Source organism: Trichosurus vulpecula, chromosome 8 (assembly GCF_011100635.1).
Source record: "Trichosurus vulpecula isolate mTriVul1 chromosome 8, mTriVul1.pri, whole genome shotgun sequence".
Lineage (NCBI taxonomy): Eukaryota > Metazoa > Chordata > Mammalia > Diprotodontia > Phalangeridae > Trichosurus > Trichosurus vulpecula.
Window position 1 is genome coordinate 94,062,221 of NC_050580.1, and position 144,179 is coordinate 94,206,399.

The following is a 144,179-nucleotide window of genomic DNA, read 5'->3' on the forward strand; positions in this document are numbered from 1 at the left end:
CTCCAAGGCTACTTCCCTGTCTCTTGCTCAAAGTGGCTCCAGGTATTCTACCACTAGACTGGCTTGCTGTGTTACACATAGTCCCAGAGGTGTGTCTGATTCCTTCATCATCTTTTTGCAATGACCTAAATATTTTACTCTTTGCAGATTGATTAAGGACTTACTCACAACTAGTTTATACCTTTGATCTACTGAGAAACTAGAGAAGTCTGGGCCTTCTGTGTTTATATTAATTGTAGTATGGATATTTCACCCGTACATGTCTAATTAGTATATATTTTGTATTTACTTATGTGTGATCATGTTGTTCTCCCCTAGTAGAATATAAGCTCTTTGAAGGATATGATTGTTTTTGCTTTTTTTTGTATCTCCATTCCCTAGCACAATGCTTTGCCCATAGAAGATGCTTAGTAAATGTTCATTGGATTGATTTAAATACACTAATAACATTTTAAAAAAATGCATTTTATTTATGCATGTTGTCTTTAGCTCAAACACCTAACAAACAGTTTTTCTCCTATTACAGACTAAACCTTCCCTAGTGAGAAAGAAAACAATTAAGCCTACATATCCACTATGGTGGCCTTGTTTGACAATGTATATAGTATTTTGCCCTACTAATTCCTCACTGCCTTTCTGCTGTGAGAAGAGAGGAGTATTTTGTTATCTATTTCCTGGACCTTCACTAGTTTTTCAAATGCTCAGTTTGTTTCCTGTGAGTGACCTTTTAATTTACATTGTTGAAGCCATCGTGCCTATTGTTTACTTTTAGTTCTGTTAATTTCAGTCTGCATCAGTTCACACAAATCTTCCCATGTTTCTCTGAATCTCTTATATTAATTTTTTCTTACTGTATAGTAATAACCAATTATATTCATATAGCAATTTTTTTCAGCCATTTGCCACTGGATACCCATTTTGTTTCTAGTTCTTAGCTAGCACAAAGAGTGTTGCCATGGATATTTTGGTATATATATATATATATATATCAGACATTTGTTTCTGTCTGACTTCCTTTGTGCTGAGCTCCAATCCAACATCTCTACCTTAAACTCAATATATACAAAAAAGAATCCATTATTTCCCCTCCCCCCCCAAATCCACGCCTATCCTCTGCTTTCTCTTTTCCCATCAAGAGTACCACAAACCTCCTCATCCACATTTGCTAATTCAGAATCATCCTGTACTTTTCAGTCACTTACCACCTTCAATCATTGTTCAAGTCTTGATTCTTCTTCCTCCACAACATCCCTCCCTTGTCCTCTTCTTTCTATTCACAGTTACTACCTTAGATTAGGCCTTCCTAGACAAATGCTTTCTAATGGTGATCTTGCCCAAATCTTTCCCCTAATATATCCTCCACAGTGTAACCAAATTGATATTCCTAAAGTACAGGTCTGGCTGTGTCACTCCCCTGCTCAAAAAGCTCTAGTGGTTTTCCATTGGCTATGGGATAAAATACAAATCCCACTCTTTGGCATTTAAAGTCCTTCACAAGTTGGTTCCATACTATCATACAAGACCTATTATTCCCTCCCCTACAATCTAGCCATACTGACCAATTTCCTGTTCCCCACACAGCACATTCTATCTCCAGCCTCTTCACCTCTGCCTTACAGAATTCTTAGCATCTTAGCTCAAACGCAGCTTTTTATATGAGGCCTTTCCTGTTCCCCTCAGATGTCAGTGTCTCACACCTTCCATTACCATAGATACTTGTTGTATGTGTGTTGTATATATTTTGCATTAACTTACATATCTATGTGTTGTCTCACGGATATAATGCAAATTCTCTGAGGGCATGCACTATTTCCTCTTTGTATCAACATTTTTTCTTTTATATCTCCAATATTTACCATAGTGCCTAGCCCAGCATATAGTAGGTGCTTAGTAAATGCTTTCTGATTGTGCCCAGTGGTGTGATGACTGGGTCAAAATACACAGGTAGTTTAGTAACTTTTCTTGCATAATTCCAAAGTGATATCCAGAAGAGCTGGTAAATTCACATTTCCACTCACAGTGAGTGTATAGTTGTTCCTGTCCCTCATAGCCCCTCCAGCATTGACTTGTGTTCCTTTTTTGGTCATCCTTGCCAATGTTCACGGTACGGAGTGAAACCTTAGAATTGTTTAAATTTGCATTTCATTTACTAATAGCAATTAGTTTTCATATGGATCCCTTAGAGTTTACAATTAATCCCTTTGATAAATGTGCATATCCTTTGACCTTTGGTGGCAGTTCTTGAGGAAGTGGGGTCCCAAGTTTCTTCTTTTTAAAATGCAGGAGTTGGGACTAGAATTTAGAGGAGCGTGCTAAGGTCTCTTCTGTCTCTAGATCTATATAGAATCCTATGATAGGTCCATGGTAGCCTAAATAGAAAGCTAGGATTCCTGAAAAAATGTCCTGTCATCAGGAGATAAAATGGAGTTCGTAACAGACCACACATACTTCCATTATATAACACATCTTGTTGTAGTTTATAAAGCCCTGTGACCGGGGGAGGATGATCACAGATCAGCAACTCCATTGTTACACAAAATATTAAAAGGTTTTTACGTAGGTTTTATGGAAAGGTACAGACGAGAATGGCACAACGTGGGTGGTTTGCAGTGAGCACGGTGGGGACGGAGAGAAGAGGGAGTGAGTAATGGATCTCCCGAAGCTGCAAAGCAAACCCGGAGATTAGCATGGCTGGACTTAAAACGTCTCACCCGCAGCAACAGGCTTTTTTATTAACTGGGCCTCTGAATGCAGTGAGCTGTCCAGGTGCTGTGTTGTCTTGGCAACCATGGGGGGGGGGGGTGGGGCGGTGCGAGGGAGACCAGAAATTATCAAACCTCCTTTCCATAGTCCTCCCAGGCCCATGAATTGCGCAAGCGCAGTTCACTTCCTCCGTCACGTGCTACAGAGCGCCTCATTGGTCGCGCCATTGAGTCAGAACTCTGCTGAATCAACACTATACCCTCCCCCCCCAACACGTGACCGCTTAGCAGCGTCCCTGGCTATCCTCCTGCCAATAGTGTCTCGCGGGGCTCATGATGGAGGCCCCGCCCCTCTCGCCATCTCTTCCTCTTTTCGCTTCCACCCGCACCACGTGTTCCGCCCGGCCAGGTCCCCTCCTCCCTTCCTCCTTTTGCTTCCCCTTCTGCCCCTTCCCACTGCCCAGCGGGAGCTGCTGTAAAATGTCGTGAGCGGCAGCCGGCGGCTTTACGGCTCCCCTGTTTCGGAGGCGAGCCCAGGAGCGCCCACCAGCAGCCAGCGCGGGTCTCCCGGAGTGTCCTCCGGCTGTCTCGGATCGGACGCCCTCCCCCTCCTCCTCTTCCCCCCCCCCCCGGGTCCCTCTCTCCTCTCCCCTCTCCCCCGGTCCTTCCCCATCCGGAGATGTGAGCGTTGCCATGAGGCTGTGGTGCCCCCTGCCCCGGGGTTGAGGCAGCAGGTGTCGCAGGAGGCGGGGAAAGGGGGCCGGGAGGTAGCGGGGAGGGAAGGGCGGGGTGTGTGTGTGTGAGTGTGTGCATCGGGAGGAGGGGGAGTTCTGCGAGGCACCCCGGGGCCGGAGGCATGGAGGAAAGCATGGAGGAGGAGGAGGGCGGCGGCGGCGGCGGCTACGAGGCGATGATGGACGACCAGAACCACAACAACTGGGAGGCCGCCATGGACGGTTACCGGCAGCAACCGCCGCCCCAACCGCCGCCACCCCCCTCTTCCTCCTCCTCCTCCCGGGAGCCGCCGGGAGTGCAGCTGCTGGCCGTGGCGGCGGCGGCCTCGGAGAGGAAGGGCCCCAAGGAAGGTCTGGGGCCGCCGCCCGAGGCCAACGGGGTGGCGATGATGATGATGAAGAGCTGCGACGCGGCCGCGGCCAAGGCGGCCACCGCCCCCACCCCTAGCGCCACCATCAACATCAATACCTCCACCTCCAAGTTCTGTGAGTCCTCTCCCGACCCTCGGCCTCCCTCCTCCCTTTGTCCCGAGGATCCCCCGCTCCCACAGCCGCGAGTGGCCGCCGTTCATCGTCCGGAGAGCCCAAAGTTCGCACGGTCGTTATCTCCCCCTTGGCAGCCACCCTCCCACGGTGGGGAGCCCCTCTTTTCTTCTACCCCTTTGCCCCCCTCTTAAAGTTCCACCCCTGCCGGGGAGGGGGGAGGGGGGAGGGGATGTGCCGAGCTGGCCCTTGTCCATCCCAGGGGTGGGGGGGGTGGGGGAAGGGAGACACCTCCCCACTAACTCGACTGCCCAGAAAGGGACAACATCCCGGTGTTGTTACTTGGGCCTTCACCCACTCGAAACCCACCGACCTGGGCGTCTTGGTGGAGCCTAAAATCCAAGTGACTCGCGTCCATAGCTCTGGCAGAAAGAGACTGGCGGGGCGGGTTGTTTCCACGGTGGACACTGTTTTTTAATTCTTTGGAAGTAGTAGTGATATGAGCCTTGAAGGCAGTAATTATGGTCTCCCTTTCAAAGGCCAAGTTCCTGAAAAGAACTTTCTCTAGCACCTGTTCCAGTTGGAAGTTTGTTGTTGAGTGTAAAACTTTCTGGCCGATGAATGATCTGGGTCAGCACCGAGCATATTTGGGCCTCGAATCTAAGATGGTACACTACTTATTTTTAAAATTCCTGAAATAGGGTCCTATTTGATTTCCCCAAATATCGGAAAAGCTCCTCCATATTCATAGACCTCCGAGTGATTTCCTTTTAAATCAAAGATGTCAGTCATAACTAGGTTATTGTAGTCCCCCCTCCCCCGTCCATTTTTATAAGGAGTTTGTTTTCAGTGGCATCAGGTAAAGCAACTTTGAGACGAGGTTTTCAGTTACTCATTAATTTTGTCAAGCTGTACTAGTAATCGCCCAATTTGCTGTGCAGATCAAGTATTTGACTGAATTAAAGTATCGAATTATAGTATTATACAAATTTTTAGTAGAGGATAATTTATCAATGCTCATTTTCACTTGAAGATGATGTTGATACCCAATTGGCTTTCCGTTGTGTGGGTGTGGTGGGAAAGGATTGTTCACATAAGTAGTTTATCTTTGAATTGCTATTAAGGTCCAGGTTGGCACTTCTCACAATATTGCAGATTGACTGACTTGTATAAGAGCGAAGAAAAGCTTGATTTGATGCTTAATATCTACAGATATTAATACGAAAAACACTCAAGTTGGAGAGAAAGTTAATAAGTGAAAACCAAGGGCCAGTAAAAGTGTTTTTGGTTCTATTACATTTTGTTCTAATTAGAACTTGTTTGAAAATAATTTGATCTGGAATTCAGGGAAAAAATATATTTGGGTTTGCTTGTTAAATCCTGAATAAGATTTCTGCACATCATTTTGTAGGGGAGTTGATCTGTTTGCAAAGAGGTCAGTTAATGCATACAGACCTTAACAGATACATATGTCTTTCCTTCTGCCTATTTGTCTCATAGGATGCTTAAAACCCTTGCTAGGATTGAATTCCATTTCTGATGGATAGATGGCAGGTTTGTGTACTGGCTGATCTTACATATAGGTATTTTTTTTAGCTGTATTGCACTACTGACATTATTTAAGTGTTTATTCTTGGTCCTATTCTATCCTTATAGCTGCCCTTTATATCACTCCATGTAACACATATTTTAGTTTAGTGAAGCTGTGCTACAACAAATATCTTTTTGAGAAAGGTAGATTTGAAAAAGCTAAGTTTGAAAAGGTTGCATTCCAAGATATTATTGGTGATCCTATGCCAACTGAGTATCACTTTAAGGAAATTATTAATATGGGGTCCATGAACTTTTTTTTTCTTATTTGATAACCCTATTTAAATATAATTGGTTTCCTTGATAATCCTCTGTACTTTATTTTATGCATTTAAAAAGATTATTCTGAGAAACAGTGTATAGGTTTTCACCAGCTTTCCATAGGTTTTCACCAGAGTTCAGTAAGGGGTCCATGATACAAGGTTAAAAATAGTCCTGCTCTAAGGTGACACTGATGAAACTGGGGTGCCTGAAAAAGCTCGATGTGCTGTTTGCAGAAGGTCCAATTCCATGTATGTAAGCTTTGTGGACCTAGCTTGACCTGGAGCTTATCCTGTTGGTCTCTATCTGCTAGTCCCAAAATACAGTCTTTCCTAACCTTTCCTAATCCCTTTTTTTTTCACCCCAGCATGTGGCAAATTATTGCAACGTAAATATTTAGGTGATAGATTGCTAGCTTAGGCTAATATATGATTTTCTTGAGGTTTGCCAACCTACAATGTAAATTCATTCACTATTTGTGCGTCTAGCCTTTGGTGCAGTTGTCAGCAAATAGAGTTCCTGCTTCATTGTACCTTCAGGCATGACTGTAAAATTGACTAGAAGTGGACTGACTTTTTCACTCATTGGTTGTGTTATGAGATGGAAGGACTGATTTAGCTAGAGAAAAATTTATTAATATCCCAACTTTCCAGACTTTCCAGATTATATCAAATATTTTTATAGTGAATTTTTGGTATAAAGATGTTTCATACTTCAGCAGATAATATAGTTTATCTTATAGCCCAGAGAACTTGTTCAAGAAAATGTTCCAAATTTACTCCGCAAAGATTTATCACTCATTGTTTCTGTATAGCTCTTTATAGCTGCAAAGCATAGTCTCAAGTAGCAAATCAGTACCATCATTTTTATTTTTCCCATTTTACAGATAAAACAGACTCGAGTTTTCTAAGTGACTTTTCTAAGACTGTACAACTAACTATTAAATGAAAGAGCCAGGATTTAACTCTAAATCCAATTTACTTTCTACTGTTTAATTTTTGGACAAGACCTATGATTTCATTGTAGAAACTCCTTCTATCAATGCAAATAAAAAGTTTCTCAGCACCTTCTAGTCTAGAGAGTTGCTTGGGTCACTGAGGGGTTATGAACTGGCCTAAAACCTATCCAGTAAGCGTCAGAGGCAAGACTTGAACCTATGTTTGCCTGACTCAGCCTTACTATGTACTGCCATGCTATTTCTCCACCAACTTATTGTGCTGCCACCTCTGAATTAGTATCGTGAAAGAGAAGCAGTTATTAGAGTTTCAAGTATGACCTCTCCAGCAATTCAAACGATGAGTAAACTTTTGCTTTATTTTTTGCCAAATTTAATATGTACTTAAATTGAACCTTTGTCTCTAGTGGAAGTTTTGATGGTCTTTGTGCTTTTTCTGTAACTACCACGTAGCGATTGTGTTCACTTCACATTATTGCATTGCAGCCTACAGAACCATGTTGTAATTTTAGAAGTGCTTTGTCGTGTCCTACAGTAGCTGTTCCAAAGGAACTCAGATGATAATCTTGCCAGCTGTAGAAAGTGGCAGGCTACCCTAAGCAGCTTTCTGTTCTTAAAAATTAGTGAAGCTTTCTCAAATTCCATGGCTTTTCCGCAGCAGAAAACACCTATATTGAAGTTAGGCCTGAAACCATAAAAGAAAAGACAGGGCAAGAGCATATTTTCAATTCAATTTCAAGTGTACTATCTTCTGAAGAGTTAGTTGGAGGAAGGAAAGTCTATCGAGACCTTTCAAGTAGCTAGAATGTTACAGGTTATTTCTGAAATGTAGATTATATGATTTAGATAGGGAAAAGGCTTTAGAAATGTTGTCTACCCCTGCATGTTACAGAAGAAGCTAAGTCCCCAAGAGATTGTGACTTTCCAAAGTCACTATATAGCATAGTTAGAATTTGGACCCAGAGTTCATCTAAGTGTAATGGGTGGGAGAGGAGGATGGAGGGGAATAGAGGAATCGGACTGAAGGGGAGATATGTATGTGTGTGTACCTATATGCATATATGTGTATATATAATGCCAAAGTTTTAAATTTCATTGAATTCTGTCAGACACCAGTGCTCTTGTGAAACATTTTGTTTGAACCACGACTTTACAATAAACTCAAAGATTCTGCCTTGTCCAGACTTTCTATATCTGATACTGCTACAAAAAAAGCAAAAACAAAAACAAAGAAACCTCTTAGAATAGTCTTTCTTAGCCTACTTTTGTAACTATTGTTGTTCCCTTGGGACTTATCAACATATCTGCCTTGATTTGGTTTACAACTTGGCAAAAAGGCAAGACCAATAAATGGGGCATGGGTTTGTTCTTTTTAACATGCAGAAAGCAGATATAAATGATTTTTGTTTGCCCTTTAACTGGCATAGTCTTAGATGCAACTGTGAATCCCGTCTTGTACTATAAATGTCAACTTATTTTTTCATTATCAAAAAGAAACTGAAATAATGTAGAATTTTAAAGACATTTAAAATATTACTTAAATTTGGGAAAGGCTAGGCTAAAGCTTTTAACCTTTGTGCCTTGAATATATCAGAGCAGGAGAATATTCTGACCATTTAAGTGAAGAAACTTATTACAAGTTCTATACAAAAAAATCCTCTATAGACTACAAATATAATTATCATTCTTCTACATGTATTAAAACATATTTACTCCACTGACTTTTATTTTCTCTAAGAAGTTATTTTTAGAGATTTCCTTCTTCATAAATCTAGTGAACTTTTCTTATTTTTCAGTCTCCTTGACGTCTCTGTGGCAACAGATACTGTTGACTAATCCACTCCTCCTTGAAATTCTATAGTGTTTGAAAAAAAAAATAGGAGAACCAAGCAAACACAAAACCCCTGAAGTCAGGTGAGAAGAGAGTTTCAAGAAGGAGTAGGTTAGCTAGCTGTTGTCAGAGAGCTCAAGAAAACTGAGGACTGAAAAAAGCCTCCTGAGAAATACTGCAGAGAAGCAGTCAGGTAGCAGGTAAGAGGTGGCCTTAGAGTCCATAAGATTTGTTGTCTACTTCTGCTTCTGACATTTATTATTTGTGTGAAACTCCCTAGCCTTTATTAAGACCTTACCTAATTATACTGAAGTCGGTGGAGGGAGTTGTCTGATTATGGATCCAGAGCACATTCTTGTTTCTCCTTTGCTAGTATTTTTTCTCTCTGTAGATCTCTCCTAAATTTATACCTACTATCCTCTCGTCTGCACTCCCATCCAGTATTTTCAGCAGCTTGGAAGACAATTTACTTGAAGAGTTTGAAATGATTTGGGGACACCTAGGAACAAAATAGACTTTGTCTTTTCAAATTACTTCTTTACTCAGAAACCAGTTCTTCTTAGGTATCCCAGTGGTCACTTATCTTTAGTCTCCCAGGTTAGAAACTTTGGAGGTACAGGATCACCATTTTAGAGCTGGAGGAGATTTTAAGTTGCTGTGTAGTCCAGCTCTTTTATGTTACAAGTGAGAAAAACTTAATACCAGGAGAAGTAAGGTGAATTGCTGGAAGTTACATAGTAAGTAGTAGAGTTGGGATATCAAGTCATTTCAGTTTATTTCAGATCCAATACTCTTTTCTTTACACTACCTCCTTATTCTCTTTCATCTCTTGTATCCAACTTGTCATTAGTACTTGACTATTCTTTTTGGAACTTGTCCAATTTAACCTTTCTTATTCTCAGTGCTCCCACTCTAAACCAAATTCCTAGGCTTTAGAGCTGGAAGGGGCCTTAGAAGTCATCTATTCCAACCTTCATTTTATCTTCTGTTTGTATTATTGCAATAATCTTATTGCTGTCCTGCCCAGCCTCCATCAGATCTATCCTATACATTTAAGAGGCAGAGTGAAGTAGTGGAAAGGGTTTTGGAGTCAGGACCTTGCTCACTGTGTAACCGTGGTTTCTTCATCTTTTAAATGAGGGGTTTGGATTAGATTGTTTCTAATAACCTATGAATTTAAGCTTATGAAAGGTATATACTACCTTTTTTTTTTTGCCTTAATAACGCTGTAATTTGGTGCTAAGTTACCTAGCCAATCTTATTTCCTTCTAGTCTTTAACACATAGTTTTTTATTTTGCCTAACTGGGGCTTCTCCCTTATATGAGATATCTGAAATGCTCAACCTGTTGGGATTTTATTTACAGTTCAGAAAGCTGAGATATAGAGAAGTTGAGGTTTTTTGCTTGATATCATAAAAGTCAACTCAGAAACCAGATTCTTTTTCTAGTGCATTATTATAGGATCATAGATTTAGAGCCAGAAGGGACCTTAGAAGCTTTTGAGTCCAACCCCAACTGCCTTGGCATGCTAAAGGTCAATGGAATTGATCTGAATAGTCATCACATTTGTGACAGTGACTGTAGGATGAGCCTACTTAAATTTGGGGCCAGTATTACTTTGTCTTGAGGCTCATGTAGCTAAAATTACCAATAGCCCTTTTGTGTACTTAAGATGACATTTGCAAATTACGGACAATTTACTTTTTTTTTTTTTAAGAGAGGTGAGTAGGTAGGATTGTGTAGGTCTAAAACATGTGACTACAAGATGAAATGATGTTGCCTGGATCAAAATAGTTTCTAGCTACCCCATTGCTTTTTTTTCCTTTGCATTTGCCATTTAGGAAGAGGACAAGCTTTTGCAACTCTTACTTGAAGTTCCATTTTAAATTGTTTAGACTTGTCTGAGCATTGCCTGATGAGGCATGTTGATGACAGTCAAAAGATTTCAAAGATTAAAAATTGGAGTTATGACATTAGTTTTTCATGGAATATTTAATAGTGACCACTGGCTGGCTTTCAGGAGTTGCTGAGATTGAGTAGATTGGTACAAGTAAATTAATGGCAAAGAGTCAACTACTGTAGTTAAGACCAAATCTGAATTATTAAAGTTTTCTATGATTTCTGAGTTTAGTATTCATTTGTTCCCTGTGCTGAAGTTGCTTAGCCATTTTGAATCATTTAAAATTTAAAGCTGATAAATTGTGAAAATCTAGGCAATTCTGAAAGATATTATGGGGCCCTCACTGTTTTCACAAGTAACTTGGTTTATCAGGCAGGACTGAACTAGTTAGCTACTTTAGCCTGAATGGCATCAACTTATGTGTGTATGCCTCAGATTGTTTGATATATAAACATTTAATTTGGCAATGGTTACTGAAGTTGTGTGGGAGTTGAGAATACTTTTATTTATGTTGGAATAAATTATATTTTAATCGTTACCTAATTACTAGCAATCTGGCATTTCCAAAACCTCATAAAATACCAAGTGTATTTTAACCAGCTCTACTCACTCCCAAACTTATTCTTATAAATACTTACTGTTTTGGTCTGAATCACTTGAGTGATAAGTGTACTATCACCTGATACTATGTTTGAAACAAACCATACTTTTCACATTGTGTATATATTTATTTAATATAAGCTTCTTGAGAGTAGGGATTATTTCACTGTTTGTATCTCCCATGTCTAGCATAGTCTCTTGTAGATGCTTAATAAATGTTTGTTGACTGATCTGGTAGAAATAATATTTTTTACTAGGAAATTTAGTAAACATTTTTTTTTATCAAGGTTCTTATCACACGGTGGTATGCAACAAACAGACAAGGCATTAAACTGACTTCTTTGGCACAGTGGATAGAGTGCTTAGTCTGGAGTCAGGAAGACTTGAGTTCAGGTGCAGCCTCAGATCTAGCTGTGTGACTCCGGGCAAGTCACTTAGCCCTGTTTGCTTCAGTTCCTCATCTGTAAAATGAGCTGGAGAAGGAAATGGCAAACCACTCCAGTATCTTTGCCAAGAAAATCCCAAAAAGGAGTCATGAAGAGTTGAACACAACTGAAAAATGACTAAACAAAAAAGCTAGATATTAGTGGTTTTTACCTCTTAATAAATTATTGACATTGTATGAGTAATTAGAGATACTAATGCAAGAAGGCAAATTTGACTTTATAAGTATTGAGCCTTAGAATGGGAACCCATGATTGTAATGTAATAGTTGCATTAAAGAGATGTGAATTTAATTAAGGAAATACAGGGAACAGAGGAGGGGAAGCATGGTGCCGGTCATTTGGGTGAAGAAGAGTGGAGGCAGAAGCAGAGTATTATTTGAGTATTTTGCAGATCTTCTGGAAATCAAGAAGAAATTCTTGAGGAGCTTGGGAAATAGCTCACAAGCCTATAGCTACATATGCTACAGAAGGGTTGGGGGACTTGAGATGCCTAGACATCTTTTGTAGCTCTCCTTGCTTGAAGTAGGACAGCTAATAATTTTTTTTTACTTAAATATAACAAATATTCATAAGACAAGATATTGACAAGTATCAAACATGTTCACTTCAAATACTTCCCACTGGAGATGAAACTAGATTAAAATGTAATTGGGAAATATTTACCAAAATAAATAAAAATGCAGTAAAACATAGATAACGTTGCATTTGAAAACTAAGTTGATACGTGCCTCGCAGGGATCCTTGTGTATGGATTATTGCTGCCCTCCTCCCTTCTATGTTTTTTTGATGCTACTGGGGCTAGTATATTAAGCCAAATTTGATAAGAAGTTTGAAGTCTCTTTCTTGGGTTCAGGAAAATCAGTTTCATGAATATAAGATAAGGGAGATAAAGATAGAGAACAGTTGAGATTAAGGGGTGGTTTAGTCAACTTGAAAATTCATTATGAGTCACTAATGTGATATGGTATTCTAGAAGGCAAATGTGATCTCAGCTTACATTCAAAGAAGTATAACAGAGGAGTAAGGAGGTGATGGCTCCACTGTGCTCTGTCTTGGTCAGATCACTTTGGAAATAGAGTATTTGCTTTGGGGTGCTACCGTTTAGGAGTTAGTATCTAATCCTTGATTTAATTTAATTCAGCAAACACTTAAGGCTGAATTCAGTGACTGATGATACAATTGCAAAGAGCATTGATTGGCTCTGGAGTCAGGACCTAGGTTGAAAACTCAGCTCAGTTACTACCTATGATTTTGAGTAAGTCTCTGACATCTCTAGGCCTTAGTGTTTACATCCATAAAATGAAAGAGTAGGACTAAATGACTTTCTGTGAACTCAGTTTATCCAGGTGAACTATGTCCGTAAGTACAGAACTGGCAGATGGGATTGTTGAACCAATCTCATCTTCAGTTACTCATCTTTGAAAGATGTTGGAGAATTAGAGAAATATTGAGAGATTAGAGGAGTACAAATATCCTAATTTTCATAAAAGAAAAGTATGTTATAAACTATAGGCTGGTAAGCTTAACTTCCAATTCCTCTCATAACTTTATAGTCCTATTAAAGAGAGTGTGTGTAAATATTTGGTAAAGGAGTACTTATTAGATCTAGCATAGTTTCATCAAAAACAGGTTGTGCCAGACCAAACGTGTATATGTATGTATATGTTTGGGATTGAGGAAATGCTATAGGGTCTTACATTTTATTAAAGAACTTGAGAGTCTCTTCTTGAGCATCAGTAATAAAGTTAGGGCTATTTGGAACTGGATTACTATTTAGACTCAATTAAAGGTTGGAAGGAAGTCTCCAGTGGATTGCCCTATGAATTTGTGCTTGGACCGGTGCTGCTTAACATTTTTATTAATGGCTTAGATAATTAATCCAGATTCAGAAGTCAAAAAAAATCTTGAGAGGTTTGAGAAAATTATACCAGAAATCATATCTCCAACTTCGTACTTCTGATAAATCTCTTTACCTTTAATTTTTAAAACAGTTCTTCCATAATATAAATTATACCTCCTTTTTCTTTTAGAGAAATAATAAACTAAAAAAAGCTTGACCTTTATGAGTAGAAGTCAAAGATTATTAAAATGTTGTGAGATTAAAATCTTATTAGAAAAGTATAAAATTTAAGACTTATTTTATGGCTGAATAACAAAATCAACAGTCAAATTAAGATTAGAGAATGAGGAAGTGAAACAAACTCTTAAAGTTTACTGTTACTTTAATTTTAAGTGTAGTTTGGAGACTTTGGTATATAGATCTGTTCCCAAATTGATACGTATATTTTCTTTGGGTAGCAGTACTGTTCCCATCAACTAATCCATTCCTTGTAGGAAATAAACCAGGTTGCTGTGCTCCTCATACTTGCCATTTTGAAGTTCTGCTGCTCTGATAGCATTTTTTTCAATGATGAATGTTGATAGTTGTGCTAAGAAGAAAGCTGTTAGCAGGGCAAGGGTTGCCATGGAGTTTAGTTGGCATGTATAGTTCATTCACCAACTTAGAGCTAGAAAAGACGTAGTCTAACCTCCTCCTCCTGCTGGTGGGAAAGCTGGCCCAACCAAATTGGTTTCCCAGCTCTTAGGAATTAAAAAAAAATTTTAAAAGTAGTTATCAACAATTAAGTATCTTATAGCTTTAAATAACATTAAAGTTCTCCACTTTCACTTATGCTTCCTGCTTTTATTTTTAAAAGTAACTTTGGAAGTATCGCAGAAACTTAGCAATTTTGAAATTGTGGCATGTTTGTCAACTCTAGAATGAGTGCTACTGTAATGGGACTTGATTATATTGCTTCTTAATAAATGCCTACGTTCTTCTTCAGCAAAACTCTTTCGTATTTAAGTTGTAGGTTTTGTTATACTTGAGAAGAAGAAATGTCTTTTAACATGACCAGATGTTGTCTGGTTAATTAGCATGTAGATGATAAAATAGGAGGTTTTGTGTAGGGCTCATATGGTTTCATTCTGAGCTTTAGCCTCTTAGCCATCTCATCTTTGGAGTAGAGCTAATGATAGCTCATCTTTTAGAACTATATCAGAGTATGAAAAAAATTTTTTTAGAAAAGTCTGAGAGCTTAAAAGTGAAACTTAAATCTAGAGAAAAGGATTTATCTGTCAACTCAATACTAATGTTAGAGTAATATTATTCTTTCCTTATTGACCTTTTCCCCTGTTCTATTAATGTTAGCCACTGTTAGGGCTTCTGAAGTTCTGCTCTAGACAGTGTCACAGATCTCACAGGATTCTTGAAGACTATGTTAGTTATCAAGACTATGTCTTTAAATTTTTGTAGGCACTTTGCCTTTGTAGTGGCAGTGAATGGATTATGAACTAGAGTTTGAGAACGTTTTAATGTCATCTGAAGCTTTGGGAAAAGGAGCCAGAGAAACTGGTGATATCAGCTGAATTTGCCAAATACTTTCATTGTCAAAGATAAACTGTTTAATTTCCATGATGTTAATTCTTTTCAAGGCATAATTGATGGCTATTTTAAATCACTGGGCAATTTTCCTTTTCTGTTGAAATGGGGTACCAGTTAGGAATGGAGCCATGATTAGTTTGATAGAGTACACGTGTAACAAGTGGGGAGTACATCAGATATATTTAAAAGTTGTAATGAGATTGTTTCACAATTTTAAATGCAGTAGATGAAAATGATATTTTTTTTGTATTTTTAGTAATGAATGTTATAACTATTGAAGATTATAAGAGCACATACTGGCCAAAATTGGATGGTGCCATAGACCAGCTTTTAACTCAGAGTCCTGGTGACTATATCCCTATATCATATGAACAGATATACAGGTAAGATCATCTTTAAAGGAATGAACTTTTTTTTAAACATGATGCATTTATTGGTCTAATTATAATTTAAATGTGACTTAATTTTTAATGCATAATATAGTGTTTCTGGTCAATTCCACAAACCACAAAATTATTTTCAGTACTCACTAAAAGTCTTTTTCAAAGGTGTTGTCAAAGTTCTACTTAAACCAAGATTTCATCCTTCCCTTTTTTCCTAGCCCTACTTCCCTTGCAGATATCATAGTTCCTCTCTCTAGATTTGAAGCCCTTTAAAATCTTAGTGCCCTTTGCAGTGAATTATCTGGTGGCTGACAATTTTTCTGTGGTGAGGAAACTGTTTTATTTCTAGCCCTTAAGGATACAAGAACTAGGCTTTTTATTCCCAGGTTTATAGGAATAGCCGTTGTGGACATTGTTCTGTCTGAAGTGCATGAAACATGCATCTGATTAGCCTTGCATAATCTTAGTGTAGATAGATAGTAAAAGTGTTGCATGTGCTAGGCACTGTGCTGTGGGTTGGTGAAACAAATACAAGCAGCAGGAGATTTGCAGCCCTCAAGGATCTTATATTCTGATAGGGCAAGACAACACATAGGTGGGACTGAGAAAAGGGAAGAAGGGTTTGTACAAGTGTAATAATGCTACAGACAAGAAGTGTTGCAGAGAATTTGGGCAAGAATGAAGTGAAGCATGGCTAGAATTCTTCGACAAATGGTGGTACTGATAGGGAGACACTGATGAGGAGGGGGAAGGACTCCAGAAGGGAAGTTTCTCAGGGTGGCAATATGGCAAACAAGGACAGAGTAGGAGTCTAGGAAGACTTTAGGTGAAAGTCAATTAACCAGTAAACATTAATTAAGCACCTACTTTGTGCATGTGCTAAACTCTTTAGATAGAAAAAGAGGGGAAAGAGAGTCCCTGCCCTCAAGGAGCTCACCATGAAGCCAAGTATTACAATCTGGATCTAGTCACCTGCTGAGAATCTCAATTCATTCTTTCCAGTCCAACATAACCTTGCTTCCAAACTCCTGGTAGTTCAACTTTAGAATTACCTTCTTATGTAGTTGACAAGGATAGTTGTCAGAAGTTGTTCTCTTTTGGTCTATTTTCCTACTAATTACTTTGTGGTTATATTCATTTTCCAAAGATTTGTTGTCTTTTACAAATATTACTTACCTTCTTCCTCAGTTAGTGAGACTCAGACTAGGTCCATTTTGATGTCTTTATGTTCAGTTCTCATGTGAAATTAGGGAAAACTAATTTCTTGTAGGAGTACCTAGCATAGTTGATGTCAAGGCACCTTCCTAGCAAGTTAGGCTGTCCGAACCTAGCAGCTTCTAAGATTCCGGGTGACTTGAGAAAAAAAAAAGGTTGCTTTATCGCCATAGCTCATGTTGTATACAATAGATGTAGTTTAAAAACAAGATGGCTGAAAAATTTAATGGGTACTTTTTGCTTTGCAAGTGCTTTACAGATATTGAAGTAAAGTACCATCCAGTTCATCTGGAAATCGGCCCCTCCTTTCCCTGCCCCCCATTTCAACCATCTAGAATGTTGCTAAGAACTTAGATATGAGTAAAAGAAAGAACTCACAAAAATAGCTGCCACAAGCCTATTCAGTTAAACACATATTTACTAAGCAACTAATTGTTGTATTTAAGGTGGAACAAAGATGAAAATCCAACATAGCCTCCTCCAACAAGGAGCTTATAATACATTAAGGGGTATGTGACATGAACACATTAATAAACATATGAATATAGAAGAGGCACATGCAGAATGGCATAAGAAATTTAAGTGGAGGGGCTCATTTCTAGTTGAGGGATCAGGGAAAACTTCATGGTGGAGTTTGCATCTGAGCAGGTGTCTACAGATTTCAACAACTGAAGGTTAGGCATTTTAGGCATAGGGTGAATTACACATACAGATGCATGGAGGTTATGGGTAAATTGAGATTAGGGAATGGTGAATAATCCAGTTTGAAGCCTAGACTGTGTAAAGGGATAGAGTGTGAAATAAGACTATAAATAGATTGGAATGAAGTTATGGGAGAGCTTTAAATTTCAGGCCGAGAAGTTTGTATTTTGTTTAATAGGCAGTGGGAACTCCCCAAAGGCTTTTGAGCTAAGGCCTGAGGTGATCAGATTACTTTGTCAGGCAGTGGAGGATGTATTAGAGAAGTGAGTGGTGGGAGGAAAAGGAACTAGAAATTTACTCCATTTTCCTAAGATAATATAAAGGCCTATATTGGGTTGGAGGCAGCTAAGGTAAAAGGAAAGAAATAGTTGGGATAGCTATTAGTGAGGTTGAATTGAAAGAATTTGCCAAATGATTTTATATAGGGGATTAAGAAGAGAAGAGGCAGATGATTCTGAGTTTTTAATCTTGCTGAGAATAATACTGTCATTAATAGGAAACTATGGAAATTGGGTTGGCGGGGCAGCAGTGGAAGGGTTTTGGAAAAATGCACCACTAGAAATTACAATTATGTTTTTTTCTGCCTATGAAAAGTTGCTCTAATTCTGTTGACCCTTCCCAACCATGCTTGTTAGAGCTGCACATACTCTGATTTCCTGACTCTTTACAGTTTAGAAGCAGTAAATTAGAAGGGTGGTTTAATAGAGGTGATGGACAGTAGGTATTGCTAGCAGCTGTGTACATCGCCAATGCCATACCCACAGCTGCTGCTATGGATATGGAGGTGTATTTCCAGGTTTAAATCACAAAATATAATAGACTCTTCCTCAAAGACCAAATCAAGACATTTATTCAAAAACCAGAAAGCCAAATCCACCATAGTAACAAAGACGTTTATACACATTATCAATGCAGGGAGTACCGCTGTCCCCAAGCCTTCCCTCCATCAAGCCTCCCCACAAACAAGCTCCCTTGGGCCAAACTCCCCTCTCTCACTCAGGCTAGCTGCTCTACCCTCTCTCTCAGCTCTGCCTCACTGCCACTTCCTAATCCACCCCTTCCTGCGCCACCCATAGACTCCATGTGGCTGGGGCTCATGTGACCCAGGCTCAAAGCAGGTCACATAGGCCTATTTATGGGCGGGAAAGATCTTCCCGTTGCATTAACATTACACAGTAGTAGCGGACAGTGATAGAAAAAACCATATAAAAAAACTACAATTATTTATGCACAAATAGTTACATACTCATCTTCATGAGTTCAAATTTGGCCTTAGACATTTACTAGCCGTGTGATCCTGGGTAAGTCACTTAACCACTTTTTACCTCAGTACCTCATTTGTAGAGTGAACTGGAGAAGGAAATGGCAAACCACTTCAGTATCTTTGCCAAGAGAACCCCAAATGGGGTCACGGAGAGTGGGACATGACTGAACAGCAATAGGCTCTAGTCCAGAGCCAGTGCTGCTTCTGTGCCAAACACTGCCTTTTTCAAAACAGCTACACATTTAATTTGTAAAATATAAAAATATGGTAACTTTTAAGCTACGCATATTGGTTAAAATGGGCTTTGGGGGGAATGAACAATTAGTTTTGCAACAGCAGTTCCTAGCATTTGTAAATTACTTGTTTGAACTTGTGTTTTTTCTTTGGAAATAATCATTTTAAGATCATGCTGTATCCCAAAAGTTTGTAACTTGAGAATTGCTATTGTAATGTTTAACATCCTTTACTAATCACAGATGTGCTTCTGGTACTCTTGAAAGGAGAAAGTATAAAGCCTCCTAGTGATAGTCACAGATTTAGATTCCCCCCAATTTGGTTATGCACAGTAGCCAACATTTTTTATAAGTGATAACATAATCTTAGGTTTAGAAACGTTTTGGTATAGTTGAAAGTTGCTTGAGGGAAAAAGGCAAAAGCCTACTAAGGGGCCAATTTTTTAAGGTTTCAATTAATTTTCTTTTGGCTATAGTGCAATCGCACAGTTGCTTTAAGTTTAAATTGCTGGAAGTGCCTCATTGTTAAAGTAGTTTTTTTTTTTTTTTTTTGCAGCTGTGTGTATAAATGTGTATGCCAGCAGCACTCCGAACAGATGTATAGTGATCTGATCAAAAAGATAACTAACCACTTAGAGAGAGTCTCAAAGGAGCTGCAGGTAAGGAATTGCTTGATATTTTTTTTCTCCCCTAACCTGTTGCAAATGGTATAGCATGCATAGTATAGCTTTAGGGAAGTATTTAACAGTTCATAATTCATTGTAATTATCAAGGCTTTCAAAGTTGATTAAACCATATAATTCTTAGTGTGGGGATGTGTATTTCTTTTTAAAAGTTGAGCTATAAATTGTGATGGTTTTTATATTGTCTCCTCCTTTTCCTGTTTTGCTCCCCCTCCCTGTAGTCCAAGGTGTGCGATAGGGCCTTAAATGACAGCATTTATGTGACACTCTTTTTCTATTAAATGACAGTCTTTTTCTGTCAAAAAAAAAATAAAACAAAACAAAGCCTAATCAGCTAGGTGATATAATTGATAGAGGGATTGGCCTAGATATAGGAATACCCGAGTTTAAATCTGACCTCAGATACCTACTAGTTGTGTGACCTTGGACAGATCGCTTCGACTCTGCCTCCGTTTCCTCATCTTTAAACTGGGGTTAATAATAGCACTTACCTCGCAGAATTTTTGTGAGGATCAAATGAGATATTTGTAAAGTACTTTACAAACCTTAAAGTGCTATATAAAGCTATTATAATGGTTAGCTATTACTTTTAACTATAATTCCATACTTTATATTTAAGCTGTTTCCTCCTCTTCCCCCCACCCCATGCCCCTTTAACCTGCCTTAGAAATTGATGGCTTTCTTACATATCACTGGGCATAAGTCATATTTGGATCTATATCATCATGGATCATAGATTCTAGTTGGAAGGGATCTTACACGTTTAGTCCACGGACTTTATTTTTTTAAAAATGCATTTTGTCTTGACACATCAGATACATACTTGGAGAACCCTTTTTGACATTTCCCATGATCTTATCATGAAAAGAATTGGCAGCACTCGTAATTCAACAACAAATAAATCAACAACGTTTATTTAAGCCCCAACTAGGTGAAAGGATCAGTGCTGAGCCCTGGGAATACAAGCACAAGCAAAAAGACAGGCCCTCACCTTGTGGAGCTCACATTCTAAGGAGGGGAAGATGAGACGTTAAAGGAACCTGAAAAGTGGGTAGTTTGGGGAAGGTTGTTATAAAATGGAAGTTCAGGGAAGGACCGACTAATTAGAAGAAGTAATTGCAGGGTAGTAGAATGAACTTAAGAGTGAGATGGCCAAGGGCTGAGGGAACTTGCATCTTGTGCAACGGTGGGGCAAGTCCAGAGAGTCAGTACTGGAGTCTGGAGAGGAAGGAAGATGTAACTTTTTAACCCTGAGAGACTTGTGTAGAGTCATCCAGTTAGTTTATAGACTTGAGAGTTTGAACCAAGACCCTTTAACTCCAAATCTAGCACTCTTTTTATACCGTATAACTCTGCCTTCTGCCTTCAGTCTTTCTTCAATCAACTTTTTTCTTTTTTATAAACTTTATTAGCAAGAAACATTTCAATTTATGAACAACAAAAGCAGGATTATGTAAGAAGCCATGAAATACTTTTATGTATAGTTTGTTTTTTAAAATTGTACATTAAATATAGTGAAGTTGTAATAAAATTGCCCTCTTTTGTCTCTTTAGAATTTCTGTTTTCGGTTATGTATTTTTAAATGATTTATATTGAAACTTTTTTTTATTTGCATCTCAGTTACTAACACTAACTCAGTGGTAATTCTACTTCTTGATCTCCAGATCTTTTCACACTCTTAAGACTTGAGGGCCCTAAAGAACCTTTCTTTATGTGGGTTATATCTAATAATATCATATTAGAAATTAAAGCATCTTAGTATTGTTATGAGAGTAGGGTCCCACGGGTCTCCAGACTACAATTTGAAAACCACTGTGTTATCTCATCTCATCCTTACCCAATAGAAACTTTCCCTTATGACAAGTAAGTATAGTCAAGGAAAACAAATCAACACAGAGTCCTAGGTTGGAAAATGTACCCTATGCCTCTGGGGCAGCTAGGTGGTACAGTGGATAGAGTGTAGGGCTTGAAGTCAGGAAGACTCATCATCCTGAGTTCAAATCTGGCCTCAGACACTAACTAGCTCTGTGACCTCTGGACAAGTCATTTAACTCTCTTTGCCTCAGCTTCCTCATCTGTAACTTGAACTGGTGAGGGAATAGCAAACCACTCTAGTATCTTTGCCAAGAAAACCCCAAATGAGGCCGCAAAGAGTGGGATGTGACTTTTAAAAGACTGAAGAACAAAAATCCTTCACTTCTAGTTTTATTACCCTTCTGCTGAGAAGCAGGGAACATAGTCCTTTGTTAGTTGCCTGAGGTCATGATTGCTCACAATGTCGAATCACAGTTCTGAAGTCTTTTTTTCAGAGATCTTTTCTCCCTCTCTTTTATTGTGGTAATTGTGTAAATTGTTCTGGTTCTCATTTTACTTAACATCATTTCACACAAGTCTTTGCAAGTTTTTCTAAGTCCTTCATATTTGTCATTTATTTCAGTGTAACAATCCATATTTATCTAAATCGGGTAGACTTAAGATCACATTCCACTTCAGCCCTACTAGCTGTTTGATACTGCACAATTCAAGCAACTTTCTGTTTACCTTAGTTTCCTCATCTGAAAAATGAGCAAGTTGGACTACACTGTCTCTAAGGTCCTTTCCAGCTCTAAAATCTATGATCCTACATTGTTTCTGTGTTCCCATTTGTTCCACTTCTTTACTGCAATCAAAAGTATTTTTATAACTTTTTTTTGTACATACGGTGCTTTATTTCCTTGGGGTACGTACTTAGTTGTGATAATATGGGGTCAGAAGAGTGATTACATTTCAGTGACTTCTTGGGTATAGTTCCAAATTGCCTTCCAGAATTGTTACCAATTCAAAGCTTCACCAATAGTTTATGAATAAGCCCGACTTCCAAAATTCTTCCAACATCTGGAGTTTTCTTCTTTTGTTATCTTTGCCATTTGATGTTTATGTGGCGGAACCTTAAAAGGTTTTAAAATTTGAATTACCCTAATTAGTGATTTGGATCAGTTTTATATGGTCATTGATAGTTTATATTTTCACATTTCAAAACTGTTTACATCCTTTGTCCACTTATCCATTGGGCAGTTCATCTTGTTCTTATGTATTTCTCTCAATTCCCTTTGTGTCTTGAATTATCATACCTTTATCAGATATTTTGCAAAGGTATTTTCTAATCTACTTTCCTTCTAATTCCAATTGCATTAATTTTGTGTAAAAGCCTTTTAAATTTTATTACAATGGCCAAGTAGGGGGCGGAGCCAAGATGGTGGCTGGAAAGTCCCTAGGACTGTCCCCCAGAACCCTCCAAACACCAATAAAAAATGGCTCTGAACAAATTCTAGACCTGCAGAACCCATGAAATAGCAGAGGGAAGCAGGGCTCCAGCCCAGGACAGCCTGGATGGTCTCTGGGTGAGGTCTGTCGCTAGCGGAGCTGAGCAGAGCTCAGTGTGGGCTGCGCCTGGACCAACCAGACCGGGAGCTGGGTGGAACAGGCCCCAGCGCCCTGAATCAGTGAACTGTGGCAGTTACCAAACTTCTCAAACCACAAACACCAAAGACAACAGAGAAGGTTAGTGGGAAAAGCTGTGGGAGACAGAGTGAAAGGAGTTCACTGTTTGGCCACCTCCCCGGGAGCAGCGGGGGTGGTGCAGCTACCAAACTACACGTGTAGTTGCTTCCTGCCCCAGGCCCACCTGGTGGGAGGAATTAAGTGGCAGATCAGAGCAGGAGTGCAGAGCCTGCTTAAGATTTGAGTCCAGTCCCGGGTTGGGGGTTCTTGGGGAAGGAGGAGTGCTGGTGTGGCAGAGCTGGCTGTATAGAAATAGCTCTGAAAACAATGGCACATCCCCTCAAGCTTGGAACAAAGTACTCTCTACTCTATAAGCAGTCATATCCCAACGAAAAACTCAAGGGTCAGGTAGTTGACTGGGAGCGTGAACAGTCAACGAAAACGGTCTCAGATTCAGACTCAGACTTTGGAATCTTTCTTTGGGGACAAAGAAGACCAAAACATACAGCCAGAAGAAGTCAACAAAATCAAAGAGCCTACATCAAAAGCCTCCAAGAAAAACATGAATTGGTCTCAAGCCATGGAAAAGCTCAAAAAGGATTTGGAAAAGCAAGTTAGAGAAGTAGAGGGAAAATTGGGAAGAGAAATGAGAATGATGCAAGAAAACCATGAAAAACAAGTCACTGACTTGCTAAAGGAAACCCCAAAAGATACTGAAGAAAACAACACCTTAAAAAGTAGACTAACTCAAATGGCAAAAGAGCTCCGAAAAGCCAATGAAGAGAAGAATACTTTGAAAGGCAGAATTAGCGCAATGGAAAAGGAGGTCCAAAAGACCACTGAAGAAAATACTACCTTAAAAATTAGATTGGAGCAAGTGGAAGCTAGTGACTTGATGAGACATCAAGATATTATAAAACAGAACCAAAGGAATGAAAAAATGGAAGACACTGTGAAATATCTCATTGGAAAAACCACTGACCTGGAAAATAGGTCCAGGAGAGATAATTTAAAAATTATTGGACTATCTGAAAGCTATGATCAAAAAAAGAGCCTAGATATCATCTTTTAAGAAATTATCAAGGAGAACTTCCCTGATATTCTAGAGCCAGAGGGTAAAATAGAACTTGAAAGAATCCACAGATTGCCTCCTCAAATAGATCCCCCCAAAAAAACTCCTAGGAACATTGTTGCCAAATTCCACAGCTCCCAGGTCAAGGAGAAAATACTGCAAGCAGCCAGAAAGAAACAGTTTGAGTATTGTGGAAACACAGTCAGGATGACACAAGATCTAGCAGCTTCTACATTAAGGGATTGAAGGGCTTGGAATATGATATTCCAGGGGTCAGTGGAGCTAGGATTAAAACGAAGAATCACCTACCCAGCAAAACTGAGTATCATGCTGCAAGGCAAAATATGGACTTTCAATAAAAGAGGACTTTCAAGCTTTCTCAGCGAAAAGGCAGAGCTCAATAGAAAATTTGACCTTCAAACACAAGAATCAAGAGAAGCATGAAAAGGTAAACAAGAAAGAGAAATCACAAGGGACTTAGTAAAGTTGAACTGTTTTGTTTACATTCCTACACGGAAAGATGATGTGTATAATTCATGAGACCTTAGTATTAGGGTAGCTGAAGGGAATACACACACAGATACAGACACAGACACACACACACATATTGACAGAGGGCACAGGGTGAGTTGAATATGAAGGGATGATATCTAAAAAATTAAATCAAATTAAGGGATGAGAGAGGAATATATTGAGACAGGGAAATAGGGAGAGATAGAATGGGGTAAATTATCTCACATAAACGTGGTAAGAAAAAGCAGTTCTGTTGGGAGGGAAGAGGGGGCAGGTGAGGGGGAATGAGTGAATCTTGCTGTCATTGGATGTGACCTGAGGTGGGAATAACATACACACTCAATTGGGTATCTTACCCCACAGGAAAGAAGGAGGAAGGAGATAAAAAAGAGGGGATGAGAGAAGGGAGGATAGATAGGGGGAGGAGGTAATCAAAAGCAAACACTTTTGAAAAGGGAGAAAATTGGATAAAGGGGTATAGGATAGGAAGGAGCAAAATATAGTTAGTCTTTCACAACATGAGTGTTGTGGAAGGGTTTTGCATAATGATACACATGTGGCCTATATTGAATTGCTTGCCGCCTTAGGGAGGGTGAGTGGGAAGGGAAGACGGGAGACAATTTGGAACTCAGAGTTTTGAAAGAAGATGTTCAAAAACAAAAGTTTTTGCATGCAACTAGGAAGTAAGATAGGCAATGGAGCATAGACATCTGTCTTGCCCTACAGGAAAGTAATGGAAAAGGGAATGGGGGGAGTGGGATGACAGAAGGGACAGAAGTTGACTGGGGAACAGGGCAATCCGAATATATGCCATCTTGGAGTGGGGGGAGGGTAGAAATGGGGAGAAAATTTGTAATTCAAACTCTTGTGAAAATTAATGATGAAAACTAAAAATATTTAAGAAATAATGATTTAGAAAAAAGAAAAGAAAATAGGCAATAAAATTGGATGTTTTATCTTTTGTGATCACCTCTAATTCAGTTCCTCTAATTTTTTATAATATGAACTTTTATATTTAGGTCATATATCCATTTGGAGTTTATTGTGATATATGGCAGCTAGGTGGTGCAGTATGATCAACGGTAACATGGTAGTGGAGTAGATAGAGAGGTGGGCTGGAATCAGGAAGACCGAAGTTCATGCCTGTCCTCAGACACTTACTAGCTGTTCAGTGACACTTGGTGAGTCACTTAGCCTCTTCCTGCCTCAGTTTCTTTATTTGTAAAATGGGAATAATAGTATCACCTGCTTCCCAGAGTTGTGAGGATCAACACAGTGCCTCACAACTAGTAGATGCTTAATAAATCCATTCTCCCTTCCTATGTCTCCAACCCTCCCAATGGTATTTTGAAAAATTTTGTTAATAAGTTATGATATACCTTCTAGTTTCCAATATTTCCTGTATTTGAAAAACAGTGAAAATCTTTACTCAAATGAAATATGTTTTTTATCGATGAGCATGATATATATAACAGCTGAGAGTAAGCTGGAGAAGGTACTCTGCTGTGAGGAGTCCGCCTAAACTCTGACATTATTTTACTACTACCGTAGTGAAGTTTTGAGTAATAAAGAATCTGGTACCATTTTTTTCCAGTGCTAGTTAACATTGTAATATAGTAATTTAGCTTTCAGAAGAGTCACTTGTCAGTAGTTTACTGCTGCATAACTATATTTAAAGTTTGAAGGCTGGTGAGGAAGCATTTCAGCGTTTGCAAGAGGAGTCAGTGTACTGGAGCAAAAGTGTTAAGTAGCGGTTTTTTGCATGTGTAATAGATGTGTGTGGTTGCGTATCTCGGTAGGGCATGGCCACCATGAGGAGGTAGTCTGCCCCAGGATTCTACAGGGTTTCTGTTGTTGATGGATTATTTTCTAGGGGCCAGGAAGGAGCTTACCTTCTGGGGAGCTCATGGTATGTGTGTGTGGTGGAGTGGGTGGGAATGTTCCTGTATGGTGTTGAGTGTCCTGTGATAGTATTACTAACACCCTCTAAATTTCTCTTCCTAGCAAAACATGATCCACCCATTCTTGTTATGGCTCTGATTGGAACATTTCCATTCTCCTGATTATCTCTAGGGACTTTATTTTTTAGGTAGGAGATAGCCTTACAGTTCTGTTATTCGTATAGCCATTGTGGTCGTCATTTACTTTATATCAACTATAGAATGGTACTGTTTTTTTCTACAGCTTATGTAACGTTTTTCTCTTAGTTGTTTTGTACTGTTTTTTGCTCAGTTGATGAAAATTGTGTTTATAATAGCTCTAAACTTAATTTTAATGAGACTGTTGGTTTTTATGACTAGATACTTATTTTTTTTTTGTTATAGTAGCTATTTCTTACACATCTATAAACACAATACATTTGGTTTCCAGGGGAAATTTCTTAATATAATGTTCAAAATTACTAACTTTCTCAGTGTCAGTGAAATATTTCAAAAACCGTAATATGCTTCTCTGCTTCTTTGTGTAAAAAGTTGCAATTGAAAACTGCTAGACAAGAAAGTTTGACATGCTTTCTTACAAAGTTTATTTGCAGAAAAGTAAAATTTCCTGCTTTACGGTTGTTTGTCACAGTAGATGCACTTATATTTGGTTATTTCAGCTGTTGAATTTGAAAATTTGCTAAATTCGCTTTTATACTAGTGTCTCTGTGAGTAGGTTTTAATACGTGTGTGTGTGTGTGTGTTTATCTGTATTGTAAGGGCTTATTTTTTAAAAGTTCTTACAGTTAGATGGCACTATAGTACCATACAGCCAAACTCCTCCAAATGGCACCTTTTTGGAAGGATATGTGTTCAAAAGGCTTTCTTTTCTTGCAAAGATTTTAGATTACAAATATCTCAAAATAACTTGTGCTCTGTTCTTTAAATGAATGTGGTGACTTGATGGTTACTTATTCAGTAAACATTTATTGTGACACTTCTTGATTGTTTTTAAAATTATCATGTTCATTTTTACATTTTCCAAAGTATTCAGTTTGAAAATTCAGTTTTATTTTCCATGAAATTGAAAATTCTATAGCTAATATTATTTGAGGCTAGTATACTAATATAAGAAGCACTTGCCTAGAAGTAAGGAGACTTGGGTTCTAGTCCTGTCTTTTCCACTACCTGGCTCTGTGCCCCTTATGCAAGATACTATTTTGGGAGTCTGTATTTGCCTCTGTAAAATGAAGTAGAGTTAACTAACCTTTAAGTTACATTCTGGCTCTTAAAAATTCTATGCTTAAGTATTTAGTTAAGGAATGTTCTTAATAAATTCACATTTGTATAGTGCTTTAAGTTTAAAACACTTTGCTTACAATAAATGCGTGAGGTAGGTAGACCAAGTCGCAAATGAGAAAACTGACTCAGAGAGATTAATCTATTTTTGAAGCATCAAACAGTGAGAATTCAAACCCAGATCTCATGACCTCAAATTGAGCACTTTTTTGATGTTCTGTGGTAAGTTTACCTTTGGGTGATTAGCTTTGTATACTTGCTAACATTTCAGTTCTCTAAAAACTTAGTTTATTAATCAATATTATATGAAAGGCAGTCTTTGTCTTTGTTCTAGTGTCTACATGTGTTCTTTGTCTTGCCTCTCTATCTCTTCCCTGTCTCTGTCCCTCTCAGTTTATGTCTTGGTGTCTCCACTTCCTGTCTCCACTCTCTTCCCCCTCTCCATGTTTACCAGAGTGTATCAGGAGCTTTTTTGTGGGGAGGAGGAAGAAAGCAACCTTATTTTTGTAGTGACTTGGTTGCAACTCTGTTTCTTTGCTTTCAACCTTCTTATTCCAACATGAGTGAGAGGGTGAGGTAAGAATCGAAATTGGATCTACAGCGTATCACCCCCTATCTGTGTCATCTAGAGCAGCACTTAGTCATTTTGGCATATGGGCTATATTGAACTTGCTCATTCTTGATCCCTAAAAATATTTTGTTGGAGAATACTGAACATTGAAACATTAAGTGAAGTAGTCAAGAAATACCACTCTAAGATATAACCAGTTTTCCCAGGAAACTGTTTCATATTTTCATTTTATGGACTTCTGCTAAACTACCATTTATATATTCCATAATAACAACCATTGAACCTTTCATTTTCTAAACTGAGAAGCGCTATTTGAAGTTTACAATTGGAGCAAATAAGGAAAACTTTGCCATTTTTGGCCTGTGGAGGGTCATAACATACTAGAGCTTTGTAAAAGATTTTAAAATCTGAAGCTACTGCAAAGCCCGAATAATAAATTATTAAGCTTTCAAGGGGTATCAGCTCACAACTCCTTGCTAGAATTTTTAAGGTAGCATAATTATGTTACTTGTTTGTAACATTTCTTCACAAGTGTCAAGTAAAATGGCATTGTTGAATGGAACTTTTGAAAATCTGCCTTTTGCCAAAACTTGAAGCAGCTATCTTAAGAAAATACTTATTTTGCTTAAGAAAACTATTTTATTATGGCTGTAGGAGACATTAGAGGAGGAATATCTATGATGGAGATTTGTAAGAACTTCAGATTCAGATTATTGGGAGCAATGAGTAAAAATGAAAAATATAATGTATTATTTATGATGTGCCTACTTACATCATCTCTGTTTCTTTGGTATCAAAGATCTATTCCCCAGTCAGTGTTTCTATATAAAAATGCTTAGTTGTATTTTGTCATTTATTCTAAATCTACTCTATACGTAGAAGGCTGAAGGTGATATGGCCACTGTTTGCTACCTAAATGAAAGTTAGAATAGCTAAACTATAAAAGTGCTATTTAGGAAAATGAAATGATGAAGACTGAATGTAATCACAAGGGGGATGAGGGGACTTATTTTACTTTTTGTTAATATAGTATTTATTGGTTTTTGTTAGAGTATTTTCCACATTTATTATGATCCATTTTCTAGTCTTGAAAGTGTATGGTAATACTATATTAACATGCAGATGATAATTTTTAAAAATAAATTTTTATATTTTTCAAAATATATTAATTGATATTCATAATGATGAATCTGGAATCATGGAGAAAAGATGGAATTATGTTAGTTGTGCTGTTTAAGAAGACAGTAAAGCATATAATATATATTAGATTTTCCTTAAAATCACTTTCAATTTAATAAATTTTCATGACAAAAGATAAAACTTTAGTTATCTGGAAAATTCACTATGTGGGACACCATATACTCTGTAGAAATGTTTTTTTTTCCCCTTTGGATGTATATGTAGGTGTAATACAAAATGTGTGGGCTACCATTTGAGGACATGGTTTATTTTCTCCTGTAAAAGCAACTGTGATGGCTTCAGATTCCATAGAGTTCTTAATGTAGTGGACTTGAGGGCATTTTCCTCTTGAGATACCATTTTAAAATTGAAGTAAAACAGCCTAAAAATCTTTACTCCTTTCATGGTATATGGTTGAAAAGGTTGGCTGCCGATGCTGCTGTTACGGCAGTTTAGAGATTGAGTTCATTGCTAACTGAAACACCTGAGGCTTATATTAATGTGGAACGGTTTTTTCCCTTCACAGTGGAGAAATTATAGTAAGCAAATTAATAGCTGCATTAGTGACATTTTAAATTAGACTTTGGTGAAAAGAGTAACAATTTTCCATATGTCATTCTAGTATTTTGCTATACTGTAACAATTTAGATTGTTGTTTGCCTTAGATTTTATTACACAGTATTAGCTCTTTTATAGTAGATCATTGTTTTATTTCTCCTAATATTACTTGTCTCAAGTGTTGTTTATAGCGTCTGTCACTTCTTGCAAACAAGTGTTTGTAACCTGCTGCTACCTGCCTACCAGCAAGAAGTATCATAAAAATTATGGTAGCTGTGTCTGACTGGAACAGGAGTGGTTGTTAATAATTTAGGGAGAATGAGATACAGCTGGTAGACAACTAGATAGAATGGTAATAGTGGAACCCTCATGACATTAAAGGAAGAATACTTCCTGTGAATTGGACAGATTCTGCTTGGAGAAGTTAAAGGAAAATAACAGAAAAAATTATAGAGCATATTAAGGCATAAAGAAGTTGTAAGGTCTGCATTCATTGGAGGAAGTGGAGTGGATACCATACTACTAGTAAGTTGCTGACATATGACCTTTTGTATTGTATAATCCTTTGAAATCATTTAGTAGAACCAGAATATGGACATTTATCCATTTATATTTATAATAATAATAGCAGCTAGCATTTATATAGCACTTATTGTGTGCTAGGCATAGTGCTAAACAAATATTATCTCATTGATCCTTACAACAACCTTGGGAGGTGCTTTTATAATCCTCATTTTCAGTTAAAGAAACTGATACAGAGGATAACTGACTTGCTCAGAGTCATACAGCTAGTCATTTTCTGAGGAATTATTTCAACTCAGGTCTTCCTGCCTCCTCGCCTAGTGCTTTATCCATTGTGCCACCTAGCTGCCTTTATATTTGATAATTGTCAGTTATATTCAGATTTACATCAGTACTTTTAGTATAGATGGTTATGAAAGTATGTACTTAGGTGACAGTTTGATCTTTTGGAAACTTTGGTGTTCTTTGAATCCCAGCTTTGCTATTCACTGCTTGTGTGACCTTAGTGTAACACCAGTCATGGCAGCACACCTGAGGACTGCTGCTGTGAATAATTTCAAGGGTCTAATAGCATAGTATAATGAACTCTCTATTTATTCAGCAGTAAATGAAAGAATAACATTTATAACTACATCCTTAACATCATCTAATATATGTGTGTGCGTGCGTGTGTATGTGCGCGCATCAGTCATAACACTCAATATCTCATATGGCACATAACATATATCATTGCATTCAGTAGCATTCCCCAAAATACTTGTTTCCACAGCAGGGGGCCCCGACCTAGGGTCTTCCCTAGCATGACGCATCCTTAAGGGGTAGCAGAAAATACTACACCATCCACCCCTAGGTCTCAGTAAGAACAATCTCCTTAATCAATACCCAGCGACCAAATAAGTCCTCTTTCATCTTAACTCGAGGTTGACTTCCAAGTCCCATGGCTCTTCCTCTGTGGGCTGACTGCCTCTGACTCTCGCCTGAATTCACATGTAGGCAGCTCTCTACTCCTGTTCCTTGTCTCAGCTCATGGGGACTGCTCCACTCCAGGAGCAGGCTCCAGGGGCTCCTGCCCGCACCTTCTGTTTCTGGGAAAACAAAGCTTAACAGGGCTACAACAATATTTACACACATTACCTGCACCATCATCTCAATTCACTTTAACAGCTCTCGAAAGGGACCTAAGCCAAGCCTCCTGCTCGTGGGCAGGTTTCCACCCTTCAGCTCAGTTCACTCATAAAGACCAACAGACAGGACTTCTGTCTGAGAGATCGACACAGACCAACAGAGGGAGAGCCAGGATCCCAAACATTCTTTCTTGTTAGGCCTCCCCACAAGCAGGTTCTCTCAGGAAAATTTCTCCTTCTACCCACTCACGCTAGCTTCTCTCTCTCAGCTCTGTCTTGGTCTCACTTCCAGCTCTTTTTTCACTTTTTTGGCAAGTTCCTCCCACACTGGGCTCCATGTGACTAAGGATGCACCATGGCTTTGAACTGGGCTAGAGCTCAAAGTAGGTCCTATTCCATTAACATTCTATTAAGCACTTAATGTGTTACAGAAACTTAACTCCAAAAGAAAAAAAAAACAGTAAAAAATCCCACTTTCCTTGCCGTTACGCTTGGGCAAGTCACTTCTGTTTCCTCCTTTGTGGAATGAGGAAGTTGGATTCAGTGACCTAAGATCCTTTCTAACCTTACTAAGTCTTTAATCTTGACTTGCTTATGTTGTTTTAGTCAGAGGATAACCTTTTCATGAACTACCTTTATTATAATACGATTTCTTTTGACTGTTATCTCTTTTATATAATATTTGCATCTTTTTTGTTTGCCGTGTCACTGATTCTCATTTTGTCTTAGAGGTGATTTGTGACAAGTACCTCCTAATTCTTCTATTGAAGGTCAGATGTCTTAAAGTGGTTGAAGACTTTCTGATAGATTAATCATTTGTATATAAATTTCTTCTATATCTTTTTCTGTCTTGTATTTAGTACACTGGAGTTAGAAGGCCTGGTTCCTACCTCCATCTCTATTACTTACTATTTTTCCTTTTACACTTGACATTCCAACCAAATTGTTCTATTTGTTCTGAGAATATCCCTGCTAGTCTTCTTTGTCTCTTTACCTTCCTGCTTCCCTGTCTTTGTTCACACTATTTCGTAGTTTTCTGTTGTTAGGACCCTATCTCTAAAACTGTCTGAACATCTAACTTATCCTTCAAGACTCCTTTCACGTGTCACTTACTCCATGAAATTTTCCCTCAGTATCTCTAATATTTAGTTAGAACATTTAGGTTATATACTTCCTTTAATGTATTTGCCAGGGTTGTTCTGAGACTTAGACAATATATATTAGATAATTAAATAACACATTAGATAATGTACTTTTTAGACACATTTATTTGAATATATGACTCCCTACTAATTTATAAACTCCCTGTGGGCAAGGACTGTGTTTTATCCTTAGGATTCTCATGCAATAAATTATAAATAGTAGACACTTAAATGTATGTGAGTTTTATGTTAAAGGAGACCTCATCGTTATAGTTAGCTAGGTTATTCTTGAAATATTAACCAAGTTGAAAATTTAGAACTGTTGAATGCCCCTATTTTTACAAATAGTTTAGATATTCAGGTTGAATTCCAGAGTTTTAAAAATAGAGTAACTTTGATTTAAATCTTCTGATAAAACAGTATCTATTCTGCAAAAAGTAGGCAGTAACAAGAAATGTCTGTTGACTTTTGTCATTCATCTTTAGCCTCTCTGTCATTGCCTCCTCATGCCTAGAAAAGACAGGTGTATTTATTAGTGTTTCTTCACATTTGCTACAGCAGTTCTCTGAAAGTGATTTTGTAGGTTGTTGCTTATAATAGGAAATGCACAATCAAATCCTGTATTAATTTTGTAAGTTTGTAGAAGTACCATGAAATTCCTTTTCACGTGGAGACAGGTGTGTGTTTGAATGACTTAATCCTTGCTTGTTATACAGGATCATAGACCGGTGAAGGATGTGGAGACAAGATCTGGTCCAGCTCCCTTTAAATAAGAATATAGGTTGAGTAATTTCAATATTTATGGTCTAAGTATGATAGCGACATTATAATTAATTTCAAAATAGGATATTAGAATGTAAATATATGGACTGGACCCGTGATTTTTTTAGTATGGGAAAGTCCCTCTATCAGAGTGGGACAGCAGCTTCGCTGCAGCCTTTTTTCTAAGAGAGTGGCCTAAAGCACTGAGAAGTTGGATGACTTGGCCAGAGTCACACAGCCAGTATGTGTCAAAAAGTAGAATTGTAGCCCACTTTTATATCTCTGCCACTTTTCCTTGCCCCCCCCACCTTGCATTGAGAAAGCAAGAAAACAAGACCTCTTAAAATATGTATAGTCAAGCAAAACAAATTTCTGCATTAGTCATGTCTAAAAAAAATGCCTCAGTCTGTACTGAGTCCTAGAGGTAGATAGTGTATTTCATCATGAGTTTTCTAGTATTGTGTTCCTTGTGTTGATCAGAATTCCTGAGTCTTGTAGAATTTCTTGTCTTTATAATATGTCCTTATTGCTTAAATTGTTTTCCTGGTTCTGCTCACATTACTGTATTAGTTTATACAAGTCTTCCCCTTCGTCATATTTTTTACAGCAGAGTAGTATTCCATCACATTTATAAAGCATAATTTACTGAGCCATTCCCCATTTGATGGGTACATTCTTGGCTTTTAGTTCTTTGCCACCATGGAAAGAGCTGCAGTGAAAATTTCTGTATACGAGAAACGTTTCCAAAACATGCAGCAAGGGTGAAGGAAGAATCCCTATTAATGACCAGTACTGTTCCATCTAGTGGTAGACATGCTACCTATACCAATAAGATAAGAAAAAGAAATGGATCTTTTAGAGGGTGTAGACCCACTAGTGGCACAGTTGAGTAGTTTTTGGAGCATAGTTCCAAATTGCTGTGTCAGCAAGGCAATAATCACAATATAGATGAAAGTTGTCAAAATGCCTCTCTGGTTCTGTATCACAACATATACGAGACACTTCACATAGAAGGTAGAAGAAGTAAACCATTTATTCAGATACCAGAGAACCAAATCCCATAACCAAGCAACCAGCTCCCACAACCAATAAGCCTACTTTATCATAACAGCAAGGAACTTAAAACACAATATCAGAGCATGGAGCCTTGCCATCCCAAAACTATCCACCCCTCTGCTGAGGCCTTCCCATGAATGCACTCACAACCACCACACATCTATTCCTTCCCTCATCTCCAACTGTTGTAACTGCTCTCTCAGCATTTCCTGTGACACAATTTCCTTTTCCTCTCAGCAGGCTCCTCCTACCACATGTGACTTAGGCTTCTTGTGATATAAGCAGGTCACATGGCCTATTAATGGGTGAGAAAGATCTTTAAATCTAAATTGCTATTACAGTTGCTTTCCAGAATGCCTGGACCAGCTCACAGGTCCACCAGTAGTGCATTAATGTACCTGTTTGTTCTCACCCCTCCAGCATGTCATTTACCATTTTTGTCAGCTTTGCCAATCTGATGGATGTGAGGGGTACCTTAGAGCTGTTTTAGCATTTTTCTAATTATTAGTGAGTTAGAGTGTGGTGATCAATAGCTTGGATTTCTTCCTCAGAAAACTGCCTCTATATTTTTTGACCATTTATCAACTGAGGAATGGCTCTTATTATAAGTTTGACTCAGTTCTCTACATATCTTAGAAATGAGACTTTTATCAGAGAAATTTGCTGCAAAGATTTTTTTTCCCCAGTTTTCTGCTTCTCTTCTTATTTTAGCTGCATTGAATAGTAATGGTTATAATGGACATTCTTATTTCACTCCTGATTGTTTCATAAAGGCCTCTAGCTTATCCCCTCTACAGATTGTACTAGCTTTTGGTTGTAGATAGATGCTACTTCTCGTTTTAAGGAAAGCTCTATTTGTTCCTGTCCTTTCTAATAAAGCTCCATTTATTCCTGTACCTTCTAGTATTTTAATAGGAATCTATATTGTGCCTTGTCTAAAACTTTTTTTCTGCATCTATTAACATAATCACACGATTTTTGTTGTTTTTGTTCTGTATGGTTTTCTTTCTCTGTTTTGACTCTCCTTGATTTAGGTATCAAGACCATATTTGTGTGATAGAAAGAAAATGAAAGGAACACTTCCTTTTTTCCCCAAACAATTTGTGTAGTATTGAAATTAGTTATTTTGCAAATGTTTAGTAGAATTGACTTGTAAATCCATTTGGTCCTGTGATGATTTTTTTTTGGGGGAGTTCATTACTCTCCTTATTCACCTGTTTTCCCTTTCCCTAATCTTTTTTCTTCTCATTTCCTTATTGGGTAAAATACATTTCTGTACCTAACTCTCTGTATTTGTGTGTGTGTGTTCCTTCATCTTTTCCTTCAGTTCAGATGAGAGTAAGATTCAAATGTTGCTCTCCTCCCCACTCCCTTCTTGTTGTATAGATTTCTACTTGTGTATCCATTTATGTGTGATAATTTTTCCCATTCTTCCTCTCCTGTCCCAGTGTATTTTTCTTTAAAGATCATCAAGGAATAACAGAATCACTCCCAGGTCCTCTGTCTAATTGGATTGTCTCTATGACCACTGCTGCTGATAGAATTCTGAGGGGTTACATATCATTTCTCATAAAGGAACATAAACGGTTCAATTTTAAGTCCTTTATGATTGTATGCTTATGTTTAACTTTTATACTTCTCTTGGCTCCTGTGTTTGTCAAATTTTTTTACTCAGCTCTGTTGTTTCATTAGGAGTACTTGGAAGCCCTCTATTTCATTAAAGATCAATTATTTTTTCTCCTGTAGGGATTATACTCAGTTTTGTGGAGTAAGTTATTCTTGGCTATAAGCCTTAAATCATGTGATTTGTGGTCACATGATCTTGACTGTGACTCTTTAAGGTAGTTGAATTCTTTCTTTCTGGCTGCTTGCAGTATTTTTTTTCTTTGACCTGTGAGCTCTGGAGTTTTGCAACAATATTCTTCTTGTTTTTCCCCTTCCCTGCTGGGAAGGATTTCTTTTAGGAGGTGACTGGTGCATTCTTTTAGTTTTGACTTTACTCTGTAATGCTGTGAGATCTAGGCATTTTTCTTACATGATTTCTTCAAATATGTGTAGGCCCTTTTTGGTCTTGGATTTCAGGTAATCTGTTTCTTAAATTTTTCCTTCTTGATCTGTTTTCTAGGTCATTTTGTTTTTGCTATGGGATACTTCACATTTTCTTCTATTTTTTTCCCTTCTTTTGAATTTGTTTTAATATTTCTTGATGTCTCATGGAGTCAGCTTTTCTTTGATCAATTCTAGTTTTTAGTGATTTATTTTCTTGGATAAGGTTTTGTACCTCTTGTTTCAAGCTGTTAATTCTCTTTTCGCATTTTTCCATGGTTCTCATTGTTTTTCCCTTTTTTCCCTCTACCTCTCTTGTTTGGTTTAAAATAATTTTTTTTTTAATGCTTACTTTAACTCTTCCAGAAATTCTGGTTGGACTTGTGTTTTTCTTGGAAGCTTTACTTGTAGTCGTTTTAGAATCTTTCTTTTCTTCTGAGTTTGTGTCTTGAGCTTCCCTATTGCCGTAATGACTCTTTATGGTGGGATTTTTTTTGTTTGCTGGCTCAGTATTCCAGCTTACTTCTTTACTTTGGACTTTATGTCAAGGCTGAGCTCTGTGCAGGTGTTGAGGGAATGTCTTCCCTGAGCTTCTGTCCTCTTGTGTTCTTATGCTGCTTTCACAGCTTAGGCTGGGGGCCTACAAGTTTGCAGTGCTTCCAAAGTGATTGTGATCCCCAGTGCAGTTTGGTTACTACTCTCCTGTTCTGAGTTATATATAAGTTCTTAACCCAGGTTTGAGTTTGTCCATGTGTTTTGGGTTGGCAATTCTAGTAGTTTACTACTGGACTCAACTGGGAGGTTCTTTTGGTTCTGAGTGACTGAGCTGCAACATTGCTTTTGTCTGAATCTTTTGCCCTGATTATTCCACTACAAATTTCAGCCTGGACTAGATGTTAAAACCAACACCCCCACCCCCAACCCCGCCCCCAATTCTGATTTGCCTCAGTGATCAGAGCCACACAGCTGCTGTTTGCTTCCAGATTTGCTCCTTACTTAATATATAGGTAGGGCCTGCTATCAATTACTTCTGTCTGTCACCATGAGGTGCAGATCCCCTGCCCTAAATCTGAATTGCAACTGGTTAGTGCTACCAGATGGAACCTGTTAATGTAGCCTGTGGTAATCCAGGGATCCCTTGGAATCTCTTCTTACCCTAATGATTCCCACCCTGGTGTCCAGTCTCAGCTATCTTTCAGTTCCTGAACACTCGAATGCACTGCACACAGTGCTCTCCTGGCCAGACCGTGTCCCCAGTGGCCAAAGACCCCTTTAATCTGTTTCGCTAAACCTACCTGGACTGGAAAATGACTCATTGTGACTCTTTCTTGACTTTTTCCATTAGAATTTGGTCTAGTATGTTTTCTCTGTTTTTATTGGGGAGGTTTGGTGAGGGAGTTGGGCTGTTATTCTTCCTGCTGTTCCACCATCTTGACTCTGCTTCTGAACACATTACAGTTTGGTTGGAATGTAAAGTCCACAAAGAAGAGTATTAGAGGAACCTGTATAAGTAAGTTGGAGCTGGACTTTGGAGGACCTTGCATGCCAAGATCAGCAGGAGTTTATATTTTATATAGTAGGCACTTGGGGACAGTAAAAGAAATAGGAGGAGTGCTCAGATGGACGGAGAACCATGAGACTAATCAATTCAAAATGAAGGGAGTAGAGGGAGATCAAGGAGCAGTGGGTGGTCAGCAATGTCAGCTGCCTTACAGAGATTAAGGATGAGAATAGAAGAAAAAATGCCATTGGATTAGTGATAATATGGTGATGAGTGATTTTGAAGATAGCTGTCTCTTAGTGGAAGTCAAACTGCAAGGGCTTCAGGAATAAAATCAGCTCTTTCCCTTTCCTCAAAAGAAAATAGCAGTGGAACTCTGTCATACTTGTATTTGTAGACACTCCCCAAGTTACGATCACTGAACTTTTGAACCACTTTTGCCCTTTTGCCCTGGAGAGGAACCATACTGCCCTGGGCTTGAAAGTATAGTCTTAGTGGTTGGTTGGTAGTAATCGTAGGGATTCTATCCTACCCAGCCATGTTTGTGCAATAGTCTCCTCTAAACCTTACCTTGTGCTATCTTTCTTATATGTATACATTCGTTTTAAATCCAATCCTTTTTCTTTTAACTCCTCTATGGTTTTCTTAGCAAAATTCATTCTCTCCCTGCTGTAGCAAAGTGATAAAGCTTTTCAAACAAAATATGACAAATAAATTATTTTTGAATTGTTAAATTTGAACACTGAAATTAGGAAGAACAAAAAACTCACATTAAAAGTCTTTGCATGTAAAATATATTTCTTAGGTGGAAGCAGATGGGAACAAGGTGAATTGAGAAGATCACCCACTTAATCGATTTTCCTTCGTTTCTGTATTCTGTGGTATACCATTTTTACAAATGACGTCTCTTTAAGAATGTTTGAAGTTACCTATGTATATGTGTTTTATTTTCTACTAATAAGATTTTGATTAACAATAAGAAAATCATGAATTAGGTAAATTAAAATACTAGATTAATGCAGTATGATTTCATAAATATCAGTCTTTTACTATGTTTTCTAAGTAATGAATTTATATGAAGCAAAAATATTCTCAGATATTTCATAAAACAATAACTCTATATTGTACTAGCAACATGTGGTACAGTTTTTGGAGTCATAGAACCCTGGGGTACACTTTTTGGAGTCATAGAACCCTGGGTTCAAATTCTGTCTCTGCTACTTACTACTTGTGTTGATCTTCATTCAAGTCATTTCATTTCTCCAAGCCTCAGTTCACTCATCTGTAAAAATGAGTTAGATTTTACTTCTGAGCTTCCTTCCAACTTAAAATCTATAATACCTGTATCCTTGTGAATTTCATTTCAAACTTCCCAGTAATATATGCAACATCCAACATATCTTCTTATACTACCCTCTATATAGTTAAATGAAGCAGCACTCTTATTATCTCTTTGGATCATAGCATTTAGACATAGGGTTGACTTTAGATCATTTGCTCTACCTTCCTTATTCTGTGGATGAGGAACTTTGATGTCTTGCTCATTGAGGTCACAAGCAGAGCCAGAATTCTAACCCAGATCTTATTCCTATGCTTCTCTTGTGATGTAATATTTTCTCATGTATAGAATTAGTGGAATCTAAAAGCTACTTTATATACTATGTCTTCAGATGTTATTCTTGACTTTGACATACAGAGAAACACATATGTCCCTATTTTAATCTTTCCTTGAAACCAAACTATGGTTTGGAAATAGCTGTAGGGAGTTGAGGAAACATAGATTGAAAAAAGATAATTGGTTAGGCCTGGGTCCGCCCAAGAATCAATAGCCCAGTGTCTCTGCTGATGTTAAGTGAGTGAGTTTTAAATTTTGGAAGCAGAGCAAATAAAGTGAATGTATAGTAAATTAACAATTACTTTAGTTCCAGGTACTTGATTAATTTAGGACATACAAGAAAACTTTTAGAATGGGATTGGTTTTATTGTAAAGGAATAATCTTATAAAGAACAACTATTTTAACTTTAGTGAATAAAAGACAATGTTTGATAAACCCATTTTTTATGCTAAATGAGATGGACACATACTGAAGTAATATGAACAGTTATAGAACTAGTAGGTTTTGGGCTATAAATGAGTAACTGAAGCCATCTCTGTTCTTTGACGTCCAAATGATCTGATTTCTTTGACTTTGATGTTAATTTTAATATTCAGAAGTCCAAATTCTAAAATACTGTCATTTGTTGTTGTTGTTTGTCCTTCATTCTGGGAGAGGACCATGATATCAGGGAGGTGATGCCATGACATGCAAGTGAATTGGATTTAAGTGAGGGATGGCTGTGCAAAGTCACCAGCCTCACTTTCTTCTCCAGAGCCATCTGGGTCCAGTGGCCAGATATCAACCAGGACGACTGGAGACGACCCTGGATGCAGTGGGAGACCTTGGCCTTTTTAAGTGAAGGTCTTTAACAGGTCTCAGTTTGACTGAGGCAAAACACCCATTTAGTGATTAAGGATAGGCCATTTATTGACCTTTTCAAAGGTCAGTACTTTTCAAAGCCTCTATCTTTGTGTTATTGAAGCAGTCTCCTTTCAGTTTTACTAATTTGAACAAATATGAAAATGAAAAGTTAAACTGGAAGCAACATATATAATTGTACTTTGCTGCTTTTAAAAATGTCATAAAATGAGAGAAAATGCTTTGTGGATCTACATTGTGTGTGTGTGTGTACGTGTGTGTATGTGTACACGTATGTACAAGTCTAGGAGATAATTTTAAACTTGTATTGTGATATTGGCATAAAGGCACATAGCTACCATTAATCCTTTCATGATAAATTTCTGTGGGTGAAATGAGAGGAAAAATGTGAGATAATAATTAATATACTTCATTTCGTGATAGTCAAGTACAGAGCAATTAAAATACCAGCTAGAAAAGCTTCACTTTTTAAAAATCAGCTTATTAAAATTAACATTTATTCTACTGAACTTTGATTAAAATGCTATGTTGCTTTGAAAATGTGGCAAAATGTTTCTTTTGCTGTGAAGACATTCTTGTCTCCCTGGCTTCATTCTTTACCACTTACAGATAGTAACTTGGAAGATGGTGAAAAATCAATGTTTATAGGTTAAACAATGTTCCTGATTTTACAAAATATAGCCATTTAAATAGACTGATAACATTTTATTGTAGAAAGATTTTAGGAACTTATTTTTATATCTTCATATTCTGCTTTGGTTTAAAATTTTGCCAATTGTTTTTGGACATTTGGTGCAACTATAAAAACATTGCTTAAAATTAATCTTGTACCATTTTCTGAAGTATTTACTCTCAAAAGGAAAGGCAATGCTTTTATTTTTGTGCTAGGAAACTTTTTTTAAAGTAATGAATGATGTGAGATAATATATAGTGTTAAAAAGATTTCACCATGAAAATAATTGCAGCTTATGGATTAATTTCAGTTCCTGAATTTGAAGAAGAAGAGACATTCTATGAAATGCTTAATAAGACCCTTCAAATTAAATCTTTAGGCATTTTGTTACTTAGTCACGTGAATGCAAAGTTGTGGCAATAGGTGAAGCTGTTGAAAAATATATCAGAAAACATGGATCAAAAACAAGGTATGAGAAACCAAAGACTTATAGACAGAAACTTCACGACTCTTTATCATGAATATTTCCTTCAAAAAAAAGTTAGCAGGCACAGGACATGATAAGTATTAAATAATGTCACAAAAAATAAGTAGACAACATTTTAATGCACAAGAGAGGACTTGTTCTTGAGGTATTGTTTAGCTGTTTGGATATAGTTGGACCACTCTCTTTTTAAAACAAAGGCCAGATTTAGTTAAAAAAAAATTGGAAAAATATATGGCATGCAATTGAAATAATTCAATCTTAAACTATTTAAAAATAATTTATAATGAAAAATGAGTAATGGACAGCAGAAATGACATTGACAGTATATCTAATTTTACATAGATATTTAACCCACCCATAACTTAACTATGACAGGGAGACTTACAATAGCCTTAAAAAGTCACCTTAAAAAAATTTGACTCCCAAGTGGAGAGAGATAACATTAGCTCAGAATATAAACTGATGCATAAAATTTTACAAATAATGAATAAAACAAATAAATACAAAAAATGATTATTTTACAAATAATGATATTGGGTATATAAACAATTGCTTCATGAAGCAGTAGAAGATAGGACCAGTTTAAAGAAAGCTTGACAAGAGAGCCAGTAAAGCAAAGTCAATCTGAGGATATTTAAAGATGAAAACGGAAAGTGGACAACAGCGAGAACAAAAATAGGGGGAAAAAACAAAAAATTTTGCAACAGTTTTCACAGTCGATGACAATAAAGCCACTGCACTTGAATTCCAGGATGATGCCAGATGTGCTTATAGAAGACGGTAGGAAGAACAAAGGTGGAAGAGCATCCACTTAGGACCAAGTATACATAGATGACATAGGCATTGAAGGTTCCATTCACTTGGTATCTGAAAGAAGGAATATACTGAAGGTGTAGGAAAAATTCTTGAACTTTATTAATACCAAGAAGAGACAACCAAGAGAATACTAACAACTACTGACCTTTATTATTGTTTTACCCACTGCACAAAATCTTTGAGGCTCGTATACCAGATATCATGAATGTTGGGGTATTAGGGAACAGGCAGACTTTCACAAGTTATATTCCACTCTGTACCACATCTTTAACTTCATCTTCATGCAATTGCCTGAATGGTGTAGAGGATAAAAGATCCCACTGTGCTTATTGTGGATATTGAAAAAGTTTTTATTGAGTAGAACAAAATACCATGCTAAATCCTCTCTTCCAGTAATTATATGGCGTAATCTTTTCAGATTTCTTGAAAGACATAATAACAGAAATGACTGTTGAATGACATTTTGATCATAAACATCAGACAAAACATACAACAGATAGATATATTCTTGCCAAGGATGGTTGACACTTTGATTGAGGAGATGTATCCAGGATTTGACAAGGGATTCCCTGTGGATGGTGAGGTACTCTGGATGCTTCTGTTTGGGGATTATATTGTGCTGTTTTCATCAAATTCAGGAACATTGTAAAAGCTCCTTGAAGACTCTTATAAACACCCAGGAGTTTGGCCTGGTCAGCCATACAAGAGAGACCAAGTAGATAAAGAATATCTGTTTAGATTGACTCTTCAGTTGTAGCCTTCTTGCACTTAGTATATCCTTGGGGGGGGGTCATTTTAAATAGAAAAATTAGCAACAAAAAAAGCACAAAAATTTTAAAACATGGCACTAAATAGGCTGCAAAAAGGACACTCATTTACAATATGAAAGCTGAATAAAAAAGAGTATTGCCTTGTTGGATCTCAGCTGGGAATGTACACCTCATGTGCATCAAGCACCCTATATTTTTTTGCTTTGTTGTGTGTAACTGAAAGCACTGTATTGATTTCGGAGTTACAAATAAATTGTAGTGAGAGGAAGAATTTGCACTTACGGAATCTGCAAATAATGAGAATCAACTATGTTTAGTAATAGTTGACACATGAAGTTTTTGTCTTAATCTTGCTATCCTTATACTAGACTTAGTTACTCTTTAATTTCTCAATTATAGTTATGGCATAATATGGCATAATTACTCATGAACAATTTGTTAAACTTTTTGTATTTGTAGGTAAATATAAAATTTTATATAATGACTAAATTATCTAAGAAAAATTTCTTTGTTTCTCCATAGAACTACGCATTTGGATAATGTCACACTTATAAAAATACTTTATAGTTTTCATGTACATTTTATTTGATCCTCTTAACCATCTTACGTAAGGATAGCTATTACTATCTTTGTTTTTTGTATGAGATAACTTAGGTTTATAGTATTTCAAAATGTTTTATAAAGTAGCATGGCTAGTGTCAAGAGTGAAATTTAACAAAGGTAACTTGAGGCATATATTCTCTGAGCAAGATAACAGTTTATCAGCAGACTACAGAACTAGTAGTAAAGTGGATCTGATGACTGCCTTGAGTAGCCGAAAGACCCTGAGGAGAAGGACAACTACTTTTTGTAGTTTTTGGGGAATGCAGAAGATAAGGCAAGAAGAGATAATGAATCTGTTATATGCAACTTATTTTTTTAAAAGTGTATAACAAATTACAGTATTTGAAATTGGAAAAGATTTTAACACTCATCTAATACAACCTATACATAAAAGGAATCCCCACTATAATTACACAAGTGATTGTCTGATTTCTGTCTGAACATCTCCAAGGAGGAGAAACCCAGCACTTTTTAAGGCATGCCATTTTGTTAGAAAGTTTTGCCTGACATCAAGCCTGAATTTGCCTCCCTGATGTTCCTTGTTTGGCCCTAAGGATCAAGTTAATTCCTTCTACAAAGTGGCAGTTCTTCAATATAAATACAACCATCATATCCTCCCTGAGTCATTTTTTTCTCTAAGCTAAACATGCCAAGTTCTTTCAACCAATTCCTATCATGGACTCAAGGATCTTTACCATCCTGGTTGTCTTTTTCTGGACACTGTCCTTTATCAATGTCCTTTTTCAGCTGTGATTCCTATAACTGAAAATAATCCTCTAGATGGGATCTGACAAGGGCAGAGATTAGTGGAATTTTCACTTTCTTTTTCCTGGAAGCTGTGCAGCTCTTAATGTAGCTGAAAATTCCTTTAGGTTGTTTTTGTGTTTTTATCAACCATATAATTTGTTTTCCTAGAATGTAAGTAAGGTGCATTTCAGATCATACCTACATTTTTTCTTCTCTTTCACACACTCTAGGATAGAGAGATATCTGAGACAAATTGAGATGTTATTAGCTGATCAGCTTTGGCAGAGATAGAGCTCTAGCAGATGTTTGAATGATTGAAGTCTCCTACCTTAAATATATCATACCTTTGTGCTGGTAACCTGGTAATCCTAACCAGTATATTTCAGTGACAAAATCACTAGTTTCTCCCTCCTTTGACCTTAACCTAAGTAATCTGCATTAAGCCTCCCCCTTGTAGCTCCTAGATTTCCTCACATTAGTATACAACGCCCAGTCCCTGGTTTTATGTATCCTTTTTCTTTTGAATAAGGTCTAGCTATCCAGAGCCATTAAATACTTACTAAACCTCTACTACGTGTTAGGCGCTGTGCTGAACACTAGAGATACAAAGAAAGGCAAAAGGCAGTTCTTACCTTTGAGAAACTCATGATCTAATGGGGTGACAACAAGCAAACAGCAATGAACAATCAAGTTATAATCAACAGAGGGAAGGTACTGGAATTGAGAGGGATCAGGAAAGATTTCCTATAGAAGGTGGGATTTTAGCTGGGCCTTGAAGGAAACCAGGAGGTGGACGTGAAGAGGGGGGGAACATTCAGGGCACAGGGAATAGCTAGTGAAAGTATCCAAGTCTAAGACATGAAATATGCTGTTAGAGGACCAACAAGGAGGCCAGTGTGACTAGATTGAAGGAGGGGGTGTAAAGAGACTGGTGTTAAGATTTTGAAGGGCTCTGAGCATTACATGAAGGATATTAATCCTTGAGGTGACAGGAAGCCACTGAAGTTTGTTATTGAATGGGGGGTGATATGGTTGGACCTGAGCATTAGGGAAATCATCTTGGCAGTTAAGGAAAGGATGGTCCAAAGTGTAGAGATACTTGTAGCAGGAAGACCAACCAGGAGATTTCAATAGTTCAGGTGTGCAAAGAGTAGAACCTATACCAGGGTGGTAGCAGTATTAAGAATAAAGAAGGGGATTTATTTGAGAGACAAAAATTAACAGGCCCTGACAACAGATTGGATGTAGGGGAAGGGAGAAAGATAGTGAAGAGTCAAGGATGATACCTAACTGTAAGCCTGGGGGACTAGAAGGGTAGTGGCACTCTTGACAGTAATAGGGAAATGGAAGAGGGGAGGATTTAGGGGGAAAGATTATGAGTTCAGACATGCTGAGTTTCAGATATCTATAGGATACCCAGTTTGAGATGTCATAATAGGGAGTTGGAAAGGTGAGACTAGAGATTAGCCAAGAAATAGAGCTAGAAAAATAGATTTGAGTAACATTAGCATAGAGATAACCTTTGAATCCATGGGAGCAGATGAGATCACTAAGTGAAATAGTATGGAGGAAGAAAAGAAGAGAGTCTATCACCGAGCCCTGTGAGCCCTGTGGAGCTCTTCAGGTAAGTGGGCAAAGGAGATAATAGGGGTGTTCCTATAGGTAGGAGGAGAACCAGGAGAGAGTAGTGTCACAAAAACCTAGAGAGGAGGGTATCAAGATGAAGAGGGCGATCAACAGCGTCACAGCCTTCAGAGAGGTAAAGAAGGATGAGGATTGAGAAAAGGCCGTTAGATCTGGCAGTTAGGATCATTAGTAACTTTGGAGACAGTAGTTTCATTCGAATGATGAGGATAGAAGCCAGAGTGTAGAGAGTTGAGAGTGAGAGCAGGGGAAGTGGAGGCATCCGTTGTGGGTGGCCTTCTCAAGTTTAGCCACAAAGTGCAGGAAAGATAAGGTGGATGAATCAAATTAGTTTTTTTGAGGACAGGGCTACATGGATATGTTTGTGAACAGTAAGGAAATAGCAAGTAGGAAGGGAGAGATTGAAGAGAAGTGAGTGTGGGGACAATATGGAGGCAGTCTATTGGAAGAGACAGGTGGAATGAGATAACTAGTACTTAGGGAGGTCAGAAGGGCCACTTGAGAGAGGAGTGAAGGAGGAAATAGTATCAGAAGACATCTTAGTAATGTGATGTGTGGAGAAGTAAAGGAGTGTTAGGCAAATGGTTTCAATTTTTTCTATAAAATATTAGGCAAGGTTCTTAGAGAGGGAGTCAGGGGAGGTTTGAAGAGGGATGAAAAGGTTTGAAAGAGCCACTATAATGAGTGGGATAATTAGGGAGATGTAAAAGGATTATTTAGCATCAGTTAAGGCCCAGTTGTGGTTATATAACATAAATTTGTAGTGGACCCAGTCAAGATAGATGCGTAATTTCTCTCTACCTTCATCCTATAACATGTACATAGGAGTGAAAGCAGTGGGTGGTGGGAATGATCCAAGGCCAAGGCTTGGCGAAACATAAGAAGATAAAGGACATTAATAAAGGACTCGAGAAGACAGTATAGAGTTGAATTGGTTGACCAAGGGGTTAAGAGGAGGAAAGAAGGAGAGTGTATCTGATGCAGGGGCAATAGCTTGGAAGAGAACTGATGGGTACTCTCAGTGATCTTACATTCTAATGGGAAAGACAAGAAGTACATATTAAATATATATAGCATAAATTCAAATACATATAAAATGGTTAAATAGAAGGTAGTTAGGGAGGCAAGGCAGAAGAAAGTGGAGTTGTCAGGAAAGGCTTCATCAACATGACACTTTAGCTGCATCTTAAAGGAGTAAGGGACCCGAGGCATAGCAAAGGTGGGAAGTGCATTCCGGGGGATGATCCAGTTAAGAGATTTCATCCAAAGAGGTCTCAGTAATACCTATAAAGTCGAATTTCTCCTTTATTTTAGAATCTCTAGTTCCTTTTTTTGGTTGCTTAAACTTTGGGCGTTTGTGCATAGATATAGGAGGTCATGCATCTTACTACTTCTTCCTTTCTTGGATTTTGTTTCCTGTGAATTTGAGTGTTTCAACTACTCTTTTTCCCTCTTTGAACTCTGTACAGTATCTGGTTTAGGGGATGGGATCTACGTAAGTGGCCTCAACTATCCTCTTTTGGCTTAAAGTCTGCGAGACAACTGGCAAATTCTTTTCTACCATCCTTTGTTAGGCTGTCTCTGACCAGAAATCTGTCAACCTTAATCTGTAAGCTATGATCTAGAAATCCAAATTCCATTCTCAGATATAACCACCTTAGTCAACCATTGACTTCCCAAATAAACTTTTCAACTCCTGTAACCCTTCAGTTATTCTATTTTTACTTGCCTATCTTTATCCTTATTGGTAGCTAGCTGGTACAGTGTATAGAGTGTTAGATGTAAAATTAGGAAGCTGAATTCAAATCTGGCTTTAGACACTTGGCTAACTATGTGACCCTGCACAAGTCACCTGACTTCTTCATCAGCCTCAGTTTTCCTATCTATAAAATGGGGATAATCATAGACTATCTCCCAGGTTTGTTGTGAAGGTGAAATGACATAAAATTTGTAAAGCTCTTTGTGAACTTAATAACGCTATGTATGTGTTAGCTATTATTATCGCTGTCAACTCCTTTCTTACCCTTTTTGACTCTACCTCATTGGGTTCTTTTCCTTACTCCTCCTTGATCATCCTTAATTCTCTTCAGTTCTTTAACTGTCTCCTTAATTGTCCTTGAACTTACTTCTCCAGCAAAACACAAACATAATCTGAAACAGCATCTGGTTCTGGGGATTTTCTTTAAATTTTTCCAAATTTCTCTTTCTTAAATTCAACCTAATACTGTTTCATTATTCTCCTCCCAGTCACCTATAGTTTTCTTTTCTTTACGCTAAAGTTTTTCTCTTTTCTCTAGCCTGTCTCCCACAGAAACTAGAAGTAAAATCAACGAAATAATTGAAAAATTTAATTTTGGAGTTTCAAGCTTGTCCTTTCTTTGTCTCCCTCTGAACTTTTTTCATCTTCTGAACATTTTTAAGTTTCATTGATTTTCATATTTTCTTTTTTTTAAAAAATGGCATCACTATCATGTCCCCCCTTTTGCCCCCCTCAAAAGACTTCCTAAGCTCTCAGTTGTGTTCCTAAAGGACAGGTCTGACCACCTGTGCGCTACCCTCCTCCCCCTTTTCATAAATTCCATTGGCTTCCTGTTAAATTAGTATCAAATGTAAAATCCCGTTTGCCTGTTAAAGCCTTTTATAAAAGTCCATTCCTACCTCACTAGTGCCTTTCTTCTGAGATTACCACCAGGTCCTGTATATATATCTTGTATATAGTATATATTGTCTCCCCCATTAGATTGCGAGCTCATTGAGGACAGGAACTGTTTTTATTGTTATATTTTCACTGGTGCTTAACAGTGCCAGGCATATAGTAAATGCTTAATCAGTGCTTCTTGACTCCAAATTGTTATTTTTTTCTAGTGTTATAATGCTAGTTTGAATGGCATGGCAGTGAATTTGCAAATTTATTTAGGTAGTATCATTTTTATTGTATTGGTAAAGCCCAACCAGGCATGAACAGTTAATATTGTTATGATTATTTACATGTGTTTACTTTTGTAAACAGTGTTTTAGCGTTATATTAATATAAATTCTGTGTATGTTTTGATAGATAGTCAGATATTTTGCAGGTTCTGCATTTGTATAGAATGGAGCTTTTCTTTCTGTCTCTTCTGGGTTTTGTTAGTAATATACAAAAAAATTGGTGATTTCGTGGATTTATTTTATATCCTGTGTTTTTGAAGTTAGGAATCGTTGCTGTTAAGTTTTAGTTGAATCTCTGGTGCTCCAAAGTTAAACCATTATCATCTGTAAAAATTGGAATTTTTTTTCCTCTGCCATTGTTTATTCCCCCAAATTATTTTTCTTGTTTTGTTACTACAGCTTGTATTTCTAGAACTGCATCAAATTATAGTAGTGGATTGAACTTTATTTTATTGCTGATCATCTTAGTGGAACAGCTTTTATCTAGATATAATTTACCTTGTTAAGGGTCTACTTATTCCTATAATTTTAAATGGTTTTTTAACAGAAATGGATATTTTGTCAAAAGCATTTTCTGCTTTTAATTATATAATCATATGGTTTTTATTGTTTTTTAGACAGCTAGGTGGCGCAGTGGATAGAGTGCTGGACCTGGAGTCAGGAAGACGTGAGTTCAAATCCAGCCTCAGACACTTACTAGCTGTGTGACCCTGGGCAAGTCACTTAATCTGTCTGCCTCAGTTTCCTCATCTGTAAAATGGGGATAATAATAGCACTTATCTGTTAGGGTTATTGTGAGGCTCAAATGAGTTAACATGTAAAAGTGCTTTGCAAAGTTTAAAGTGCTATATGAATACGATCTATTTTTAAAAAATTGACACATAGTATTTTATAGATATAGATATGCTATATATGTATACATACATACATGTGTGCACATGCGCACACACACAAACACATACACACTTTCCCTAATCTTGAACTAGCCCTGAATTCTTGAGTATAAATGCAACTTGGTCATAGCATATAATCTTTAAAATACATTGTTTTTAGCCTCTTTACTAATAGTTCAGTATTTTGTGTTGTTATTTTTTAGATTAATCTATGCTTTTCTGCTTTGTCTCATTAATTTGTCAAGATCATATTTGTTTCATAGAAGCAATTTGTTATGATCCTCTTTTTGCTCTGTTTTGGCGAACAACTTGTGTAAAATTAGAATCATTCTTTGATTATTTGATATAATTCATTGGTGAATCTATCTGGCCTCAGATAGATTTCTTTTGGAGTTCATTTTATGGCTTATTCATTTTATTTTTCTGACAGTAGGCTAATAAATTGTCTATTTTTATTTCTGATAATCTGGGTATTTTGTATTTTTGTAAATGTTTTTCCATTTCATAGGTGTCTATATTGTTAGCATGTGATTCAGAAAAATAGTTTATAATTTCATTTTCTCTGCATTTGTTGTGAATTCTCTTCTTGTTCACATTGGAAATTGGTTTTCCTTTTTTTTTTTTTTGTCATCAGATTAGGTAACAGTTTTTTTATTTCACTAAAAAATTCCACCGTAGTTTTATTTTTTTAGTGATTTTTGGTTGGTAATTTTGTTTCTTGTTTTGATTTTTTTTGTGTTAGTGTGAAGTTTTTTAATTTGTTACTTTTTCCATTTTAAAAAAACATTTCTATGCTTAGTTCATTGATCAGTCCTTTCTCTTTTGTTACGAAAGTGCTTAGAGATATAAATGTGACCCTTAAAGCTCACATCCCCCCAATTCTTTTTTATTTTCCTTTGTTATTTATTTTGATGTATTATGCATGAATTATGAGTGAAGGTAGAGAAAAATCTCACAACCCTTCTATCTCAAGGCTACTAGTCAGTCCTTCTATACCTACTTTATGAACTCACTATCCCACCTCTCAATAACTCTTCCAGATCTTTTAATCCTTTCTCAAACCTGCCATGGCTCCCTTTCCCCCAACCCTCTTAGCTGATAACTTGCCTCCAAGGCTATTCACTGTCACCTCTTCTGTTCTTCCTCACCTTCTATCACTCAGATACCTTCACCCATGTCTCACACGATGAGGTGGTTTTATACTTTACCGAGGCTAAACTCTCTTCCTGTTCAAGTGATCTCATTCCCTTTGAGGTCTCCTCTGTCATCCCCACTGTTACTTGTTTTCCATTATTCTTTATTAATTGGCTCATTTCCTATTGTCTACAAATATTCATGTCTCCCCCACCCTGAAAAATCCCTCACTTGTTCCTTCCATCTCCAATATCATCCTTTATCTCTTCTTCTCTTTATAGCTAAACTTTTCAAAAAGGTCTGCAATAGGTCCTCCTATATTCCAGCTTTCAGCTTTATCATTCCACCAGAACTTCTCTCTTCAGAATTTCTGATGACCTCTTAGTCGTCAAATCCGATGTCTTTTTCTCAGTCCTCATTCTTTTTGACCTCTCTGCAGCCTTTGATTGTATTGATCATTCCCTTCTCCTTGATACTCTTTTCTCTCTAGCCCTTTTCTATTTTGCTAGTCTCCACATGTACCTTGATGCAGTGACACTGTCTCCCGACTGTTCCACAAACAAGATACCCCATCTCTTGGCTCTTGGCATTTTCTCTGGCTGACCTCCATTCCTGGAATGCTTTCTCTTCTCAGTACCTCTTACTTAGCCTTCCTCTTAGCACAATACCTGGTACATGTTAGATACTTAATAAATTTTTATTTATTTATGTATTTTTTGAATCACCAGTCTTTAAGATTAAATTATTTAGTCTCCAATTCAATTTTGAATTCTTGAGACAATTATTTTATCAGTAAAGTATGTTTAATATTTCTGCTTAATTTGTTTGAAGTTTTAATTCCCTAGCACATGTCATTTTTTATAAATGTGTCATTCACAGCTAATGAATATGGATAGTGCTTTCTATTCCTATTTAGTAATTATCCAAGATCCACTGTATCTGTACTATTGGAATTTTACTTAGATCTTTAACTTCTGTCTTATTTTTTGTTAGATTTGTCCAGTTCTGAAAAGGAATCATTGAGGTCCTCAACTCTTACATTTCTATTTCTCTATGTAATTCAGTTATATTTTCTTTCACATACTTAGATCCTGTACTATTTGGTGACTATATATTAAATATTGATATTATTTAATTCTCTCTGGTATATTTAAGCATAATGCAGTTTTCTTGTTTCTCTTTTAACTCTGTTTATTTTTATTTTTTTCCTTGTCTGAGATCATGATTATTATTTTGATTTTATCTGAAGCACAATAAAATATACTCTAGCTTGTCATTTTAATTCAATCTTTGTTTCCATTGTATTTATTATAAACAACATATTGTTGGATTCTACTTTCCAATCCATTCTGCTATCTTCTTTTATTCTATGGCTGAGTTTATCCCATTCATATTCATGGCTATGATTAATTTTGAATTTCCCCTTATACATTTTCCTTGGTTGCTCTTTTGTGCCCTTTTTGAAGAAGGTAATAAAGAAAAGTGTGATCAGCACAGATAATCTCTGAACTGATGTGCTCCCACTCTACTGTTCCTCCTCTATTCAGAGTCTGTCCACTGTTTTTTTAAGATAAGTTTTAATTGATAATTTCTGTTTTTTACATCACCATGGTATCCCATGTATCTCTCATCCTGCCCCCACCACCTTGCATTCCATATGACAAACAGTATTTTTTTTAGAGAGAGGGGAGAAAGGCAACACAACTGATGAATATGTAAAAAAAATCTGAAAACATGTACAATGTATAGAACTTATTCCCCCTTGAAGAAGGGGTAGATTAGGGTTGTGTATAACTTTGTTGCCTTTATTGTTGATTTTTTTGGTGTATCTTTCTATTTACAGTTTTGTAGCTACTGTGTACGGTGTATTATTTTCTTGGCTCTCCTTACTTCACTCAGCATTTGTTCATATAGATCTTTCCATGATCCTCTTACAGCCCAGTAATATTCCATTACATTCACGTCCCATGATTTGTGTAGCCATTCCCCCAGTTGATGCTGCCTATTGATTCTTATATTTTCTTTCTGTTAAAAAACAATTCCCTTTCATGATCCACGTGTCAGAGTTAAACATTTGTTTTTCTTGGGGCTGTTCACTTCCTCACTGGCCTCCCTCTTAAATGCCTCTTTTCTTCCTCCCTGTTCCTACCTATTTCTCTCTTGAGTTTATTGTATCTCTACACAAACTTTGTATATGTTCAGCTCTTCTTTGTCTGGTTCAGATAAGAGTAAGGTTTATGAGATGCCAGTTTCCTTCACCCCATCCTCTGTGTTTGTATACTCTTCTTTTCACGTACTCCATTTATATGGACCAGGAGGTTTCTCTCCTGTCTTCCTTGTTTCTGCCCTAGTGTTTTTCTTTTTCCTTCCTTTTCTTCCCTCTTAAAACCATTAAAACAAACTGCCCTACGCCTTGTGTTTGTCTTTATTAATTGCCAGGAATACTCTCTCCTTATGTAAACAGTTGATCAACTTTTCCTCCCTTGTGATTGCTCAGGTGGTGTTACCCTTCTTGGTTTGAGACTTGGGTCAAAGGTCAGACCCTACTCATCTACTCCCATCACCTCCCCAACACACTTTTGGTTGTGGTAATCAGGCCTTGTTTGTTTCTCTCCCCATGACTAATGATAATGCCTCTTCCAGGACCCTTCTCAGGCTTTCTGAGCTAGCTTAGGTGGCTCAGTGGATAGAGTCTTGAGCTTGGAATCAGAAAGGGCTGAGTTCAAATTTGATGTCAGATACTTAACCAGTTCTGTAACCCTGGACAAGTCACCTCTCTTTAACTCAATTTCCTCATCTGTAAAATGAAGAAAATAACAGCTTCTACCTCATAGGGTTTTTCTAAGAATCAAATGAGATACTTGTAAAGCACTTAGTACAGTGCTTGGCATATAATAAGCGCTATATAAATGTAGTAATACTAATAATTTTATTAATTATATTATTAATAATGATTATTGTTATTGCTTTCTTTTTGTGCAGACCTACATTGGATGGAAGCGCTTACTATTGTTTCTCTTTGGGAATCTTGATCATTATTTAACATGATGGAGTGTGTGTGTGTGTGTGTGTGTATGTATGTATGGGTATGCATGCATGTATGTATCTGGGAGCTGGGCTTGTTTTTAGATATTTTAGAATTAAAGAATGTTAACATGGGAAAGGATTTCAGAGGTCATTCCAGCTAATCTTTGTATGTTTTATAGATGCGAAACAAACATGTTTTTATTAGCTTTAATCATGATCACTTCTTAAGCTTCTTCACTTAGTGTTGGAAGGCTATTATGTTCATACAGGTTTTTGAAAATTCCCAAATAGTCTTACTAGAAGTTGTTAACATTTTTTTTTTTTTTACAATTTCGGTATATAAACTCTATATACTGTTCTGTTTAAGAATACTTATTTTTGTAAAGTAGTAACAAGCAAATTTTATTTCCTTTCGTTATCTTTTCTTTTTATATCACCTTTATTTTTTGTTTTATAGATCTTTCCCCCATCCAAAGTATTACATATTATAATAAGGAATAAAGAAGAGGAAACCAAAAAGCAGTTCAGCAGAACTAACAAATAGTTAATTTTGAGTATGTGCAGTGTTATATAGCCCCCTAAACTTGCAAAGTAGAGAGTTCAAACTTATTATCATTATAGAGTGTTTGATTTTTATTTTAATTGTTGTTCTTTCCGTTTAAATTATAATAGTGTATTTCGTTTTCCTGGTTTTGTTTACTTCACTTTATTTCAGTTCATATAAGTTCACATTCATTGTTTCTTATGACACATTCCTTCACATTTACAATTCACCACAATTTGTTTAGTCTCAGTTGATGGCATCCATTTTGTTTTTAGTTTTTTGCTACTACAGGAAGTGATTCTGTGAATATTTTACTGTCCATTAGACTTAAGTTTGACTTGTTCAGAGTCTATATGCCTAGGACTAGGATTTCTGGGACATTTTAGTCACTTTCTTCCTATCATTCCCAAATGATAGTTGGATAAAGTCATAGCTCCACTAACAGGATATTCATGTCCCTATCTTTCAGTAACCCTTCCAACTTAGACTCTATTTCTTACCATTTTTGCTAATTTGCTGGGAATAAGGTAAAACGTTAGAGTTATTTTGATTTGTGTTCCTCCTATTAGGGTTTTGTAACAATCTTAAGTTACAGTCTCATATTCTTCTTTTGAGAATGATTTCTTCATATCCTTTGATCATTTATCCACTGGCTTTTTGTCTTAAACATCCATGTTCTTCCATCAGATGCTTATGGAATTCTTATGCAAAAAATTTTTTTTCTTCAGCATTTACTCTTTTATTCTGGTTGCTTTGATTTTTGTTGATGTAAAAGCAAATTTTACCTAAATAAAATATATTTTATTTGTTTAGTACTTTACACTTCTCAAATGCTTTTATATATATTCTCACTTGATTCTTATAGCTGTTTTGTGAGTCAGGTAGTACAAAGAATGTGCCTTGACCCATATCATGCAGTTAATAAGTGAAGGAGATAGGATTCCAATCAATTAATTCCTAGAGAGAAAGTGTGGTATTTTAGTGTTTGATTTGGAGTAAGTAAGACTTGGGTTTGAATACCATTTCAGACAGCAGTGTGGCTATGTCCATGCCACTTATTTTCTTTGAGCCTCATTTCCTCATCTGTAAAGGAGACATAAAAGCACCTACTTCTTAGCATTGTTAGGAGAATTAAATGAGATAATTTTGAAAAGTGCTTTGCACAATCTTAAGGTGTTATGTAAATGTGAGCTGTTACATATATTTTCTTTTTACTGTAAAGAGTGGAAGACTTCTTTCTGTAGGAGATATGAGAAAAACAAGACTTGTGTTCTTTAATCCAAGGAAGAAGATGTTATATTTTCTGCTTTATACACTTTATACACTTTTCACACTCATACTTTGTGGTTAAATGGTCTAATGAGGAAAGGACCTTCAGTGACACCCCCCTACCCCCAGTCAGGTGACATCAGCCTGGCACTGCTAGGTTTGGTGTTGTTGGAGAGGTTACTTAACTTTCTGTTTGTTTCTTTATCTGTAAAATAATGACTCAAGCCGTTTCTTCAGAGTAACCCACTGAGATAGGGAGGGAGGTAAGAAGATGATTCCCATTCTTATATAGATAAAGATGTTGAGACTCAAGTGAAATAGAATTACACAACTGGTATCAAAGATGATAAGAATGTCCTAGCTTCTTAGAGAACTGTATGAAATTGTATATAAAAATGTTTAGATTATATTTAAGGAAAATGTAAAATGCAAGGTGGTGTTGGTGTTTTGCACAGGGTAGGTTTAGGACTTGGGATTTCATATTGTATGAAGTCTTCCATACTTCTTCACATTTTGACTTTCTGCCCTGCATTGGGCAAAATGAACTGTTGAAGATAGCTATGCAATTCACTAATAACTTTGAACTCTTAAGCAATTTATTTTATCTAAACATTAATATATTAGTTTTCAACTAGGAAGAGATCAAGCTTTTTGATGAGCTTTTTTCTGTTATGTGCGTGTGTGCGTGTGTGTGTGTGTGTGTGTGTGTGTAAAGGTCTCTCAACTAAATTATAGAACTTGTCACAGTCAGATTTAGTAGTAGAGAGAATTCTAATCTTTGTTTAATCTTCAAAACTAAAGTTTCATTTCATTCAAGTATCAGTTATGGTGCTATTTTGGTTTTCTTACTTTTCAAATCACGGTAAAGGGATCATTTTATAGCTATTAACCATATTGCTTTTTTCCTTAGGTTTTTACTATCTGGGTCAGAAAAAAGTTTACTTTTTTTTTTTAATTGCTTCCTACAGGCCAGCCCTCCAGAACTCTATATTGAAAGATTTAACTTAGCACTTGGACAATATATGGGAGCATTGCAGAGCATTGTGCCTCTTTTCATATATATGGTAAGTTCAGGCCACTAAAACAAAAAGACCTTGGGGAAAATTTTATTAACTAGAACCATAGTCTGATCAATGAGAGAATACCCTTGTGGCATTTTCCTGTCTTTTTTTCCCTTTTTTGAAATTGTCATAAAGTAGAATTTAGAACAAGCCACTTGATAATCAGGTAACGTCACTTGATCTTTAAAAATCTTGATTTCTCTTCTCTAGGAGCTTATAGTCTGGTTAAAGAGGTAAGACTTGTAGGGTAACTAATGGGACCAGACAGCACATGCCAAGTATCAAATGAGGGGTATAGTCTAAGTGCTATAAAGTAAAGAGAATTTATATATTGTTCCTGTCCTATTGGTTGATAGGCCATAGCTGCATCTTTTTCTTGGTCATATTTTGCAGTCTGTTAGGATGTCAGACCTTGCTCGTCTAAGTTACAATTGTCAACATGATTTGGGCAGTGAGATATGTTAATTAACTACTCAGGCAAATACGGAATGTATATGCCACATGTGTAATATAAATTTTAAAAACTGCTTCAGGAGATATATGACCTTTTTTTAGGGCAAGTACTCATTCCACCAGTTTAGATCACAGCTGTTGTTGCTGGTTATTTACATTATGAATTTGTATTCAGACTAAACAAAATACACAATTATAAATTATTGTACCATAAGCAAAAATGATGGCTAATACGGGCTTTGTGGGTCACATGCTGGACGAACTAGTGTTGTATTTCCTTTGTAAGAAGGTGAGTCAAATATAACTTAAAAAAAAGTTTTCTTTTTGCAGTCCATAAAGATACATTTATTCATTCCTGTTAAGGAAATGACATTAACTGTTTCTGTGTTATTGATTAGATCGTATTTATCCCTTAGTGAAGAGTCAGCTTAGGGGTGGGGGGAGACTTATCATCTGTTTTTTATTGTATAAAAACCTTGTAGGCATCTCATCTAGGAGAATTTAGTTATTTTGGGATGTGGTAATGTTGGCAGCTAGAGAAATAACTGTATTAATATGGACATACTTCTATTTCCATAAATTAAACTCCCAGTCTCTTGACGTTTCTACTATAGAGAGGGTAGGTAGATCAGAAATAAATTGTAGGGATAGAGGATATTTCTGCGTAGGAGAATTGGGTGTGAAGAGATGTTAAAATTTAGTTTCAAAGTCTGTTTTGTACATAAATTGACAATGGCTAGGTATTAAGAACAAAATATGCTAACTTAGAGCTCTAAGATCTGTCTGTGATCTAAGATCATATGATTAGTATCTTGCTTTATAAAACTATGAATTGAAGTATTAGGCTTATTGTTTCATTTTGATGAAGGAAGACAGTGTCCATATGTTAGTCAGGGTATGTTATATAATATGTCATTGTGCCTATCATTTCATTGATGTGGTAATCCTTCCACTGCTGCAAATTTCAACCCATCTTGATCATATCTTCTTGTACATTTTAATACTGGGGAGGGGGTGTCCCTCCATAGTGTTGGGGGCCATTCTCTTGACCTCTTAACGTTTTGTGGGTGTTCCAGTGGAACTCATGGTCTAACTTGGTACTTCCTTGCGCTTGATAATGACTGGACCATTACCTTTTCCAGTCATAGATTTTTGATGTTTTTCATAGGGTTTATGCATAGGGAGTCTATTTAATATTTTAGAAGAGCAGATATTGTAAACAAGTTATTCTATGGGATACAATATTTTCGTTTAGGGTAATAGTACCACATATACTCACTAGTTTTGTAGCTTTTCTATTATGGTCGGATCAATTTATTCCTACTAATGAGTAGTAACATCAAAGTTCAGTGCCTTGAACCTTAAATTTTAATTGTGTAATAACCCCAAAAGTGAAAATAAATCATGTATATTGAAAAGATCTTCCTTTGGGACTTCCATAAACAGAATGATTTCATTTCTTCGTGTCATACACATTAATGTCACAGATACCTTGTTTACTTGAAAGAATGAAAATGCCCATACAACTAAAAAACTTTTTCTTTACATTTTTATTTAAAGAACAATGGGAAAGTTTTATTTAAGATGTTTATTAATTTGACTAATATGGAAATGTTTTACATAATTGCACATATATAACCTATATCTGATTGCTTCCTGTCTCAGGGAGAAGGGAGGGAGGGGGAGAGGGATAGAATTTGGACCTCAAAATTAAATAAAAATGTTAAAAAATTGGAAAAGGAAGATTTGTATTAATTTTAAAAATCATCCCTAAACTATCCTTCACTAACTTTATATTTCTGGATGTGAAATTTTTGTCTGAAGCAAAGCCATTGTAATTTTTTTTGTTTTAATTAGCCAAGATATGCCCTTTACTTGCTTATACCAACTTCACCCACCCCCATCCCCCAATTGAGAACACAAGAAAAACAAAACTCATTGCAAACACATAGAGTCAATCAAAACAAATTTCCACATTGGCCATATCACACACAAAAAAATTTGTCTCATTCTGCATTTGAATCCTTTACCTCTGTTATCTGGAAATGGATAACATGTTTCCTTATTAAACCTCTTGAGTCATGATTGATTATTACACTGATGAGAGTTCAACGCTACTATTCCATCACATATATATATACACACACACCATAATTTGTTCAACCATTCTGCAATTTGTGGGCATCCCCTCAGATTCCCATTCTTTACTACTTCAGAAAGAACTGTCATTATTTTTGTACATCTCTTAGAATTTGTTTTGCTTAGTACTAATTGTTCCCTTCATCTGCCCTCAACCTAAACCTCCCTCCCACCTTCTCTCTTTTCTCTCCTGTTTGCCTGTTGAGTAAAATGTATTTCTGTTCCATCTGTATGTGAGTGTACGTTTATATGTAAGTATATATTCTTTCTTCTTTTGACCAATTCACATCAAGTGTTAGCTGTTTCCCTACTCCCTTCTCCTTGTTTGTGTAGATGTCTATTTGCACACCCTGATTATGTGAGATAATTTTTCCTAACCTTCCTTTCTCCTTCTCCCCAGTGTATTCCTCTTCACCTTTCTTTCTATTTTTTTCTTAATGTCAGCAAGACAAAACAGAACCACTCTCAGGCCTTGTCTGATTGGACTTCCTGTCTGAACTCTGGTGATGATAGAGTTCAGAGGGGACTTGTGTTATCATGTCCCCATATTTGAATGTAAGCAGTTTATTCTCATTTAGTCCTTTCTCATTGTTCATTCATACTACCCTTTTAAAGCCACTGTAATTTTAAATTGAGAGAGGTGTATATGTGAGGTTGATTTACTTGACTTATTTTAGAGAATTGTACAGTTTAGAGCTGGAAAGGACATAATAGCTCATCTGTTTGAACCCCATCATTTTGTAGGTGAGACAGTAGAGGCCTAGAGAAAAGAACTGTCTTAACCAAAATGGTGGCGGGCTAGAATTTGAACCTGTGTCTTCTAACTCCAAAGCCAGAGTTCCTCCTATACCAATCTCTTACATACTCAGTAGTAAGATACTTTTTAGTGCTGTTGGTATAGTTTAAGGTAGCTGAGACCTTAAACTATGAATAAAAATGAGTGTGCATTCCGACATGTTACCTGGCATATGTCACATAGTTAAGTATAATTCAGTATTCTTTTAGAGTCCATAAATAAACATTTATTAAGCGTTTACTATGTTTCAGGCATGTTGGGAATAAAAGAAGGGCAAAAGGCAGTCCCTGATCTCAAGGAGCTCATAGTAAGAATGGTGTTACAAGCCCAGAGAGGAGAGAATATCCAGGGGAAGAGGGTGTTTGATAGTGTTCCAGGCTGCAGAAAGGTCAAGGATGAAAACTGAGGAAAAAAAAAAACCATCAGATTTGGCAGTTAAGAGGTCATTAGTAAGTTTGGAGAAAGTGGTTTCAGTTAAATGATGAGGTTAGAAGCCAGATTGTAAAGAAGAGAGTGAGAGCAGGACAAGTGCAGGCACCTATTGTAAACAGCCTTCTCAGTGAGTTTGGCCACAAAGGGAGGAGATGGAAACAGACATGTTTGTAGGCAGTAGGAAAGCAGCCAGTAAACAGGGAAAGATTAAAGAGAAATGAAATTGGTAATGAGAAGGCAGCCTTAAGAGAAGATGGGATAGAATGGGGTCACTTATGAATAAGAGGGTTTTACCTTAGAGGCAAGGAGAAGAGGCCACCTCATGTGAGATGAGGGTGAAGTCACTTGTTGGTTGAGGAGGGGAGAGGAAGAAGCTATCAGCAAATGGCCTCAATTTTTTCAGTGAGGTAGGTGGGGGAGAAAGAACCATGGGAAATTTGAGGAGAGAGGAAAAGGTTTGGAATAGCTGCTGTGGTGAGTGGGATAGTGAATCAGGGAGGTGCAAAAAGGGCTGCTTGGCTAAAGCTAGGTCCAATTGAGATGTAACAGATCTGTAGTGGACCAGTGTAGCATGGCTTTATAATTTTCTCCACTTCTGTTCAACAGCATGTGAGCAGGAGCAAAGGCAGTGGATGGTGGGAATAATTCAAGTCTAAGGATGGGTGAAGCCAGATTGATAATATAAGACGGCAAGGGACTTGAGAGAAGAGGACCTTGTACGATGGATTTGGTTCTTCAAGATGTCAAAATGGAAATGGGTATAAAATGTAGCCAGTGCAGGGGTGATGGCCTGGAGAAGAAAGAAGTAAAGGATGGAGGGATTGGAGGTCATAGCGAGGACAAAGAACAGGGTTTGGGGTTGCAAGGCAGAAGGAGAAGTGGAGTGACAGCAGTGAGTGAATCAAATAAGGGAATTTCTGAGTTCAGAAACATTGCAGTTTTGTATGATGGCAAAATCAAGTATCAAGACCAGCTCTTTTCCTAAAACCAGTCCCTCTTTTTGATTACTCCCTCTTAAGAGTTTTCCTTTGCGTCTCACCAAAGATGATTTAGAGATATTTGCATGAACTGAAGAATCAAAAATTTCTTCCTTAATCTGATCTCTAATTTGGTCAGTACATGGAGAAAGAGGGTGCTGTTCTTATATGGATCAGTCAAGGACTTTTTGCTTTTGTAGAGTCACCTTTGAAAAAGATAAGCACAATTTTTCCTAGAAGTTTGATTTAAGTATTGATAAGGTTCGTAATTCAGGTTGGGACCAAAGATTTTAGAGTAATATATTATTTTGTAATGAGTAACTTGAAGAGGTGGGAGGGGGTAGAGAGCAGAATGGGGGAGAGAGAAAAGAGCCCACTCTATATCCTTAGTTCTTTTTCTAAACTTTGTTGTAACAGTAAAATTAAATTAGCTGACACAAGCCCAACTCAGATATTCCATCAACCTCTTGTATCCCTGGCTCCCTTTCCTCTTGTTATGTGGTTTTTTACCTGAGAATGGTTGGAAAGTTACAACTGCTTCCCCTGTTTTCTCCTCTACTGAGCAGTCTTCATTTCTACTTACCTTGGTCCTATGAAATTGACTGTGGAACAGGATCAACAACATTATTTCACTTAAAATTTTGTGGGTTTTAGCATTATTTCATAATGTTGGACAAAGTTATACCTTTAAAACTAAAGATGACTTTGTTATTTGTGCTGGATACTATTTTTAGAAATTTAGCACCCTTTACTAGTTACTTAAAAGTAAAAATATTATTAGTATTTTAGTGAATCATTGGAATGATTATTTGCTTCTAAATGCTATTTTTAAATCTTATTTTCCAGAATAAATTTTACATAGAAACCAAGCTTAACAGAGATTTAAAAGATGATCTTATAAAGCTGTTTACGGAACATGTTGCAGAAAAGCACATTTACAGCCTAATGCGTAAGTAAATATGTTTACCTTTTGAGAGTTGAGGAGACTTTAAAATTATTTTGGCAGAGGTTTCTGGTTAAAACTAAATCTTTTGGAAGAATCATGGTTTCATAATTATATCATTTGCTTTATTTCTGAAAAATAAAAGTACTTTAGCATTAAGGGCACAAAAAGAATAGTCTGGAATTGTATTGTCTTAAACCTATATAAAACTAGGTCATCTAAATTAGCATATAACATGAAAATGTATAGTGGGTTTTATTTTAAAATATCTGGGCATATTTTTCATTTTTTTGCCTGATACAATATCCAGATTACTTGACTTTAATGGTTAGTTCGTAAACATTACTCTGTTGTGCTTTTCGTTGTGTATTCCATTTTATTTTCATCACTCATTAAGCCTCATCACTCATTAAAAAAATTCTTTAATATTAAATGATTTAAATGTACTGTGAAATAGAGATGAAAGGGGATAAGTTTTAGAAAGTAGTGCTTTAGTTTTTCATGGCATTTGGGCAATAGCGGATTTTTATATAGAGCTTTAAATCTTTTACCTCATTTACAAAAGCCCCATGAGGTAGTACAGATATTATCTTCATTTTTGCAGATGATAAAACTGAAGCAAAAGGTTGACTTGCTAAAAATCACACAGCTAGTTATTATCCTAAAAAAAAAAGTTAGGGGAAGAAATTTTACATCTGGTAAATAACTCTCCCTCAGCTCCTTTTATACAATATGTATTCAAATGAATTGAATGCATCCTTTGTGTAAAGCTAAATGGTGAGAGACTATTGGGAGTCACTGACATCTTTGAAGGTTGTATATAACTAACATCCAAAAAAATTATTTGTGAAGGTAAAAGGTAGGAATTATCTGTATCTTATGTTTAATTCCTGAGAAATCATAGAATCATTTTAGGTGCCTAGAATTTTAAAAGAATACCATCCATTTTTTAAAAGCTTGAACAGATGTTTTAAAACATTTCATGTGTTAGTAGTCTGGCTATTATTTAATAAGTATTCCACTGTCGATCTTTTCGTGTTTCTCCCATTGTGTGTATATAGCATGTTGAAAATCTGCATTGCCAAAATCCGATGGAGAAATTATGCTATCTGACAAAAAACTCATTTACTTTGTTATTATTTATTTTGTAAATATCATTTTGCTCATTTATCACAGCTTTAGGAAATTTCAGAGATTTTAGAAGTTAAGGTCAGATGAATAAAAGGTTTCTTTGCTTATTTTCATTTACATGATGCTGAAGAGATGAGAAAAAAAAAAGGCTTCCAAAAAAAAAAAAAAAAGATGTACATAAATGAATGTTCCCACATATCCAAGTGGGAATATAGCAAGTAACTCCCTGAGTATTTTTAAATGCCATGAATGTATAGCAACTACTGGTGCGATAGGACATGCCTGCTTTACTCTATCTGCTCATTGGGCTTCACCTAGTAAATGTAGGAAGTGCCAGAGGATTTATTTTCTACTACTAGCTTATAAATTTTAAATATTCTTTTCCCAGTGTTAAGGAAGATGTTACTCTTCTATTGACTACCTGTTTTATGTAGTTTTGTTATTTGAATACTTAGGAAGGTGTAATTACTGTTTTCAGATTGGGGAGGAGGTGTTGGTCAGGTTTCTTATTAGGATGTTTTCAGTGAATACATGAGTTCTTAAATATGTGGGTTTTCTGAGAGATCTTGTGTCACCTAATATAAGGCATAAAAGCTATATAGAAATGGTCTGTTCTCTAGGAGTGATCATTCCTTTGGTCTGCAGAATTACATTACATTTTTGACTTTGTCAAAGCACCCGGCAAGGAAAAGGTGATGAGACCCACAAATTCAAAATCTTATGAAGAATCTAAACAGTAGTGATGCAATATATACATTTGTTAACTTTTCTTAAAAAAAAAAAAAAAGAACCCCAAACCCCGTGGTTTATGGACCTAAAATCCAGTTCTATCAGTTTCCTCCTAGCAATTCATCTATAGACCTCTCTTTAGAAATGGAAATATGAAACATTCCTAGTCCCTCCACACTTAGCCAGATGCCCTCTTTTCTCCAGTGAAGAGTGGATCATCATGTCAGCTGAATGGCACCTTGTCATGTAGCTTGAGGTTTTTATAGAATACCTGGTCATTGAAGGCATATTGCCACATGCAGAAAATACTAGTGACCAAATGCCAAAGTTGAACCTGTGATTTGTAGAGAGGAATTATTTCATGAATAATTCCAAACACTGACCTTTGATTGCACATATAAAAGTATTCTGTTAGATACCTGTAGTACGAGTGTTTGAATACCTGACTGAGTAAAATGAAACATACCTCCTTCTTGCTCATATAAAAACCATATCCTCTAGAAATATGCTTTTGGAACTAAGGTCATTATAAGCCAAAAGAACCTACATTGCAATAATTTGGGGGAAATAAGCAATTTAACCTAAACTTGCAAAAGTTTTGACCTGCTAATTTCATAAAGTCTCTGAGGAAATGAATATTTTGATTTGTGGAGAGATTGATGTTGGTTTGTACATCAAAATTAGCAAAATAGTTCACTTGAAGAGAAATATGAGATGGGGGGGGCGGTGATAAGGGCAGAGAAGCAAGCAAAAAGAGAATTGGAATCTTTTTAAAATAGGTTTCTCCTTGAAGATGAATACTATATTAGGCAGAAATTCATAGTTGATCTTTGGTTATCATCAGTGCTAATATTATGTTAACTTTAAGTGTAAATTATGTAAGCATTGAGGCTACAAAGCACTTTAGTATTTACACCATTTTATCACAATATCATGAGCTCATAATTACAGAGTTCCTCCTCTCCCACTTTCCAGTAGGTAACCCTGGAAAGTAGGTAATCCAATTAGTATTCACACGCACGCACACATCACTCTTACGTATATTTTTTCTTAACTTTAATAGAGCTGCCAGTTAAATTTATTTCTGTTTCTTAACTTGTGCCTATCCCAAAGCTTTCAAATTTGCCTAGCACAATATATTTTGAGATGCGTAGTATTTATATCTAGATGTTTATGTTGCTTGGCAACACAATTGAGGCATTTACCTTCGCCTTTACTGAGACATTTGGTTGAATAGTGAGAATTTAGTGACAGGAATGCTTATTGAATGCCCATGATGTTTGCTCTAGGATTAGGGTGGAGCTAGTATCTTGAAGTTTTTGGGAGCCTTTAGATACTGCTCGAAATCTGGTGTTTATCCTAAACTAAAAGAGAATGTGCAACAATTCATCTCTAATGTATATAGAATTCACCTTCTTGACAATTTGTTATTAATAAATTTGAATATAAATGTAAAAGTTGTTGCAGCATTAAATATAGTCAAGATTTTTTCAGATGAAATTAGAATTAAATGAGTAATGCATATTGATGATGATATGCTTTCATTAAGTTAACTTGAAGTGTAACTCACTAAGCATTTTTTAAATAATGAAAGATTAAGTTTGTCAGAAGAAGTTTCTCATGTTTGTCATAGAAATACTTCTCATTTTAGAAAGTACATAAACGGTGATCCCATTATTGACTATGAAAAAATTTGGCTTAGTAAAACAAAACACAACCTTATAGGATCTTTTGCAAGATGTATATGTATCAAGACAATTTAGATTTCTTCGAAGATGTGACACTAATCCTGTTCAGTAACCTTCTGATAATATCAGATAAGGCATAAAACAGGGAGATTTATTTTCACCAAAGGTATTTACCATTGTGATGGAAGAGATCCAACCTTCACAGTCAGGTTAAGGAGGGATAATCTCTGAATAGTGAAGTCCTCCAGATATTCCTGTCTTTGGATAGTACTGTGCTGGTTGCACCAAGTATATGGCTTCCTGGAAGAGATCTGTAACCAGTCAAGGAAGTTTGGCTTGTTCATTCACATAGGAAAGACCAAGTGGATGAAGAACATCTTATACAGGCCTGATCTGTTGCCTGCATATCAACATGTATTTGGATAGATGCCTTATAAAGTTTATTCAACAAACAGGAGGAGAGCAGAACTAGATTACTTTAGGGAAATTGCCAAGCTCTCTTACTGTTCACAAAACTTCTCGTGAAGACAAAGGCCCGTATTTTCAATGCTAGTGTTTTACTAGTGTTGCTCCATGGCATGGAAAACTAAAAATGAGTATCACACAGAGGGCAGTACAGGGGCACATAATGCCTGCAGCACATAACCAAGTAGAAACTCTGACAAATAGGAGTAAAAGATGTCTTCGAAGAATTGCATGACTAGAAGTGAAGTCAGGTCACATAGCAAGGTGGGGGATGTGGGTCAGATAAGCCACTGTGTTCCACTGCTACCCTAAGAGGAAAGCAAATAAGGCCTCCAGCAAATTGGATGAACTCTATTTGGCAAGTCTTTGTTGAGGCCGTGGACCTGAGTAAGATGAAATAGGCAGATATGGATGAATTGTAATCTGTCTTGGAATGAATTCCCTAATCGATGGAATCACAGATCCATTTGAGTATTTATGTATAAGTGAAGAATTTCTTTCTGTATTTTGTGTGAGACTGTAGTAAAACTCTGCTATTGACTTATTTGAAAGACTTTAGCTATAAATAGCAATGACCTTAAAAAAAAAAAGAACACTATTGGTTCACACTATAGTATCTGCCAAAAAATTACTTAGAACTTACTAAACCTTAATGGAAAAATAGTAAATATTTGTGTCTGTTAGTGATTGGTTCTCTAGAGTAATGTAATAATTTTCATAATGAATACATTAGTGTTAACGAACCTCAGTGAATTCTTAGTAACAAAAAGAAAACTCATTTTCATTTGGAACTATTAAAGCAGCTCAGTCAGCCCCACTGCTGTGTTCAGAATATATTCAACCATTGCAGTCCAGAAATTTTATTTTTCTGAATGTTTACTGACTTCACTTAACAGGAAATATTTCTTTTATGGAAAGGTAGGGGATAGTGACCTTATTGAGTTTTGTTGTCTAAAATTCAAATCTAGGGAACATTCTACTGCCTCAATGAAAATCTTTTGATTTAGTAGCTTAATGGAAGCATTTACAAGTTCATTCATTATGGTAACATGAACGGTAGCAATATTCATTTGTGACGTATGCTAGAATGTTTGGGAATTGGGTCATTTCCATTAGACATTCCCATAGACTCTCATGTTTACTGGTAATTCCGAAATTATCTCTTTAGTTGTGTGTAGATTGTTTGTAGAAATTCTGATAAGCTTTTCTTAGAGAAGTAGGCGAAACAAGATCATCAACAGCAGCCTTTGGGGACCAGTAAGGGTTTTGGCCTTGGTAACCATTTTTTCTTTTTTATTTCAGCTTTACTTTTAGAAGCCCAGTCAACACCATTTCAAATAACACCTTCAACTATGGCAAATATTGTGAAAGGCCTGTATACACTTAGACCAGGTAAACATTGCCTTTTTCCTTTGTAAAGGATTCAAAAGATTACGGGTCAGCCTCAACCAAGAGTGAGATGGCTTGATTTTTTGAAAAACTAAATGTGTATCTTAAATCTCTTCTATGAAGCTTAATAGTATGACATTTAATCGTGTCAATTTAGTTTACCACTTTATAGGTCGTTCTAATGGTAGAGATTAGCCAGTGTTCATATAGCACTTCTCTTTTTTTTTATTTAGTTTTCAGCATTGATTTTCACAAGAGTTTGAATTACAAATTTTCTCCCCATTTCTACCCCCCCCCCACTCCAAGATGGCATATATTCTGGTTGCCCTGTTCCCCAATCAGCCTGTCACCCCACTCCCCTCCCATCCCCTTTTCCCTTCGTTTCTTGTAGGGCAAGATAAATTTCTACGCCCCATTGCCTGTGTATCTATTTTTCTCGTTGCATGCAAAACCTTTTTTTTTTGTTTCTGAACATCTGTTTTTAAAACTTTGAGTTCCAAATTCTCTCCCCTCTTCCCTTCCCACCCACCCTCCCTAAGAAGTCAAGCAGTTCAACATTGGCCACATGCGTATCATTATGTATAACCCTTCCACAATACTCATGTTGTGAAAGACTCACTGTATTTTGCTCCTTCCTAACCTATCCCCCTTTATTGAATTTTCTCCCTTGACCCTGTCCCCTTTCGAAAGTGTTTGTTTTTGATTACCTCCACCCCCATCTGCCCTCCTTTCTATCATCCCTCCTTTTTTTATCTTCTTCCTCCTTTTTTCCTGTGGGGTAAGATACCTAAATGAGTATGTATGGTATTCCCTCCTCAGGTCAAATTTGATGAGAGCAAGATTCACTCATTCCCCCCCTCACCTGCCTTCTTTTCTCTTCCTACAGAACTGCTTTTTCTTGCCACTTTTATGCAAGATAATTTACCACATTCTATCTCTCCCTATCTCCCTCTCTCAATATATTCCTTTCTCATCCCTTAATTTGATTTTATTTCTTTTAGATATCTTCTCTTCATCTTCAACTCACCCTGTGCCTGCTCTCTCTCTCTCTCTCTCTCTCTCTCTATATATATATATATATATATACACATACATATATACATACATACACACTCACATATACATATATATATACATAAAGATATATATATATACATAAAGATATATAGATATATAGATATATATAGATATAGATATATATGCATATTCCCTTCAGCTACCCTAATACTGAGGTCTCATGAATCATACACATCATCTTTCCATGTAGGAATGTAAACAAAACAGTTCAACTTTAGTAAGTGCCTTGCAATTTCTTTTTCTTGTTCTTTTTCTTGATTACCTTTTCATGCTTCTCTCGATTCTTGTGTTTGAAAGATTTTCTATTCAGCTCTGGTCTTTTCACTGAGAAAGTTTGAAAGTCCTCTATTTTATTGAAAGTCCATATTTTTCCTTGGAGCATGATACTCAGTTTTGCTGGGTAGGTAATTCTTGGTTTTAATCCTAGCTCCATTGACCTCTGGAATATCGTATTCCAAGCCTTTCGATCTCTTAATGTAGAAGCTGCTAGATCTTGGGTTATTCTGATTGGGTTTCCACAATACTCAAATTGTTTCTTTCTGGCTGCTTGCATTATTTTCTCTTTGATCTGGGAGCTCTGGAATTTGGCGACAATATTCCTAGGAGATTTCTTTTGGGGATCTATTTGAGGAGGCGATCGATGGATTCTTTCAATTTCTATTTTTCCCTGTGGCTCTAGAATATCAGGGCAGTTCTCCTTGATAATTTCTTGAAAGATGATATCTAGGCTCTTTTTTTGATCATGGCTTTCAGGTAGTCCAATAATTTTTAAATTATCTCTCCTGGACCTATTTTCCTGGTCAGTGGTTTTTCCAATGAGATATTTCACATTGTCTTCCATTTTTTCATTCCTTTGGTTCTGTTTTATAATATCTTGATTTGTCATAAAGTCACTAGCTTGCTACTTGCTCCAATCGAATTTTTAAAGGTAGTATTTTCTTCAGTGGTCTTTTGGACCTCCTTTTCCATTTGGCTAATTCTGCCTTTCAAGGCATTCTTCTCCTCATTGGCTTTTTGGAGCTCTTTTGCCATTTGAGTTAGTCTATTTTTTAAGGTGTTGTTTTCTTCAGTGTATTTTTCAGTATTTTTGGGGGTTCCTTTAGCAAGTCATTGACTTATTTTTCATGGTTTTCTCGCATCCTTCTCATTTCTCTTCCCAATTTTTCCTCTACTTCTCTAACTTGCTTTTCCAAATCCTTTTTGAGCTCTTCCATGGCCTGAGACCAGTTCATGTTTTTCTTGGAGGCTTTTGTTGTAGGCTCTTTGACTTTGTTGAGTTCTTCTTTCTGTATGTTTTGGTCTTCTTTGTCACCCTAGAAAGATTCCAGAGTCTGAGACTGAATCTGGGTGTGTTTTTGCTGCCTGGCCATATTCCCAGCCAATTAACTTGACCCTTGAGTTTTTCAGCAGGTTATGACTGCTTATAGAGTGAAGAGAACTATGTTCCAAGCTTGGGGGGATGTGCCAGCTCTGCCACACCAGCACTCCTCCTTCCCCAAGAACTCCCAACCCGGACTAGACTTAGATCTTCAGCAGGCTCTTCACTCCTGCTCTGATCCACCCCTTAATTCCTCCCACCAGGTGGGCCTGGGGCCAGATGCAACTGTAGCTGTAGTTCTGTAGCTGTCCCACCTCCTCTGCCCCCGGGGCGGTGGCCAAACCAGGAACTCCTTTTTAAACTCTGTCCCCAGCAGCTTTTCCCACTAACCTTCTTTGCTGTCTTTGGTGTTTGTGGGTTGAGAAGTCTGGTAACTGCTGCAGCTCACTGATTCAGGGCGCTAGGGCACGCTTTGCCTGGCTCCTGGTCTGGTTGGTCTGCGCCGCTCACGCTGGGCTCTGCTCTTCTCCGCTCCGCTCTACTCCCAGCTCCGTGTGGGACAGACCTCACCCAGAGACCATCCAGGCTGTCCTGGGCTGGAGACCTGCTTTCCTCTGCCCTTTTGTGGGTTCTGCAGTTCTAGAATTAGCTCAGAGCCATTTTTCATAGGTTTTTGGAGGGCTCAGCAGGGAGCTCATGCTAGTTCTTGCTTTCTAGCCGCCATCTTGGCTCTGCCCCCCCATATAGCACTTCTAAGGTTTGCATATGTAACCTCATGTGATCCTCACAAGAACCTGGAGAGGTAGTTACTATTATTATCATCCTCATTCTACAGATGAGAAAACTAAGTCTTTTAAAAAGTTAAGTGCAGGCAGCTGGGTGGCACAATGCGTAGACCCCTGGCCCTGGAATCAGGAGGACCTGAGTTAAAATCTGACCTCAGACATTTACTAGTCGTATGATCCTGGGCAGTAAAAAAAGTTAAGGGCCAAATAGGTGCCAAAGTTGTGAAGTAACTGCTTTGAAAAGATTTGAAGTTTTCATTCTATCTTTTGGGAGTGAGGTGGAGTAGCAGCTCCATCCCTTTGATTTCATTGGGTTATGGAATGCTGGGTGAGGAACTCCCTCTACTGGTGCCGACATACAGCTGTTCTGTCTCCTGTGAAATTAGAGAATTGCCTAGAGCACTGAGATGTTCAGTGACTTGGCCAGGTTCACTTAGCTAGTATGTATCAGGGGCAGCACTTGAACCCAGCTCTTGTTGACTGCAAGACCCATCTCTCACTTGTACTGTGCTGCCACATAGCATGGAGAGATATTGGTCATCATGACATGAGAACAGTGATCTAGGCAAAATTGTACTCTAAAATAGGATTTAGGAAAAGAAAGAGTTAAATGGTAGCAAAAAAAAAAAACTTAAAGAAACTGAATCTCATGTTTCAGGCTCTAACTTTTGTGTATTGATATATACTTCTTTTAAAGAATCTTCACTTCTTCTTCCCTTGCATATACATATAGAGCTTTATCTTACCAGGCCCAAGTGTAAACTGCCAATCTGTAAGTGTCATAACAATACTCCTGGTTTTGAACAAATATCTGCATGCATTAATGCAACTAAGACCCTCACATTCATAGGTGTATTTTTGCTTGCTCTTCTGGTATACCTGTCTTGAAATAAGAGCAGCACAAGTGTGAAGGGAACCCTAAGAGACTTTCTTGTCCAGATAGAATTTAACAGATATTTGAAAGGAGCTTACCACACCCAGAGTACTGTACTAGTCATAAGGGGAAGTGCAGAAATGGATAAAACATGGCTCCTGATGTCATAAGACCTAGTGGCAGGATGGAATAATAGGTAGAGTGCTGTCATTGTTCAGGCAGATCTGGGTGTTCAACATTTCTTATTTATCAAACCCAGTAACCCAGAATCAATCTGAAGCTCAGGTTCATCTCTGTAAAATGAAGGTATTTACAGGGCTGTTGTGAGGATGTGAAGTGCAGAATTGTTCACCCTCTCATTTTATACATAAAGAAACTAAGACCTAAATAGTTTTGACTTGCCTGGGATCACAGAAGGTAGTGAGTTATCAAAGGAATTTGAAACCAAATCCAGTTTTCTCTCCACTCTACCACAAGATAATTTTTATTATTTCTGCAACAAAATGCAATTTCCGCAGGGTGGCATTCATGCCCTAGTAGAATGTTTCCAGTATACCTTTCTGTATTATTTCTTATTATTCCCTTTCATGTGTGCTACATTCCAGCCAAACTGGACTCCTCGCTCTGCCTGAGCTTGACATTGTCTCTTGCCTCTGCATTCGTATCTTCCATCCTCATGACTAAAATGCTCTCTTTTCCTGAGATGGGCCTCTCATAATCCTTAGCTTCCTTCATGACTCATTTCAGTTGCAACCTTTTCCAGATCATCTCAGTGGTTAGTTTCTTTTCCAGATTACTTTGTACTATACTTTTCTATGTATGTATCGTGTCTTCCCAATGGAATGTAAACTTCTCGAGGTCAGGGTCTATTTAGTTTTTGTCTTTGCAAAGCTAGTGCTGGGGCTGGAGTCAAATCCAGCCTTAGACACTTCTTAGCTGTGTGATTCTGACCATGTCACTTAACCCATGTTTGCTTGAGTTTCCTCATCTGTAACATAGGGAAACTAATAGCACTTGGGGTTATTGTGCAGATGAGATGAGATGATGGCAATGCTTGGCACAGTGCCTGGCACAGAGTAAGTGCTACATAAGTGTTAGTCATCGTCATTATCATCCTCTTATTCATACACACTTATTCAGTGTTTCTTGAATTTGAGTATAAGATATTGATGTGAGTAGGTCCTGCAAAAAGACTGTATGTAGTATGTTCTTGAAGTGTAATCTGTTTTGGAGAGTTAATTTAGAGACCATGAATTTTCATAGAACAGACCTTAAGAACTTAGTAAGTATATCATAACAGCCTAGGACATACTCTTTGGAGGTTGTGGGTTTCCCCTCATTGATAGGTTTTCAGGCAAAGGCTGAATGACTACTTATTGGGTACGTTTTCTAGGAGATTGTTTTTTGTAATGATTTGGACTAGATATTCACAGATATATTGTCCAGCTTCAGTTCTGTGAATTCTGCCTTGGGAGAAGAGGAGCAGGGAAGGCTTTGGCAAAGAAGCACCATTTGAATAAGGTCTTGAAAGATGGTAGTATTTCACCAGCAAAAATTTGGAGTTAAGGCCGTTCTTGACCTGTGGGATGACAGGAGCAAAAGTACAAATGTAGAGAAGTATAGAAGATACCTGGAGTTAGTGAGTAGTTAAACTAAATTATAAAATTAGTAATGGAATATTAGCATGAGATGAGATTAAAAAAAAAGGTGATAATCTGGCAGATTATGGACAATCTTGAATATCAGACTAAAAAGTTTGGAATCTTTGTTCCATCTGAATAGAAAACTTCCTTACTTTAAAAAAAAAAGAAACTTTAAAAAATACTCTGTAGGAAGTTTCTTAAATTCCCAGCATGGAACATTATCTTACAACCTGCAAAATTTAGATAATGTTTCTTTGGATGAGTATGGAAAACATTTAATAACTGTTTGTAAATAGCGTTCCTTAATTGGTGAAATGCTGTAACCATCTAATTTAGCTTTAATTGCTGTATTTCTGTTGAGGATTCCAAGGAAAGTTTCTGTTCTAGTTAGCCAATGAAGCCTGTCAAGGTTGATGTAAAATATAATGACGGCCCCTCCCCCCTGTTCCTAATTTCCTTAAAAATTCCTAATTCCTAATGCCCATAGACCAGACAGTTATGAGTACCAGTGGCTCCCTAAGTTGCTTACAAAGCTTGATGTGATAGTATTGCAAATTTCTGTCAGGTTTTTTCTAGGTTATATATCTGAAAATTTTTGACCCGAAGCCCCTATGTAATCTATTACGTATCTTATTGAACTGAATTGGAGCTTTTTTTTTTAATTAAACAGTAGTTCTGAACAGAGCTCATGTGATTTCTGAGAGTTAGCCTATGAATAATGTTTTCATGTTGGATGGGAACCAGGTACTTTATGGCGTTTCAGAGTTCTGTATAGTGAATAGACTGAATGCATTATTGGATGTGGCTTTTATCACAAGTAAGGAAGAGAATTTTAGAGGAAAGCTAATCTCTTAGGGTGAAAAGAAATGTTGGTACATGTAAAGCTATTTTATCTAAGCTGGAACACTTGTAATAGAATTCATAGTGTTGTGAGAAGAACTTGATATTCAAGAATTGACCTGTTAAATATTTTTTTTTCATTTAGACAACCTTTGCTGTTCTAGATATTTCCCGAGGGACTTATTTTTGGGCACTTTTATATCACTAGCAATAGCCATTATGGAGGGTGTCCTGAAAATGTTTAAAAAGTTTAGAAGTTAAATACAGTTTAAAGCTTTGATAGCTTAAAATTGCACTAAGACTTTTAGGAACCCTGTATTTCTGTTTTATTGAGGAGTTTGTAATGTACTATACTCATCTCACAAAGTTCAGATATATAACCCAGTAAAAACCTGACACAAATTTGCAGTACTATCACATTAAGCGTTGTAAACAACTTGGGAGCCACCAGTGTTTGTAAGACATAGTTTATGGTTTTAAGAACCCCAAACCCTTCCTTACCCAGCATTCAACTGTTACCTTACCACATTGAACGTATTTTCTTTTAGCTCTCTGGGGAGGGAGGGAAGGGTCTGAACTTATGATTTAATTGGTAAGAGGAACTTCTGATGAGCCAGATTCCTTTCCTATGCTGATTAGCAACTGTTCTTAGATGTATATTGCCTTAGAATTGCCTGGGGGCAGTGGAGAAGTTAAGGGTCACAGAGTCAGAGGGAAGACTTGAATTCAGAGCTTTCTGGCCACTGAGGCATACTGCTTCTTTCTTTCATCATAAACTCCCCAGAGCACCTAAAAGTTCTTTGCTAGAAACAGAGATAAATTTTAACTAATAGTGGCTTAAAATAGCATTACTGTTTTCTGAGATAAGGGAGATCTTTTACTTTCTATGAAAAAGTTGTAGAGTTCTCAATATAGGAGGGTGTGATTGTGTGTGTGTGTGTGTGTGTGTGTGTGTGTGTTTTAATATATGTAAAAATAATTTTCATGATGATTGGGGTAGGAAGAGAGGGGATATGAATTCTCCTGCTAGGTAAGTGAACAAAAACTCACCTTAACTGCTGTCTAGATTCACATTCCTTCCAGCCTTCTCCTAGGATATCAGGGGCCTACACAACATGAGCATCTTGTTATTTATCCTGTGAGTGTGCATACAGACAGCTAGGGGGCACGGTGGATGGAGCGCCAGGCCCGGAGTCAGGAAGACATGAATTCTAATTCAGCCTCAGACACTAACTAGCTGTGTGACCCTGGGCAAGTCCCTTAACTCTGTTTTCCTCAGTTTCCTCATATGTAAGAAGAGCTAGAGCAAAAAATGGCAAACCAGTATCACTGCCAAGTAAACTCCATATGGGGTCCACAGAGGTGGATACAACTGAACAGCAGCAACTGGGCATACGTCACTCCTCTACCACTTTTCTTAACTCTTTATCTGTAAGCAGTTAACAATTGGTACTGCCACTGGTAATAGAAAGGAAACAGTAGCCTCCTTCCCTGTGTCTCCACTCACAATCTCAGTGACTGCCTAGACCAAAATTCCTTCCCTGGCCACCATTCCCCAAAAGATGTCCTTGTCTCTTCTAAAACTCTCACAGCATTTTGGGCATCTTTACTATACACATTCTATTTTGTTCCATATTTATTTGTATGTTTTATATTCACCTGCTCCTGGAGGGTAGTGACAGTATTATTTATCTTTGGCAGCCTACCACATGGCTTACACACACATGTAAGATAGTCAAGTTTTTAAATTTAGTAGTAGGGGAGATCTTTTAATGATAATTTTTTTCCTTTTAATGTTTATTTTGGTATAGATTTTGCCTTTCAAAAAGAATAAACTCCCAAACTCCCCTTTTCTTTTTTTCCTCCTTTCACAGAGTGGGTTCAGATGGCACCAGCTTTATTTTCTAAGTTCATCCCAAACATACTCCCACCTGCAGTGGAATCAGAGCTTCAGCAATATGCAGCGCAAGATCAGAAACTCCAGAGAGACCTTTTACAAAATGGATTTGCAAGGTATATTGGGTTATACTAGTACCAACTCTCATAAGCTCGGGCTGCAGCTACAACTCAGTTCTTTCTTCCTCAGCTGAGGAAGACCTTTTTAGTAGTTTGATCAGTGTTGACATGGGTTGCTACAAGGTAGGAGAATATTTATAGTGCTAAAATAGGGAATGGGTTCTATGGCAGGGTTATGTATGAAATTTTATTGCATTATGTGAAGTTCTATAGCAGAGGTTCTTTATCTGGAGTCCATGAATATGCCTTTTAAATAGTGTGATGACTATATTTCAATGTAATTGGTTTCCTTTGTAATCCTTTGTTTTTTGTTTTCTGCATATAAAAAATTTCAAAGGTGTATGTAGAACCTATATTGGATTGCATGCTGTCTTGGGTGGGAAGGGGGGAGGAGAGGAAAGGGGAGAAAATTTGAAATTCAAAAACTTGAGGAACTGAATGTTATAAACTAAAAATAAATAAATTTAAAAGAAAAAAATTCCAAGAAGGGATCCCTAGGCTTAACCAGACTTGTAAAGGGATCATGTCACAAAAAAGATCGAGGACTCCTGTTTTAGAGGTTTCCTAGAGTAGGAATTCCTAGAAGGGAAGATAACTTTTTACATATACAGCCTTCACACTGCCCCCCACTCCCAAACTGTAAAAATTGGGTGGGGGAGATGATTACTTTGGACCTTTGCATTTCTCAATAGACAACACTTCAATCAAATTGAGTTATATAAGATACAGGTTTGCTAACAAGGCATGCATAAAAAGTGCTTTAAAAAAACCAAAAAGGTATTTCTATGTTTTTATTTTTCCCTGAAAAATTTTCCTTTAGAATTTTCAGAAATTTTTTTACTTCTAGTTTACCATATCTTATTGTTTCTTAAGCATAATTTTTGAGTGATATACACCCCTTTTGCCAAAGTGCCATACTATAGTGTATATAAGTTGAAGTAAATGAAAATTATCTGAATTATGACATCCATTGAAAAAATTGGAGATTCCCTAACATGTTACAAAACCAGACTTGGCAATCCTTTAGTGGGAATGAAGATGCTTGAGTACTTCTTTTTAAAAGAATAATTGTATACCAACTATTCACAGGGTATTAAACTCTGGAAAGGAACATGCCCTCTTCTGGCTCCTTTCTTCAGAGCTGCAGATGAATGAGGACTTCTCAAGGTTCTGGTGTTTGTTTACCTTTGGGGTAACCTTGGCTGATATAACTGCTTTTTCAAATCTACAGTTACATATGTTTTACCTTTAGTGATGAATAGTAAATACGATCATATTCTCTTTATTAATGCAACATTTAATGGAACTATTCAGATTCCTGTTTTCCTTTGTAAATGAAGATATTATTGTTGGCTATACTTCTATTTGTAGGTGCCTGGAGTGGGGGAGGCTGGCAGTGGGGTGGGGGGAGATAGAAGAAAGGAATATACCCCCACATTGTTAGTGCACAGTGTTTCCTGCTGCTTCTTCACATTGTCAGTCTATGTAGATTGGCCAAGTAAAGCCTTGCTGCTTAGCTGCAAGTGAGAAGCATGAGTTACAGCAACGTTGCCCCATCTTTAGTCCCTTCTAGTGGCCAGGATTCAAAGAGGAGTTAACTCCCTCAGTTTGGTTCATTGTCAGATAAAGCTGGCTCTATCTCATTAGATAGCAAATTATAGCTTACTTACGTGGGAGACATTTCTTAATCATCTGTCTCTACCATCAGACTAACTGATTAAAAGTAAAGGCCAAAACAACATCAAATTATAAAAAAAGGATAAAGAGAAAATACCGCATGTTATTCTGCCTGTTTAAATAAGTTGTTGACTCTGAAAAAATGACAAATAAATGAGCATCATTAACTTTTATTATTTCGCTTTACCCTCACCACTATTTCTTAGTGAAGTTTAACTTATGTAAATAAGTTATCACAGCATGGAATCTGAAGAGCCCCTAAGTCACCTAAACTGGTAAACTCTTAGTGCTCTTGTCAGTGGAAATGGAGAACAACCAAGGATTTTTAATACAAGATCGTTTAATTCAACAAACGCTTACTTGCAAAACATAGTGATGAGTTTCTCCAGATACTCTTGTTTGTGGATAACACTGTTCAGATTGAGTCAAGTCCCTAAGACTACCTCAGTGAGATCCACAGCCCCTCAAAAGATAATCCAGATTATGACATGCAGGTGGGTGGACAACTCGTTTTTAGTCTGTCTCTATCAGTACATGTATCTGGAGTGATATTTGCATGTGGACAGTGAGCTGGGCCTAAAACTGAATAGAAGAAGAGTGGACTGGATTACTTTTGGGAAGTTACCAGCACTTGGGCCCTAGGCTGCTTCCTGAAATACAAATTAATTTTTTAAATATCAATATTTTCCTGGTCATGAGACAAATTTGGTGTTTATTGATACAAATTATAACTTTTCTCTAAAGAATCTAAATTGAAGGTCATGTAGTGCAGTGAAAAGGAGCAGCAAGTTAGGTGTAAATAGGGTGAAACATATTACCTGTAATATACACATAAGAAGTAGCATAAAAGATATTCTAAAGGACGTGGACGAAAAGGAATTGAGCTAATCATTTGAGGAAAAATGGCTGGTAGCTTTGGCACCCATGAAAAATTAAGCCCTGAAGCAGAGGCTGAAGTGCACTGGATAGATCCTCTTGTGGGGAATTTCTGGGAATGATAGGATGATAAGGCAAGTAAGGATTGCCATTTGTACTGGCAGAAAGAGTGCCAACGTGAAATCACAAATACATTAATCCGAAATTAGTCTTTTAAGATGGAGGGGAGGAAATTTAGATTTCAGCGCTCAAAAATGTTTTTTTTTTTTAACATCATGTTTGTTTTTGTCTCTCCCCTTCCTGTCAAAGCATTTCTTCAAACAGAGAATAAAAAAAGAAGGGGAATAAAGAAGTTCAGCAAAACCACACACATCAGCTGTGTTGCATTTCCTGCATTATGGCATTTGGCCTTTCTGATTTGTCATGGTCTTTTGGAATACCTGTGACTCCTAAGTTGTCTCTCTCTCCTACTTTGAAGTCTTGCAGGGGTGGGGTTGGAGTGGGGGAGTGCTAACCAGGGCTTGGGCCCAGTCAGAGGGGTGAATGCTTTTACCCTGCTATCATCATTCCTCCTCATGCCCCTAGGCAGAATTAGTGTTTGTTTACTGTTGTGAGTTGTGGGCATAAAAGATGAGGTATAAAGCAGAACTTTGGCAGCAGTCTGGATCCCAATATATGTGGGCCTTGTGTACAAGCCTGTGAATTAGTTTGTGCTTTCCTGCCAGTGGCATGATGGCAGGTGAGAGAGGTATTTAATTCATAAAGATTTTACCTTTTGGGAGTTCTCTCTTTGAACTATGGATTTTGCTGTGGTTTGTCTGAAATCTCTTTTTGGAGATTTCAAAGAATTAAAGTGGTGTAGAGAAAGACCACTATCTTGTATGACCCAGAGATCTTAAAATTGTGTGCCTTCTAAGTTAAATATTCTCTTAAAAACTATTACTTAGATGATTCTAGGTTTTCATCAATGTGGATGTTCGTTCCACTTAACACTGTCTGCTGATGTCTACCTTAAATCCCCACAGTAAGGAGTCCACCCCTTGTGTTTAGGGGGCCTGCCTCTGTATTTCTTGATACTACATGGATACCAGTGGGGCAGGAAGCAATCTATCAGTTAGCCTTCCCTTGTGCTTTGTGACCAACCCTCACTTCTTTTCTGGTCGGCTATGTCTGGCTTCTTTTACTACGTTTTTTCTTCCCACGGTTTCCTCTTGGTAATTTGTTGCATTCTATATATGCCGGTCATTTACAATGTCATTGACCTTTAGGTGACCCGTAACTTGAATTCTTTGGAGACTGTGATATTTTATATCCCTTAGCCATATGGTATCACTGTGGATGTTAAAAAATATAGCCCTTTGTTTCAGATAGACACTTGTAGTGAAAGTGGGACACACATGTAGTGAAAGTGGGGCAGTTTTGCAATGTGGGTGGGAGGAGGGAGGGAATAAACATGGATTAAATACCTATGATGTGCCAGGAACTGTGCTAAGAGCTTTACAAATACTGTCTCCTTTGATCCTCACAAAAACTCTGGAAGGAAATAGTAGGGATTATCGTTCTCCCTGTTTTACGGTTGGAGGAAGTAACTTGCCAGGATCACATATCTAGTAACTGTCTGAAGCTGGATTTGTACTCAGATCTTCCCAACTCCAGGCTCAGCACTTAGCTGTTGTACCACCTAGTTGCAAAGCTGCAGTATAATTCTTCTATTCCTATTTAATTCTGAGCCTTTATAATTTTCCATCTATAATATCTGTTTACCATTTCTCACTGTTTCTCATTCATTCATTCACTGATCATAATTTTGTACCATCCTACTCCATGAGATTTTTTGAGTTTATACTATCACTTTGACAAGGAAATCAAGTGTTTACTAGTTGAGGTGGTTTCTAGGTTGTTATGGTTTCCTTATTGTAACTACTGATTTAGTGTTTTAATTTCTTCAGGAAATGGTGATAATCTTTTATCCCATTTTTCATTTTTGTACATAAATAGCCTATTTAAGTCAGGTCAGAATTGTCTCACATGCCAGCTCTTATTTTCCTCTTAATATTATATCGATTTTGATGTTTTCTCTAACTAGTCAGTGGTCTGACTATACAGAGAGCTAATTTAGAAATGACTTCCACATCAGTAAGCAGTCGCTTTCTTTCAGTCAAAATATAATTTCATTTTATTTTCTGATGTTATTTGGGTGATTGCCATATTTAGCACCTTGTGATTTTCTTCTCTAAAAAAAGTACTCTTGCCATAAAGGCGTGAGTCTTTAGTGAGTGTGTGTGTGTGTGTGTGTGTGTGTGTATTTAGGGGGAGAAAGTGGAGAAGATAGGAAGTTTATTAGAGAAATGAGATACACACTTTAATAACTATCCTATATGATGTTATATAAGATGGAACATTAGAGAGGTGTACCAAACAAAGTCCTTTGAGGGAGATTTAGGGGAATGTTTCTACTGACTAGGAGCATCAAGATGGTCTAGAGGCTGGTATGTGTGGGCAGGAACTAGGGCAAATCAGGTTAGGGCACTGATTCTTTAAAGTGTCAATCAAACAATAAGCATTTGTTAAAAATATTATCTTCTATTAGAGGCAGCTCTTGAGTATGTTCTACATGCCTTTAGCCTTTCTTATTTTTTAATCTTAAACTGTGCTTTCTAGATTTTTTGTTGAAATCCCTAATAGCCAGTCATGAAATAAAGTTACAAAGTATATGTTGATTTAATATGGAGAAGCTTATAAGCTTTTTCATAGAATTTTGGTCTCTGCAGCAGGTGATGATACATAAATGGCATTTATTTTCATGGTGGTTCTTTTTTGCATATCTTACCCATGTAAGATTACCTAGTATCCCATGAACTGTTTGTTGCTTTTGGAGGCATGAGTAAAACAATACAACCAGCTCCTCTATTTGCCTCTTTGAGGAGAACCGATGTACCCGAATTCTATTTAGCTGAAGTTTCCTTTTGTCTCCTATTACCTTTTATAACGAGAATGTCAAGATTGATATGATTCAGTTTATGCTTTTATGTCTGCTCTTTGGTTGCTGGATTAGATGGCCTAAAACAAGTTTGTTTTTTAACCCAGGCACCATCAATTTTTTTTCAACCATTTGATAACTACATTTTAATATGATTAGTTTCTTTTGTAATCTTAGGTATTTATATATTTAGAAACACTTTTCTGAGAAGGGAAAATATGTAGGTTATTGCTAAAGGAGTCCAAAACCCATAAAAAGGAATTAGAACATAACCCCTAGGCTAAAACCTGTTTCTTTAACCCTGAAGCTCTGTTTCTGCCACTAAAAGCTAACCTAAATGGGACTGAGAATCACTTTTACTATTTTAAACATTTTTTTTATTCGAACTGTGAGGAAGGTAGTATAAGATTGTAGCTGTACCATTCAGCAAATACTCATTAATACCTTTGGGTACCGTGCTCTCTGATGGGGAAACGAAGACCAGAATGACGGTCTCTGTCCTCAAGGTGTTTTCATTTTATTGCTTCTCTGAAGAATGAATATGCTGTGTACCAGAACAATTTATTAGGATGAGTGAATATGCAGAACCATTGCTCTAGTCATTAGGACATTTCAAGGTTTGGAAGGTTTGGAGTCCTTAGGCATGGTAGGAATGCCTCATTGAATCTTATCATGTATTAATTCTGAGTGCATACAGTACCAACTTAAACATATAACTGAATCATACAATTAAGACCAAATCCCTTATGTCTATAAAAATGATTAAAATTTTTATTTTAAATGGAAAAACTGCATTTTCTTTGCTCAGCCTCTGGCTGAAATTTAACTACCAGGCAATATTCCAGGGCATAATAAGATTAAAATAGATTTTATTATAATCAAGTTAATTGTGCTTTTTATATAATTAAATTTATGATTATATGATCGTTGTGAGGATTAAACTCTCTTCTTAAATTATATTGACAGTGCTTTGGGTAGAACAGACAATATGAGCTCATGTCATCATATACAACTATTCCAGTCCAACTTTTTATCCTCCCACTACTATTCAGGGAGGATTTGCAGAAACCATACTTAGGCTAATGCAAAAGCCACCCTTTTGCTCCTAAGAGCTTGTTGATGGGTCTTATAAATTATGCTCTGTGAAACTCAGTGCCTTCTTTGATCATTATTTGGCCAGAGCAGTTTTGGAAGAAATTGTATCCACTGATGCGAGAAGAATCAAGAATATAGTACAGTTATCTAATAATAATTCTGTTACTGGCTATTCTGATACAAGCAGTCATTTTATGGTTTATGCTCAGCCAACCACAAGATTATACTGCACAGCTTTGCAAACCACTTTTTCATTTAAGATTATATTCCCATCACATTATGTTGGGGTCTAGTACTATGCCCAAGATTTAATAGAGTGTGCCACAGAAGTCTTTGCAGTGTTTTGTCCTAATATATAAATGTTGTTGCATTCACACTATGTTATTAGTTGCTAGTGAGCACATCACATTTGAGCTGGGTTTTTTGGTGAATTGCAAAAGACGTTTGTGAGTGTAAAGAATTATACAGAGTGGCCTTGTTTTAACAGTATTGTGAGCTGCAGTCAACTTTTCCTATTCTTTAATTTTTTTATTCTTCTTTACTCGAGTCAGCTTTTTCCTATTCTTTAATTAAATTGACTTTAACTGGTTTGTCATTTGGAATCAAATAATGGAAAGTAAGCTTAACTCTGAGCTTTTAAAGTGTGTGCTCAGCTTGAAAAGGTATTGAACCATCCCTAAGTTACACCTGCATTTGCGGTCCTTGGAGCTGGCCACCAACTACTTTTAATAGTAAATGAAGACTTCCTAATAGTGTAATGAACATTTATTTTATAAAAGAAAATTGAGCTCCTTAAATGTGTTGGTCCATTTTCCTCTATGTAGTTGAATCTGGATCCATGTGGTAATAGAGACTACAGCTTTAGAGCCCCTTACAGTTCGTCTTTAGTTTCGGTTAGATGGCCTATCATTGGCTGTATATTGATTTGATGGGTAGATAGGTTAAAGGGATTATGGCTTTAAAAGAGTTCTCTTGTGTTTGTAGTCTTTCTACATTGTGTGCGTTTGTAGTCTTACATGGTATGTGTTTTGTGTTTTTAATTGTTTGTGTGGAGGTGAAGTAATGAACATTTTTCATGAAAGTTTTATATCATGCATGGAGGGTCCTTGAGCCTCCTTTGTTCAGAATTATTCCTGTAAAGAATGTCATGATAAACTGAATTTCATTTGTTTTTTAGTCAAGTGTTGCTGAAAACAATTTAGAGTTTAACAAGCTTGTTTATAAATATTATTTGCTAATGGAATCTTTTCCTGAATTGATAACATCTGGGTCTAAATGATCCATTGAGTTGAATTTCAAAAAGAATGCATTTTTCTTAGAATTTTAGGCCTAGAAAAGAGACTTACATGTCTACTTAGTACAGTGTTTTTCAATTCAGGAAAATGTACACATTTGGAGAGATAATTAGAAACTAGGAAATTTATGCTTATGCTTTAATAATTCATAGGTCATGACTACATGAAATGAAAATATTTCTTAAGGCATCTTAAGCATAAAAAAAATTTCATGTATTAACTAAAATGCCTGGATGAAGGCAGAGAAGAATGTGCATTATAGGTGAGACATGGACTAATCCTAGCTTTTGCCACTAACATGCTCTGGATTTGCTAATTTTAGCTTCCATATTTTCTCATCTGTAAAGTGAGGAATGAGGAAATCTGTGTCCCCATCTCTCCTGCATATATTTTAAGGTAAATTAGGTAATAGCTAAAATCCTCTTCCTTTTCTTGGAAGAAAGACATTATGGTACATTAGGGTGATGTTTATGAACTTTTCAGTATACTTTATTTTCTTTAGCTTCATTACATATCTCTCAGGTAAGGCCCTTCAAGTGTTCATTTGACATTTGGGGAGTCTGAGGATTTGCCCACATTTGTACAAGTCAGCAGCAGTGCTGACAACCCAGTCACCTCTTACTATCTTCAAGCTATATGACAAGGTTTTTGGAGGGGATAAGCAGGGGCTGGGAGGAGAAGAGGGTTGCCCCATCTCTGCCTGTTTTATAAATTCATGATTAAAAAAAATAGACTTTTCATGTCTGTCAGAATTGATGCTTAATCAAATTCAGAACATGGAAACACTGTATTATTAGACTCATACATTTCTTATCCCGTGCAAATCTTTCAAATATTGTGCAAAAACACATTCCAAAACAAGTTGTCAGTCACTGTCCTTCCATTAATCAGCAAGTAATGCCTACTATGCAAGCAGTGGGAATACAGAGACAAAAGAGAAATGGTCCCTGTCCTCAAGGAGCTTTCCTTCTATCGGGAAATATGTACACATATTAATATATGCAAGGTCATTGGGAAGCAGAGTCATTAGGAGGTGGGAGGATCAGAAGTGGCTTCATGTTGTTGATGACACTTGTGTTTTAGAGAAAACGAGATACTCTAATGGATGGCAGTGCATTCTAGGCATGGGGGGACAGCCTGTGCATAGGAGTAATTAAGACTGTATCTGCCATACATATATATATATATGCACATACACACATCTATGTCATAATTAAGGACATGTTTTCCCTTGTATCTCTGCCAGTCACTTCTGTTTACCCTTCTTACTTTTGTTTTCCTAGAGGTGATCAGTCACGTAAGAGAGCTGGAGAAGAATTAGCTTACAGTAAGTAATAACATTTTTGTCGTTATTTCTAAAAGTCAAAAGTTTTGTGACCCAGTACAAATAATATTGATAGCTATATGATGAAATGTTTTAACATTGGTATGTTTCTTGATGAAACAGGTGTCCACATAAGGACCAACTTTTCATGAAGTTCAAACTGACTGTCTTGCAGGTAGTTTCAGTTGGGAAGTAATGGTGGTGGTGGTGGTGGTGGTGGTGGTGGTGGTGGTGGTGGTGGTGGTGGTGGTGGTGGTGGTGGTGGTGGTGGTGGTGGTGGTGGTGGTAGACCTTGGTGGGGTGGTTGTGAAGAAGCTGACACTGTTCAGAAACTGGTGACCCAGTTTCACATGCTAGTGATCTAGCACCTTTCATGACCCTTATCTATTTAATCCTTTAATCCTACGTAGAATATTTTTGTAAAACCCTTCCTTTGCCACAAGGGGATTTGGGGAGGAGGTCCTGTGGGCCAGGGGAATAACAGCCCCCTTAAGTACTATTGAATGGTGTTTTGTGTACACAGTTGCTTACTATTTACGTTTTTTTTTTTCAGATGGCTCATCAGCATGTGCCAGTTCCAGAGGGTGCAGATAGTGAATGTGTCCTGGATGTGCTTTCATTCCTAAAAGGAGACCCTGGAGGAGCTGGGATTGTATCCAGAGCACCAGCTTGGGCCCTGCTAAGACTCAGGAGCTCTGTCACCAAGCTAGACTTGGAAGAGGAGGTTGGACTTCGTGCTTGGTTTTCTAATTTTTCTTAAAAAGTCAGTTGCTGCTAGACCTGGGAATAATTTTGAGAGGTGACAATCTTTCAACAAATTGTATTCACACCTCTTCTGTGAGGAACAGGTATCTTGAGAAGCATTACTCAGTGAAAATTGGCAGCCCAAATCAGCAACTTCCTGCAGAAGACAAGAAGAATCCTTTTTTGCACTTATTTTTTGTTCATTTGTGGACTGTTAAGTGTGTTGGTATATATCCGTTTCATATGTCAAGATATCTTTTACTTTAAAAAAAATCATTATAATACAGTATTTTTTGTCCGTAACCAAAACAAAATCCCCCTTTTAAAGAGTTGGTCCTTTGTTTAGCATTAGAAAGTGTGTTAAAAGAGATTACTAACTCTGCTTTGTCATGAATATTCTGAATTCTCATTGGTTCATTTTTTTCCACTCTGTGCCTTGAGCTTTGTGCACTTTGCAACAACTGATTTCAAATTCAAAGATGCTTCCTGATGATGCTCATGGTATCATATACAAACCCAGGAAGGCACTAACTGCTGCTCAGCTGGCAGGGTGCTTAATTGAGGGGGGAAAATTGTTAATTTGCAGCAGATTGGTCGGATATTCTGTCTGCTTTAATATGTGTATGTTTATATTAGTGTTGGGGACCAACTCTTGGAGAAATTTTCATTCCCTTTATCACTTAACCATGAATGTGTCAGCTGCTGCAAGTGTTGACAGTAGGTTAACTTATGAACCTCAGAACACATACCACTGCTGTGTTTCTAGTGTCGTCAGAACAACTAGCGCCTTTTGAAGTTCTGAGTTAAATTTTGAATCCAAATGAAATCAGTGGTGTAGGGTTCCTGATCCATTTCTTTTTAACAGGTGAGAAATGTACTTGACAGAATAAAGCAGTTTGACTCTAGCTTTTGGTAGCCATAGCATCCTGACAGAGCTCCTTGGCGTGGCAGAGGTGGGGTTTAGACCTACTTTGCTGTCACAAGGACTCTTCCCAGCAGAGGCGAGGGGGCATTTTCTCTTCTACGCCCACAGTACTCTCTCCTGGCCAAGTTCCTTTAAGTTTATTCCCATTTGAAAGGGGGAGAAAATTGCAAGATGTGGCAGGGAAAAATATTTCTTCTTTCCTTAAGTCCAAACAGACTATATTGCTTTGTGTTACAGACTTCAGTTTTATGTGGCTATGTCAGAATAACTTTTACCTCCTCAAAAATGGCAGAGGTGGCAAAGAGGCCTTTAGAGGGACCCTTTGGATTGGTCCACTCGCTCCTGTTTTGAAGCCTTGTCTCATGTAGCCTCCATAAATTCCAGCTGGCTCTTTTTGGAAGGGAGTTAGGCAGTAAGACAGAGGGTTCAAAAGAAAGATCCAGGGAAGCAAGTCATCCTTTCAAAGGAAGCCTCCACTTTGGGAAGATAAGAATTGAAGGTGTTATTGAGTTTTCAAATTAATTAGGATCAGTGGTTAAGGAGAACCTTCCGATCTTATGGAGCACTTTGAGCAGGGTCCATTTAACCATCCAAGGATCTGTAGGTTGTGGTAATAGATATTGAATTATTGTAAAAAAAAAAAAATATATATATATATATATATATGTACATGTACAGGAACAAAATGTGACCTGAGAAATTGATTTCTACACCAGTAACATTCTAATTTAGAGTGTTGAAGAATTCTTTCATCATGTAGTTAGAATTTTACTTTGTTAATAAAAAGTTTGATATTGAGCTTGTAAATAGTACACAGAACTGAAGTCTCATGTCTGAGAAGGTCGTTATAATAAATTTTCATTAGGAAGTAAACTTCAGTGTCCTGCAAAAAGGAAAAACTGAACATTCCTCTTAATCTAGATGAATGCATAAGCGTCCTAGTGGTAGTGAAAGCCTTTTTCCACAATGTAGCATTCTTGCTTGTCCAACAGTATGTATGAACTTCCTTTGTAAGAAAAAAAATACTGTATTATGTTGTGAATTGGCATTAAAATTTCTGTATGTTTTTGCATTATTAACTTAATGCAGAGGTATTTTTATACTGTCTTCTATGGTTTTATTCTTGTGTGTGTTTTAGCATAATAGATAATAGTCTACATTTAGTTTTCTAAATTTTACACTGTGATTAAAGCCAACTCCTTTCTGGGAGCTGATACTGTAAAGCCATGACAATAAGGTAGGACAGAACTGGTAACTCTTATAACAGCATAACTGGTTTTGATTTGTTTATTGTTCCCAGCTCCACTCCACTCCTGAAATGAACTCATCAGTAACAGAAATACAAATTATACTTTGGAACATATTTCTGTATTAATATTAAATGTTTTTATTTAATTTGTTAAGTTGAACAATGTGATATTTAAATTTTAAGATTATATACGCTGAATTCTCATTTGTAATTTACTGGCTTGAGATATGTTAAATGATGGCAAAATTTGCCTTGAGACTTAAATAATTAGGGTGGGGGAGGTGGGGCGGAGCAGGTGGGATTGGGAGGTAAACAGACTTATGATTTCTTTGTAGAGCTCTAGGTGAGGAAATGCCTCACTGCCAATGCAGGTTGGCTCCTTCTCCCTCTGAGAGTTGCCCAGAGCAGTGGTGTCAAACTCATACGGAAATGAGTCATTAGATCATAGCTTCAGATCCTTGTGGGCCTCATCTTAACTTAGAAAACCTCATATTAACATTAAGTTCTATTGTAGTTTTATTTATTTTGCTAAGTATTTCCCAGTTGCATTTTAATCTGGTTTGGGCTGCACAGTGGTCCTCATGTTTGCCATAGCTAGTCTATTTCAGAGGTGTTACTCCTACCTAGGTCTTCATGACTCCAAGACTGACTCAGTTCACTACAACATGTTGACTTTATAGACAGTATTTACCATGAAAATGTTATCTTGAAATACCTTTTGCTTATTTTTTTTATCAGTACCATGTTATTACAGATGTCTGATAACCCTCCCTAATTAGACTTTGTGCCCTGGATGAAAAATAATTGAAAGCAGAAGGCCTCAAAAAACCTTCAAACAGTGACATAAAGTTTATCAAATTAATGGATTTTTTTATAAAGATTATTTGTTTTAAAGATTTGCCTTAAGTTTTAAAGATTTACTTTTAGTACTAGCCTCATCTTGCTATCTTTCTATCTTACCACTTTACCCTTACCCAGAAGGAAATGTTTCTCACTTTTAGGAGTAGGAGTAGGAATAAAAAATTGTAAATCTCGTCAGGAAATCTGCACTTACCATAAGCTTCAACCAAAAAATGTTTTAAAATATTTATCTCATGCATACTTTTCTGTCAGTAAGTTTTACACAATTGCTATTTTTTGTGTCATAACAGGTTTTGGGAAGGTGTGTTAAGTTCAGTTGAAAAGGGTGATTTCCCCTCCCTTCTATGGAGAGTAGAGAGTTTATCTCTTTAGTCCTAGAGCCTGACTGAATCATGGTGCTAAGATCTAAGGAGATTTATTTTTAAAAAAATACTTGTGTGATCCAGGCTCCTCTCTAACAATGCTTTGTGAACATACAGCCTCAGTCGTACAAATATGTAAATTTCCCTATTTTGTCCCTCTATGACCCTCTTCTGTTGTAGCTTTGTGTCTGTTTGCTAGTCCTCAAGAATACTTTGCAGTTAGATGAAATAGCAGGCTCTTGTACTGACTGAACAAGGAACACATATTTCCCTGCTTTTTCACATTAAGTCTACTGGCTTCCTTGTGAGGGGAGCAACTGTGACTTAAGAAACCCACTCGGCCTCTGATATTCTAAACTGAATAGTAGTTTTGTCTCTGACTCTTCTATTTTACTTTCTCTCCCCATTATCATATGCTTCACAAAAAACCAACACTGTATTATTAAGATTGGCGGCATTTCCTCCTCTTGTTTACTCTGGTGCAGAGGAATTAATTAAATTAGTGATTATTGTGGGAGAGGCTTTGCCCTCAGGGCTAAAATTAAAATATTTTGTCTAAGTGCAGTTACTATTAATAATTCTCAATGTTGGGTTATGAGTACAAACTAATCCAAGCTATTAAAAGCCTTACCATTAAAATGAAAAACACAAAATCCATGTGGAACATTGGGGACTGACTTTTATGGTCTCTCTTTTTGAGCCTCTTAGCTTGGTCTTTAACAAAGAATAGTGAGACCTAGCCTTCAGTAGCAAGCTTGAACGTAAGTATACTATGTAAGGCTAGTGCCTATAAGAAAACACAAGACTTTTTAGTGTTAAATTAGCAATTTTTAACAAGATTTCATGTAATTGTAGGAAGAATTAGAGGTTACAAGAGCTCCCAGGGAAGCAGCCTTCTCTAAATCTTCATTAATCTGGCTGCTACATGTATAAAAGGACTACCTTCTCTGCTTCTTTCCTGCCCGTAGAAAAATTTAAAAACACACCAGAAACCTTTTTTATATACTGTGTTGATTGAAAAATGACTCATCAACGTGTCTGTATTTACTGCGTCTTCTGGAGATGATAATTTCAGTGCTGCTTACTCAAAAGGCACAGGACTAGGAGTCCTCCCTTCCCCCACCAAGAACAGATTTGCTGAATGATATTGTGGGTCCCTAATCCAGAGTTAGTCTTTATATATGTTCTTGGAGGACAGTAAGTGTATTTTAACAAACCTGTTTTTATTGGATGGCTTTAAGAGGATTAGTAAAGGAAATGCCACATTGAGTACATTTTTGTATATATTGTGCACATGCTGATTTGAAATGATTTTAATCTACTTTTCTCAGACTTTTGTTTTTAAAAAACATAAACCCAAAGCAATTACAGTGGCTAACAATTCTGAAAAACAGTATAGATCTGAGGTTAATAGTTTTTTAAAAAAAAGCTTACTCCTCCTTCTCACTTGTTACTTTAATGTGGTGAATATGTAGCTAATGCAATAAGCCTCTGGACGTTGTTCCAGAAGTATGTGCTAAGTTCAAAACAGATGGTGATTTAGTGGCATTTACAGTTTGGCCCATTAATCAACATTACAACCATGGTATTGTGAGGAAATTGTTAGAAACATAGTTGCAAAGAACTGTGGTTGAGAAACGGGAAGTTCACTTGCATGATACTCCCAGCACCAGCCAGATCCAGAAGAGGCTTCCATTCTTACCTGCTAAGTTGTAATGATGGCATTGAATAATCTTGTATATAGTTTTTATTTGGTGGGGGGGAGGGAGAGAGGAGAATCTTAACATACCTGATACTTCACTTGGCCTGGCATTCAGAAGAGATCTTGTTATATTCCTTCAAGTTTGCCCTCAAACTTCAGCCAAGTGGTGTTTTATTTCACGTTAGGTCATCAATTGTCCTTTCTGTATCAGGGAATAATACCTTTCTCCCATGAATATTATTATTGATGAAATAAAGCTTATAAAGCTGTTTTGAGTCTTGCTATGTTGATACGACAAGTATGATATGGTTCCCATCTCATGGTTATAGGTCTGATCATATTTTCTGAAATACAGCTGTTACTTGGTAAACACCTAACACACAAACTGGTTAGGCTATGATGTAAGATGTTGTTAATCTTGTCCCCTAATGCCAAAATTACAAATTCTGCTTCTTTTCTACTACTTCATCCTTTTTTTTTTTCCTTTTGCTATGCTTTAATCTTAACCTGCCTTTCAATTTGGAAATGCTTTTACTTTGGTTACCTTATTCTTTAGACATTGTTCCCTTTGTTTGAAATTAAATTAAATCATGTCTGCTACTTTTTTTTGAAACCCTTGCTATGAACATTTACTTTATTGTGTGTAATTGTCTTTTTTGAAATTCCATTCTAGAGTATATTCTCAGACTGCTAATTCCCAATAGCTCTTTTATCACCTGGGTTACTGCCTCTTCAGGTTCATCATATCCAGTCTTCTGGTCCTGCATATGCAGTGTATGTATACGTAGTAAACATATTATGTATGATTATTTTTTATTTGGTCTAACTCTGTTTAGCCTCCCTGTCCTTTCCTTTTCAAGTCTTGTGCTTTTCTTTTATGTCTCTTTATGTGAGTTTTTAAGAACTTGCCCTCTCCTCACTTAGAATTTCTATTGAGCACACATCATATTTCTGTTAGATCCAATTTTGCCTTTCTTTTTGGATCAAAAAGTGTTGTTTACTCTCTGCCGGCCTATTTGTTAATAGGCCAAGGCCTTTTGAATTTTGTACTAATCTTCATTCCATTTATATTTCCTTCTAAACCTGAACTGTTTCAGCATTTTTTTTTCATCTGAACTGTGTATGATCGAGTACATTTGGCCTATTTCTCACACTCAAATTTTGATGTTTGCATTTCAGCCTTAAGTCCCATGTTCTTGCCACTTTTGCAGTTAACTAGGCATTATTCTGTGTAGGCAGCCATTCACCATGATCCTCAGAGGGTTCCAAGAAGGACGTATTTCCTCATATCTTCTGTTGGCCTAATAAGCTCACACCAATTTAAAATGGTTATTTATTTCATCCAGGCAGGGTAGTTGAGACAATTAAAACAGTTGTGCCAGTGTCCCACTTTATACTTAAATAAAAAGATTGATTTCACTTTAATCCATTTCTACTTTCTCTGCGTGATATAAAATAGCTTTGTTTTGAAATCTCACATACTCGGTCTTGGCAGAGTAGTTGCTTATTTCCCTTTTTGCTGGGTTGTTTCTAGGGTCTTCTATTACTTGTTAAAAATGTCCCTTCCCTCCAGCCTGTTAATTCCAATTAAAATTATATTTCAAAATTTATGCATACTTTTTTTTTCTGGGGTTAGTTTGAAAGGTATAGGGAATGCTAGTAACTGGCAAAGGACAACTTTATCTCCTTTCTTCCTCCTTACCTTGGCTAGGAACATAGCCTTCCTTCAACCAGCATACCATCTTTTTTAAACAACCCCCTTTCATTATTCTCTGGGAAATGGAACCATCAATAGCTTTGGAAACCATTCTGCACACCAATGGTCTTTTAAAGTCCTTTAAGTGCTGCTTGGGAGGAAATGCTGACCTAATATGTGAGCCCTTTGGAAAAGACCTAGTTCTGCCATAGATATGTGTCTGTTATCTCATTCTTTTATTGAATGTGTGTTGGTCATTTAAGTGTATCACACGCTTTCCCTGTATGCAGTTTCATGATGGAATCGGCCAATAGCAGTTAAAATGCCTTACCTATATTCATTGATTTAGGTGAGGAATCAAAGGCATTTTGAAACCAGACTATGATGGTGTCCGTTTGACCAGGGGTGGAAGGGAGGGTGCTATACTTTGAGTTTACAGCATTTTGAGATTAATAAGATTCTTAGAATTAAAAACTACAAGTATATTCTGGACAAAAATAAACCTCAGTATTTTGGTATCAGATTACACTCAGCCTCTCAAAGATAAGCATAGTGGTCTTCAGTACTTGACTGTGGCTTTGTGTAATAAAATCCAAGAATATTCAAAGAAATGCAAGTATTTTGTCACTAGCTTATCACTGTTCTGAGATCCAGCACTCAGCTATCTAGGGTACCTGGGACCTTTGAATTAAAGGAGGGGAGTTCTGAGACTTGAGTCACACAAGAAGATTGTTTTGGAAGTCATAATTGGTCAGTTCCCTGCCCAGAAGAAAGGAGCACTTTTAATCTGAAGATGACAATAAAATTAAATTCTTCCTGTGCCAAATCAAAGAGTCATAGGACATAGCACAAAAAAGAAAGTAGGAAGCAGTAATAGAGGCAGTGGGAGCAGCTGATACTAGGGTCTGTAGAAGGAAATTAAGGCTGGATGAAGAAATGCAATGTGGGTGTAAAGCCACAGAAGTCTGTTGACATTACTGCTTCGCCTGAGTGAGCTTTTTTCCCCTCCACAATTACTTGTAAAGACAGTTTTTAACATTCAGTTTTCTAAAATGTTGAATTCTAAATTTTCTCACCTTCCCCCTCCCTAAGACAGTAAGCAATTTGATACAGGTTATGTGTATGCAATGGTAAAACATTTCCATATTGGTCATGTTGTGAAAGAAGACAGACCCAAAGAAGGGAAAAACAACAAAATGAAAAATACGCTTCCATTAGCAGTAAGGCTCCATCAGTTTTTTTCTGAATGTGGAAAGCATTTTTCATCATGAATGCTTTCAAATTGTCTTGGATGAGTGTATTGCTGAGAATAGCCAAGTCATTTGTAGTTGGTCATCATACAATATTACTGTTACTGTGTACCATGTTCTTCTGGTTCTGCTCACTTTGCATCAATTCATGTAAGTCCAGGTTTTTTGAAATCTATCTGCTTGTCTTTTTTTTAAGTTTTTAATTTTTTTTAGCTTTTTTTATTAGATATTTATTTTTCGTTTACAACGCTTAGTTTGACATGTTCTTGAGTTTCAAATTTGCTTCCCTTCCCTTCCCTTCCCTCTCACCTTCCCCCCAAGATGGCATGCAGTCTGATACAGATTCTACATAGACCTTCTCATTAAACTTATTTACGCAATAGTCATATTGCAAAGAAGAATTGTGACCGATGGAATGAATCATGAGAGAGAAGAAACAAAACCAAAAAAAGAAGAGCAAATAGTTTGCCTCAAATCTGCATTCAGACTCCACGGTTCCTTCTCTGGATATAGTTTGCTCTTTCCATCATGAGTTCCCTGGAGCTGTCTCTGAGCCCTGCATTGCTGAGGAGAGCCAAGTCCATCAAAGTCATCACAGAATTAGTATGTCTGTGGTTGTGTACAATGTTCTCCTGGTTCTGCTCCTCTCACTCAGCATCAGATCATGTAGGTCTTTCCAGATCACCATGAAGTCCGTATCTTCCCCATTTCCCACAGCACAGTAGTATTCCATCACATTCATATACCACAGCCTGTTCCCCAATTGCCAATTCTTTGCCACCACAAAAAGAGCGGCTATAAATATTTTTGTACAAATAGGTCCCCCCCTTCTCCCCCATTTTTAAAATCTCTGGGATGCAGACCTAGTAGTGGTATTGTTGGATCAAAGGGTGGGCACAGTTTGATTGCCTGTATCAGTTAGGCAGGATTTACGACCTCTGAGATGACCATGGACACGCCTGCAGGGTTCAGAATTGCAAAGTATGAAAAACTCTGTAGGTAGAAGGCAGAGGAAGTATAACATTTATTTAGACTCCGGAGAATCCAATCCAGGACCAGTAATTCCAATCGATATAGCAATAATTATATTTCAAAACCAGTAAGCCCACCTCAGTGTAGCAACAAGGAAATTATGACAGTATTATAGCAAGGAACCAAGTCATCCTGTAACCTTCCATCCTGCTAGGGCCTTACCATAAACAATCACCAATCCTAACCGTCTGCTGGCCTGGGTTCCTTCCCCTCAGTTCTCTGGTCTCTGCAGTTCTCTGGTTTCAACTCTTGGCTCTGCATGCTTTCTGCGGCTCTGTTGACTCAGTTCCTGCTTTTCCTTGGGCTGAATTCCCACTTTGGTACCTCTGCAGATTCTCCTGCTTTCAGTTCTGGGCTCTAGATACAGTCCCAGCCGGCATCTGATTGGCTGAATTCGTGATTGACTAGAACTCACCACAGATACCATTAGCTCTGGTCTTAGCAACTACCCTTAGGCCCCTGAGGGCTTCAGGCCCAATCTACTTACCAGTACCTGGTAAGCAGAGGTTTTAGGCCTACTTAGGAACAAAGATAAAATCAAGCTTTCCCACCTAGCCCCACCTGAGGCCTGTTGAATGGGTGGGGAAGGTCTCTGATCATATTAATACTACATTGCCCTTTGGGCATAATTCCAAAATTGTTCTCCAGAATTGGTGGAAGCAGTTCACAACTTCATCAACAGCCCATTAGTGTACCAATTTTCCCACATGCTTGCAAACATCTGGCATTTTCCTTTTCTGTCATATTAGCCAATCTGATAGGTATGAAGTACCTCAAGAGTTGTTTTAGTTTGCATTTCTCTAATCAGTGATGTAGAGCATTTTTTGCTCTACATAGATAACTTTGATTTCTTTGTCTGAAAACTGCCTGTTCATATCCTTTGACCATTTACCCATTGGAGAATGACTTGTTCTCTTAGAAATTTGAATCGGTTCTCTTTATATTTGAGAAATGAGGCCTTTATCTGAGACATTTGCTGTTGTAAAGATTGTTTCTCAGCTTTCTTGAGCTTTTTTTTTTTTTTTGGAGAGGGGAGAGCCAGGCAATTGGGGTTAAGTGACTTGCCCAAGGTCACTTGAACATTTTTTAATAAATAGAATTTGAATCAATAGATGAGTCATAGGAGTGAACAACCAATAACTTTTGAAGTTTTACTATATTAAAGGTAACATCATGTTTAAGGTACCACACTAAAGATATGCTACTTATCTAAGACAAGACATAAATTTCCAAAGAATTTTCCATAAAGGGATCTGTAGTGGAAATAGTGCTAGAATTTCTGTTCAGGAAACACAGCAGTTTCAGGCTCCTCTATATGGGCTTGCATAAGTCTTCTCAGATCTGGGCTATGCAACTCCAGCTGTGCCGTTATTCATGTGACCTTTAGGCAAGTCATTTCTCCTGTCTGAGCTTCCATCTCTTTAAAGTTCCTTCTAGCCTAACCTTTGGTCCTGTAAAATCATTAGGGATGCTGAAAACAAGTCATTATGATTTTTATTGTTTCTATTAGGAATGATACTTGCTTTATCTCAAAGCTGTCCCAATGATCTAATGAGATGAGAGATTGCATGTAAAATGTTAATTATGCCAGACTGACAGCATCCCTTATAAAGAAAAGTAAAATGATGTGGGGTTTCCACATAGTTTCTCTTCAGATTGAAATGGGCAATGAGATACTTTCCTTTACCCCGTGTCCTTTCCTCATACTTTGGCCAGGGCTGGGAAGGGGCACGGTGCTAAAGCTATATATAAAGAGCCCTGCTGGTTGCATATTGACTTAGTTTTAAAAGGCAATGCTATCCATGTTTTACTGTGTTTTTATTTTGTTAATATTTTCCAATTACATTTTCATCTGGTTCAGCAGCACTCTGCAGTGTTGATGGCGTACATGAGACTGGATATGTGTTTGACAACTCCGATTTACCCCATATTGTCCTGATGCTCTAGGTTTAGGGGGCTGCACCAGGCTCTAAACGATTGCCTTTAAGACCTTGTGGTGGGAATGATTGTCTTTGGGGAGGTAGGGTAGGAAAGAATAGAGGCTCCCTCTATTGGTAAGTGCTAGATGTCTCCTCTGTGTACTCCTGGAACCTACTTTAGCTCTGGGCAACAGGGGACAAATGATTGCTGATATTTTTTCCCTCTGTACCTTTCCTCCATCCCCACCCAAAAAAAAAAAAAACCTTCCAAGACTATGATTTGGGAAAGGGAAGAGGGAAAAAATGACTCAAATTAGAAGCAGTAGGCTTTGCTGGGATTTGACAGAAGACAATATGCAAATTTTGGCAATTTGCACTTGAATTTTTTGAAATCATAGACTATATGTGTTATAAAAGGAGAAACCTAAAAGAGATACTTGGAAGTATGCTGAGATTATGAGGGAACAATAGATGGCAATTTGCGGTCAATTACTTTTCTCCCAAGGAGAAGCAGTGATAGTAAAGTGAGGAAACAAGTACCTATGTCTCCTACGTCCCAGTTACTGTGAGTGAAAGTCAGAAATGATCCTATATAGAATGTCCTGTGTTCCTTCTCCCACCCCCAACTTTTCTTTAGGCTAAGCAGCCCCATTTCTTAAGACAGTTCCTGATCAAGCCACTATTATGTACCATACACTGTGCTAGGTGCTGGGGACATACAAAGAGTAAAACAACCTACATTTTAATGGGGAAGACAGTAAGTACATATATATATATATATATATATATATATATATATAAAATAATTGTATAGTTAATGTAAATGCATACAAAGTAGTTAAATGCAGTAATTTGGGAGTGGGAGGACACTAGCAGTTGTGGGAATTAGGAAGGGTTTCATGCAGAAAATGGTGCTTGAGCTGCATCTTGAATAGAGGGACTCGTGAGGTAAGGACAGAGTGCATCACAGGCATATGGGTTGGCTAATGATAAGGCATAGAGGTGAATGTCATATGAAGATCAATAGAAGGCCAATTTGTCTGGATTGTGAATTTCAGGGGAGTAATGTCCGGTGGTACTAGAAAGATTAGGGTCAGGTTATGCAAGACTTTTAAAACCAATCAGTATTTATATTTGATCTTGGGAGCAATAAGACAATTTGAGTAGAGGAGTGTTTAAGGAAAATTATTTTGACACTACTGTCAGGATGGGTTGGATGGGGGAGAAATGAAGCAGGAGTCTATTGCAGTAATCTAGGCGAGGTGATGAGGGCTTGGCTTATGGAGGTAGTTGTGTTAAGAGGGGTCAGAGGCAAGAGCTATTGTGAAGTTAGAAGAGGTGAGATTCAGCTACTGATCAGATGGATGGATGAGTTGAGGAAGAGTGAGGAGTCTAGGTTACATCTACATGCTAAGGTTGCATCCAAAAGACAGCAAGGATGATGATGATGCCTCTGACAAATATAGGAAGTTTGAAAGAAGGGAGAAGGGGTGAAGACTCAGTTCAGTTTTAGATGTGTTGAGTTTAAGATCTCTCCAGGACATGTGATGTGAAATATCCGACAGCATTTGGTGATGTGAGACTGAAGCTCAGAAGAAAGATTAGAGGTGAATATATAGATCTAGGAGTCATCTGCACAGAGTTGATAGTTAAATCCACGGGAGCTGATGAAGTTAGGACAGAATCTTGCGGAACGCCTGCAGTTAAGGAGCATGATGTGGATGATGAATCAGCAAAGGAGACTTTGAAGGATTGGTCAGACAGGTAGAAGGCCAACCAGGAGGTTATCCAGCAGGAATAGATGGTCAACAGTGTCAGATGCAGTAGAGATCCAGACAGATTAGGACTAGGAAAAGCATTTACTTTGGTGAATAATGGATCACTATTGGTAACTGGAGAGGGCAGTTTTCAGTTGAGTGATGAAGTTGGAAACCAAATTGAAAAGTGTTAAGAGGACAGGAAGTGGAAGAAGTGTAGACTGTTTTTTAAAATGGATTTGGCTAAGAATGGGAGGAGAAATGTGGAATGATGGTTTGAGGGGATGGTGGGATTTTTTAGGAGAGTTGGAGCATGTCTGAAGGTAAGGAAGGAACCAGTTGATCAGAAAAGATTGAAGATTCAAGAGAGTAGGGGGATGATTGAGGGTATAGTCTGCTGGAGAAGATAGTGGGAAGATGGGTACAAATGCACATGTAGAGGAATTGGCCTTGACAAGGAGAAAGGTTCCCTCTTTGTGGAGAGACTATGCTAAAGGAAAAGATAGTGCGAGGTGATTTCAAGGACTTTTTAGATGAAGAGAATGGAAAAAGACTGAACTCTCATCAAATGCCCTACCACCCTTCTTCCCCCCAGTAAAATAGGCAAGTTTCTGTTAAGAGAATAACAAGAGAGGGAAATTGAAGATGGAAGATTTGGAATAGATTCAGCAGGGTGATAGGGAATGAGTTAGGGGAAAATGAAAAGCTGCCTTTCAGCAAAGGGCCCAGATGAGATTGGATACTGTGAATGTGCGATGTACAGAGCTCAATTGTGGGCTTTATACAGCGTCTCATGAGTAGGAACTGAACAGCCAGATGGTGGGAGTAATTCAGAGCTGGGCCTCGGCGAGAGATATGTGATAATAGGAGAGGGGATTCAAGAGCAGAGAGTGTTGCCCAGTGAAATAGGAGGAGTAGTTGATTGAGTTGATTTTAATGAGAGAGGAAAAGTAAAGTCAGAACTGGAGTATGGCCTGAGAAAGTACTGAGGGGCAGAGCTACCAGAATCCACAATGAAAGCAAATAACAGGTTTAAGAGAATGGAACATAGGGAGAGATGAAATGATAAAAGATCATGGTCAGAGGAATGTCAGTTTCTAATTGGGGATTGGCTTCCCTGTCACACTAGGCTTGCAGTATACTGACAGCCCAAGGTCTTAACAAGAAATTTGGCCATATCTTCCATCCTCTGCATGTGTACCTTTAAAAAAAACCCTAGCATAGGACCATGTTTATACTATTAGGTCAAATATAAAAAATAAAGCCTACCAATTTCTTCTGCTGAGATCTTTTTAGATAATGGTTTATAAAATCACGGTGGGAAAAGTTGCAAAGGACTTCAGGGGTTGCCTAATACAGGGCTGTCCGACTTTAGGTTTTTATTGAAACAATAGGCAATATATTTTGATTTGCCATTTTAGTGAGAGCTCTGTGGTAGCTCAGGTTCCTTTACTAAAGCATTTATGTAAATTTCTATGCTTGTAGGTGGGCTCATTTTGGACGGCCCTGGCCTAGTACAATCTCCCTCCCCACCCTCCTCCTTTTAGGAATCTTTGTAATTGTTAGACGGATAACACACTGGAGGCACTGGAGGTTTCCGACTCCAGCCTCTAACAGGTTCACTCTTGATCTGGTCATACAGGAAAATAGCTTCAAAGGGGTTAATAATGAGCTTTCTTCTAGTCTAACCTTCTCTAACACAGTATTGCTGATAATGGAAACACCACAAACTCCTACAGCATTCTCTAATCTTACAGGGGTAGGCGAGAAGTGGGGGGCAACTACCCCTATGTCTGGATGGGGTCAATCTAGACAGGCACAATTTGTACATCCCCTAAATCCCCTCAAGCCTCAATGGGAGCCGGTTGAGGCACACACAGATTTCCCCCTCCCAAGACTTGATGGGGACTGATCAAGGCATACACAGCATCCCAGCCATTGTTTCCTCAACTCACTAACCAATGCCCACCTTTTTTATAGGGCATCAGACAAGGAAGGCATAGTGCCAGCAGTAACCGCCCAAGTTTACATCACCTCATCCCTATATCTCACTGCACAGTCGCAGTGGATGTTTACAATTTCAGCACGTATGTTTATATTATTTATCATTATATAATGCTGTGCAAGCATGGTGGAGATGTTTTGAACCATGAGCCTGGGAAACTGTTGGTTATGGCCATGGACCCTGGGAAACTGAACTCTTAGAAATAATAACAAAAATTCACCTTACACCCACTAAAATCCACGTTACACTAAAATTTACCTTACTGACGGTGATGAATATTGTGATTTTGTTATTCAATATATTTGTTATTCCTCCTAGCTTTGGGTCATCCATAAATTTGGTGGACATGGCATCTATACCTATATCCCAGTCTGATAAAAATTTGATCAGAAGGCAAAAAAAAATCAAACCAAAAAACAAATGGACCATTAGTGGAACTTGGAGTTGTTCAACCACACTAGCAAACAAATTTAGTAATTTTCTTGTACAATTCCAAGTTGTTTATTCTGTTTAAGCCAGAGAATACAGTCAATCAATAAATGTTTATTAATCACCTACTATATAACTGGCACTGTGCTAAGTGTTGGGGACACAAAAACAAACCAACGAATGAAAGAATGAATGAATGAATGAATGAATGAATGAATGAATCAAAGGCAAAAGGCAATCCTTGCCTTCAAGGAGCACACAATCTAATGGAAATGCCAATATGCAAACCAATACAACACAAGCTATAAACAGGATAAGTAATTAACAGAGGGAAAGCATATGAATTAAGAGGGGTTGAGGAAGATTGGGATTTAAAGGAAGCTGGGGTAGATGAGGGAGAGCGCACCAATCATAAAGAATGCCCAGAGTTGAGAGATGGAAAAAGCTGTTCATGGACAGCCAGGAGGCCAGTGTCACAGGACTGAAGAATATTTAGGGGGGAGTAAGATGTAAAAATATTGAATTTATAGGAGAGGGCTAGGTTATAAAGAACTTTGAATGCCTTTTCTATTTTGTATTTGCTTCTGGAGATGATAGGGAGTCTCTGGGGTTTATTGATTGGGGAGTTGGGGGAGTGGGCGGGTGTGGACATGATTGAATTTGCTCTTTAGTAAGATTAGTGGCTGAATGAAGCATAGATTGGAGTGGGGAGAGAGACTTGAGCCGTGCAGACTCCCCAGCAGGCTCTTGCAATAATCCAAGTGTGAGGTGATGAGGACCTTCATTAGACTGATGGCAGTGTCAGAGGAGAGAAAGGGATGTTTTGAGAGATGTTGCAGAAGTGAAATCAATTGGTCTTAGCAACAGATTGGATATGGGGGGTGGGGTGCTGTGAGAGATAGTGAGGAGTCCAGGATGACTCCTAGGTTGTGAACCTGAGGGACTGGGAGGATTGTATTTCTCTCTGCGGTAATGGGAGGAGGTGGGGTTAGGGAGAAAGAAAATTAGTTCCAATTGGGATGTAACAAGTTATGTTAGTTGGAGATGTGAGATTGGAGGTCAGCAGAGAGATTGGGGCAGGAGAGGTAGATTTGAGAATCATGAGCATGGAGTTGGTAATTAAATCCATGAGAGCTAATGAGATCACCAAATAAGAGTGTACAGGAAGAAGAAAAGAGAACCCAGGACAGAACCCTGAGAGACATGGCTAGAAGCCATGATCCAGCAAAGGAGACAAAGAAGGAAATACTGGGCTGATCAAAGACCACCCCCACCCCCGAAAAATAAAATGTACTAGAGTATTCATAGCAACACTTTTTTATGCTAGGGGAAAAACAAAAACCCAACACTAAACTATTTGCCATAGTGGAAACTGCCCATCAATTAGGGAATAGCTGAACAAATTGTGATAATGAAGGGTGATGGAATATTGTGCCACCAAACTATAAATGAAGAATTCAAAGACACATGGGAAGTTTATGAACCAATGCAAACAGAAACAGAGCCAGAAAAATGATATGCACAATCGGTATGGTAATATAAAATGCTAAAGCCAAGTGCCGTGTAATCGTAATGATAATCTTGGCCTTAGAGAAGAGAATTTTTTTTAAAAGCAGTTCCCTGCTTTTGTTAGAGAGGTAGGGGCGACGATCCTCATTTTTTTCTGCTCCCACCCACTCACTCCCATGTGGCTCACTTTTTTGTAAGGGATTTCACAAAGCGGGAAGGGATGGGATTGTCCTTACTTTCATCCCTAGGATACAAGAGTTAGGTATGGTTACAATACCCCATGCTTGAGTAACCCAAGATCTAAGCCATATGGTACCTGATGAGGGATAGCTGTAGATCTGAATAGTAAATATTGAATGAGTACCGAAAAGAGGAGATTAGCCATTTACCTTGTCTGTATACAAGGAATGGCGTAAGTCCATTAGCTAGAAAGGGGAAGGGACGTAGCTACAGTTTCATATTGAGAGAGAGTGAATTAGGAGGAAGTCACCTCTCCTGACTAGTCTAAGCTCTTCCCCCATACCCTCTCCCCGCCTCCATGGAGGGAGCAGTTGCCAGAACCTACGTGAAAGTTGAAAAGGGTAAGACATGAACATGGCACATGACCTGTCTTGGGAGAAAAGCTCAGTGGAGGCAGTAGGGTGACTGTGCACATGAAGTTTCAGCCTACATCATTTTCTGTAGTTTGAGCAACTGATAATAGAATGATCTCTGGGACTCTTTAAGCACCTAAATGGCATTATTAATTAGCACCTTTGCAAGTGTGCCAGCAGCACTCATTATCAAGCAGAGCACCAGCATCTGTGGAGTTCAGGGCTCTTTGGGAGCCAAGTTCTTGCCCCTGGGAAGGAGGCAGATAAACAAGGTACAGGTAAATTACTTCTAGGCCCCAAAGGGTTTCTGGGGCCTCTCGAGAGCAATAGCCCCCTTGGGTCAAAAGGAGACTTAGAGGTCAAAGATGTCTTACCCTGCATGGCTCAGAATACAAAGGGATGACTGATCTCCCCTACACAGGATTCCAGGGGAAGATGTACAAGCTTGAAATTTTGAACACACTCCAGGAATGAATCAATTCAGCCACCATCCATGCCTTTCTCTGCATCTGACCCTTCACAGTGGGCTCATGGTTGGCAGCCTTGCCACTTTGTGGTTCCCTTATGAGATCTAAACAGCTTGCTAGGCATGATCCAGGAACACACCATATACCAAGGCAAATGAGGTCTGTTTGTGATTAATCCTAACTTGGCTTTGCACAAAGAGGGAGAAAAGGGGTCTGTGGAGGAGGGACGCCAGTGTAACAACAATGTTGCTAGCAGCTGCTGTGAAGGTAAGACCAACAGCAAGAACACACAGGAGGGCTGCTAGCACAGGTCCTTTGATCTGCTTTTCTAAAGAAAGCAACTTTAAGGGGTTAACAATCTTACTTTAATTAAACATACATATACCATTCACTTACTTCCAGGGGGAAAAGCCAACACCCTGAACTTCAGAGCAAATACAAACAGAAATTACAAGCAGATCAACAGACAGGCTTTTTTTTATCTGTCTGACCAAATCACAATACATACATAGTTACCAGAGAGAAGCACCAACATCTGGATTTTCAAAGCCAGGAGGGGCGGCTTCAACGGCTACCCAGAGTCTTGTCACCAGCACTATTTCAACGACTGTGTCCCCAAAGGGAAAATGCTAACCTCTGAGTTTATATACACTTCTTCAGGGTCAGAGGGCATCATAACCATGCGACTCAAACCTGTGAACTAGGCCTTCCCTTGATAAGCAGGTCATCAAAGACTCCTGATTCAATCAAAGATTTCTTAGTGCTGAGAAGCACTCCAAAACAAAGACACCAAAAAATCCACTTTGCTTGCCATCATATTTGAAAGGCAAAACTCATCAAAGGTACTTGATTACCTCACCATTATCAAAGGGAAAACAGTAAAAAAAAAAAGTCCCACCCTAATTACCATAGTACCCAGGATTTGTGGTGGGTATAAGACAGATAAACACTAGCACACAGGAGGGCTGCTAGCACAGTTCACTCTTGATCTGGTCAGGCAGGAAGACAGTTTCAAAGGGGTTAATAATCTTGTTTTCTTCTAGTCTGGTCTTCTCAAAAGGGTTGCTAGTAATGGGAGCACCAACTCCTACAGTGTTCCCTAATCACCCTTCTCACAGGGGCTGGCAAGAAGTGGGGGGCAACTACCCCTACATCTTGATGGGGTCAATCGAGATAGGCACAACTTGTGTATCCCCCAAATCCCCTCAAGCCTCAATGGGAGCCAGTTGAGGCACACACAGATTTCCCTCCAAGCCTTGATGGGTGCTGATCAAGGCACACACAGCATTCTAGCTTGTGCATTCAACCCTAAGGGTTCCTCACTCACTGACCAGCGCCCACTTGCTTTATAGGGAAACTGACAAAGAAGGCATATTGCCAGCAATAACCTCCAATTTTACATTCCCTCATCCCTGTATCTCATTGCACAGTTGCATGGATATTTACAATTTAAGCACAAATGTTTATATTACTTATCATTATATAATGCTGCACAAACATGGTGGAGCTGTTTTGAACCATGTTCGTGAGAACTCATATCTAATACCTGGGAACAAAAGATTGTTATGTCTGTGGATCTTGGGAAGCTAAACTCTAAGAAAGAATAACAAAAATCCATTTTACACACACTAAAATCCACCTTCCTTACAGTTGGCTCTGTGGCTTATCATCTCCCCCATAAATACACTCCCTGGTGGGAACTAAGAGTGTTCCATTTCAAGGCTTTTCCATGAGGAGGCCAAATAATCATGTGGTAGAAAGAATTTAAGATTGCTAGGCACAAAGTATGCACTTCATGAATGCATCTTGTTCTGGATTCTAGTGTCTCTTCTTCCCCTAGCTAGGTGTATGACCTCAGGTAGTTCATTTCCTTTCTTTGCCCCGGGTCCTTCATCACAAATACGAATTGCTTTCACTTACATATCATGCTTTGTGATTACAAAATATCTCATTCGATCCTTACAACTGCCTTGTGACTAAAAAGCGGTGCCAGTTTTATCCTTAGTTTAAAGATGAAATTGAGGTTCAGAGAGGCCGACTTCTTATCTGTGATAAGACCTAGGACGTGACAAACGCAGGATATTAACTGACATCTGACTCTCTTGTCCGGTGCTCTTTACAGTGTAATAGGTAGCATTTTAATAGCACTTTGAGGTGTGCAGAACACTTTACACATAGCTTCTCATTTGATTCTCACAACAACCCTACAAGGCGGGTGCTTTTACTGCCCCCATTTTACAGACGAGGAAACAGTCTCAGAGAGGCTAAGTGACCTGCCCGGTTACACAGCTGGGACATGTTTGAGGCAGGATTTGAGTTCAGATCTTCCTGGCTTCAGGTCTAACTCTGCTCCACCTAGCTGCCTCTGTAAATTGACCTCTCTTCTAGCCTTAACACTTTGTTCTATGTCGTGGGTCCAAGGTAGTGAACAAGAAGTAAAAGGGTGAGTGCGGTGTGTGTGGCACAAACCATAAGATATCATTGCAGACTAAGTCAAGAGCTGGGTTTAAATCCCACCTCTCACCCATGACAACCTGGGTGATCATGGGTAAATTACTTTGCAAACTTGAGCATCTATTTTTTAAAAAAGAAGACAGTTACTCACTGGAGCCATAATTGTCGTTGCTGGTGGACACACATTTCAAATGGATTGGAGTTTCACGGTATCCACAGTATTAGCCTGGGATCTTCCTCCAAAGGGTTGCAAAAACCTCGTGATTGAATTGTCACAGCAGGGCAGCTAGGTGGTGCAGAGAATAGAGTGCCGAGCCCAGAGTCAGGAAGACTCGAGGTCAGATTCACCCTCAGCCGCTTGCTGTATGACCCTGGGCAAGTCATTTAACATTTTTTTGCCTCTGTTTCCTTATCTATAAAATGGGAATAATGGTAGCTACCTCCTAGGGTGGTTTGTGAGGCTCAAATGAGATATTTGTGAAACATTTAGCCCGGCATATAGTAAACGCTTAATAAATAAATAAACAAATAAACTGATTGATTGACGTGAATTCATTCTAAAGTGCTTAGCACAGTGCCTGGAACATAGTCAGCACCATATAATTGCTAGGTAATATTGTTGTTAGCTATGACATTGAAAGTGCCCACCTTTCTGCCCTTGTAGAGTACAATACAGTAAGTTTCCAGAAAGATCTGCATACAAATACAAGTTCTTTTTTCTGCCAAATGCTCTTCAGATTTGCTAATCAATTTTTTTAAAGCTATTTACTGTTGGAAAAATTATCTGTTCTTGGAAAAACCCCCCCAAAATTAAATGGTTTAGAATATTGTATAAGCAGTACCATTAGGAAGAGCACCATTCATTGGGTCTGGTTTTAGAAATTTCATTAACTAGATATAATGGATTCAGAAGCACTGAGCTAGAATCCTAATTTTGGGATTTACTGCCTTTGGGTGAGTCACTCTGGATCCCAGTCTTTTCATCTGTAAAATGTAGGAACTGCAACAGTCCATCTCCAAGCTGTCTAACCACTCCATATTGTATGATCTTCCATTCGGGCCTCAACTGGACAGCTGTGCTATATGACTTCCGATTTAGGGGAAAATGGGGGAAAAATTAACTTATTCCTAATTGCCATTTGGAGATTTCAAACTGGATTATGCCTTGAGCCGCTTCTAGGAGGCAGAGGGGAAAGACCCTTGAAAATAAAGTTGAGGGATTTTCATTCCCCAAGAAGGGATTTCATCTTGGCTAAGTCAACTTTTGCCTTTTAGCTCCAGCCTTAGGAAAGGAAAATGACCCATCACTACCTGGGAGCAAAGGTCTGGACGCCCATGTTACAATCCCACCTCTGCCCCTAACTAGATGTGTGGCACTGGACACATCACATTCCCCTCTTGAGGCTCATTTTTGCCATTTGTAAAATGAGGAAGGAGTTAGAATAGACTGTAAACTTTAGGGAAGGGTCTCTAACATATTTTTATATCTAGGGCAGATAAGTGGCGCTGTGGGGAGATCACAGGGCCTAGAATCAGGAAGGCCTAAGTTTAAATCTAGTTTCAGACTCATCATAGCTGTATGACCCTGGGCAAGTCACTTAACCTCCCTCTGGTAAGATGGGGATAATGATAACCCTTACCTCACAGAGCTGTTGTTGTGAGTGTCAAATAACCAAATATGTATAAAGCATGTAGCACAGTTCCTGGTGCATAGTGGGTGCTAACTAAATGCTTGTCCCCTCCCCCCCATACTCTGTGACTAGCACATATAGTAGGCACTTAACTGTGTATTGCATGAATACTCTTGAATATTTAGGATCCCTTTTATATCTAATATTCTATGAGTTATAGTGATGTGCTATCCTTTATTAACTCTTAAAACACTTAGATAAGTCTGGGGAGGACCTTGTCTAGCTCTTCCTTGGTCTTAAAAGAGGAAAAAAGTGATCTCCATGATAAATTTGGCTTAAAGCTTCTATTGAGTACCGTCAGATTTAAATAGAAACTCAGAAGGGGATCCCTGTCAGCATGTTGACATAGAAAGCCACAAATTAGCATGACCTATGTTGTATTTTTATTCATAGTTTATTAAATGTTTCCTGATTACATTTTTTCAAGATTTTTTTTATAATTAAGATTTTTTATTTTTAGTTTACAACGCTCAGTTCCACATAATTTTGAGTTGCAGATTTTCTTCCCCAATCCTCCCTCCCCAAGACGGCATGGAATCCGATATATCTTCTACATATAACTTCTCGTTGAAGTAATTTACACCATAGTCAAGTTGTAAAGAAGAATTATGACCAATGGAATGAATCCTGATTACATTTTAATCTAGTTGACTAGCAGCAAGTTTGACAAGTCTGCCTTATGTGTTTATAGGGTTATATATTTTTTATTGGAGTCCACTAGCTCACCTGATCTTCAAAACAGTCCCATGTAATAGGGAGAGCAGATTATTTTAATTCCCATTTTACAGCTGGGTAAACTGAGACCCTAAATATTATGAGCATTGCCCAATGTTACATTTCAAGATAGTGGCAAAACCTGGAATATGGGTCAGGGTTCTAGACGATTGCTTTGATCACTAACTCATACTGTAAGGTCAATAATAGCTCTTTTTGTCTCTCTGTGTCCCTCTTATTTCAGAAGTGTATGGAATTTCTGGTATGGAAATCCCCTTCACCAATATAGATTGGCACCCTGTTGATAACTTAGATTCTTTTGGAATTGCCTGGAACACATTGCTTCTGAAGTTAGCTAATGCCTTTCTCCTTCTCTGGTAGTGAGCAAGGGGACACACTGCTGTGGGTCATCTCAAGGTGGGAGAGGAACTGTGGGCCCTTTCTTCCTCGAAGCTGCCATAAAGCTGAGAGTACATGGCCCTACTACTGCTATGAGAGGTAGCAATGGAGGCAGTAGCCTCCTGCTGCCAGCTGCCCCTCTGCTCTGTCCAGCATGGTCCAAGAAGGGGAAGGAGCATTTATTAAGTACCTACTGTGTGCCAGGTGTTGTGCTAGTTGATTTACAAATATTAACATTTGCTTCTCACAACCACCCTGGGAAGTAGATGCTATTGTTATTCTCATTTTACAAATAAAGAAACTGAGGCAGACAAAGGTTAAGTGACTTGCCTAGGGTCACACAGGAAGTACCTAAGGCTGGATTTGAATTCAGGTCTTGCTGATTCCATGTCCAGCACACACTCCGTGGACATGGGTATGTCTTCTTTGTCTCTTTGTGTTTTTGTGTCTGTTCTTTCCTGCTCTTAGGTAGAATATAAACCAGGCTGTTACCTTGTGAGCTTTGAAAGGTAAGGAGTGAGTGAGATGTCAGAGATCTGGAATATGGGGTCTATGCCATAGTTTGCTATTAGTATAGCTCCAAGAAGTGTGACTCCAGTGAATTAGTGACTAGAAAAAGCCAAGAAAGAGTGACAGGAAATCATTTGCCACATTTGGAAGTGAATTGGGTGGGATAAATGCTGTGTAGAAACTGCTTTAAGTTTGATCTCACTTTCCCCTTAGGACAAAGGGGAGAGTGTGTCCCCAGGTATTGTCAGGAGAGAATATAATTATCTTATATTTTCTCAATAAATATAGATTTGCAAAATCTTGAGGGAAAAGCCCATTAATTATACTCCTTAATCTCTCCAAGTGCAGACAATTCTTCCAGCAATTGCTGGCTTAAAGGGGGAAAATTGGTCTATAAATCAGGAAAAATACTTGGCAGAAAAGGTTAAGTATCTTCCTCATTGTCACATAAGTATTTATGCCAGAGGCAGAATTTGAACCCAGGTCTTCTCAACTCCAAAGCCAGCCTTCTATCCTACTATGCACTCTCTCTCATGAAGACTTTTTTTTTTTTAAGGTAAAGGATTCCAAGCCTCTCGTTTTGTAGCTCTCATCCACTTCCCTCTCACCTCTGTGTCATTCACGGCACTTGAGCATCCTCCACAGCTCTACAAGAAGGAACCTCGATTATGCTAATGAAGGAAACGCTTGGAAAGAGCCCCACAGGAAGCTTTTTCCAGGGTTACCCTCCCTGAAGCACCCACATGGCCTCTACCTTTTGGCCATCTCAGGGAGGATCCTGACTCTCTGTTCCCCCTTCTCCCTCTCATTTACAGAGCCTCTAAGGACAGACTGGATAACATATCAGGGATAGGATTAGGAGGTCACAGAGCTGCCTTTCATTGCAAGATCCCCCACAGTTTTGAAAATAGAACCAGCCTAACTTTGAGTTTGAAAATGCATTTTCTTTCTGCCAGACCTTGGTGAGAAAGCAATTTACGGATGTCTGGAGCCAAGTGTAGGCTCTAATGGAGTGTCAGTCCTTTGGAAAGAGGTTGGGTGACTTTTCTGAAGTTGTACCAGAAGAGAACTAAGCAGGGGGTCAAAAGACGCAGCAAAAGACCTGCCCAAATGTATTCAAAAGCCCCTGCTCTTTCCTGGTGTACAGAAAATTTTCAGCTGTTCCCTTATCCCTGGGAGTGACCTGAGGGTATATCCTCTTTGGGGACCCCTATTTAGAGATAAGTGTTTACAGTTTTCGTCCATGTTCACCTCTTCAAATGTGGGCTCTTGATGGTAGACAGTTTGTTTTGCTTTTCTGTTCTTGGCATCTTGTACAATATCTTCTTGAAGTGCTTCTAAATATTGGTGGAATTAAAGAGAAGACCAGTTATTATGTGTGTCAGACAGGATCTGAGGGGAACTTGGAGCTAGCCTGGCCCAATACCTTCAATTTAGTGTGGCCCAAGGAGACCACAGGCCTCTTCCCAGAGTCCCACAGTGAGTTAATGCCAGAGCTGCTAATCAGCCCAAGGCATTGGTTCCCTCTTCCATCTTCCTGCTGGACCATCTAAGAAAAGCCTTTGGAATTTTGACTAGGATATATTCTAGAAAAGAAGAAACATTGTAGAAAAGAAGAAAGCCAGCTTGCGTCCTTCCTTCTCCCCCTCCCCCATCAATGTAGCCCTTTCAAGTCATTTCCTAATAACTTTATTGATCCTGTGTCATTGCTGTTTGGCCAGTTATGACATTGTTCCTGTGAAACCAGCCTCCTGGACCTTGTAATGTTGTTTTGCCTCATGGTTTTTTTTTAAACCAAGTAGAAGATGCTAGGATTTCAGAGCTGGGAGGAGCCTTAGATGTCATATACCTCAACTACTTTATTTTATAGGACAAAGAAACTGAGGCAGAAATTGGAGAAGTGACTTTCCAAAAATAAAGTCAGGATTCAAACTCAGGTCTATTAATTCTTTTGTTTTGAGACACAACAAGACCTTTATTAGCAAATCCATTGATTAGGTTTCTAAGTGTGTTACATAGCAGGAGTGTTCCTTTGGTCTACCCCTCTTGACTCACAGCAGTAGGCTGGATCCCTTAGATGATGGCTCCAGCTTTAATGGGGGGCTACATTCCTAAAGTGAGAGCTCACGAACTCCCAAACATTTGTTAAATGCCTACTGTGTGCCAGGCACTTTACTAAGCACTGGGGATATAAAGAAAAGCAATCTAAACCAAAACCAGACAAACAAAAACCAGTCCCTGTTCTCAGGAAGCTTGCAAAATGATGAGGGAGAAAACATTCAAACAACTAGGAATAAATAAGTCACATACAGGATAAACTGGAGATAATCCCCACAGAAAGGCGCTAAGGTTAAGGGAAGAGCTTCTTGCAGAAAGTGGGATTTTAAGCTAGATTTTGAAGGAAGCCAGGAGGTGGAGATGAGGAGGGAAAGAGTTCCAGAGATTACAGTTAGTTCAAAGCAAAGGCATCTTCCTGAACTGGCTATGTTGAGGGCAGAGTTTTGGGAGAGCTTTGGTTCAGGTGTGAAAGAATTAGCTTAGACCTTTTCTTTTAGCCAATCTTTTTATTTTATGTGAAAAAGCATCACAGGCCTCCTTAGCAAGAAAGCTGAGATCCTAATATTTGGGGGTATCATGTTTCTATAGAGGTTTCAGAGTAGTGAAGTAGTTTTAGAGGTTTTTATGGAGGTTAAATATTAAAGACAGGACAAGAAAGGGTAGGATGAAGAAGACAAAGGGAATTCTTTATGGTTTAAGGATTTAAGGATAGGGCAGAAGGATACAGTTTAAAAATTAAAGGACCAGGGGAGACAAAAGCAATTCTTTTGGTTTGGGTTCAAGAAAAGGGGGAAAGGACTTTAGGATGCCTTCAGGTTACAGAATAAACTTGGGGCTTCACTAAGTACTGGTAAAGCAGCTCTTAACCCTTAGGGCATTGTTTGTATCCACATCAATTGTCTTCTTGAATCACTTTTTTGGCTGGGCACATCCTAGTCTTATCTCCTGTCTCACATCCTGCTTGCTCCATCTGCCTCAAGCACTCTTTTCTACTCCATCAGGTAACAATAACATCTCTTCCTTAAATTAGAGGTACCCTCAGAAGTACATCTGACATTAGCAAGAAGAGTGGACACACGTGGCCAAATGTAGCTTCGATAAGGCCTTTGGCGTCTTCCTCACCTAAGCGGGGTGAGACATCTCTTCTGGGCTCTGTTCTGCTGGACTTTTGTTTTATGCTGGGCATGTGTGGTTATAATGCGATTAAAGATCTGCCCCGCCCATTAATAGGACTCAGGTGGAGCTAGTTAAGGGCAGCTTGATTAGGGGAGGCTTGTTTGTAGGAACGTCCACACCCTTTTGCTAATTAGGTCATGAGGGTTGTAAAGCCCTCGGCTCTTAAAAAGGGTATATATATACTCTGAGAGTAGCCCTTAACCTCTCTCTCAGAACTGCGGGAGAAGAGAATGCTGGCAAGCAGATAGCTAGGATTTGTGAGTGAGTATTTATGGGAAGGCCCCAGCAGAGGGGAAGGTTATGGACAACTTGGCTCCCTGCTGTGATATTGTGTTTTAAGTTCTTGTTGTTATAATCAAGTGGACTTGCTGGTTTGGGGATATAATTGCTGCTATGTTGAACTGAAATTGTTGGTTTTGGAATCTGATCCTTTGGTATCTGAATAAATGTTTTATTTCTTCTGCCTTGTATGGGGAGAGTCTCTTATATTCTGCAATACAGAACTATATGGGCATATTCGTAGTTGCCATCTATATTGTGACACTTGCCTTACTGATATAGCATGTCAGCTCCAGCCTTCCTCTGCTGGTAGGCAGTATTCTCCATGGCCTCTAGATTCTGCCTCAGTGGAATGTTTGTTTAGAGCACTGCCAGACTCTTTCAGGAAGAATCAGAACCTTTCCTCTGGGACCAGCAGAGAATCTCCCCAGTTTTGTTCCCTTGGCTTCAGTTTTGAGGCTTGCTATCTCCCAAACAGTAGGATCTCAGCTCCAGGTCTCAAGGCCTTACTTCTTTCACAGACTATTCCTCAAGGCCATTCTCTCCCAACTGTATTTTTAAACTCTCCTGTTTTTGGAATTGATTGGAAGGGGGAAAAGCTGGTAAGTAGTCGATACTGAGGGGGCAAAACCATTGTTTCTGCCAACAACTCAGCCCCATTCCTGAACTTCTCATCTGAAAATGTGACCATTAAAAGTCTTAGAGGGGACCTTGTTTACATAGGATAATCCTTCACTCATGTGAGAATACTTCTTCCCAAGAACTACTGCTCTGAAAACCAAGCTCATTTTCTCTTGCAATTTACGCATGCTCATGAAAGTCTAGCACTTTGCCTCTTACTCTGAGGCCAGAAAGAAGTGGTTGAATAGGGCCTCAGTTTAAATAAGTAATTCTAGATGACAATATGAAGGTAAACAAGACCCTGATCCCTGAGAGCTTTTCTGTTTTCTGAGCTGTGGCCCAAGTCCAGTACTCCTCAAGGATACGTACTCATTTCACTTCCTTTAGTAAATGTCTCATTAGTGTTCACAATCCACAACAGTCCAAAGGAAATTCCTATGGTTTCCTGTGAAACTTTGTAGGAAATTTTTCCTAGAAATAACCCTACAAACTGTTAAACCAAGGTGCTCCATCTGTGATTTTCCTGATTTCCTCCACCTGAAGCACTTCCCTGACTCCTCCATTGGGGACTCCATCTCATCACCTCCCCTCACCCCAACAAGATCTGGGTACTCAGTTGCTCTTCTCTGCAGCACAGTGGTTGTCCCAACTGGTCTGACCAGCTTTCCCATGAGACCTGTGAGACGTGTGGCCAATCTACCCCCTGTTAATTTTCAGTTCTCTTCCTTAGAAATGGATTTTCCATCAATCTTGTATTGAACATCTGAATTTCATTTTTTAATTTCTCCATTTTGCATTCCAGGGGTGCTGTGTGGTTGGGCTCCCCAGCCCCTAATCAGATAGCTGTTGGGGGAAGTGGGGGGGGGTGGGGAGAAGAAAACAACACTTTCATCTTGGAGTTTCCTTCTTTGATGTCCTTTCCTACATCAGCCTGTGTTTGGTGCTTTAATCTTTTCCCTTTTGCTGCAGTCATACTTCACAAGTAATTTTCAGCCTCCCTGCAAAGTTGAATTAGTTTGATTCCATGTGATTATGTCAGACTAGTCAGAAATTACCAGGTCTGTTGGGGGACCTGGGAGATGCAGACCACAATTATGTTGGTCATCAGAGAACAGGAAAGCACCAGAGAAAAGGACATCTAAAGGGCTTGGGGGTAGGGAGGTGGGGGGGGCGGGAAGAGAGACAGACAGAGAGACAGAGAGAAAGGCAGAGAGAGACAGAGACATTCCTAGGGATCAGCCCTGGATGACTAAGGGGAAAAGTATCAATAAAAGTATTCCAGGAGGTGCCATTGCTGTCCTGTGCTCCTGATTGCAGAGGGTTGGGCAGAATCAAAGCAGTACCATTGTCCCGCAAGTGACAGTACCAGTCGCCATTCACTCATCCATTAAACATTTATTAAACATCTACTAGGTTTCAGGCAGGTATATAAAGGCATGTAAAGACAAAATAAAATATCCTCTGCCTTCAAGGACTATCACACAGAAAAGAAAATATAAACATATAGAAAATATTTAGAGACCGAGGGCACAAGCAACTGCAGGGATCAGGAAAGGCTTGTAGAAGGTGTCCCTTGAGCGGAGCCTTAAAGCGAGGAATTTTAAGAGGCAGAGGTGGGGGAGGGGCATTGTAATCCAAGGGGACAGCCTTAGCAGAGACAAAGAGATTGGGAGGAAGGAATGCTCCAATTGAGCTGGGGATGCCTAGTACAATGGGAATTTTTGATTTTTTAAAGTTTCATTTTATTTTTAAAGACTCAAGGCCATTCTTCCTGCGTATTTTGGTTAAGTAAAAGTCTGTCTTCTATTAATATTAACCTTAACTGACCAAAATCTGACTCATGAATAAGGAAGATTGACATTTCTCAAACAGAGGGCAAAGGAAAGCCAAAGTTAGTTGGTTATTTGTCGGCCCCCCCAGCTAACTGTTGAAGGACTGATTTCCCTGATGCCAAGCGCTCTTAGTTATCCTGGTGATATGTGAAACTTCCCCCTCAATCAGCATATTTGTGAATCTTTTAAATGTAAACTCAGTTTCCCTATACAGTTTGTTTGGTATGATTTATTTCCTTAGGGAATATATGAGATTATGACTGTTTAAATTTGTTCAGCTTTTATGTCATTGAAGGAAGTATGGGATTATGGACCTACCTCTTCCTTAACTTCTTTGGCCTTACGTGTTAGGAGGAATGTTCAAGATTACAATATATAAAAGAATTATTTCTCTGTCACTCTGATGTAATTTGGTCTATAAGAAGTTTGGTTGGAATCCTAACCGGGGTTCAGGTTTTCTCTGAGGTCTGAACTTATGCTTGAACATAATAATAAAACCTAGGTTTTGGCCTCTATAATTCTGTGTTGTAACTATTTTTGGCAGCGATCATCTACCACATAAACTTGGAGAAGAGACTTTTCTCCCTTAAAACTAGAGAAATCCGTGGAAGCCAAAACACAGAAATGAAAAAGAAACCTGACCTGGTAGGCTGAAGCCAGATTGTGAAGGCATTTAAATGTCCAACCAGAGGAATTTCTATTTGATCCTATAGGCGAAAGTTGTAGCTCTTCTTGGAGCTTTGTGCGCAGGAGAGAGATGTGCTCAGAGCCTGGCTTTAGGAAGATCTATTTGGCAGCTATGTGATGGGTAAATTAGAGCATGGAGAGATTGGAGGTGGGGGTGACTTTTAAAAAGGTTTAAGAGACATAGTTTCTGGGTAATCATTTTATTAATGAGGCCAGCAAGTTATTTAAAAGGATGGTCTTTTGACCATCTCTCTCTCAGACCAGAGGCAGTCATAGTGGTGGACTCACAGTTTATCCCTTCAAAGCAATAAGGAGCTGCTAGTGACATCCTGTCACCCTTGGACAGAGAAATTATCTCTACTCAGAGCACTGCAACCTTGGGCCATCTAGACAAAAGGATCCATTCCCACTCAAGTTTGAGTAGAACACAATGGGCTTTCCCACCTCAGATGAAATTCCTTCTAAGGTTGGGTGGGTCTGACCAAGATCCAGGAGAGTTAATGTAATTAACTCATTATTAACATTATTAACTCTCATTCTCATTCATAACTCATGTTCTTCAAGAGACAACTTAAATCAGGACTTTGAAATAAGGGAGAGCTCTGAATCTCCCCAAGATATTGGTTATCAATGATCACTTCTCACAGTGTGGAGACCATTTCTGAGACTAACATAGTGATCTATGTGACAGGCGATGAGGGGCTAATTTGGGGCAGCCAGGTAGCACAGTGGATAGAGGACTGGATCTGAAGTTAGGAGGACCTGAGTCCAAATTTGGCCTCAGACACTAACTAGTTGTGTGACTCTAGGTTCCTGAACTGTAAAATGGGGATAATAATCACACCTCTGTCTCAGGGCTGTTGTGAAGCTCAAATGCGATGATATTTGTAAAGAGCTTAGCATGCTGCCTGCCACATAGTAGGTGCTATATGATGTTAGCTATTATTATTCTTGAATTGGGGTAATGAACATTCTAGCTAGGCAGCTGGGTGGCACAGTGGATAGAGTGCTGGGCTCGGTGTCAGGAAGTTGTTATTCAGTTGTTTCAGCCGTGTCTGACTTTGTGACCCTATTTTGGTAGTTTTTTGGCAAAGATACTGGAGTGGTTTGCCATTTCCTTCTCCAGCTCATTTTACAGTTGAGGAAACCAAGGAAACCAAGGAAATGACTTGCTCAGGGTCACACAGTATCTGAGGCCAGATTTGAATTTGAGGTAGCTGCCCATGGAGTCAGGAAAATCTGAGTTTAGGAAGACCTGAATTCAAATCCAACCTCAGAAACTTCCTAGATATGTGACTTTGGGCAAGTCCCACACATCTCTTTGCCACTGGAGAAGGAAATGTCAAACCATTCCAGTATCTTTACCAAGAAAACCCCATGGACAGAGGTCCAGGGGTCATGAAGAGTCAGACACAACTGAAACACCTGAACAATGGGCATTCTAGTGGAAAGAAGGGGATAAATGCAAGAGATGTTATGGCCTAGTACTCATAATTGTTCAAGGAGTGCAGAAGCTTTGCATGAACAGACTATGTCTAGAAAGCAAAGGATAATGAATTCTCTTTTTTTAAAGCTATTTTGTGGGAAAGAGTATCAAAGAATCTCTTTGAAGAAAAAGGAGCACTATTCAGAATGGCTGGGACAAAGATGATAACCAGTACCACAGAGAAGGTAGAGCTATTTATTTCTTGTTTGTGTTCTGTTTTCTTTGCCAAGGAAAATGATCTTTGGACTGGAAAGAATAAAACAAAAATCACTAACCAGAAATTGATATCCAACACAAGTAAGGCCACATATAAAGGGACTACCTACCTTCCCAAGAGGTCAAGTCACATGTCCCAAGATGAACAGCATTCTGTTTTTTTAATGATAAGTGGGCTTTAATATAAACAAGTGCTGGAATTAATCAATGTCCATTTCAGGAAGTTTCTTCTCAGAATCTGGGGAGGCACTTGGATCTATATTCTGTTGAGTGGACTGAGCCCCTCCATGGCTATCATTTTGTCCTTCTACTGGTCCATTCTGTTCCACATGTTCATCTTCTTTTGGAAGCTCCACTTTGGGTCTAGGTTTCGTAACTATAGGGTTACAGATACTTGTAAGCTCTTTAATTTTTGCTTCAATATCCTTTGTCTTTACAACTGGATCCACAGTAAGACTCTGTTTGTTTTGAAGATTGGCTTGCTGTACATCCATTCCATTGCTTCATTAGTGGTTTTCTCAACTTTCAAAACATCGGCTGCATCCAGATGGTCATACTGTTCTTCCTTGTTTCTGAAAAAGTCAGTGATTTTCATAAACATTTGGATTTGTTTTCCCAGTTCTTCAAATGCCTTTGGTCTTTCTTCAGATTCCTGGAACCGATTTTTCATGGGCTGACCCAGATTCTTCAATTCTGTTAATTTATCAATATAAGCATGTTTGGGCTGGTCTTCTCCATCTTCATACAACCAATTTTCAGTATCTTCCAATTTCAAAGTCAAACTGTTAAGATCATCCTCACTAACAAATTTTTCATATAGGCCATTTAGTTTGTCTCTCACTTCATAAACATATTTTTCCACCACATTCTTGGTGTCATTTCTTTCCTCCTCCAGCTTATCCTGCATAATCATCTTTCCCTCATTCTCAATGTGTAAGTTCAACATTTCCCTTCCTATCTGCCATAGCAACTGATTTTCAATAGGGAGATCCACAGTGGTGGTTTTAACTTTTGCCTTCTTGGCTTGAGGTGGCTGACCCATTTTTTTATCTTTGGACCCAGGCTGAGAAGCCTCCATTTCTTCAGATTCTGTCTTATTTTCCCCTTGTACTAGATGTTGGTTTTCCTCAGTTTTCTGTGATGAACAGCATTCTTAAATCCTGAGGGAATTACCACATATGATTCTGAGGCATTGTGCATGCTACCATGGAGAGCAAGAGAGCTGCCATCACAAAGGCAAATGTGCAGGTTTTCAAGAGAGGGAAGAGAATGGAATCTGCAAACTGTAGGCCAGCAAGCTTGACTTAGATTCCTAGCCAAATTCTAAAATGGATTGTTAAAGAGATTCTTAGTTAACATCTAGGAAATGAAATGGTGATCACAGGGAGATTTTTTGACCTCATTAAAAATAGGTCATCATTAATTGGGGAATGGCTACATAAATTCTGGTACATGAATGTAATAGAATATTAATTACTGTGCTGTAAGAAACGATAATATATGATAATGATGATGATAAATCTCAAGAAGCATAGGAAGACTTTATGAACTGTTACAAAGTGAAGAGAACATCTACAATTACTACAATTAAATGGAAAGACCAATTACCACAAAATAATTTAAAATGAAGCTTTGCAAAAATTACAACTAACAAATAGCCCCAAAGAAGGAAACTTTGAAATGAGGACTATAGGAAAAGAAGGAACTCTGCTTGTTCCCAAATCATTGGTTAATAATTTCTCTCAGGCCAAATAAAATAGGATGAAATTAAAGAGGATTAAATATAAAATCTTGCCCTTGGGTTCAAAAATCAATTTTACAGGTACAAAATGTGGGAGGCATGGTTAGGTAACAGTTGGTCTTAAAATGGTAGGAAGTTTTAGTGGATTGTTGTTGTATTTATCCCTCTCAAAGAGGACCATGACATCAGGGAAATGATGACATGACTTGCAGTTGACTTTGATTTCAGTGAGGGAGGGCTGTGTAAGGTCACCAGACTCACTTTCTCCTCCAGGGCCATCTGGATCCAGTGGCCTGATATTCATCAGGATGACTGGAGATGGCCCAGGATGCATTAGGAGACCCTGGCCCTTTCAGGTTAAGGTCTTTTCAGGTTCTCACTTTGAGTGAGATAATGCCCATTCAGTGAATAGGCCTCTTTAAGAAGTTAATCAAGGGATGGCCCCTTTAATCAAAACTCAAAAAAAGAAATCAAACTAGAAGGGAAAAACCCTCAGGGTTCTTGTCCAAAAGAGAAACAATTACTATTTAGTATTTACTTTTACTCTGTGCTAGGAGGGTGGGGACCTATGGTCCAATCTATGAGCTCCAGATTGAACTGGGTTTAAGCCTTGGTTTTTGAGAAAGAAATCTAGCCAGTAAAATCTTAAGTTAAGGAGGCAGCCTTCAGCCATTGAAATGTGTGCAGAGGAGGGAGAGGGAGAGGTTACTCACAGGTTGTATTTGTCCTTTGTTCTCAAAGAGGACCATGACATCAAGGAAGTAATGAAATAACTTGTATTTCCTTGATAGTGGATTGTAAGCTCCATACGAGTCAATAGTATGATAAGGCACCCCCCCGCAAAACACCCCAAAATTACTAGACAGGGGTGGGGAATCTACAGCACAAGGCTATATGTGGCCTTCTAGGTCCTCAACTTCAGCCCTTTAACTGAATCCAAACTTCACAGAACAAATCCCCTTAATAAAAGGATTTGTTCTGTAAAACTTAGACTCAGTCAAAAAGCCATACCCAAGGGCCTAGAAGGCCTCGAGGCCGGAAGGTCCCCCACTTCTGTTAGAGTAACTGGGATTGTGCAAAAAGAGGCAAAGCTTCCAAGAATAATGAGGCAATAGTCTCACCTATACCCTTGCGTTAGTAAAACCACATCTAGATCCCAGGTTAGAAAATCATTGATAATTTGGAAAGTAGTCAGAGGAAGGGAACCAGGATGGTGGAAGGCTGTGAATTCCTGCTAGCCTAGAATCAACTGAAAGAATTGAGAATCTTCAGTCTGAAGAAAGGAAGACTTAGGTGAAGCATGATAACTGTCTATAATTATCTGAAGGGCTATCATGTGAAAAATATTTGATTTATTCTTCTGGGCTGTAGAGGGCGGAGCTAGGAAAAATGGCTAAAGGTTGCAAAAAAAAAAAATTTAGTAATTCTCCATTTTCCACCAGTACCTCTGTTTAGTGTTGATTCTTTGGAGCATCTTGCCCCCATGCCAAGCACTCCCTGGTATTCCTCTCTCTGCCTCCCCTCCCCCACCTCCTTCAGCTTCTTTTTGTAGGTTGTCTTGAATTTAGTCTTAAAAGATGGGTGGGGATGGGATTATCATAAGAAGGCTATTTGGAGGCCCTGCAGTTTGCTGCATAGTTATGTGACCTTAGGTAAGTCACTTAATTCCTTGGGGACTCAGTTTCCTCATCTATAAAATGAAGGGATGGGACTGAATGATCCATAAATGGGAAGGCAGTCACATCAGAAGAGAAGAAAAGGGTTTGGTAAGAAGGCCAGAAACTCAGAAATGGGCATGAATATGGTGTGTTTGTACGAACAAGTGACCCAGGCCATCCAGGTAATTCCCTCATTTTACAGGTGTGATATCTGAGGCCAGGGAAGAGACTTGCCTAAAGCCATCCAGAGGCAACAGGTATCAGAATCAGGATTTAAATGCAGGTAATTGAACTCCAGAAGCAGTGTTCCATGAAAGGGTGCACTGAGATGTCTGGAAAGGTGAATTGGGGTCAAAGAATGGGCTGGAAAATTTTATAAATATATAAATATATATATATATATATGTAAATTCTATATATCTAAACTATATGTAAGAAAATTATAACAGTATATATATATATGTCATGATATATAATATAATCTATAAGCATACACACACACACGCACACACACACATTCACACACTTACATACATACATGTATTTGGAGGCAATTGGGGTTAAGTGACTTACCCTAGGTCACCCAGCTAGTAAGTATATGAAATTGAACTCAAGTCCTCCTGACTTCAGGTGGGCTGGTAAATTTTTAACAGCTGTCTCTGAAAAAAAAAAGTTTGGCATACTTTTAGGTTTAATCTGCGTCATTAATATTTTCTCCATTGCATTCTTAAGTCTAGACACTCAATCGAACAATAAATCAAGCCCTGATTTGTAGATTTCAGAGGTGTAAATGCTCACACTGAAAATTCAGCCATTAGTTCTCAGGAACCACTCTGAGCTGGCTCTAGCACACCCCTGACTGTGGCCAGAAAGAATGTAAATAACACTGAAGAGGAGGACAAGAAGCTTTGGTTCTACTTGATTACCAATTAGGAGCCATTGATGGGTTTGAAGCAGTCTAATTTGTTCTTTTCTTTAAATGCCTTCGTTTGTTTGATGTGAATAAACCAACACATAAAGACACCTTGATTACCCACTGTTCCCCATCAGTGACTTTTTCAGATTCATGAAAATTTATCTCCCTTAGCACCAATACTTTAAAACATTACTATTATTATTTTACTCTTTTGAAGGAAACCTTTCTAAAGTGTATTATACATTTCCCTATCTTCTTTTTTTTTGTTAGAGGTTATTTATCCCAGTCTTAAGACACATATGCAATGTAATTGAACCTTTTCTTGATGACTTAGAACATCTGCTGGCTGATTTTTGGAGATGTACTCGGGAGCTACTAAGATCGTCAGAGACTCCAGACACCGTAATTGTTGATTCTTTTCCTTCACCGCTCTTCCTTTTCATTTCTCACTGTTTGCTTCTCATTTCCAACTGGCTTCCAGTCTCTTATACTGTTTCTAATCTGCTATCTGATATAAGGGAAGAACTGATGATACCCTAGGGAAACCAAATCAGTAAAAGATTTCTCCCACAACTAAGTCAGTTGACTTTGCTAGTGAGTGAAGATGGCACTCCCCTCTGAGGCTGTAAAGCTCCTTGCCACTTGACTCTGTCAGGATCCCAAGCTGTGGATACTAAAGTACTTTGATTTTTCCATTGCCCCCATGATGCCTCCACCTTGCCCTTCCTTGTGTTCATAGAATCAGAAATAAGAGCTGGAATGGATATAGTCTCCCAACACTTTTTGTTCTTTGAAACTTTTTCAACGACAAAAGTTGTAAAGTCCCAGGATAATTTATTTTAATAACCAAAATATTCAGCATTTACTTACTGCTTAAGGCACCATTCAATAATTTTTAACTAGAGCTCCTTGGATCATCTATGAACCATTATATAGGAACCACTACCATAGTAGAATATAAGCTCCTTGAGGGAAGGGATTCTTTCATTTCTGTCTTTGAAATTCCGGTGCTCCACAATATTCTTTGTACATTTTTTGTGGGGGGGGCGGGGGGAGCAGCGGCTGTGATTTCATTAGTGGAAGGAACTGGGAAACTTGCTCCATGGATGCAGATCAACTTTTTTGTAATTTAGAGCCTTAGAGAAATGTCTGGGACCCCAGGGGTTTAAGTGTTTTGTCCATGGTCATATAGCATCTTGGTGAATATTTAACAACTGGTTCTCTAAAAAAAAATCCACAATACATTTTAAATTGTATTCTGCTTTATTAAAATTTTCTCCTTCAGTTTCTTAAGCCTGGATAATCAACAGAACAATAAATCAAGAGCTGATTTGTAGTTTGCTGATTTCCAAAATGTAAATGCTTACCTGGAAAATTTGACAATCAACTCTGACATACTGTGTTGACTCCAGCACAACCCTGCTATTCAGAAGTGGCAGAAGATAGATTCAGAGCAGTATGGATCATTTCATCTAACTCCATCATTTTCATATGTGGAAACTGAGGCCCAAAGAAGTTAAATAACGTTCCACAGGTAGTAAGTAGCAGATGTGGAATTCAAACCCAGACCCTCTTATTCCAAATCCAATGCCCTTTCCAATATTCCATGCTGCTTCAATCCCCCTGGAACCCTTCTTCCATACTCCAAGATCAGTCCTCCATCCTTTATACTCAGCCGCTGCCTCTTGCCTTTCCCGTCACAGGCGTTTGCTGAATTCAATTGAATGGACTTTATGAACGGTTATTTTCTGTATTGCACCGAAGCCTTTCCGCACCAATTTCCAGGTTTCTCTGGTTAAAATTGTTGGGAGTCTGTTTTGAGATCCTTCTTACTTCACCAATTGTTTTGACCCTGCTTTTGGGCCAATTGTTTTGACAAAGTCTTTTGGCATAAAGGAGTCTCTTCTGCGGGCACAGAAGGTTCCCCTATTGACTCTTGCTTTTTACAGCTGGGCTTGCAGTGTCACCCTCCCCTAGGGTAGGTGTTGCTATCAATAGGTTAAGTCCTTGTCCCTGGACCCAGTTTATGTCTAAGGAAAGGCCTTTGGGCCAGCCAGAGACATCAGGGAAATCTCCCCTTAATGGGATCAGGTGTTGAGAATGACTTGTACAACAGTGGGACTTGGTTCAATGCAAAGCTTTACTGTAAGCATGGGGAAAGAGGGGAGAAGGGTGAAAAGGAAAAGGGTGAAGAGGAGGAGGAAGGGAAGCTGACTTACAACTCAGGCATACATACTAATATAGAGTATAACTCACATAAGGGCAGTGCTGCACTGGGGAGCACAGAGAGTGGTCCACTCAGCAGAGAGTTGTGCGCCCGCTGGAGAGGAGAGTATGTTCCAGAGCAGGGGTGGAGGAACCAAACTTCACAAGTCTGGATTCGGTCAAAGGGCCACACTTGAGGACTTAGAGGGCCACATGTGGCCTCAAGGCTGCAGGTTTCCCACTCCTGCTCCAGAGTGCTCTTCTGAGAGTGAGGTTCTTATGCTATGATTTGGGATGACCTCCGTAGAGGCAGCTAGATTTCATATCAAGTGTGAGGGCCAAATGTTATTTTTAGGGGTTTGTTATTAGGGAGAAAAACAAGCTAGTAGTAGAAAAATATTATTTGGGGGACACAATGTTATTGCCAGTATTTTTACATAAGTATGTTCTATAAGCTTACGACTTCCCTTAAGGGAAAATTGTCATGATGGCCTCAAAACCATCAGGCCTAATCTTATAAGAATGGTTTCCATTCATAGATTCTATAAAGTATAAGCTTCCCTTTAAGGAGAAACTATTATGGTGAGCTCAAGACTACCAGGCCTAATCTTATAATAGAGTCTGATCATCAATGGGTGTTACATTTCTACTAGTATTTTTTAGTGACCAAATAGGTTCATTCATCGAGCATTTATTAAGTGCCTGTAATATGCCAGCTTTTAAAGCTGTTAAAGAGTCAGTGCAGCTGGTCGAGTTGTGAACTGATCTAACAGTTCTGGAGAGCAACTGGGAACTATGACCAAAGGGCTATAAAACTGTGCATACCCTTTGATCCAGCAATACCACTGCTAGGTCTGTATACCAAAGACATAAAAACAGGAGGGTGGGGGGAAGGATATATTTGTACCTCTACAATATTTATAGCAGCTGTTTTTGTGGTACCAAAGAATTGGAAGTTGAGGGGATGCCCATCAACTGGGAAATGGCTGAACAAGCTGTGGTATATGATTGTAATGAAACATTGTGCTATAAGAAACGATGAGCAGGATGATTTTAGAAACACCTGGAAACGCTTATGTGAACTGATGCATAGTGAAATGAATAGAACCAGGACAACATTGTACACGGTGAAAGCAATATTGTTTGATCGAGAACTGGGAATGACTTAGTTATTCTTAGCAATACAATGATCCAGGACAATCCCAAAGGACAAATAATGAAACGTACTATCTACTTCCAGACAAAGAACTGATATGGATTGAATACAGACTGAAGCATGTTATTTTTCACTTTCTTTCATTTTTCCCTCTTATTTCATATTTTTTTCTCTTGTACAAAATGACTAACATGGAAATGTTTTACATGATTGCACATGTATAGCCTATATCTGCTTACCATCTCAGGGAGGGGAGGGAGGGAGGGAATTTGGAACTCAAAACTTTAAATAAAAATATTTTTAAGAATTGTAAAAAAAGTTTTAGTGCAGTTTAAGGCTTTAGTAGCTCAAATAGCTGTAAACTTCACTAAGACTTTTGGGATACTCTATATTAATAATGACAACTTATATTTCTCTACTATTTTTTTGGTTTCCAAAAGTTCTTTCACATACTATTCGATCTTCACAATAGCCCCTTGAAGAGAAAAGATGGTTATCATGATCCTTGTTTCAGGCACATCCACTGATAACTAACTACAGTACAAATACACAAATACGTAATGGACGTACAGGAAATGGACTCTGTGAGGTCCAAGGAACTCATAGAATGTAAGCTTCTTGAGGGAAGGGACTGTCTCACTTTAATATTTGTACCCCAAGTGTCTAGCATAGTGCCACTCACACAAAAATTATCAAATAAATGCTTGTTGATTTTTTATTCATTGTGGATTGGAAGCAAGGAAGGAAGAAAGGAAGGAAGGCAATAAACATTTATTAAGTGCCTACTATGTGCCAGGCACTGTCCTAAGTGCTTTACAAGTGTTATCTCATTTGATCCTGATATCAACCCTGTGCAGTAGGTGCTGTTATTATCAGTAGCTTACAGTTAAAGAAATGGAGGCAGACAGACTTGATCTTAGCCAACTAGCTGGAAAGATGAGCTATTCAGAATAAATGTAAGGGAAAAAATACAAAATAGTTAAGTGTGAAAAAAAATACAAAGGCAAACCTTCAAGAAGCTTTCAGTTTATGATATGGAATCTGACAATGAAACGTAATGACTATACAACTCAGAATGTTGTAAGCTCATAAGAATGTGAAAACTATGAGATGAGATGAGAGGAAGAACACTTCCAGCGGTGGGAACAGGCAATGCTTCATGTGAAAGCAAGGTAGGATGTCCGCAGCTGGAGAATGCCTTTCTGGTGTAAGGATTGGTATCGATGACAAGCTCTTCCTCTGGTCTGGTAGGTAGGGTGCTGGTGCCTAACCCTGGCTGATTGTTCACGTAAGGGCCAGGTGTGTTCCTTCTGCAGGTCTAACAGAGGGTAGCAATCCTTATTCCCTGTTCTGAGATGCATTAAGCAGTACACTGGCTTCCCAGCTATTCCCTTCTTCCATCTTCTTCTCCAATCCTTCCCCCTCCTGCCGTTAGTTCATAAAAACTCACTTGGGAACTGGAGGCAGAGAGAGATAGCCGGTGAGGCTGCCCCTGTGACTGATAAAGTTGGGAGCCCAGGTTCAGGTTGGCTGGCAGTCAGCAATGTAATTCTAGATTCCATGACACCACATACCTCCCAGAATCAACAACAAACATTGCGTGTCTGGCATAGCCTCCCCACAAGGGCTTTCAAATCAGGCTGATGATAACTTCTCCCATCTTTGACCAGCACAGGTCCCTTCCTGCAGCAGGTGGGGTGGACTTTTAAAATGTTTTACAAGATGAGATTGAATTCATTCCCCCTTGCGTTGAGTGAACACATGGAGTAGAATCATAGAAGGTCAGAGCTGGAAGGGGCGGAAGCCATCATTGCATCTATCCCCCTCACTTTATACATGGGGAAACTGAGTCCCAGGGAATTATAACATCACAGAATCTTGGAGTTGTAAAGTCAATTAGTCTAGACTGCCTGAAACTTGAATCCCCTCTGCAGCAGAGTAGTTACCCACAAAGTAGTTATCCAGGCTCATCGTGAAAGCCTGCAGTGTTGGGAAATTTAGGATCTCACTAGGTAGCCCTCTTCACCTGGGGTCTGTGAACTTGTTAATATTTTGATAATTGTGTGTCAATATCATTGGTTTTTCTTTTGCCTTTCTTATTTTGAGAAGGGTCCCATAGGCTTCACTCGTCCGTCAAAGGAATGGAGGACACAGAAAAAGAGCTCAGCCATAACTGGGTAACTCTAATTATTAGGAAGTTCAGTTCAAGTCAAAGCAATCTGAAATTTATGAAGTGCCTACTTTGTGTTAGGTAATCTTGATACAAAGACAAAAATGAAACAGCTTCTGCCCTCAGGGGTCTTATATTCTACTGGAGAAGTGGGCGACACAACATATTCATGGTTAAGTAAATACAAAATATATACTCAAGAGTGTAATGTAATTGCAGGAGGGAAAGAGTGGTTGTTGTGTTTGTCCTTTGTTCTTGAAGAGAACCGTGACATCAGAGTGGTAATAACTGGAGGAAGCCAGGGATTCTGAGAGGCAGAGGGGAGGAGAAAGCGGCTGGGGTCGATAGGAGGGAGGAGGAGCTATTTGTACAGAGATACAGAAGCAAGTGTAGCTAGCAGCCCTGTCTGTAGGAAAAGGAGCTGTGAGGGATAACAATATGAAATAAGACTGGGGAAAAGTAGGTGCAAATTAGATTGTGGAGGGCTTTAAATTCCAGGCTGAGGATTTCATCTTTTATTCTAGAGGCAATAGGGAGCCACTGGTGATTTAATGAAGAGCTGGTAAAATGCTCAACTTTGTGTTTAGGATTTTTAATTTGGTAGCTGTGTGAAGGATGGATTAAAGAGTAAGGAGCCCAGAGGCATAGAGACCAAATTGGACTTATTACAAAAATACAGGTGAGAGATGATGAGGACCTAGAATAGAAGAATGATGCAAGGAGGCATTTTTTATTTCTTTTGATTGAATCTGCGACTTCATTGGAATAGGGAACTCCCACTCAGGAAACTCCTTCAACCAGTATTGATCAGAATCTGCTCTGCTCAATTTAGGAGTTTTAGAGAGTACCCTAGATCACTGAGACCTTAAGTGACCTGTTCAGTGTCAGATTATGAGCATCAGAACTTGAACCCAGGTCTTCCAGACTCTGAAGCAGGATTTTTTTTTAATCCCCTCTGTCATGCTGCCCTGTTGTTCTTTATAGCAGCTGAAAACTGGCTTGATATAACTTCCAACACATTTGAGGGAAGGGGGCAAGGGGACATTTATTAAGTGTTTACTATGTGCCAGGCACTGTGTAAGTGCTGCTGCTTCTTTTTTATGATTAATTGTCTTATTTGATCTTCACAGAAACCCTGGGAGGTGGGTGTTATTAGTATCTCCATTTTACAATTGGGGAAACTGAGGCAGGCAGAAGTTGTGACTTGCCCTGGGTCACATTGCTAGTGTCTAAGGCAGGATTTGAACTCAGGTCTATGTGCCAGTGCTCTATCTACTATACCATCTAGAATTAGGATATTCAGTCATAGTTCTGTCCTCTGGAGCCAAGCAGAATAAATGTAGATGTGAAGTGACTTAACCACGGCCACTTAACTGGAACTAGCACTTCCAGCCTGTGCTCTTTTCACACTATGCCAAGAGCCCCACAAGTTCATTTATTTCTGTTGTGAAGTTCATTGTAATGAGATATAGCTTATCTGAGATGGCGGAGAAACTTCCAAACTGTATATTGCCTTTTGAACTGGAAGGTCTAAACCCCTTCAGCTTATATATGATCAAACTGAGGCCCAGAGAGATGAAATGGGCTTGTCCCAGGTGATGAACTCTGGGTCAGGGTTAATCCTTTTTTGTGTCATGGCCCCTTTTGGCAGTCTGATGAAACCTATTGACCCCTCCTCAGAATAATGCTTTTAAATGAATAAGATAAAATACATAAGACTATAAAGGAAACCAATGATACTGAAATATAGTTATCAAAATATTTTTAAAGCAACTTCAGAGACTCCAGTTCAAATTCTTCCTCAGATGCTAACTGGGACTCTGGACATGTCACTTAATTTCTTGGAATCTTAGTTTCCTCATCTGTAAAATGGGGGAGGGGAGGACTGGACTTGATGGATTCTAAGGTTTCTTTCAGCTATAAGTCCATGATGGACTTGTGGCTCGTGGGAGAGAGAAGCCAAAAAAGAGGTTTGTCATTCGTCTTGATTGTTCCACAGGGTAAGAAGGAGGAAGTGCATTGGGCAGGGTCAGATGTCATGTTTGATCTCTGACTGCTACACCCCTGCCCTTTGGCTCTGGGGCTTTGATGGACTATTTTTGTTGGTCTGTTCTTATTGAATGGTAGTAATTGATAATTGGAACTGAAGGGACACTCACTACCCTACTTCCACTTGTTGGGCTGAAGAGACAGAGAGACAGGGATCATTTCTGTTGTTTATGTTGTTTACCTCCAGATTATGTCTCCCTTTGCATTGTTTCATATGTCCTATGTCTCGTTATAAAGAAAAACAGGCAGCTGCCAAATCCCTAATCTGGCATGATTACCAATGGCAGTAAGAGATTGTGAAGAGGACTTGACTCTCTTAAAGGGTTGCTAGACATTATCCTTTATTCAGTGAGTTGAGACCTGGGATGAAGGCTTATCTTATTTGGATTTTTCACAATCCAAATGCAATTTCCTCATAAACTGGATTACCTCTCAGCAAAGGGATCTTAACTGGGGCTCTGGACTTGTCTTAAAAATATTTTGATAACTATATTTCAGTACAATTGGCTTCCTTTGTGATCTTATGTTTTTTATCTTACGCATTGAAAAGCATTATTCTGAGAAGGGGTCAATAGGTTTCATTAGATTGCCAAGGGGATCCATGACACAAAAAAGGATTAAGAAACATTGCTGTACCAGTAGATGGCACTTTGAGGCAAAGTTTGGGAGGAGATAGCTCTTCTGACTCTTCCCCTCCTATAGGCAAAATGGTAGGGACAGATTCTTTCCAGATCATATTTTGTCCTCCCAGTATGAATGACTTTCATTTTGCTCCTATACACCTATCTAATCTCCTGGAAAATTTCCTTAAAGTATCAATGGCTTGCCTCTGTTTCATATGATGTTTCATTCTTTCTCTTTTTCATACAATTCTCTCTCTCTCTCTCTCTCGCTCTCGCTCTCTGCCCCACTCTGTCTTTTGTACTTCTTCATCTCCCTGTCTCTGAGTCTCAATCTGTCTGCCTCTCTCTGTCCTTCCTTCTCTCCCTATTTCTCTCTCCTCTCTTCTATTTAGGAATCAAAATTATTAATAAATATCACCCTAAAATTCTCTTACAATGAGCTCATCCCCTAAGTTAAGATAAAAAACTATTTTAGATTGAGATACGGATCTCTGTCCTATTTAAATCCTGTGAATTTTAAGCTAATCACTGGTATCCTCCATTTAACTTCTGCCCTTCCCCCCACAACAAAATTAATATACAGGTATGCATCACAAAGCAGTTATGATATAGTTAGGAAATCAGGAAATAAAATCAAAATCAGGAAATCAAAAGATCCTAATAAAATAAGGAAATCATATATAAAATACTTGTTAGCAAATAGGCAACAGGGACGGAGAGTTGAAGGAGTTAACCTTTTGCTCAGTCACTCGAAATGGATGGACACAACCAGCAATCTCTTGTCTCAGATTCTGTATCACTAATGTCTGCAGAGACTTCTGTCTCTGTCTCTCTCTCTGATTGCTGTCACCGTTGCCGCCTTGGCAGCCACTGCCAGTCTGTCACTTTTTGGTGATTGTATGCTCCCCTCTTTGCTCTCCTCTCCCCACAGACTGATTAAAGTTCTGGTTTGGCAGGAAAGTCCATCCTTGAGATAGATTGAGATAGATTCAGTTTCTCCCAGAGTGGCAAGAGATCATTATCTCTCAGGGACTAAAATTCCCAGAATTTATAGTTAAGTTTTGTATCTCATTCCCCACTCCAGGGAAATTAGCCTGACTACATCTGCAACCTTTGTAATATATGTGTAGGGGTCTGCTGGAGCCAGCTTGAATTGGTTTTTGAGAACCAATTGTTAAATTTTCAGTTTTTACACTCCTTCATGTGTGTATACTGAAATGCAACAGATAATATAAGTCCAGGCACACTTGAGCCCTGGCAGGACTGATTGGAGAATCAGGAGAGTACCTCACCTACTTTTCCAGTCCTATTCCATGGGATCTTCCTTCATACATTCTCCACTCCACTCAAGCTGGTCATACTCTTTAACCCAGAGATTATACTACTAGACTTATCCCTCAAGGAGGCCATTAATAAAAAGAAAGCCCTTATATGGACCAAAATATTTATAGCAGCACTTTTTGTGATAGTAAAGATTTGGAAACAAAGTCCACCAAACAAATTGTAGTACACGAATGTAATAGACTAATACCGTGCTATGAGAAATGAGGACTATGATGAGTTTGGAGAAGCAAGGACAGACACATGAACTGATACAAAGCAAAGCATGTAGAACTAGGAATATAATATACATAATGATGATAACACTATAAAGGCCATGAACAACAACCATAAAACAATCAAAAGTGAATATTGCAAAGCATGACTCCAAAGAATGGATATGAAGAGTCACCCCCCCCCCCACTCCAAGGGGAAGGTGTATTACATAGATTTTCATATTTTTCCATCAGTTTTGTTCCTATAGATTTCTATAGATTTGGGTTATAATCCAAGCTATTTCTAAATAGCTCCATGACCTTGGAGAAATTACTTCATCTCTCTTTGCCTGAGTTTTCTCAACTGTCAATACTTTTTGATTTTGTCCACGTGGCTGCTTTTTCTACTGATACAGATTGTAAACTCTTAGTGCCTCAGTAGATTGTCTTCATGAGTTCCTGTGGCTGACGAAAATTAATCTGATGCTAACCTGCCTGTGGATAGGCTGTTTGGAATGTGGCTCCTATTAAGAGCCTTTCATGCATGATGGGATGCTCTAGAAGTCATGTTCTACTGTCCTAGCCTTCAAGAATTCAGAGTTATCTTCATACTATGATGAGGAATCTGAAACATCAAATTCCGTAGGGCAGAATCAGGAACAATCAATGGAAGAGACAAAGAGGCAAATTTAGGTTTGATATCAGGAAGGAAAAGGCTTCCTAAGATCAAGAGTTATCCAAAAGTTGAATGGGTTGCCTTAGGAAGCAGAGAATTCCCTCTCACTGGCAGTTTTCTTTTTTAAATATAATTTTATTTTTCTCCAATTACATATAAAAACAATTTTTAGCATTCAGTTTTTTTAAAGTTCCAAATTCTGTTCTTCCCTCCCTCCCTTCCTCCTTCCCTGAGGTGGTAAGCAATCTGATATAGGTTACACATGTGCAATCATGTAAAACATTTTTCTATGTTAGTCATTTTGCGGAAGAAAACTAGAACAACAAAAAAGGGAAGGAACGAAGTGAAAAATAGTATGATTTAGTCAACATTCAGACAATATCAGTTCTTTCCATGGAGGTGGACAGCGTTTTTCATCATGAGTCCTTCGGGATTGTTTTGGATCATTGTATTGCTGAGAATAGCTAAGTCATTCACAGTAGCTCATCACACAATATTGCTGTTGCTGTGTACGATGTTCTCCTGGTTCTGCTCATTTCACTCTGCATCGGTTCAAGGAAGTCTTCCCAGGTTTTTCTGAAATCATCCTGCTTGTCATTTCTTATAGCACAATAATATTCTATTACAATAATATATCACAACTTGTTTAGCCATCCCCTCAATGTCCAATTTTTTTGCCACCATTAAAAAAGCGGTTATAAATATTTTTGTATAAATAGATTTAAAAAATGTCTTTGGGATACTGACCTAGTAGTGGCATTGCTAGGTCAAAGGGTATGCCCTTTGGGCATAGTTCTAAATTGCTCTGCAGAATGGTTGGATCAGTTCACAGCTCCACCAGCAGTGCCTTAGTGCCTCACTGGCTATTTTCAGACAATGAGTAGACAGTCACTTATTGAGAATGTGTAGAAGGGTTCTTTCTCAAATTTGAGTGGGACTAAATGGCTGCTGAACTCCTTTCCAACTCTCAAGTTCTGTTATTCTGTAAAATGAGGATGATAATTGCTATCTTTTCTACCTCAAAGAGCTATTGTAAAGATTAAAGGGGCTAAAGGATATAAAGGCCCTTTGACAAGTGTAAAGGGCTGTATAAGACTAACTGAAGGTATTCTGAGAATGTCAGAAAAGGAGGACAAGAATGTCACTATGGTCTCTTAGTTGCAAACTATTTTCCACAAAATAAAACTAACTTTCCAACAGCGTGATTTTACTTCACACCAATTGATAGGTGCTGTAGAAGAAGTTGGGCTGGGAGTGACTCACACAGGGTAGCTGTTAATGCTTGGTTCTCACAAAGAATTGAAACCTGTGTTTGATTGTCAGGAAATGGGGCAGCAATCATAGAGAGATGTGGAATAAAATCATAGCATCCCAGAATCACAGAGAGGAGAGGGACCTTATTCTGCCCAACTCACTCTCCATAGCAACGAGTGGTTCTCTAGCATTTGTTTGGAGATGTCAAGTAAGGGGGAACCCACTACTACCCAAAGCAGCCCATTTCACTTTTGGATAACTCTAATTGTTTGGAATTTTCATTTTCCCCTCTTTTAATAATATTTTATTTTTTCCAATTACATGTAAAAACAATGTTTAACATTCATTTAAAAAAATTTTGTTCTAAATTCTCTCCTTACCTTCCTCCTCTCCCTGCTTTCCTGCAACAGCAAACAATTTGATAAAGGTTATACATGTGCAATCATGTAAAATGGATTTTCATATTTTCCATATTACTCATGTTGTGAAAGAAAACACAGATGAAAAAACCCATGAAAAAACAAAGAAAATGAAAAATAGTAAACATAGCATGTTTTGACTTTGGGGATAGGCTAGAGAAGTGGTAAGAGCCTGAACATGGGCACAGGGATCGTGTGGGTGGGAGGAAAGGGATGAATATAAGAAATATTGTAGAGTTCCTCACATACACTCTTTCTTATGGTGAGATAATATTCCATGATAAATTATAAATAACAGAAGAAACACAGGAAAACTGGTATGAGGAAGAATGAAGCAAGTAGTACCAGGAAAATAATATACCTAATTCAATTCAATAAACATTTATTAAGCACCTACTATGTGCCATGCACTGCAATGAATACAGTAAAGACAACGATAATGCAGTCAGACAAACTTTAAAATAAAGACAAATGCTGAGGAATTGTAATAACTACTCCTGATCCCAGAGAAGAGGAAATGCATCCTGCCCTACCATCTTCTTGTAGAGAGTTGGGGGACCACAGCTGGAGGATGTTGTATATATTGCCACATCTGGTCACTGTGTTGTTTGGTTTGGTTTTATTGTGTTTCTCTGTTACAAGGAAGGGTGGTTCCAGAAATGATTGTGATATAAAATAAAAAATCTTCAATAAGACTATTTTAAAATAAAATACAACACAACGGAATTTTTTTTAAAGTGTGGTAGTTGGATCAGCAGAGTTTGGTAACTGATTAATTAAGTAGGGTAAGACAGAAGAGTGATGACTTCGAGGTTATGAAACTGAGTGACTGAGGAGATGGTGACACCATTAACAGAGAAAGGGAAGTTAGGTAGGTGGAAATGTGGGCCTGGAGTTATCAAAAGAGACTCTGACTGAATGTGTTAATTTTGGAATCAACTGCATAGACGTGACAACTAAGTCCATAGCTGCTGAGATCATTAAGGGGGATGGTATAGAAGAGGCCAGAGAAGCATGTGGGGAGCTCTCAAGGCAAGCCATTCCAGCTTGGATTGTTAGGAAGTTTCAGTTTCCATCAAGTCTAAATGTAATGCTCTGCCAACTCCAGCAGCTCAGAATTTAAGAGTCAGAAGGGACCTCAGTGGCCATTGAGGCCAACTCTGACTATATCATACCTGATGCGATTGTCTAGCCTCAGTTTCAAGACTTCCAGGGAAGGGGCAATTCACCACCACTTGGGGCAATCCATTCCAGTCTGGGACGTCTCTACTTGTTAGGAAGTTTTTCGAATTTGATGAGCATATCATCCATGCCCTTATCCAGTCACTGATTAAAATGTTTAATAGTACAAGACCAAGCACAGATTCCTGAAACACCCCGGTGGACACGTCCTGCTGTGGTGACATAGAATCATTTAAAAATATGCTTTGAATCCAACTCTTCAACCAGTTATGAATCTATTGACTATATTATTGCCTAACCCATATCTCACCATGTTTTCCACCAGAGTAGTATGAAATAATTTATCAGAAGCTTTGCTAAAATATAGATAAGCTATGTCTCTACCACCCCCCTCATCTACTAGCTTAGTAGTCTAGTGAAAGGGGGTGTATGGGCTGTTCAGGAGGACTGGCATCTCCAGTGTGAGGACTTGCTGAGCCCTTTTAAGAGCTGCTCATTCACCTCTGGTGTCCACCTGATTCACCCAACTCTCACCTGTGGCTCCAAGAAGCTGTAGCATGCACAGGGGCCATACCTGGTCTCGGCAGATGGGATAAACCACATTGAGGGTAGCTGACAGGTCTCAGACCTATTGGTGAGTTAGGGGGATGTCTACCACAAGCATGTGAAGACTTACCCTGCTGGAACGGGTGGATTGGAACAATTTGTTCCAACGGCCACGAAGATGGCTGAAGCAAGTGCTCTGGAACACTTAGAGTTTTGTGAGGGATTGAAGACCTCAGGTCATCCGCTGCACCCTGAGCCATCGCCAGTGATCTTGAGTTTTGTCCTGCCACTGGACTTTTGATGACTCTAGAAGAGAGAGTGAGGCTGATAATTTTGCACAACTCTGCCTTGCTTAAATCTAATTCATGCACAAGTCAAGATGTCACCTATGGTATCATTGGTCCTCTTTGAAAATGAAGGACAAAAACAATCTAGTCAAAAAAGCCTACCAAATGCTAATAGACATGTTCTCCACACACCTGGAAAGTGTTTGAGCTAAGATCTCAATCCAGGTAGCCCGACCTATTGAATGTTCTTTCTACTTCAACTCATAATATCTTTGATGGGTGGCCCCAGTGCCAGCGTCAGAGAATTCTCTTCCCTTAAGCTCTTGTGCTTGAAAACTGATCCTTTGGATGGGGAGAAACTGGACTGGTTTGGACTTATCCATAGTTACATAACAGCCTCATCGTGCTTCCCAAGCATGGTTTGTCTCCATCACTAATTAGCTGTGTGACTTCGAGCAAGAGGCAGCATGGCAGGCTGGGAAGAGCCTTGGATTTGGAATTTGAAGCCCTGGGTTTGAATCCTAGCTAGGTTACCTGTGCAGGGTGACACTGGGCAAGCTCTCCGGCCTTTGATTTCTTAATCTGTAAAATGAGAGTATTGGATTTCAGGGCTGTCCAAAGTTCAGCCTGTGCCTACAAGCATAGGAATTTACATAAATGCTTTATTTGCCATTAAAATGGCAAATCAAAATATATTGTCTATTGTTTCAATAAAAACCTAATATTGGACAGCCCTGGATTAGATGATCACTCAGATTTCTTACAATTCTAATTCCTATGAGCCTTTAATCTTGAAATCACTTAAGATTTCTAGACCACCATTTCCTCCTCCTCTGAATAACAACAGCAAGAATAAAACGAGAAACTTAATTAGATGTTCTCTAAGGTGCCTTCTAGCTCTGAAATTCAATAATTGGATGCAGTCTCCTTCCACAGGGGAGATTTACACAAAGAACATTTTCACAGGCCTCTCACGGCATGATGGTCAATTTTTTTTTTAACAATTTAACTGAAAAGAACATTTAATGGGTGCATATTTGGTACAGAATGCCATGCTAAGCCCTAGAGGTCTACAAAGGTTCCTAACAGTCCCTCACGTGGCTTATAATCTAGTGGATGATGTAATACACAGACAAATAGCTGTTCTACAAGGTAAGTCTAGTTGGTAGGCAATGGGGAATCATTAAAAGTCTTGACTAGAGGAATTATGACTAAATCTGTGCCAAAAAAGAGCCTCATGGCCTTGTATATTCTGGAGGGGGAGAGACTGCAGGATTGTTAAAATTCATTTCACTGACTTTTACCCTTTTGTATTGGTAAATTTTAGCAATGAGTTCTCAAAAAGAACAATAAAACTCCGAACCCAGGTATACTTCTAAGTTCAATCCATATCATTAATATTTTCTCCATCACTTTCTTAGGTCTAGACGATCAACAAAACAATAAACCAAGCCCCAATTTGCAGTTTGCCCATTTCTGAGGTGTAAATATTTGCACTGAAAATGTAACAATTGACTCTCTCAGCAGGCTCTAGCATTTCTGTCCTACTCGACTAGGGAACTCTCAAGCCTCAGAGCTTAGCTCTTTGATAAAAGCTTCCTCCTTCCTTTCTGTCATAACCTTTCTGTTGAGGTGGACAGTCCTTGACTCCCAGTTCAGAGTTTTAACACTGTACCAGGCTGTCTTCTGAATAATACGTTTATTAGTGACTCAATTTTAGCTAGCAGGCTACTATAGCCCTCAGATCTTTTGAAGCCACACTCACGGTCTCCAGTTTATCCCCACCCTGTCCACTGGTGGGTTTTATGATTCTTTTGCTCTGTGTGCATTTCCACTGAGCTAGATCTTACATCCCTCCAAACAAACGAAGGCCAGATGCCTAGCAGTTCTCTGGACTTTGTTTTCAAGATCCAGGCAGGGAAGAGGTTTTACCATTATATCCTGCTTATAATTGCATGGTAAGCAGGCAAATCTAGGGATTCTTTTGAGAAGGGGGCCCATCAGACACTGTGTGTAGGCTGGCCTTTTATTAATATAGATTAATGGGTATAAGCAGGGCTCTTGATTACCCCAGAAGAAATGGATTTCTAATGGTTACTCTGGCAACCACCCATGGCTCTGTTCATTACTATAAAGAAAGTGATTAAACCTGGCAGGATCTCACCTAATTGGTCATATTTTTAGCAGCATTTGGGTTTGTGATGGTGAAAATCTGGGGGAGAGTGTTATAGGGGGTATTTAACAAGGTCTGATTCTTTCAAAATGAAACAAAATAAAAAGAGATAAAATAGGGCAAGAATTCTCAAAACAAGATTGACTCAATGTAGGACTCATTTATTATCTTGGCTTCCAACATCTGCCTGACAGGCCTTAGGGAATAAGGACTGGAATTGTAGTCAGGGGACCTGGATTCAAACGCAAGTTCTAACTTTTACTATCTAGTATGACCATGGACAAGTTGCTTAATCTTTCCAAGCCTTGGTTATATAATCTATAAAATGAAAATATTAATACTTGCATTATCTACCTTTCAGCATTGGTGAGACAACAGTGAGTCTTAAAATTCTATAGAAATTGGAGTTATTTGGCATGGTGGAAAAATCACTGGATTTGGAGTCAGGAGCAGTGGTATGAATCTCACCTTTGTCTTTTATGCACTGTTTGGCCTTGGGTTTCTCTTTGGACCTATGAAATGAAGGGTGTGAACTAGATGAACTCTAAGGGACTCCAGCTCTAAATCCTGAGGTGCTATGATTAGAACCAAACCTGATAATCTATAAAGCCATTTTATGGATGATTGGTATTTCCTCAAAGTTCAAGGTTTTCAAAAACATTTAACAAACATCCATTGAATACTGATCATGAGCACCTCAGTTTTTCTTTCTGCCAAATGGAGGAAAAAAACCATTCCTACACCCTTGTCCACTAAGGGATGCAGCCCCCACATGTGGATGAGCTGGCCTCTCTTTCTGGCAAGAGAGATATGGGCATAACTGTCAAAAGTAGAGTTTCCCACCATGGGGAAAGCTGTTAATGCTTTCCTGAGGCTCTTCTGTCAGGCCAGATGCCTGGTGGGTCAGCCACTTGAAAATTTCCCAGCTTCTGCATGGGCCTTTTGTTCTCTTGCCTAGAGAAAAGATTAATACTTTCCTGTGGAATTGGAGGCTTTCTTAGTTGGAAATCTGTTGCATTGAGCTATCTTTCTGGGAGTATTCTCTGTTCCCTTGGAAGAATTATAGCATATTAGAGCTAGAAGGAACTTTAGAATCATCTAGCCTCATTTTATAGATCAATAAAGTAAGACTCAAAGAAGGTAATTGTCTAATTTGAGTTCATACAGTTAAGGGTAGAAGGAGATTTTAAACCCCCCAACCTTCTTTTCTTCTACTTACAATGGTCTGGTCAGAAATCATCATGTCCTTCCTCTTTCTGATAGATAGGACATTAGAGGTGCTGGTTCAACCTAGAAATGATTTATTTCCTAGGTGAACTTTTCAGACAGGGCAAATCAAGACTGGGCATGCCTTCTTAGGTCTGATGTGTCCTTGAATTCCATTCATTAATTCACTCATTCATCTGTTCAACAAACATTTATCTAGTACCTATATGTATCAGGCACTGGGGATTCAGAGACAAAAATGAAGCAGTCCCTGTTCTTAAGGATCTTAAGTTCTCTTGAGGGAAACAGCATACAAATGTGAATACAAACCATATACAAAGCCAATGCAAAGGAATAGAGTGTGGGGTCACTAACAAATAGGCAAAACAGGAAAGGCCATATACATGAGGTGGCACTTGGGATGCATTTTGAAGAATGTGCCTCAGATTCTCTCTTGGGCTTTGGCTGATTGTATCTGCATATGAAAGGACCAGGAACACTACTAAGCAGGTAAAAAGACAAGAATCTTGATCCACTGGGTTTAGCCTTGTCTCTGTTTTTCTCCATTTAACCCATATACTGAAGAGACTTAAGGTTGGAATCTAAAAGGTTTTGTGGTTATTGGGCAAATAATCATTGCCTATTTTATAATCAGGACTCCAGAGATTAAAATTAGGAGGAATATAAAATGTTCAGCATAAACCTAGGGTAAGATCTCTGACAGCAAGATCTAAGTGTTTAGACTAGGAGAACAAGTGCAAAGAAAAAATTGTCTGAAGTCATGGGCTGTGGAGGAAGGGAAAGACCCTGCTTTTTGTCCTAAAGACTTTGGTACCTTTTTGAGGTTGAGATGTTTAACCAGGACTATGATGATAAAAAGACAATAAGAACAATAAAACCTAAAAAATTAAACAGGAGGAAATGCTTCTTGCTCATCCAAGGTAAGAGTTTATTCTTTTTAAACGAGTGGCAACAAGAAGAAAACCAAGAGGCTTTAAGCTAAAAGATCATGGTAGTGCCTAATCTTCTCTCGAGAAAAGAGATAACCAAAGAATTCACTGAGCCAGAAAGTGGAGGGAAAGAGAAACTTCATACCTTCTCATTTGGCAGAACAGTATCCAAATGAGTATCAGTCAGTTGAGCAGTGTCTAATACCTGACCAAAAGGGAACAGGGATTGTGGGATTAATGCAACGATGTCACTAGAAGACACCAATGGGCCTCCAGTATTGGAGGTACAAGTTTCTCTTCCACATGTATGTCCTAGAACGTGTTCCTTACATGTGAGCCTTTCCACACATGTTCCCTACAGCTATTCACTCTTCCCACTGGTGCTATGTGTCTCCGTGGAAGAGTATACCCCAGGTTTACAAGAGAAATGTTTAGTCATTATTTTCGTTACATTTAATTACTATGTCTATGCTTGGAGCCAATTGTGGCTTCTGGCTGACTATTAAAAGTAAAAACATTTGGTGGGAGCTCATGAACTACAGTTTTATGTCAAAGGACCTTGAGCCCAAAGTAGCCATTCTCTGGGGGGACTGGCCCTATGTGTTGGGAAGTGTATACCACCAGATACTATCCCAAAAGCCAGAGGTTTAAAAAAAGAGAGTTGTATTTGAGGCATGAGGACAGCCTTGCAAGGCATAGAGATGAGAGAAAGGATGTTTTGAATGAGGAATAGCTAGAAGGCTAGTTTGGTTGTACCATAGAGTGCATGAAGGGGAGTAATATGTAATAACCCTAAAGACAGATAGTGAAGGGCTTCAAACAACAGAGAGGTTTGCATTTATCCCAGAGACAAGGAAGTTCTTGAGCAGGATAGTGACACATCCTTGAGGAATTTTCCAGGTATGTGGGAAATGAATTTGAAAAGGGAAACTAGGAGCAGGGAGACCAGTTAGGAAGGAGTCCAGGTGAGAGGTAGTGAGGATCCAAACTAAGGGGTGAAGAGAAAGGAATGGGTTTCCTTATGGCAGTTATAACTATCTACCAGAGACCAGGTGACATTACTGGGGCTGAAATGCAGAGAATCCTACATTTAGAACGAGAAGTAACCTTAAGGTCGAGCTTACTCTAACCTGTTTATTTTACAGATGAAGAAACCGAGACAAGAAAGATGAAGTAACTTGCTAGGAGACCCTCTTGTAGCAATGCTTTCAAACAGAGCCCCCTAACTAGCAGTCTGGCCCTCTTTCCAGACATGTCCTTTAGATCTCTTCCTTTTCTGCTAAGCTGGCAGAGTGCCCACAATCATGGGTCAAGAATGGGGTGGGATTCTGTCTTTTAGAAGGAATTTAGATTCCTTCCAGAGTCTCATCCAACACTGTGTTCTCAGCTGTGAAAATAAAAGACTCAAACGCAAAATCCCCTTTATATATTCTCAGTTCCAATTGGACTGACCTTAGAGACCTTTTAGTCCATTCATTTTATGGATGAGAAACTAAAACCCAGAGAAATTAGTGAGTTAGGTCACATGGGCAGCAAGCATCAGAGCTCAGATCCTGTGACTCCAGTCTCCATATCTCACAGTGTGATATGGACGGAGCAATCATCTAGGAGCTAGAAAACCTGAGTTCTAGTTCCAGCTCTGCCAAAAACTTGCTGGTTTTAGATACTTTACTTAATCTCTTTGAACCCTCAGTTTCTTCATCGTTCAAAGAGCAGGGACTGAATCAAATGGGGCTGGGGGGACTTTATTATAGACAAAGAATGGATATTCCAAATCTGCGAAATTCTTGCTGACTGATGCAAAGTCATCAATGAAAGTCGAATTTGTGAACCTCTGTCTCAGTGAGTGAACAGCCACCTTCTTTGCCCTATTAGCGACTCTTACAGTTCCTCCAATTTCCATCTGTGGGATAGATCTGTTGTGTAACCTGATAAGCAGTGCTTTGGTGACCTTTAAAATCAATTGCAATGGTAAATACTCTGACTTCAGGCTCACTGGGTGGAAAAGGGCTGGCATTTTCCATTTGTCTGTATCTCTTGGTGATGAAACATTTCAAAGAGCCCCTTTTCAACTTGTGGCAAATGACAGTAGAATGGGACACGTCAAATCTCCTCCTGCCACAGTAATGGGTAGAATTCAGAGTAGAGAAAGTCAGATGATTCTTCTAATTATTCCTTCTCAGCTACTCTCTGACAAGCCACTTGTAGCTAAGGCCAAGAGACTTAGAGCTATTAAAAATCAGTGTGATTCTCTTAGATAAGAATTTTTCCAAAAAGCATTCATAAAACCATACAATATTGAAGCTGGAAAGGATGTTGGCAAAGACCATCTAGTCTAGCTCCTCTCATTTTATAGATGGGGAAACAAAGAATGCCACACAATTGTAAACTGAGTCCCCAAACCCATTGGTATGGGACTTTTTCCGCATTGTGGAAATCAATGCCCCAAGCTTGCATAAGAGACAGGGTAAAGTTGGTAAGAGCAAAAGAGAAGATAATCTCTTCATTTTTTTTGGATCTCTTGAGTCTCTTTGGTTTCTGCTGTTGTTTCAGGTGCTTCTAGCTTCCAGCTTCCAGCACAGTGACCCTGGGCAAGTCACCTAACCCTGTTTGCTTCAGTTTCTTCTACTCTAAAAAGAAGATGG

At 38.4% G+C, this 144,179-nt stretch overlaps 1 protein-coding gene across 2 annotated transcripts; it reads left to right on the forward strand.

Annotated features, from left to right (window-relative positions):
• The first annotated feature begins 3,203 nt into the window (after positions 1 to 3,203).
• CACUL1 (CDK2 associated cullin domain 1) lies at positions 3,204 to 88,934 on the forward strand. Of its 2 annotated transcripts, none has more exons than XM_036735957.1 (10): positions 3,204 to 4,069; positions 15,183 to 15,309; positions 19,280 to 19,382; positions 57,131 to 57,226; positions 62,867 to 62,969; positions 68,279 to 68,368; positions 76,777 to 76,915; positions 86,125 to 86,168; positions 86,289 to 86,340; positions 86,719 to 88,934. In XM_036735957.1, the coding sequence occupies exons 1-9, from the start codon at positions 3,559 to 3,561 to the stop codon at positions 86,315 to 86,317; spliced, it is 1,242 nt and encodes a 413-aa protein (XP_036591852.1). In that variant the 5' UTR covers positions 3,204 to 3,558; the 3' UTR covers positions 86,318 to 86,340; positions 86,719 to 88,934. The 2 variants fall into 2 exon arrangements, with proteins under 2 accessions (XP_036591852.1, XP_036591853.1); XM_036735958.1 differs by having other exon boundaries at positions 3,238 to 3,922.
• Positions 88,935 to 144,179: the final 55,245 nt, after the last annotated feature.

What these genes read in the sequence shown, in the direction of transcription:
- CACUL1 (XM_036735957.1), top strand. Translation starts at nt 3,559, where the DNA reads ATGGAGGAAAGCATGGAGGAGGAGGAGGGCGGCGGCGGCGGCGGCTAC. An exon ending in GAGTCTCAAAGGAGCTGCAG is followed by an intron (nt 19,383 to 57,130) that starts GTAAGGAATTGC and finishes TGCTTCCTACAG; the next exon opens with GCCAGCCCTCCAGAACTCTA. An exon ending in TTACAAAATGGATTTGCAAG is followed by an intron (nt 76,916 to 86,124) that starts GTATATTGGGTT and finishes TTGTTTTCCTAG; the next exon opens with AGGTGATCAGTCACGTAAGA.